This window comes from Notolabrus celidotus, chromosome 20 (assembly GCF_009762535.1).
Source record: "Notolabrus celidotus isolate fNotCel1 chromosome 20, fNotCel1.pri, whole genome shotgun sequence".
Classification (NCBI taxonomy): domain Eukaryota; kingdom Metazoa; phylum Chordata; class Actinopteri; order Labriformes; family Labridae; genus Notolabrus; species Notolabrus celidotus.
In genome coordinates this window covers 2,828,884-2,965,621 of record NC_048291.1, presented here as the reverse complement: position 1 = coordinate 2,965,621, position 136,738 = coordinate 2,828,884, and the positions used below count along the sequence as shown (strand labels likewise).

Below are 136,738 nucleotides of genomic sequence, written 5' to 3'. Positions count from 1 at the left end.
TTCGCCCTCGCTGCCTTAACCAAATTTGTTTGGCGATAACCTTTGTCTTCAAGTGTTCAATCAGGAGATTAGCATTTGGCCTACAGTCTATAAACTAGGATCTGAATGAGAGGCGTGTTTCCTGGACGGAGAGATGCCCTGCTGCCTGGTTGGTTCACTGCTAAGTGAATCAATGGATGAATAGACGAGGGGCGGACGGAGAGAGGAGGGGACTCAATCAAAGAGCTCCTTTGTCGGGATGAAAAACCTTTGATTCAGTGACATCCTCCAGAATATTCAAACATCATTACTGAAATTTTCATGCAGACCTTCACAGAAAATCATTAATGAACCAGGTAGAGTCAAAATTAATTCTTCAGTGGAGTGACATAACGTGGCTGAGCCGGGCTGGAAACAAAGAGCAGCATGTGAAGAGTCAGTCTGTGAAATAACGGAGCCCAGAAACTGAACGTCACCTTTTCTGTAAGACGTGGACATACAGGAGGTTTCATGTGTTCACTGGAGGAACTCTCAAACTGGAAGCTAATTCAATTTAAAACATAAAAATATGAATATAAATATAGATTAAACAAAATGTGACATCATCAATTCAAAGTTTGATTGATTTTGCATCCGTAACCTGCTGCCAGTAAAAAAATAAAATAGGTGAGAGACAATAATAATAATAATAATAATAATAATAATAATAATAATAATAATAATAATAATAATAATAATAATAGTAATTTTAAAATAAAAAAAAGAATCCCAAAAGTTTCATCCACCCTTCCATTCAGACATATCCATGGAGTCTATCCCAGCCAATCACAGAACAAACACAGAGAGACAGACAACCACTCACACACACACACACCACTCACACACACACACACACACACACACACACACACACACACACACACACACACACACACACCTACGGGCAATTAAGAGTGATCAGTTAACCTGGTATCTTTCTTTCTTTCTTTCTTTCTTACTTTCTTTCTTTCTTTCTTTCTTTGTGTCTCTTTCTTTCCTTCCTTCCTTCCTTCCTTCCTTCCTTCCTTCCTTCCTTCCTTCCTTCCTTCTTTTCTTCCTTTTTTTCTTTCTTTCTTTCTTTCTTTCTTTCTTTCTTTCTTTCTTTCTTTCTTTCTTTCCTTCCTTCATTCCTTCCTTCCTTCCTTCCTTCCTTCCTTCCTTTCATTCCTTCCTTCCTTCCTTCCTTCCTTCCTTCCTTCCTTCCTTCCTTTCATTCCTTCCTTCCTTCCTTCCTTCCTTCCTTGCTTGCTTCCTTCCTTCTTTTCTTCCTTTTTTTCTTTCTTTCTTTCTTTCTTTCTTTCTTTCTTTCTTTCCTTCTTTCTTTGTGTCTCTTTCTTTCTTCCTTGCTTTCTTCCTTCCTTCCTTCCTTTCTTTCTTTGTCTGTCTTTCTTTCCTTCCTTTTTTCTTTGTGTCTCTTTCTTTCCTTCCTTCTTTCTTTGTGTCTCTTTCTTTCCTTCCTTCCTTCCTTCCTTCCTTGCTTCCTTCCTTCCTTTCTTTCTTTCTTTCTTTCTTTCTTTCTTTCTTTCTTTCTTTCTTTCTTTCTTTCCTTCTTTCTTTCTTTGTGTCTCTTTCTTCCTTCCTTCCTTCCTTCCTTGCTTGCTTCCTTCCTTCTCTTTCTTCCTTTCTTTCTTTCTTTCTTTCTTTCTTTGTGTCTCTTTCTTTCTTCCTTGCTTTCTTCCTTCCTTCCTTCCTTTCTTTCTTTCTTTGTCTGTCTTTCTTTCCTTCCTTCTTTCTTTGTGTCTCTTTCTTTCCTTCCTTCCATCCTTCCTTCCTTCCTTCCTTCCTTCCTTCCTTCCTTCCTTCCTTCCTTCCTTCCTTCCTTCCTTCCTTCCTTCCTTCCTTCCTTCCTTCCTTTCTTTCTTTCTTTCTTTCTTTCTTTCTTTCTTTCTTTCTTTGTGTCTCTTTCTTTCTTCCTTTCTTCCATTCTTTCTTCCTTTCTTCCTTTCTTTCTTTCTTTCTTTCTTTCTTTCCTTCTTTCTTTCATTTATCAGTGGAGCTGTTTTCTGATGGATAGATTCTCCAATAAAAGTCATTTCCTTAAATCAAGATTATCCGTCTTCTACAAATAAGATCTCAGCTTTAAAAATGTCTGAAATGTTAAATAAATCTTGTTTCTTTTAAATGAAAACTCAAAACAAGATCATTTCAAGATAGTTTGACTGAACAAGATATTTAAGATGTCTTAGAACAAGTCCCTCTATCTCTATCAAATGTTACTTGTTCAGTAAATGTATCTTAAATCAAGAGGGAGAAGACATTCAGACTAAACATGAGATCATTTCACTTGGTAAGATTTAAAACACATCAAATATTTGTAAGCTCATAGATTACAAACAGGAGGTCAGTGATGGTCACATTAAAACATGTTAGCTTTATTTCTTTACATTTGATTCTGCCGCTGAGTGAAGGAGCGTTTCAGTCCGGTCACTGCCACACACTGGACTGTTTAATCCCTCCTCCCTCCCTCCTCTTTGAGTCTCCTTGTCCCTTCCCTTAAAGCTTCAAACGCTAACACAAGAGACGGACATGCTAGTGTAAGTGAATTAAGTCTGCTGTGACACCCTCGCTAATGCTTCAGCGTTAGCCTGACAAATGAAGATAGCGCACAGAAAGAGGAGCGAAGAGGAAACACTGAGGGAGAGACATGAAGAGAGGCCGCTGCTGAGCAATACACAACGGCGTGAGAATCATGAGTTTGACAACAGCGTCCCTGACCTTGGCCGACGTGGACAGGTTCCAAATGAGCCCCGAGTTGGAAAGGTGTCAAGTGCTTTTAAGCTCTGTGGACGTTTCTGAACTTCAGTGGCCTCAATGAGCCTTTCAATAGAGTGTGAGGCTGTGTGTGTGTGTTTGAACGTGTGTGTGTGTTTGTTTGTTTGTGTGTTTGTGTTTGTTTGTGTGTGCGTTTTGACCCCATGGAGCTGAGGGAGGAGTGTGTGCCCGCTCAATGGACATCATGTCCACTCGTGTGTGTGATTCTGGCTCTTTCCCTGAGTCTATAACGGCCGGTGGAGTGTGTGTTTGTGGGGCAGGCTAAATACGAAAGGTGCCGGTTTTTGATTGGTCTTGATTGGATCTGGGTCAGGATGCTCCCGCTGTCTCTCTCTCTCTCTCTCTCTCTCTCTCTCTCTCTCTCTCTCTCTCTCTCTCTCTCTCTCTCTCTATCTCTGTCCTTCTGTCTCCTCCTGAATCTTTCAGCTGTCTGTAAATCTCTTCTTCACCACCTGAGGTTTTTATGTAGTGTTTAATAATCTTTGCCTCTGAATTTACTACACTCCTTTCATTCCACCTCCTCCTCTGTCTTTTACTGCTTCCTTGTTGCTCTTAATATTTTATAAAATATGATTTTATAGCTTTTGATTTTCCTTGAAGGTGAGTCCGCTCTTTTTTTGGCTTTTAAAATGTTAAAAAGTAGAAAATGGAGTCTGTCCACGGGGTGATATTTTTAATTCATCTTATTATGGATGTGGTTTGTTGAGGACAGAGATAACTCTCTGGATTGCCTGAAAACTTTGAAACATATTCGCCTTCATAAATTGTTTGAAAGTGCAGAATTTTAAATCTAAAGATGAATTACACAGGTGAGGATTTTGCACAAGCACTGAGCTACATGCACCCTTTTGGACATGCTCATTTAGGGCATCAGGATGCAGACACTCACTAACACTTTCACCCAGAGAGCCATGTTTAGCTCGTCACCGTCCCTGAAAAAAAGGGGCGTCATCATCATCGTTGATGAAAACAACACTGAGGGAGAGAAGCCTTCTAGGTTTGGAGTAAGCTCCTAATGTTTCCCACGTCTGTCCACCGTTACAAAAGTCAGCTCCCTAGTTTGGTCTGGCTCCGCCCCTGTGGGCAACGTGCTTTTCCTCCCATAGTCACAAATAAAGAAGAAGACACAGATGAGACACACCATGCATGTATAGTTAAAATGTTAGAGGAAGAACAAAACCTGCAGAGTTAAAGTTTAGGAAAATTTAGGAATTCATTGCTTTTGGGCCATATTGCTCCATAGCGCCCCCTAATGACTTAAAAGGCCAGCCCCTCAAAGCTACTTTCACCTACATGCCTGATTTTTTTTTTTTTTGCATACCTGCCATCCCAAGAGCTACAAAAAAGTCCTGGGTGTCATTGTGAAATCGCAACAGGAAGTGCAGAAATCTGAGTTGGATGTCTGATTTTGGTGATTTGCAGGGTATGCATTAAAGAGACCTAGCCCTAGGGTTTTTCTCCAATCCAATCCCAACAAGGCACAATCCAAAGTAGACATATTGACGAGTAAAAGTTATCAGAAAACGTTTGCCAAATATTAAAACTGGGGGCGTGGCAGGTACATCAAACTCTCATGTCTCACCATAAGCAGGAAATGGATTTTTGGGGGCTTTAAAATGCTCACAAATGCACCACAATCATGGGCCACGCATCCCTTTTGAACATTATGGGGCTGCTCCACAGCGCCCCCCTAAAGGATTAACAAGAACAGGTAAAATACCCCTTCCCATAGAGGTTTCTTTGAGCTACGTGCACCCTTTTGGACATGCTCATTTAGGGCATCAGGATGCAGACACTCACTAACACTTTCATCCAGAGAGCCATGTTTAGCTCGTCACCATCCCTGAAAAAAAGGGGCGTCATCATCATCGTTGATGAAAACAACACTGAGGGAGAGAAGCCTTCTAGGTTTGGAGTAAACTCCTAATGTTTCCCACGTCTGTCCACCGTTAGCTCCCTAGTTTGGTCTGGCTCCGCCCCTGTGGGCAACGTGCCTTTCCTCCCATAGTCACAAATAAAGAAGAAGACACAGATGAGACACACCATGCATGTATTGTTAAAATGTTAGAGGAAGAACAAAACCTGCAGAGTTAAAGGTGTATCATCTCCTCTCATCACAGGCCTCAGATTTGTTCAAACATTTCAGTCAAACTTTCATTTTTGTTGTTTCTTCATTTTCTCATTGTTGTAAATCAAAGCAACTCACACACACACACACACACACACACATTAACACACACATTAACACACACGCACACACAAAGTCCATGGCCTGACACAGATACGTTTTAGCGCATGTTCGGCTGTGAATAATGGAGGAGTCGTGTGAAATATTGATGAGTCAGTTTTAATAAATTAACCCTGACATGAATTAGTCATGAGTAACACTCCTTAGCAATTACTGTGGTGCAATGTACTTATTGGATTTGTAGCGGAGGAATCTATATGGAAAATGATAACACGGCCCATATGGCGGCGTGGCGGGGCTAAAATACTGAAGCTCTGCGGCGAGCACGCTCAGGGGGGTTTACGGTGTGAACGTGGGGGGGAGGTGAGAATTTGTTGTGTGGCATGTGTTTGCATCCGATGGTGTTCGTGTGTGTGTGTGTGTGTGTGTGTGTGTTCAGACATGGGAAATGAATGTGTTAGCAGTTTAATAAATTGTGCTAATGGAAGGAGAGATGACAGAGAAGAGGAGAAGAGGAGCAGACAGGAGGAGAGGCTGAAAATATCCAAACAGCTAATCCGTGTTCAAATACGTCTGTTTGACTTTATTCTGAAGGCAGCTCTTAAAGGTGCACTCTGCAACTTTTCTGTATTGAAATCAGCTCTCCTCCTTCTCTTCTCTGACGTTGACTTTAAACATAAATGAGTCAAACGTCTCCTCTTTGAACGTTTTGTCTGTTATCTCTCCCTCTCCTGGTTTCAGGGACTTTGTACAGTCATGGCCAAAAGTTTTGAGAATGACACAAATATTACATTTTCACAAAGTCTGCTGCTTCAGGGTTTTTAGGTGTTTTTGTCAGATGTTTCTATGGTATAATGAAATACAATTAGAAGCATTTCATAAGTATCAAAAGCTTTTATTGAGAATTACACAGAATTCATGCAATAAGTCAATATTTGCAGTGTTGACCCTTCTTTTTCAAGACCTCTGCAATTCTCCCTGGCATGCTGTCAATCAACTTCTGGACCAAATCCTGACTGATGGCAGTCCATTCTTGCATAATCAATGCTTGGAGTTTGTCAGAATTTGTGGGTTTTTGATTGTCCACCCGCCTCTTGAGGATTGACCTCAAGTTCTCAATGGGATTAAGATCTGGGGAGTTTCCTGGCCAAGGGCCCAAAATCTTAATGTTTTGTTCCCCGAGCCATTTTGTTCTGACTTTTGCTTTATGGCAAGGTGCTCCATCATGCTGGAAAAGGCATTCTTCATCACCAAACTGCCCTTGGATGGTTGGGAGAAGTTGCTCTCGGAGGACGTTCTGGTACCATTCTTTATTCATGGCTGTGTTTTTAGGCAAGATTGTGAGAGAGCCCACTCCCTTGACCGAAAAGCAACCCCACACATGAATGGTCTCAGGATGCTTCACTGTTGGCAAGAGACAGGACTGATGGTAGCGCTCACCTCGTCTTCTCCGAACAAGCCTTCCTCCAGATGCCCCAAACAATCGGAAAGGGGATTCATCAGAGAAAATGACTTAACCCCAGTCCTCAGCAGTCCAGTCCCTGTACCTTCTGCAGAATATCAGTCTGTCCCAGATGTTTTTACTGGAGAGAAGTGGCTTCTTTGCTGCCCTCCTTGACACCAGGCCTTCCTCCAAAAGTCTTGGCCTCACTGTGTGTGCAGATGCACTCACACCTGCCTGCTGCCATTCCTGAGCAAGCTCTGCACTGGTGGTGGCCCGATCCTGCACCTGTAACACCTTCAGGAGACGGTCCTGGCGCTTGCTGGACTTTCTTGGGCGCCCTGGAGCCTGTTTGGCAACAATTGAACCTCTCTCCTTGAAGTTCTTGTTAATTGGATAGACGGTTGACTGAGGTGCAATCTTACTCGCTGCTATAAACTTCCCTGTTAGGCCCTTTTTGTGCAATGCAATGATGGCTGCACGTGTTTCCTTGCAGGTAACCATGGCTAACAGATGAGGAACAATGGTGTCATGCACCATCTTCCTTTTAAAGTGTCCAGTCACTCAATCATGACAGATTGATCGCCAGTCTTGTCCTCATCAACACCCACACCTGTGTTAATGTGTGTGACACCTGTGTGTCATTGAAATGATGTTAGCTGGTCCTTTTGTGGCAGGGCTGAAATGCAGTGGAAATGTGTTTTTGGTGATAAAGTTCATTTTCAAGGCAAAGAGGGACTTTGCAATTAATTGCAGTTGAGCTGATCACTCCTCATAACATTCTGGAGTATATGCAAATTGCCATCATAAAAACTGAAACAGCAGACTTTGTGAAAATGAATAGTTGTGTCATTCTCAAAACTTTTGGCCATGACTGTAGAGATCAGCAGCTTAGTGATGCTCTCTCCAGATCTGGATCACAGGACAGGATGTTGCTCCTCTTCTCCCTCTCAGAGATGGTTGGGCCCTGTGCCCTCTGACTGTCATTATTTCCTCACTCTCAAGTCCAGCCTGAGACCACACTGACGTTTTTACCACAGTGTCAACAAGCAGAGGGGGGATGAGACGTCACCCATCTGTTTCTGAAGAGCTGTTTTGAGGCCAATCGGCATCGGGAGCCATATTGCTGCTGCTGAGCGATTGTGATGTAAAGAGGCGGGCTTTGAGCCTCCTAGCCAACAGCTATGTGTTCCCTCCAGGGGTGCATCTCGCTCGGCTGGAAGTGAAGCTTTCAGCAAAGCGTCTGCCCCCTGGTGGCTGGCTGCAGTATAGGTAAAAAAAATCTGTCTCCCCCATTCATTTGAATGGGGCTGCAGTCAAACTGTAACCTAACTTAATCTCCTTAAATCATATCTACATTAAATCCATCCATTAAGGTAGCTATTATCAGAGGTGTTACAGGTCTGAATGTATCGTCCCTGAATCGTAATCTTTGAACCAACACTTGGATTGGATTGTCTTCTTGTTTCAGTACATGAAACATCTAACTATTAGGACTACTAGGAAAATATGAATACAGTCAAATTTAGGAATTCATTGCTTTTGGGCCATATTGCTCCATAGCGCCCCCTAATGACTTAAAAGGCCAGCCCCTCAAAGCTACTTTCACCTACATACCTGATTTTCTTTTTTGCATACCTACCATCCCAAGAGCTACAAAAAATTCCTGGGTGTCATTGTGAAGTCGCAACAGGAAGTGCAGAAATCTGAGTTGGATGTCTGATTTTGGTGATTTGCAGGGTATGCATCACCATAAGCAGGAAATTGATTTTTGGGGGCTTTAAAATGCTCATAAATGCGCCACAATCATGGGGAAAGCATCCTTTTTAAACATTATGGGGCTGCTCCACAGCGCCCCCCTAAAGGATTAAAAAAACAGGTAAAATACCCCTTCCCATAGAGGTTTCTTTTAGCTACGTGCAACATTTTGGACATGCTCATTTAGGGCATCAGGATGCAGACACTCACTAACACTTTCATCCAGAGAGCCATGTTTAGCTCGTCACCGTCCCTGAAAAAAAGGGGCGTCATCATCATCGTTGATGAAAACAACACTGGCGGAGAGAAGCCTTCTAGGTTTGGAGTAAGCTCCTAATGTTTCCAACATCTGTCCACCGTTACAAAAGTCAGCTCCCTAGTTTGGTCTGGCTCCGCCCCTGTGGGCAACGTGCCTTTCCTCCCATAGTCACAAGTAAAGAAGAAGACACAGATGAGACACACCATGCATGTATAGTTAAAATGTTAGAGGAAGAACAAAACCTGCAGAGTTAGAGTTTAGGAAAAGTTAGGAATTCATTGCTTTTGGGCCATATTGCTCCATAGCGCCCCCTAATGACTTAAAAGGCCAGCCCCTCAAAGCTACTTTCACCTACATGCCTGATTTTCTTTTTGGCATACCTACCATCCCAAGAGCTATAAAAAAGTCCTGGGTGTCATTGTGAAGTCGCAACAGGAAGTGCAGAAATCTGAGTTGGATGTCTGATTTTGGTGATTTGCAGGGTATGCATTAAAGAGACCTAACTCTAGGGTTTTTCTCCAATCCAATCCCAACAAGGCACAATCCAAAGTAGACATATTGACGAGTAAAAGTTATCAGAAAACGTTTGCCAAATATAAAAAACTGGGGGCGTGGCAGGTACATCAAACTCTCATGTCTCACCATAAGCAGGAAATGGATTTTTAGGGGCTTTAAAATGCTCACAAATGCGCCACAATCATGGGCCACGCATCCCTTTTAAACATTTTGGGGCTGCTCCACAGCGCCCCCCTAAAGGGTTAAAAAAACAGGTAAAAAAACCCTTCCCATAGAGGTTTCTTTGAGCTATGTGCACCTTTTGGACATGCTCATTTAGGGCATCAAGACGCACAATAAAGCCTCTTGCACCCATATCCCAAACTCAACAGGAAGAGCGCCACCTAGCTTTGAATCTCTGGCCCTAGGCCTTTTCTCTGATCAAGTCCAAACCATGCACACTATAGCAGACACATTGAAGGTTCAAAGTTGTAATTTTTTTATTTCCTTGTTATTATTTAAGAATTTTATTGTCTTATGTTTATTGTTATTAGACACTGTCAATTACAAATGTTCAACTTTTGTTTAGTTCATTTAAGAAAAAGAAATAAATTACAGTTAAATGTAGATCAACTCTGCTCACATGTTGCTCACCGTGTGTGTGCGTGCATGTCGGCTACATGTTCATGTGACTTCATGTGAATGAAACAGGAAGTTCAGGGGAGGTGATGGAGCCGGTTTTGGTCACATGATCCGGACTCAGAGTGGAGGTCTCCCCCTGTAAACACAGCCGTGACAGCCGTGAGGGGAGACGAGCGGAAGAGAGCATCACGCTGTCGTAGTGATATATCCTGTACCCTCCACCATCCCTCTCTCTCTCCTCCCCTCCCCTCCCTCTGCGAGATTACCGTTCCCATAGTAACACAGCACATTGGCTTGGAAGTCGCAGTGGTTGTGGGCGCCATGGCAACACACATATGCTTATAACGTGTGTAGGATGCACACGGGCACACGTAGACGCTCGCAACAAAAGCAAAAGCGCGGTGGAGAATAAAGGGGGCACGCGGCGCCAAGTCATTTTGTAAATGGCTTATGATTTATGCAGCAGATTCTGTTGTGCACATTGTGTCAGAGCCCTGGATGGAGGGATGGAGGGGGCGAGCTGGACACATGGGGCTGCATGAGATGATGCTGGAGGATCTGATCATCACAGCCCGCTGGACATATCAATATTTAATACAGGAAATAGAATAAGGAAGCTGGCATTAGAGTAATTGCTTGATTATTACGTAAGACCCTCTGCTGTGTGTGAAGGATCTACAGGATAGATAGATAGATAGATAGATAGATAGATAGATAGATAGATAGATAGATAGATAGATAGATAGATAGATAGATAGATAGATATGTAAGGTCTTCCTGAATACGTCATGGTCTGGATGGCAGCATGTGTTGCTCCTAAACCTGTATATGTTGTTCAGCATTAATGGAGTCTTCACAGATATGGAAGCTACCCATGCCCTGGACTCTTATGATCCCCATACCATCAGGGACGCTGGCTTTGGACTGTGAGCTGATAACAGGCCGGGTGGTCCCTCTCCTCTTTAGAGCGGAGGACACAGCGTCCATGATTTCCAAAAAGAATGTCAGATTTTGATTCATCAGACCACAGGACAGTTTTCCACTTCCCCTCAGTCCATCTTAAACGGACTCAGGTCCAGAGAAGTCTCTGTGGTTCTGGATCAGGTTTATATATGGTTTCCTCTTTGCATGGCTCAGTTTGAACCTGCATTTGTGGATGAAGTGATGAACCGTGTATTTGGAAGTGGTTTTAGCCCATGTGGTGATTTCTACTACAGAGTCATGTCTGATTTTAATGAAGTGCTGTCTGAGGGCCTGAAGATCAGGTCCATCCAGTCTTGGTTTTGGTCCTTTGCCCCCCCCCCATTCTATGAATTAAGCTAAGATACAATAGTGTAACGTTGCGTGTAGCTGCAGCACTCCTGCTGTGTGTGTAAAATTGTCGTGCAGCTGCAAAAGTAAGGTGGTGTGTGTAACTTTGACGTGCAGCTGCAGTGAGATAGTGTGTGTAACGTTGACGTGCATTGAGGTGGTGTGTGTAAGGTTGATGTGCAGCTGCAGTGAGGTGGTGTGTGTAACATTGACTTGCAGTGAGGTGGTGTGCAGTGAGGTGGTGTGTGTAACGTTGACTTGGAGTGTGGTGATGTGTGTAAGGTTGACGTGCAGCTGCAGTGAGGTGGTGTGTGTAAGGTTGATGTGCAGCTGCAGTGAGGTGGTGTGTGTAACATTGACGTGCAGCTGCAGTGAGGTGGTGTGTGTAACGTTAATGTGCAGCTGCAGTGAGATGGTGTGTGTAACATTGACGTGCAGCTGCAGCAGTAAGGTGGTGTCTCTAACGTTGACGTGCAACTGCAGTGAGGTGGTGTGTGTAACGCTGACGTGCAGCTGCAGTGAGGTGGTGTGTGTAACGTTGACATGCAGTTGCAGTGAGGTGGTGTGTGTAACGTTGACATGCAGCTGCAGTGAGGTGGTGTGTGTAACGTTGAGGTGCAGCTGCAGTGAGATGGTGTGTGTAACGTTGATGTGCAGCTGCAGCGAGGTGGTGTGTGTAACGTTGAGGTGCAGCTGCAGTGAGATGGTGTGTGTAACGTTAATGTGCAGCTGCAGTGAGGTGGTGTGTGTAACGTTGACATGCAGTTGCAGTGAGGTGGTGTGTGTAACGTTGAGGTGCAGCTGCAGTGAGGTGGTGTGTGTAACGTTAATGTGCAGCTGCAGTGAGATGGTGTGTGTAACGTTAATGTGCAGCTGCAGTGAGGTGGTGTGTGTAACGTTTAAATGCAGCTGCAGTGAGGTGGTGTATGTAACATTGACGTGCAGCTGCAGCGAGGTGGTGTGTGTAACATTGACATGCAGCTGCAGCGAGGTGGTGTGTGTAACATTGACATGCAGCTGCAGTGAGGGGGTGTGTGTGCACCGGTCCTCGTAATGTACATGCGGCCCGGTCATATATTTACATCAGCACCCTGGCACTGAGCCAAGTCTGTCTACACACACACACACACACACACACACACACACACACTCCTGTATTTATATATTCATCTACATATATATGGTGTGCACAGTTTTGCGGCAGTGTTTCCATGGAAACAGCAAGGGAAGGAGAGAGAGAGTAAAGGCAGAGGGAGTGAAAGAGTTAAGACATGCTGTGTGTGTGTTAGTGTGTGTTTGTGTGTGTGTGTGTGTGTGTGTGTGTGTGTGTGTGTGTGTGTGTGTGTGTGTGTGTGTGGGATGACAGTGAAGTGATTTGAGTTCACCTGACATAAACATTCCTGCTCTCATATACACACACACTTACACACTCCCACGCACTTTCACCATAATCACTGCGAGAGAATACAGTGTGGAGTGTCTGCCTGTGTCCGTGTGTGTGTGTGTGTGTGTGTGTGTGTGTGTGTGTGTGTGTGTGTGTGTACGTGTGTGTGTGTGTGTTTATGTGTGTGTGTCTAGGTGTGTGTGTTGTGGTGTTGTTCAGTTGAAGGGAGGTGAAATGATTTCACCTGACAGAAACAATGCTGCCTCCTCTCTCTTCCTCACACACACACACACACACACACACATCAGCACACACACTTACACCCACACACACACTCAGTGATCTGAGGAGCTGCTCGTAGTGTGTTATATATTTCTTGTTGTTACGTTTAGACTCATGTTCAGGCCTCTTGTTCTGGTCTCTCTCTGTAGCTCCACTTCAGTTTCTCACTGAGACAGAAACGGCTCCATAGAAACGTTCGTCTCCACGTTTCTTTGTTGATGTAACAATTTAAATATTTTTAAATCAGCTGGATTATTTCTTCTGGAGCTTCATGCTCCCAGAGTGAAATTTACAGTATGTAGTCAGATTATTTTAATCTTAGTCTGACAGAAACACACACAGATCTTTAATCTGCTCAGTTTTTTAAACGTAGCTTTAGTCTGGAGATTATTTTTGCTCTTTAAATAGATTTTTACAATTTTTTTAAAACATGTTTATTATGCACTAAACTTCCAAACTAGTTATTTCTATAGAACCTTTTAAGACAAATGTTTCCACAGTGTTTTGACAGACAAAGAATAGGCAGAATAAACCTTTTACAGATGGAGAGGTGTAGAAAATTCCAAAAATGCCTAAAAAGAAATAAAGTGATGAAACAGTAGAAGAATAAATAATCATTATAGATGTTTTTTTTTAAAGAGTTAAAGAACAATAAAAAGGTTTTAGGAAGAAGATGACATGGCATCAGATAAAACAGAAAAAGGTAGATTAGAAACATTTTAATTTTAATTTTAAATAAAAAAGGAAATAAAACAATAAGTACTGGAATCAATCAAATAGAAAATTATAGATACAAATAAAAAGCAGTTAAAATAGTGAAGTCACAGGTTACATCCTAGAACATTAGACCTGACTGTGAAAATATTTTATTAAAGCTAGGGTTGGTAGTCTTGGAAAACCAGCATGAATTTGAATGTAGCATTTCCTCAGGACTCCGTCTAACCCCTCCCCTCCTCCCTCGGAGCTCCTCCAAAACACCGCCCCCCCCCCCCCCAGCTCACACGGACGAGCGCCGCTGACTCAAAACCGGTCCTCACCAAAACATTCTCATGGTGAAAGTTAAAAACACAAACAAACATGGCTGCTGTTAGCACTCACAACTATCATGCTAGCATTATCCAGTTGTCCTGGTGACACGATATCAGGAGGAAAGTTATAACACATATATAACACTGTAACAGCTCTACTGTTTGTTACACCTGTTCAGTGTAGATGCTCTTAATTCCTACAGTGTTGACAGTCAGTGAAGGCATCAGGAGAGGTGTAGAGAGGAGAGACAAGAGGAGAAGTTCTTCATTCATTCAAACATTGATTGTTGTTTTGTTGGTTGGCGTGGTAACGGCCGACAGTGACCGGTTATTAAAGATCAACGTGTTCACCAATCGGCTCGTCATCCCTACAGCGTCCGGACGGACGCTACAGTACATCTACATTTCTGTAGGACTTACTGAATGTCATTAATTATTCTGCTTGTTGGTGAGAGCTTCTTAGACTCTGATCCGGACTACAGTCCTGAGCAAAGACCCTCATGGGGTCAGAGGGGACAGGCCCGAGGTGGAGCGAGAGGGGCAGTCAGTAGAGTCAGGGGAAGCAGAGGCAGGAGACGGGGAGTGAACGCCGGGGAAATGTACGCTCTGCAGGAGGAGGGCAGAACGGCAGGACGGGATTTGATTGGTTTAAAATTTTGGACCCTAATGACGGTGATTGGTTGGTGTTTTCCCAGGTTTGCTCCGGCTGTAGATAGCAGCTTTTTTTTACCTCTTCTTTAAGAACACATTATGTATTGATTACCATCAGGACATAAAGATAATTTTAACCACTAGAACAAAAAGTGGATCTAAATCTGAACACCAACCCCAGCTTTAAGGGGTCAGGGGTTTTATCAGACACTTCTCTGTCTTCACTCCATCTTAACTCAACTTTATTTATAAAACACCTTTCATATATTCAAGCATGCAGCCCAAAGTGCTTCACTGAAGAACAGAGACAGAAAAAAACAGCAGCCTTCTACAAGGCAACAACAAGAGAAAGGAAATAAATGAAATATTTAAAACTAAATGATAATGCATTAATTAAAAACAGATAAATATCAGACAAATTGAATAAAACTTATTACAATAAAATCAATAAAACAAGATAAGATAAATATCAGAAATATAGAATAAATCAAATTAAAACAACATAAAATAAGATAAATAAAAATGCCAAAAAGGTTATAATGCAGAGCAGGGCTAAAAAGAAATTACACTAAGTTAAAAGCTAGATTAAAAAAGTAAGTCTGGAGTTTACTTTTAAAAAATATGAATAAAATAAAAATATATTCTATAATCTCGTTCTCTACAGATCAGAAGCTTCAGACATTTCCTTCAAAATCCAAAGAAAAGTGTGTTGTTTGTTTGACATGATGACAGATCAGTTGATTATAATGTATTGTATTATTCTCTTTCTTTTTTATTCTTATTTATTTATTTATTTATTTGCACTTTTGGACACACCTCGCATGTCTCAAACGACTGACCCCTAATATTGCACCAGAAATGAAATGCACTGTTGCACATTTCTCTGAAAGTAGTTCTTGTTGAGTGGCAGAGCATTGTTATTGTTGCTGCATTATTAAGTTGTGGAGGAAATGCAGGTATGACCCTGAATGACCCCACAGACCTGCACAAAGTGAGGACTTGAAAGGAGACAGTCTCTCCCGGCTGATGGAAGACTTCCTTTGTTTGAGGAGTTGAAGTTGCCTCCTCTTTGCTGCAGGAAGGAGACTGATGCACTCTTTGGTCTCCTCTTCTATCGGATCTTTAAATGATTAATTGAGTGTTTTGTTCTTTTTTATCTCTGACATTTATTATTTATTGGGCTTTTGTTTATGTTGCACTGATGGCCGTCACAGGGATAATAAGACTACGTTGACCCTGACCCCGGATAATGAACATAATATAGCCCAGTACTGAAGGTGGCACTGCACATCAGACATACAGTCATGGCCAAAAGTTTTGAGAATGACACAACTATTAATTTTCACAAAGTCTGCTGTTTCAGTTTTTATAATGGCAATTTGCATATACTCCAGAATGTTATGAGGAGTGATCAGCTCAACTGCAATTAATTGCAAAGTCCCTCTTTGCCTTGAAAATGAACTTTATCACCAAAAACACATTTCCACTGCATTTCAGCCCTGCCACAAAAGGACCAGCTAACATCATTTCAATGACACACAGGTGTCACACACATTAACACAGGTGTGGGTGTTGATGAGGACAAGGCTGGCGATCAATCTGTCATGATTGAGTGACTGGACACTTTAAAAGGAAGATGGTGCATGACACCATTGTTCCTCATCTGTTAGCCATGGTTACCTGCAAGGAAACACGTGCAGCCATCATTGCATTGCACAAAAAGGGCCTAACAGGGAAGTTTATAGCAGCGAGTAAGATTGCACCTCAGTCAACCGTCTATCGAATTATCAAGAACTTCAAGGAGAGAGGTTCAATTGTTGCCAAACAGGCTCCAGGGCGCCCAAGAAAGTCCAGCAAGCGCCAGGACCGTCTCCTGAAGGTGTTACAGCTGCGGGATCGGGCCACCACCAGTGCAGAGCTTGCTCAGGAATGGCAGCAGGCAGGTGTGAGTGCATCTGCACGCACAGTGAGGCGAAGACTTTTGGAGGAAGGCCTGGTGTCAAGGAGGGCAGCAAAGAAGCCACTTCTCTCCAGTAAAACATCAGGGACAGACTGATATTCTGCAGAAGGTACAGGGACTGGACTGCTGAGGACTGGGGTAAAGTCATTTCTCTGATGAATCCCCTTTCCGATTGTTTGGGGCATCTGGAGGAAGGCTTGTTCGGAGAAGACGAGGTGAGCGCTACCATCAGTCCTGTCTCTTGCCAACAGTGAAGCATCCTGAGACCATTCATGTGTGGGGTTGCTTATCGGTCAAGGGAGTGGGCTCTCTCACAATCTTGCCTAAAAACACAGCCATGAATAAAGAATGGTACCAGAACGTCCTCCGAGAGCAACTTCTCCCAACCATCCAAGGGCAGTTTGGTGATGAAGAATGCCTTTTCCAGCATGATGGAGCACCTTGCCATAAAGCAAAAGTCATAACAAAATGGCTCGGGGAACAAAACATTAAGATTTTGGGCCCTTGGCCAGGAAACTCCCCAGATCTTAATCCCATTGAGAACTTGTGGTCAATCCTCAAGAGGCGGGTGGACAATCAAAAACCCACAAATTCTAACAAACTCCAAGCATTGATTATGCAAGAATGGACTGCCATCAGTCAGATTTGGTCCAGAAGTTGATTGACAGCATGCCAGGGAGAATTGCAGAGGTCTTGAAAAAGAAGGGTCAACACTGCAAATATTGACTTATTGCATGAATTCTGTGTAATTCTCAATAAAAGCTTTTGATACTTATGAAATGCTTCTAATTGTATTCATTATACCATAGAAACATCTGACAAAAACACCTAAAAACCCTGAAGCAGCAGACTTTGGGAAAATGTAATATTTGTGTCATTCTCAAAACTTTTGGCCATGACTGTACATGATCTGAAGGTCATGCTCAGTTTTTCCTGCTGCAGAAAGTAAAGGAGTGATACAGGTTAATGTCCACAGGTGGAAAACACCTCCTGTGGCGTTCTGTGGAGCCCCTCTGAGGTCTCAGTCTGCAGCTGAGGGGCTCTAGTGGACTCCAGAGAGGTGTGCAGGAGGAGCAAGGTGTTGTCCACAAACCCCCTCTCAGACTCCTCCACTAGAGACTCAGAATAAACTCCCAGGACAGAGTCAGCTGATGAAACACCTGCAGAAACGGCCACCTCGCTCCTGTGCTGTGTAAAAACTCAGAAATGGCACCCAGAGGCGACATCACCATCAGGAGCCGGCCGACGGGTCAAAGCAGAGATGATATAAGTGTGACAGTGATATCTCCAGCAGGTGATGGATGCTTCACTGAGCCTCTCCCTCTGTCCCCCTCCTGAATGTGCTCCTCTGCAGGTACCTGATGAATGTGACGTTTGAGGGGCGGAATCTGTCGTTCAGCGAGGACGGATACCAGATGCATCCGAAGCTGGTCATCATTCTGCTCAACAAGGACAGACAATGGGACCGGGTGAGTGACAGTGTGTGTGTGTGTGTTCCTGTAGCGTGTGTGTGTGTGTGTTCATGAAACTCTCATGATGATGAGTTAATGAAGTTTAAGGAAACGATGGGGTGACGGTGAGTTACCTCTGATGGTGATGTGTGTGTGAGTCTCTGTCTGTCTCTGGATCTCTCGCTCTGCTCATCAGATTCTCACTTTTTAAGCAGTTTAAGCTCCGAGCGCTTCAGATCGCTGTGATTAGATCAGATCTGAGCGCTGAAGGTGACTTTAACCAAACTCTGCAGCAGCAGCTTCAACATGCTCGTTTTCTACCGCTGGATTCAAAAGTTAGACAGACACAGAGATTTATTTATTCCTGAAACACGTGTAGTATTTCTACAGTTTAAATGTTAAGTTTATACATGTTTTTGTTTGTGTTTTGATTAGATTAAAAAATCATAGAACTAATTTTCTCATGCAAAAATAAAATGCTAATTTAATCAACTTGGAGAAAAAAAAAATCTTTCAGCACTTATTTCTGTTAAAGAATAAAAAACAAAATGAAAATACAAAGTATAAAAAAGAAAGAAGATGTTTTTTAAAAAAAGGGAGCTGTTAAAGGAGAAAAGAAAATGTGAAGAATTAAAAAAGAAGAAAAAAGGACAAATAAGAAAGAAAGAAAGAAAAACCAAAGGAGAGACAGAAATAATTTTAGAAAAGAACAAATGAAATAAAAAGAGGGAAAATAAAAAGCTAGAATGAATGAATGTCAAATAAAGAAGAAAAATGAAGAAAAAAATAAAAGACAAAAATAAAAAAGAGGGAGAAAGAAAAATGAGATGAAAAAAGATATATAAAAAGAAGGAAAGGGAAAAACAAAGGAAGGAAGAGAGAAAGAAGGAAAAGATTACAAAGAAAGAAAGAAAGAAAGAAAAGATTACAAAGAAAGAAAGAAAGAAAGAAAGGAAGAAAAGATTACAAAGAGAGAAAGAAAGAAAAGATTACAAAGAAAGAAAGAAAGAAAGAAAGAAAGAAAGAAAGAAAAGATTACAAAGAAAGAAAGAAAGAAAGAAAGAAAGAAAGAAAGAAAGAAAGAAAAGATTACAAAGAAAGAAAGAAAGAAAGAAAGAAAGAAAGAAAGAAAGAAAGAAAAGATTACAAAGAAAGAAAGAAAGAAAGAAAGAAAGAAAGAAAGAAAGAAAGAAAGAAAGAAAGAAAAACTACAGGAGAGACAGAAAGACATTTTTAAAAGAACAAATGAAAGAAAATAAGTAAAATAAAAAGAGAGAATGAATGGCAAATAAAGAAGAGAGAAAAACTAATAAAAGAAAGAAAAAGGAAAAAAGGAGAAAATAATAAAAGAGAAAAAAATAAAAAAGAGAGAGAAAAAAAAAGAAAGAAAGAAAGAAAGAGAAAGAAAAAGGAGATATGGAAAAGATATATAAAATGAAGGAAAGAAAAAATAAAGTAATAAAGAAAAGATTAAAAATAATGGCGAAAGAAAGAAAGAAAGAAAGAAAGAACAGAAATATAAAGGAGACAGAATGAAAATTAAAATAGAACAAATGAAAGAAAGAATAAACGAATGACAAATAAAGAAGAGAGAAAAACTAATAAAATAAATAAAAAAAGAGAGAGAGAGAAAGAAAAAGGAGATATGAAAAAGATGTATAAAATGAAGGAAAAGAAAAAATAAAGGAAGGAAATAGGGATACAATTTAGAAAGTAAGAGAGAAAGAAAGAAAGAAAGAAAGAAAGAAAGAAAGAAAGAAAGAAAGAAAGAAAGAAAGAAAGAAAGAAAGAAAGGAAAGAAGGAAAGGGAAAAACAAAGGAATGAATAGAGAAAGAAAGAAAAGATTACAAAGAAAGAAAGAAAGGAAGAAAAACTAAAGGAGAGACAGAAAGACATTTTTAAAAGAACAAATGAAAGAAAATAAGTAAAATAAAAAGAGAGAATGAATGGCAAATAAAGAAGAGAGAAAAACTAATAAAAGAAAGAAAAAGGAAAAAATGGAGAAAATAAAAGAGAAAAAAAGAAAAAAGAGGGAGAAAAAAAAGGAGAGTTATGAAAAAGATGTATAAAAAGAAGGAAAAAATAAAGGAATAAAGAAAAGATTAAAAATAATGGCGAAAGAAAGAAAGAAAGAAAGAAAGAAAGAAAGAACAGAAATATAAAGGAGACAGAATGAAAATTAAAATAGACAAATAAAGAAAGAATAAACAAATGACAAATAAGAAGAAGAGAAAAACTAATAAAATAAATTTAAAAAAAGAGAGAGAGAAAGAAAGGAGATATGAAAAAAGATGTATAAAATGAGGAAAGAAAAATAAAGGAAGGAATATGGGATACATTTAAAGTAAGAGAGAAAGAAGAAGAAAAGAAAGAAAGAAAGAAAAAGATTACAAAGAAAGAAAGAAGAAAAGAAAAGATTACAAATAAAGGAAAGAAAGAAGAAAGAAAGAAAAGAAAGAAAGAAAGAAAAGAAAGAAAAGATTACAAGAAAGGAAGAAAGAAAGAAAGAAGAAAGAAAGAAGAAAGAAAGAAAGAAAGAAAGAAAGAATAAGAAAGTAAGAAAGTAGAGAGAAAGAAAGAAAGAAAGAGAATAGGAGGAACAAAAGAAAGAAACTGACAGAGAGGGACGAAAATGTAACAATAAAGTTATAGATAATAAATAAATAAATAAATAGATAAATAAATAAATAGATAAATAGATAAATGAATAAATAGATAGATAGATAGATAGATAGATAGATAGATAGATAGATAGATAGATAGATAGATAGATAGATAGATAGATAGATAGATAGATAGATAGATAGATAGATAGATAGATAGATAGATAAATAAAGTGGATGGAATGTTTTGCCGTGAGGATGAGAGCACACAGCACGGCTCTGTGCAGCTCATCTTAATCCCACTCTGGTGCAGAACTGGAGAGAACCGCTCAGAGCTGCAGAACGTCTTGGTGCTTGAAAATCATCAGAGCAGTTTGCTCTGAGTGAGACGTTGAGACCGAGCAGACGGCGAGGGGAAACGATGCAGGACTCATGGTGCTGTTTGCAGCTGCAATCCATTCTCAGTGAATATCATGCTCATACTTTTTCTATCACACATATAATCGGCCTGTGTTGAAGTCCGGGTGCTGGAGTCAGTCTCAGATGCTGTCTGAACATGAGTAGCTCTAACAGGAAGAAGAGGTGGATGTAAGAGGTGGATGTAAGAGGTGGATGTAAACGAACATATTTATGTTCAAAGTATGAAAATATGAAAACATGATTTAAAGGACGTGAGTCAAACGTCCTCTGAACTCTTCCATGTTCTCAGTGAGCTTCAGAGAAAGTTAAAGACTCTTCAGTTTCAGAGGAATGAATCAAACCTCTGTAAGATTGAGTTTGGGAGAAGGAAGGTGTGAGTTCACGCGGGGCAGAAACAATCCTGCGCCAGAGTGACCTCTGACCTCTGCAGAGTTCCCATCATGCACCTGTGTTCCCCTCCATTGTCTCTGCGTCCTGTCGTCTCAGTGTTTCTCTCCTTCTTCTGCCTCTCTAATCTATATTCTGTCCTCTGATCAGAGAACAAGGTGAATCTCTCTCTCCTCTCTCCCTCCCTCCCTCCCTCCCTCCCTCCCTCTCTCTCTCCTCCCTCCCTCTCTCATGTTTAATTCTCGGCTTGACTCCCAGCTGAACCACTTCTCCTGGATCCTAATGACTCCAAGCTTCTACAACCATGCTTCTTTTTGCAGCTTTGAAGTTGGTGTAAAGACTCTGTAGTGTCCAGTCCGGTTTACTCCCCCCCGGCTGACGTTAACCCCCTTTCTCACCCCTTCCCTCCCCCCTTTTGTCTGTCTTTCTTTCATCCTGTCCCGTTTCTGTCTCCTTCTCCTGCTCACTATTTTGTTTTTGACGCCTGCAGAGATACACAGCCTCAGCTTGTCCACTCCAGGCATTCTTGGCAAGTTTGTGTTCCCTGGAGTGCTTTCAGTGTGTGTGTGTGTAACAGAAAGTGTGTGTGTACATTTGCATATTTTACAAGTGTGCAAACCTCCCTTCACACACTCGTGCCTCAGCTCCCTGCCCTGCCCTCTCCTCTGTAACCGCGTGTCCAATTATCTGATGATCCGTATCCGTCTCCCGCTCCCTGACAGCGGCGCTCACTCGCTCCGAGGAGGAAGAGGAGGAGGTAAAAAGAGCGCTCAGGCAGAGCCTTCAGGTCCGCTCTCATAGGTGGAGAGGAAACGGACTAATTGACGCCGCTTGTTGGGTTGGAGGGCCCTCCAGACGTTGAGCCGGATTCTCGTCTGCAGGAGAGCCGGCGTTTAGCATCTGAATGAGCTCCATCTCCATCTCTGCCCTCGTCACAGAGTCCTGCTTGACTCTTTGCTCCTTTCTTTCTTTCTTTTATCTCTGCTCAGTCCATCCCTTTGTTTCTCCACCTCTCCATGCACACCACACCTTCTTTATTTCCCCTGCTTCCTTCTCCTCTGTCTCATCCCTCCTTCCCCAGCTCTCCTCTTGATCTGAATTCTGCTACTTCCCTCGCTCCACGCTCGTCCTTCTTGTTGACCTTGCTCTCATTCTTTACTCTTGGTCCAAGTCCTCTCTTTCCTCGCCTCTTTTCCTAACTTCCTCCATTTTTGTATTTTTCCCTCCTCACTCCATAAATAAAGGAATCAGCTTTCCTACTGAGAGTGAACTTAAAGGGATAGTTCAAACACTTTGTGCGCTCTATTTGGAAAATGTTCAGAGCTTAACTTGGCCATCATAGAGCCTCTTTCTGCAGACGTGACACATGCATGTTCCTCTTCCTGCAGCGCTCTGATCAGGGGTTCAGGTCCGTGATGATACATGGTGAGTTTTGATATTTGTGCGTCTCAGTCTGAGAGCATCTGAAGATCCTCAGTCCTCCATTCAGCTTCTTTTCTGATTTAACTTCTGAAAAGTGAAGAAAGCTGTGAAGAAACTGCCGGTCTCCTCATATTCAGAAAGATCCTGAAGTCCTGTTGTTGCCCAGGAGGTCTCTGGGTTCATGGACTCACAGGTTACACACCTGCTCCACCAGGTAACTCTGGATCTCTGCTGCCCTCCAGGTAGAGAGGAAGTTTCTCCTGTTGAGTCTCTTCTTCTTCTTCTGTGAACTCCGGATCATAATGGTGTCACGTCATCATCTCTGTCGGAGTCTCACACGGGACTTCCTCCAGATCCGTGTCTAGGCCCATCTCCGATCCGCTGCAGTCCGGCTCTGATTGGTCCGTGATAACTGGAACAAGGGGAATAATAACATACTGATGTACTGAAGGGTATTATGACCTTTTCTCCAAACACAGCAGAAAAAAGTAAAGTTTTTTACACCATCCCTACAAACAGCAGCTTTAACTGTAATTCTAGCTAGCTTAAAGGTGACATATCACGCTTTTTTCATCAACATATATTGGTCTAAGAGGTCCCCAAAACATGTCTTTAAAGTTTATGCTCAAAAAAACACTTTGAAATCAGATTTTGGCATTCCTGAAAAACACTCAACCCTCTGAATCTGATCCAGAATCTGATCCTGACGGAGAGGCGCCTGCAGCAGGACCTTTCTGAACCATTGGTCACAGATTTAGTGTTTCTTGTTGTTTTATTTGTCAGCATGTCGACGTGTGTCTTGGTACACAGCTACCAACATGTAGCTATGTGGCTATGCTAACTAGCACTAGCACTTTTCCATGCAAACTAAAAATCATCCACTAGATCTTCAAATCTGCAGACGTGGGGAGTCAAACCGACCTTTGTGTTTATTAAGACAGCCTACAACTAGCATGCCTCCCTCCTAAGCTCCTTGTTAGCACACACGTGTGCAGGGAATGAAAAACGGAGGAGGTCACACCCCTCTAGTGGGCAGAAAGCACGTAGCACTGAAAGCATTGAGTGACAGTGTCAGTCTGAATGTTGCAAAAAACACAAAAAGACAAAATGTTGTTTTTGAATTTTAAAGTCAGAGTTTTCGGTGTATTTATTGTAGCTAACTTCCCCGTGGTAATCCCTGAATCAAGGATTCTCCTCCTCCTCCTCTCCTCATCCATGTTGTCTTTCTGGTCCTCTGAAAACCTCTGACCTGTTGAAGTGAAGTGTAAAAAACTGCAGTTCCTCGAGTGTCCACTTAAGGGTGTCTCTGAAAGCAAGAGAATCCCCATCAACACCAATGTTAAAATGCCCAACTTAACAGCAGAATTTAAAATGTTTACAGCCCGGAACAGAAACAGTAGACGTCTGAATGGTTCTTTTCTTTATTCAAATAAATTGTGAGTGTAATTATTGGGTTGGGTCAGCATTCAAATATGGCGACCACTTTTGTCAGGCTTCAAAAAGCCTCTTCTTCTGTAGTCATGTGACCGAGGTTTCCCCTTCTGTAATCACTGAATCAAGGATCCTCCTCCTCCTCCTCTCCTCATCCATGTTGTCTTTCTGGTCCTCTTAAAACCTCTGACCTGTTGACTCCAGGTCTGGCTCCGCTCATCATGACTTTGGTTTGTTGTTGTAGTTAAGTGAAATACGATCTGGTGATAACACAGAGTGTTTTATTCTGAAAATTAACCCATTTTGTTTTGGTGAAACCTGACTTCCTGTCCCGCTCCATCTGCTCTGTTGAGATTGATGCGTCGTGCTCCGGCATCCTCTTCCTCAAGTCTTGTGTATCCGATCCGGAGGACTCCGACCTGCCGGATCAGAGACGCAGCCGGAACGCAACGGAGCGGATCCAGTGGAAGTTAACACATTGACTAGAATAGAAACCGATCAGATCTGATGCTGTGACGGATCAGAGACGGATCTGGTGGAATTTGGCCGTCAGTCTTTAGTTTGGTTGTGTTTTGGTCTCTTTAAAGCTGCAGACCTGAACGCAGAGGAACATGCATGCGTCTGCAAAACCAAGAGGCTCTCTGACATCAAAGTAAAGCACTAAAACATATCTACAAAGAGTGCACACTTAAACCAACGTTAAAAGATCTAAACGAGGGGGCGCTGGTGGCCTAGCGGTCTAAGCGCCCCACGTACAGATGCTATAGTCCTCGTTGCAGGGGTCGCCGGTTTCGATTCCCAGCTGGTCGACCATTTCCTGCATGTCTTCCCTCTCTCTCTACTCCTCATATTTCCTGTCTGTCTTCAGCCGTCCTATCAATAAAGACAAAAAGGCCAAAAATATAACTTTAAAAAGTTCTCTTCCTGGTGTCTCCACAAAGGGGCGGAGCTAACTGAGATCTCTGTGGTTGATACACTTGCTGTGGATGAGTACCTCAAACTCTCTGTATGTGAGTTGTGTGTGTGTGAACTGCTGTTGTGGATTTCATCAGATGTTTAAGCATGTTCCCTCTCAGTGCTTCATGGCGTCTGAATTGACCTCCTTGTCGTGTCTGCGTCTGTGTCTGCGTCTCTGCAGGTGGGTAAATGGGAGAACGGCTCCCTGTCCATGAAGTACCACGTGTGGCCTCGCTACGAACTGTACGGAGGGGCGGCGACCAGAGAGGACGACCACCTGTCCATCGTGACGCTGGAGGAGGCTCCGTTCGTCATCGTGGAAGACGTGGACCCTCTGAGCGGGACCTGCATGAGGAACACGGTGCCCTGCCGGAAACAGATCAAAACTCTGTGAGACTCAAAGCTCAGATTCAACCAATCAGTGTCAGAGCCTGAGGTGAAATGTGTGAGAATCCAGGATGAGAATGCATGTCCGTTTTCAGAGGGTTGTTGGATGAACTTAGAAACAGGAAAGGGTCTTTTTTTTCTTTCTTTCTTCAGCCAGAGTGACCAGAGCAGAGACGAAGAGGGAAACCTGGCGACTGCTGAAAGTGTGATTTTTTCTTTTTGTGAATGATGTTAATTTCCTGCGGCAGCTGTGCAGAGCCGGAGGTCGAATCCCTCCACACTTCGTCTGTGCGAGAGTGACAGTGCCAGATAGCAAATCAGCGTTACAGTGAACTTTTCCTGCCACACGTCTCTCCGGCTCACACGTCTGATGGAGTAATGATCTGTTTATCTTTCCAACGCAGGAACCAAACCAAGGACTCCGGGATCTACATCAAGCGCTGCTGCAAAGGTTTCTGCATCGACATCCTGAAGAAGATCGCCAAGCAGGTCAAGTTCACCTACGACCTTTACCTGGTCACCAACGGCAAGCACGGCAAGAAGATCAACGGGACCTGGAACGGCATGGTGGGAGAGGTGAGGAGAGGCTTCTGGTTAATAATAATAATAATACCTAAGTTTTATATAGCGCTTTTAAATAACTCAGAGACGCTTTACAAATAAATAAATAAATACAAATAAAGACATACAAGACAAGCAGACGACAAGGGAAGAGGTGGAATAATGAATGTGAGGGGAATGCCTGTTTGAAAAGGTAAGTTTTTAACTGTTTCTTAAATGAATGAAGTGAGTCAGAAGGCAAGGCAAGGCAAGGCAAGGCAAGGCAAGGCAAGGCAAGGCAAGGCAAGGCAAGGCAAGGCAAGGCAAGGCAAGGCAAGGCAAGGCAAGGCAAGGCAAGGCAAGGCAAGGCAAGGCAAGGCAAGGCAAGGCAAGGCAAGGCAAGGCAAGGCAAGGCAAGGCAAGGCAGCTTTATTTGTATAGAGCATTTCATACACGAGGGCAACTCAATGTGCTTTACATTAAAACATTAAAATCATTGGAGACATTCAGACAAGCATAAAAGAACATAATTAAAATGACAAATATGATAAAACAGAAAAGAAAAGGAAAATTAGAAATATATTAAAAATTACATTAAAATTTTAATTTAAAGTGGGTTAAAATAATCTAAGATAGGAAGGCAGAGGTAAATAAAAAAGTCTTAATCTTTGATTTAAAAGAGGTGAGAGTTGGAGCAGACCTGCAGCTTTCAGGGAGTGTGTTCCAGATATGTGGTGCATAATGACTAAACGCTGCTTCACCATGTTTCCTTCTGACTCTAGGGACTGAAAGCAGACCAGTACCTGATGACCTCAGAGGTCGATGTGGTTCATAAAGTAGCAGCAGATCAGCAATGTATTTTGGGCCTAAACCATTCAGGTCTTTATAAACCATCAGCAGGATTTTAAAGTCTATTCTCTGACAGACAGGAAGCCAGTGTAGAGATCTAAGAACTGGAGTGATGTGGTCTACTTTGTTGGTCCTTGTTAGGACTCGAGCAGCAGCATTCTGTATGAGCTGCAGCCGTCTGATGGACTTTTTAGGGAGTCCTGTAAAGACCCCGTTACAGTAGTCTAGTCTGCTAAAGATAGATGCATGGAGGAGTTTTTCTGCATCCTGCTGAGACATGAGTCCTTTAATCCTTGATATATTCTTAAGGTGATAGTAGGCTGACTTTGTAATTCTCTTAATGTGGCTGCTGAAATTAAGGTCTGAGTCTATGACTACACCAAGGTTTCTGGCTTGGTTTGAACATTTCATCATTGCAGATTGGAGCTGAGCAGTAGGGGGGAGAGAGTTCCAGAGGGTGGGGGGCGGCTATGGCAAAGGCCCGGTCCCCCAAGGTACAGTGCTTGGATTTAGTGATGGGAGTGAGGAGGTTGGAGTCAGAGGATCGGAGACGGCGGGAGGGGTGGTAGTACTGGAGAAGGTCAGTGAGGTATGGGGGGGCCAGGTTATTGAGGGATTTGTACGTGGTGAGCAGGATCTTGAAATGGATGCGCTGTTTTACGGGGAGCCAGTGGAGCTGTTGAAGGACAGGGGTGGTAGTACTGGAGAAGGTCAGTGAGGTATGGGGGGGCCAGGTTATTGAGGGATTTGTACGTGGTGAGCAGGATCTTGAAATGGATGCGCTGTATTACGGGGAGCCAGTGGAGCTGTTGAAGGACAGGGGTGATGTGGTCTCTGGAGCGGGAGTGGGTGAGTAGCCGGGCAGCAGAGTTCTGTACGTATTGTAGTTTTTGTAGATGGGAGGAGGGAAGACCATACAGGAGGCTGTTACAGTAGTCGAGTCGTGAGGATATAAAAGCATGAATTAGGGTTTCAGCAGCGGATTTGGAGAGAGTGGGACGGAGGCGGGCGATGTTGCGGAGGTGAAAGAAGGCAGTTTTGGTGATGTGACGGATGTGGGGTTGGAAGGAGAGAGTCTGATCGAAGATGACGCCAAGGTTCTTGATCTGAGGGGAGGGGGTGACTGAGTGACCATCTATGGAGAGCTTGAAGTCCTGGGCGGAGGGGAGGAGGGATTTGGGGCCGATGATGATGATGATCTCAGATTTGTTACTATTGAGTTTTAGAAAATTGGTGGTCATCCATGATTTTATTGCAGATAGGCAGGTGGTGAGGGTGGAAACAGTGGCAGCGCTGATTGTTTTGGTGGAAAGGTAGAGTTGGGTGTCGTCGGCGTAACAGTGAAATTGGAGTCCATGATAGTCTTTTGCAAAAGAAGGTGACACCCTAGATTACAGTTTGCATCATCATCCTCCAGTTATATAAATGTCCACCCTGTAAAAGCTGCTGTGGAGACACAGCGGCTGGTAGATTTGCAGATTATATTGTAGGTTAATGTTTGTAACTCTTGTGACAGTGCAGCTGCCCTGAAGGTCAATATCAATATTTTACCTGGAGGTCTCAGACTACCTCCATCTGTAACAGCAACACAAAAATATTTCCTGAAATTCAAAAAATGTTTAGAAAATCAAAAGTGTTTCACAAAAAAAAAGTATTTCTCAAAATGCAAGATTTCACTGAAGAAAATTATAAAAAAGGATGAAAACAGCTAAAAGTTTGTGTTCCAGGAAATATTAAACACAATCCAGAAAAACATTTAAAAAACACACAAAAATATTTTAGAAAACAACATATTTCACAAGAAAGAAAAACTAAATCAATATTTCTTGAAATTCTCAAAACCAAAAATTATAAAAAGGAGGAAAACGTTTTTTATTTTCAGAAAGAATTTAACCTCTTTTCTAAAAGTGTTTTTTTCATGGAATATTACAGGAAATGCAAAAAAAAATTTTTTTTTTGACACAATGCAAAATACTACTACCAATAAAGATATTTAAAAAAAAATTTAAAATGTTAAAAATGTTCAAAAAAGATTTCTTAAAATGCTGATTTTTTTTTAACAAAACTCCAAACATTCCACAAAACAAGAAAATTATAATAAAGACAAAAAACAATCATAAAATATTAAACCTATGTTCTAAAAGTGTTTATATGTTTCATGGAATATTACAGGAAATGCAAAAAAAACATTTCACCTAATGCTAAAAATATTTGACACGATGCAAAATATTTCTTTACATACAAAAATAATCTAGATTTAAAATTGTTCAAAAATGTTCAAAAAAGTTGTTGTTGGAATTCAGATTTTTTTTTAACAAAATTCAAAATATTTCACTAAAAACAAAATAACTAAATGGAACAAAATATTTTGGGTTTTCTGAAAATATTAAACCTCTTTGCTAAAAGTTTTGATGTTTCATGAAACATTACATGTAATGTAAAAAATATTTAACTGAACGTTAAAATGTTGAACATGGTGCAAAATATTTAGCAGACTTTTTTTTAATGAAATGCAAAAATATTTTACACAATTCAACAAAAAATCACAAAACAGAAAACTAAAAGAAATTCTCAAAATCCCAAAAAAATGCTGAAATTTTTTTTAGAAAAAAGACGATTTTTTTTTTTGTTCAGATAATATTAAATCTCTTTTCTAAAAGTGTTTTTTTATGGAATATTACAGGAAATGCAAAAAAAAAAAAGGAAAAACAATTTTAAAATGTTCAAAAAATATTTCCTAAAATGTATAACTATTTTTTTTAACAAAACTGAAAACATTCCACAAAACAAAAAAAATATATGAAAAGGAGGAAAAAAACAATTTTTCTTTTCAGATAATATTAAACCTTTTTTCTAAAAGTGTTTGTTTCATGGAATATTACAGGAAATACAAAAAAACATTTCACCTAATGCTAAAAATATTTCACACCATGCAAAATATTTCATTACATACAAAAATAATTTAAATTTAAATTTGTTCAAAAATGTTCAAAAAGATTGTTCTATGAATTCAGATTTTTTTTAACAAAATTCAAAATATTTCACTAAAAACAAAAAAACTAAATGGAACAAAATATTTTGGATTTTCAGAAAATATTTGTTCTTTTTGCTAAAAGTTCTTTTGTTTCATGAAAATATTTAGCAAAAAATTTAAAGAAATGCAAAAATATTTCACACAAAACAAAAAATCATAAAACAGAAAACTAAAAGAAATTCTCAAAATGCAAAAAAAGTTGCTGAAATTTTTTTAGAATGAAGACGATTTTTTTTCTGTTCAGATAATATTAAACCTCTTTTCTAAAAGTGTTTTTTGATGGAATATTACAAGAAATGCAAGAAATATTTCACTTCACGCCAAGAAATGTTGACACAATGCAAAATACAAATCATAATAAAGATGTTAAAAAAAAACAATTTCAAAATGTTGAAGAAATATTTCTTAAAATGCAGAATTATTTTTTTAACCAAAATTCTGAAAATATTTAACCTCTTTGCTAAAAGTTTCTGTTTCATGAAACATTACATATAATGCAAAAAAAATGTAACTTAGCATTAAAATGTTGAACATTGTGCAAAATATTAAATGGAAAAATTTAATAAAATGCAAAAATATTTTGCACTAAACAACCAAAAATCACAAAACAGAAAAGAAAAAAAAATCTCTGAAATCAATGAACAAAACCATTTTTTAAAGAAATGTTTTTTCAGACTGATTATTTTTATAAATGTAAGAAAAAGTTTCTGATTTTCAGAAAATATTTAACCTCTTTGCTCAGGCGTCTGGGTTTCTTAAAAACATTACAGGAAATTCAAAAAAATGTAACCTAACACAAAAATATTTCACATTATGCAAAAAAACATTTGCAGAGAAAATTCTTGAAATGCTAAAAAGATTTCACTTTATAAAAATGTGACCGCAGTTTCAACTTCACTTACTGATACAACTTTTACACAACAATGATGTTTTTAATCCTAGAAAGTTTCAGATATTTCTATTTGTTCAACTCTTCATTTTGAGTTCTAACCTCTGCAAGGATGAAAGTATTGTGCTTATAAATAATCAGCCTTGCAGCCTGACTGTAGGTTAGGAGTGTCTGCACAAATACAAACTGCACAGCACTCAGCAGCAGAAGATATTTCACACATTTAACATGAACTCAGTGATTCTGGTTATAGTCATGTTTTGATAAACCTGCAAAGACTAAGGATGCAGGTTCAGCTCAGTGGTTGAATTGCAGTTCAATCCATCAAGCTTTATTTATACAGCACCTTTCATACAAATCAAATGCAATTCAAAGAGCTTTACAGCGACTGAAAACAAGAAGCAGAAATAAAATAATAAGACATATTATAAAACAAAAATGGATTTTAAAATAGAGACTAATGCACACCAACAACAATCAAATATGTGTAATTAAAATAAGTTAAAGCATCAAATTAATATTAAGAATATAAATAGTTAAGATAAGTACATTTAAAATAGGTAAGGATAACAATTGAGAATAAAATTAAGGTTAGAAATACATTAAAAAAAGTTGATAAATTATAATAAATAAATAAGAATAAAATAAGATAAACAGTAAAAAATGATAAAATAATAAAGTAACATTTAAATCAATATAGTAGTAAAAGTAATTAAAGGTGACACATTTTCATCAACATATATTGGTCTAAGAGGTCCCCAAAACATGTCTTTAAAGTTTATGCTCAAAAAAACACTTTGAAATCAGATTTTGGTCTGCCTGAAAAACCCTCTTCTTCAGCCCTGCTCAGAACAGGCTGTTTTCTCTCTGACCACGCCCCCTCAGGAAGTGGGTGTGGCCTCGGCTCTCCAGCACGTTGATCTAATGTTTACATGTTGGCTGAATATACACGGCTGCTCACAGACCCGCGTTACTTCAACCCTCTGAATCTGATCCAGAATCTGATCCTGACGGAGAGGCGCCTGCAGCAGGACCTTTCTGAAGGATTGGTCATAGATTTAGTGTTTCTTGTTGTTTTATTTGTCAGTATGTCGACGTGTGTCTTGGTACACAGCTACCAACATGTAGCTATGTGGCTATGCTAACTAGCGCTAGCACTTATCCATGATAAATAAAAATCACCCACTAGATCTTCAAATCTGCAGACGTGGGGAGTCAAACCGACCTCTGCCAGAAAGGCAGCGGGACCTTTTATGAAGGATTGGTCACAGATTTAGTGTTTCTTGTTGTTTTATTTGTCAGTATGTCGACGTGTGTCTTGGTACGCAGCTACAGCTACAGCTATGAACATGTAGATATGTGGCTATGCCAATTAGCGCTAGCACTTATCCATGACAAATAAAAATCATCCACTAGATCTTCAAATCTGCAGACGTGGGGAGTCAAAGCGACCTTTGTGTTTATTAAGACAGCCTACAACCAGCATGCCTCCCTCCTAAGCTCCTTGTTAGCACACATGTGTGCAGGGAATGAAAAACGGAGGAGGGGTTGAGTTGTATTTTATACAGTCTATGGGCTGAACAAGCTCCGAGCTCTGACTTCCTGTTACAGACCGGATGGCGTTGTGACGTATGAAAACACTGAAAACTGAAACGGCTGGTTTCAGCACACATTTACAGAAAGGTGGAGAAATCAGAACAGGGGCAGAATGGAGTCTTTGACTTTTCAGGGGGTTTGTAGACAGGGACACAGATTTCAGGTAAAGAACCATTAAAAAGTCAATTTTGCATGATATGTCACCTTTAAGTAAAATTATAAAACTCTACATAAAGCCAGACTGAATAAATACGTTTTATTTTACGTTTAAAAGTCTCACTATCTTCAGATCCTCCATCGTCTCAGAGCGTCGTGTATGAAAGCAGCATCACCAAGTGTTTCTGTTCTCCTCTGAGGAACGGCTAAAAGAGAGGAGCTGGAGGATCTGAGAGGCCTTCCTGGTTCATACACTAAAAGCATCTCAGCATGTAGTCTGGTGCGAACTAACTAGTAAAAGAGTGAGAAGCCCAGGTCCAAATCCAACCTGGGTCCCTTTGCTGTGTGTCATCCCTCGCTCTCTCCTCCACGTTTCCTTCTCTTCTGAACAATAAATGCATAAAAAAGATCAAATCAGAATCTTTAAAAGGATGCACCTGCAGAATCTGCAGCATTAAGAGAGCTGCAGTGACTTGGAGGAGCAGACACACGTGTGTCTCCAGTCCGTGTTCACACCTGTGTTCTATCTTCTATAGGAGCCGCCTGAAGCGTCCATCTCTCCTCTGAAGGGTTTTTTCATACCTTGAGTTATGAGCGTTCCTTTCTGGGTCAGCCCCGCGCCCCCTAAAGGCCCCTCAGGCTCCTCAGGCCTCACTCTTATGTCAGATGGGTTAAGCACTTCACCCATCGGTGCACAGATTCAGTTAGCGGCATCGATTCTCTTCGGGTTGTAAACCTTCCCTGATGGACGTTGTTCCCCAGGTGAGGTCGATGTCACTCCTCATACCTCAGCCCAGGAGAGCGAGTGGTGCTTTCTGACTTTGGAGGTTTGTTAATGAAGGAAATCGATGGCGGTCCCAAAGGTCACAGGTCGAACGCACGCTCCGTCCCTCGCTGAAGTTTTGAAGGACCTTCACGAGTCCCCGGCGAGATGACGCGTCTCCTTCCTCCTGCTGTAAAACTTCTGCCATCTCATTTCCATGAAAACTGACCCGTTTAATCTCTTACATAAAGCCATTTAAGTCCTCCCGCCAGTCTGCCAGTCAGGGTCTTTAGTGGGCACTGAGCTGAGAGGCTCACCTGTAATAAACTATAGCGCCCTGACTCAAAGTGCCATAATGTGCAGCCTCCTCCTCACCCCCACAGATGGACGGTCATTAGGGGAGAGTGAGAGAGAGGGGGAGTTCATCACTGCTCCTCTCCCTCACACAGCGACAGACGCACATGCAGACGAGGGACAGATCTGCATGAGAGATCCCAGAGAGGAAGAGACGTGTGGATTTAAACACAAGGACACAAACGGACCTCCATACAGACTCTGTGTCCCAAAATGCTATCATAACGTCAGGCTAACGTGTTCCAGGCTTTACACTCAGGACTGCAAACTCACATATTGATATCATGTCTTACGGTTATGTTCTAGTCATCTGACAAACTGTGGTCATTCCACTTCTCCACAGAGACAGATGGTCGAAATCTGGAAAGAGATGGAGCCTTATTTAAAATTAAAAACATATCTGACAGCCGATTAGCTAACATCAGATAAAGTTAGCATTTAGCCCCTCCCTAGCTCCCTACAGTATTAGCTGAGAACTTATGTTGCTAATGTTACTTTATTATGTTGAACAAATGTTATCGTCACGTCACGTCACACCTCCTCTAGGGCTCAAGGGGCCACGTCCGGACCCACATGGCTGAAAATGAGGCACCAAAAGCGGGTAAAATACTCTGCAATGACCCCTTGAGGAAAAGCGTTTTTCCTCTCCAAATTCAAAGTCTTGTCCTCCAGGCTCCAGGGGCCACCTCCGGACCCACATGGCTGAAAATGAGGCACCAAAAGTGGGTAAAATACCTCTGTGATGACCCCCGGAGAAAAAGCTGTTTTCCTCTCCAAATTCAAAGTCTTGTCCTCCAGGCTCCAGGAGCCATGTCCAGACCCACACGGCTGAAAATGAGGCACCAAAAGTGGGTAAAATACCTCTGTGATGACCCCCGGAGGAAAAGCTGTTTTCCTCTCCAAATTCAAAGTCTTGTCCTCCAGGCTCCAGGGGCCATGTCCAGACCCACACGGCTGAAAATGAGGCACCAAAAGCGGGTAAAATACTCTGCGATGACCCCCGGAGGAAAAGCGGTTTTCCTCTCCAAATTCAAAGTTGGTGCAGAAGACTGTGGAGAACTACTTTTTTCCCCCTCAAAAAAATACTCAGGAATTGTTTGTAGAATTGATAAGGAATTGGATTGGTTGCTAAATGCTGACAATAAATCTCTTGGTAGCTCATGGATTAGCAAATATGTTGTTCTGACTTAAAAAATGACCCGATGTCCCTAACATGTTTTACTTTTTCTGAGCTAATGCTAGCTAAGGAGGGACCATAGACTATAATATGGATGTAGTCGCCATGACGTCACCCATTTGTTTCTGAAGCTGAGTTTTGTAGTCCATCGTCGGTTGTGAGCATATTGGAAATGCTGACTAAACCTAGCTTTGGTCAATGTAGCATGAGGCAAAGAGGTGGAGTTGTGGCAGGTCTGCTAACAGCGACAGTGTGCCCGCGTGTCAAAATCTTAAAGGTGACATATCACGCTTTTTTCATCAACATATATTGGTCTAAGAGGTCCCCAAAACATGTCTTTAAAGTTTATGCTCAAAAAAACACTTTGAAATCAGATTCTGGTCTGCCTGAAAAACCCTTTTCTTCAGCCCTGCTCAGAACAGGCTGTTTTCTCTCTGACCACGCCCCCTTAGGAAGTGGGTGTGGCCTCGGCTGTCCAGCACGTTGATCTAATGTTTACATGTTGGCTGAATATACACAACTGCTCAGAGATCACGTTACTTCAACCCTCTGAATCTGATCCAGAATCTGATCCTGATGGTGAGGCGCCTGCAGCAGGACCTTTCTGAACCATTGGTCACAGATTTAGTGTTTCTTGTTGTTTTATTTGTCAGCATGTCGACGTGTGTCTTGGTACACAGCTACCAACATGTAGCTATGTGGCTATGCTAACTAGCGCTAGCACTTTTCCATGCAAACTAAAAATCATCCACTAGATCTTCAAATCTGCAGACGTGGGGAGTCAAAGCGACCTTTGTGTTTATTAAGACAGCCTCCAACTAGCATGCCTCCCTCCTAAGCTCCTTGTTAGCACACATGTGTGCAGGGAATGAAAAACGGAGGAGGGGTTGAGTTGTATTTTATACAGTCTATGGGCTGAACAAGCTCCGAGCTCTGACTTCCTGTTACAGACCGGATGGCGTTGTGACGTATGAAAAACACTGAAAACTGAAACGGCTGGTTTCACACACATTTACAGAAAGGTGGAGAAATCAGAACAGGGGCAGAATGGATTCTTTTACTTTTCAGGGGGTTTGTAGACAGGGACACAGATTTCAGGTAGAGAACCATTAAAAAGTCCATGTTGCATGATATGTCACCTTTAATATCTTCAAAACTACACAGTCATAAATATATTCACCCCTCATACTGTCTGTGTTGATGGAGACCTGAACTGTATTTTGAACCAGGCTGTAAACATGTTTATTTCTGCTGTAAAGATCAACACTTGTGTAGAATGGGTGTGTATGTGGTTTCTGGTGCTTTCTGCAGCCAGCCTCTAGTGGACGCTAATGGAACTTCAGTTTCTAACACTTCTGCATCAGCTTCACTTCTCATGTCTGGAGGTTGCCTCTAGTGAAGCGCTTTAATACCTGTCGCTTGCTTCAGTAGCGCAGGCTTTAACTCTGAGCTGATTTGCTCTGATTGCTAATCCAACATGTCGTTTCTATCTTGAATCATTATCCCCCTTAAAGGTTTTTATCACCTATTGTCTCTCCGCCGCTGATCGATCTGAAGCGGTGCGATGATAATGATTTGTTTTATTAGAGAACATCTGGAAGAGATCCAGACTTTCCTCCATGTGTTAACACCGAGGACACTCTCTCCTCCCGTAAATCTGCCGTATCTGCTGTATGTGACAAAAAGCAAAGCCTGTCCTCCCCCCTCACGCCCTCCCCCCTCTGCTGGAGCGAGGCCAAATCTACTTTATATCTCACACTGTTAATGGACAGGAATCTGGACTGTGGCTCTCGGACGTGCCTGGAAACGCTCCTGAACACTCATCGACATCACTCAGGGCCGTTACACAATTTGCCACGGCTCGGAGAGACAATAGATCGAAAAGGGAGGAGGGAAGGAACGCTCCGGAGGCGGCCTACTGTCCGTCCTAACTGGATTCTGTCCTTCAGTGTCACATTTCATGGGCTGCATTGACTCGCACCGCCTCTAATCGCCCTAATCTGAGATATTAGAGGCAATCCACTTGATTACATGAGTTTGGCCCTCACTCGCAGTCACATAAAGACACACATACAGGCTGAGACGCACACACACACACACAAGCCCAGATCCTTGCTCACTCATTCTCAATAACACCCACATGGGTCACTTTCATAACACGGAGAGAACAAGTCGTAGGAGGGAGATGGAGAGAGCGAACGAGGAGAGAGGAAGTGAGTACACTGCTGGATGGACTCGCTCTTTCTCTCTCTCCTCCCCGGGAGACATTTCTCACATTTAGGACTCCTGCACACACACACACACACACACACAGAAACACACAGAAGTGAACATGCACTTACATACTGACAGAACAAACAAGGCTGAAAAGTTAGGGATGCACACGCAGACACACACCAGGAACACTTTGGAAACTGCAGATAGTGTGCAGAGTAGATGTTTCATACTCTCCCTGCCTGTAAAGGTCCACTTCACAGGTGGAGAACAAAGGTCTCTAGTTTTCTGTCTTTCTCCCTTTATGACTCATGCACATACACACACATGCACACACACACACACACGCTAACACTGAAGCACGTACCAGAGCTTTGACTCACACAGTCATCACACATCCCTTATTAACTTAGTGAGACAGTCTCGTCCCACTTTATCCCGCTGCTGTAGGGCTCTGAACATTTGGGGCTAAATATATTACCTGTGCAGAGGTAGAGGAGGGGGGGGAGGGAGGGGAGGAGGGGGGGGGCAGGTAGAGGAAGGAGAGGCATTGGGGCGGCTATTTCAAGCAGCCATGACCCACTGTGGTAACCCACTTTCTCTCTCCCTCTTTCTGTCTCTGTCCCCTGACGAGGATCACATGCATCCACTCTGAGCGCCGTGTCGCCCCCCTTTCTCTATCTTTGCCTCCACTTCATAACATTCACACAGCGGCCATTTTGCTTTGACTTTAAAGGTTTTTTAACCGGTGGACCCAGGGTCTAAAGTACTTTTCAAAAAGCCCCGGGACTTTCAGGGGGCGGGGCCTGCAATGCTGAACGTGTCTGATTGGTAGATTAACCTCAGTGTTTTTATTCCTCCCTCCGTCCACAATAACATCACACACATCTGTGATTCTCTTGATTTCTCTTTCTTTCATTAGTTTTTATTTGTTCTATCTTTTTTGTATGTGTGTGTACTTTTCAAAAGAAGAAGCTGTGATTCTCCAGGTCAACTTTTTTGCCAAATTTTTTTTTTTTTCATTTTGTTTTTGCCAAATTTTTTCTAATTTTTTTTTCAACATTCTTTCTTCAAAATTTAAATTTTTCAAAAAAAAAAAAAATTCAATTTTTTTTTCAAAAAAAACTTTTTCAAAAAATTTTTTTTCAATTTTTTTTTCAAATTTTCTTTTGTCAAAATTTTTTTGGGGGAAATTTTTTTGTCAATTTTTTTTGTCAATTTTTTCCAAAAACCATTCCCTTTCATTGTTTTTTTCATCTGTGATTCTCTTGATTTCTCTTTCTTTCATTAGTTTTTATTTGTTCTATCTTTTTTGTATGTGTGTGTACTTTTCAAAAGAAGAAGCTGTGATTCTCTTGATTTAGCAGCTTGTAACAGTAGTCTTCTCTCAGCCCACCGTGAATGCGTCTCTCCTCCCGGTGTTCCGGTTTTAAAAGCGACCCTGTAAACTGGAGACCTTCAGCTGAACGTGTCAGTGTTTGTGGAGTTTACACAGCTGTTGAAACACAGAGGGAGTTCCTGGGAATGCAAACTAGTTTAGTTTTTATTAAGATTTCAAAATATCCTCATCAGATATTTAATGATGGTCTAAAGACGTTTATGAGGGATGCATCCGGCTGAGAGTCTCCAGTTAACAGGGTCGCTGTTTAAACCAAAACACCGGCCGATCTCTGCCACAGCTTTTTGAGTTCAAAAGGATTTTAAAGCCGTGTTGAAACGTCTTTGCTACTCGCGCTTATCTCCTCTCACGTGTTGATTCAGTGAATCCATCTGTGATGAAATATAGCACCATCTAAAACAGCACCAGCTGAGTCTCTTCATGCTAACAGGCTAACTGTTGTGTTGCTCATAATGATACCTGCCTGTCCGTCTGCTTCTATGGTGTCATCTGTGATGAATGGCATTCCTCTTTGTGTTACTGCCCTCTACTGGTCTGGTGGTGTAGTGCATTTACTTTCTTTCCTTCATACGTCACTGGACTGATTTACACAATCTACCCGGGACTTCAACACAGACAACAATGGGGGCACAGGAACCTTTTAGTTCAGGGTGAAGGTAGTTCTTGGGGCTAAAAGACCCCGGGACTCTTGGTTGAAATGCACCTTATGTTCACGATGGAAAGCGAAAGTCTGGAAGTTGTCAGACACTCCACTTATACTTGTACGAGTCTTGGATGTTGATGTAAAGGATGTTCTTTGTCTTCCTTATCTCCACCAGGTGGTGACCAAAAACGCCCACATGGCTGTCGGCTCGCTGACCATCAACGAGGAGAGGTCAGAGGTCATAGATTTCTCCGTCCCCTTCATAGAGACGGGCATCAGCGTCATGGTTTCTCGCAGCAACGGCACCGTCTCACCCTCGGCCTTCTTAGGTGAGAATCTGAACCTGAATGTTTGTTATGTAACTTGTTAATCTTTGAGATATTAAGGTCCAAATGAAGGTGTTTCATACATTTTTGGATCACTGTTTTGTCCCTTTTGGCGCCCCGTAGTTAAGCTGCCGCAGAGTCTTCCTGCTTCCCTCTGCAGCCGTGATATAAAATAGCAGCAGGGTGCTTTTGAACGGCACATTTAACTTTAAGACACTCAGGTTCAGAGTGATCTGGACTTTCTGTCAAACTTACTTACCAAAGTACTTTGAGTTTGAGCTAACAGCTACGAGCTAAGCTACAGGTGCAGCTAATCAGACTGCTGTCAGCGGGCGGCCACATCCCAGAAGCCTGCAGAGCACTGAAGAGCTACTTCACCGTTGATCCTGTAACAGAGTTATCCTTTAAAATAATAAACTAGGATCTGACAGAGTGAACTCTCTGAAGCTGTCGCCTCCTGTAAGTCAAGTTTCAGAACTCACCGCTTTTGTTTGATGAAAAATCTAAAAGTCAGGATCATAAACATTATTTTGATTCACAAATTGAATACAAGAAGTTCTAAGAATTGATTTACATCGTTTGTTTGTTTTTATAATTAGTAATCTTATTAGGGCCCGAGCACCGCTGGTGGCGAAGGCCCTATTGTAACCCTAAGGGTTATTATTATAGGAGATTGCAGTTTTCGACCCCTGAACGTGAATGAAAGAGCGGATATTTTTGCACACTCATCGGGTCTGGTGAAAATTGCAAGTTATTATAGGTCTCGCAAAAAAAAATTCTGTAGCGCCCCCTAGAGGTAAAAATAACACCCTACGCATCGAGTTTTTTGAGCTACATGCATGAAAAATCTTACACATATTTATGGCATCAGGACGCACAAAAAAGTCAGCGGCACCCATATTCAAAACTCAACAGGAAGAGCGCCACCTAGCTTTGAACATGAAAAATGGGCCAAAATGGGTCCGTGCAAGGGTGCATACTTTTGCAAATTTCTCCTAGAGCTTTTCTCTGATCCAGTCCAAACTCGGCACATTCTATAGAAACCCATTGACGATTAATACAAAGTAAAGGCATTCCGTTCAGACGAAAGATGTGGGCGTGTCAGATTTTGGGGCGGGGCATAAAAAAAAAACGTCGGAAAATGGAATTTTGTGACTTTAAAATGCACGTAATCTCACCTCATCCAACACACTCATCAGTCCTGGGAAAAATTGCGACATTTTATGGGTTTCGCAAAAAAAGTCGAACAAATGTGCTCACTAGCGCCCCCTACAGTTTTCAAAAAACCCTCCCCATAGGGGTTATTTGGAGCTACATGCTTGAAAAAATTTACACATATTCATGGCACCAGGACGCACAAAAAAGCCTCTTGCACCCATATCCCAAACTCAACAGGAAGAGCGCCACCTAGCTTTGAACATGAAAAATGGCGTCCAAATAAGGGGGCATACTTTCATTATCTTCTCCGAAGGCACTTCTCCGATTCAATCCAAACCAAGGGCAACCTATAGAAGACACCTTGACGATTCAAAACTGTTCGAAGAATTCCGTTCAGACTAAAATTGTGGGCGTGGCATGCGTTGAGGTGGGGCATCAAACGCACATACAGCTTTGAATGTGAAGAATGACGCCCAAATAAGGGTGCATACTTTTGAGAGCTACTCCTAGAGTTTTTCTCTGATTCAGTCCAAACAAGGCACATTCCATAGCAGACATATTGACGATTACACTATTGTTAAAATAATTATGTTCAGACAAAAATTGTGGGCGTGGCTTACTGTCAAGTTTGGAGGTTTTCTTGGCAATCTGCCCAAAACTTGGAACATTTGCGCCACTTTAGCCAGTATATAATCTCAGATCTTGCTTTCGCATCATGCAGTGGCAAATATCAGGCGGCGGTTTATATGTGGTGGCGGCTCGCGTAGGTGGCGGCTGCAGGTGTGCGAGGGCCCGTTCATCGCTGCTTGCGGCTTTAATTGAGTTTTGTTTTTTTTAACAAGAATAATGAACAACAAAGACAAAACAAATGAAATGGACTATGACAAAATCAGATACAATAAATAAATATGTAAATAAATACAATAAAACAAACAAAAAATAATACTAACATAAATTTAAAAAATCAAAATAAACAAAAATAAATAAATAAATATACATGAATAAATCAAAATAAATATATAAAATTAATTAATTAATTAATTAATAAATATATAAATAAATGCACATACAGATACAAGTATAAAAGCCCCCAAAATATATATTTATATAGATATATAGAAACAAAAATTGTGATTAATCATGGTTAAAGAATGTGTTTGACAGCTTAATTTTATCTATGAACCTGAAAAAAGAGTTTAAATCATCTACAGCAGGGGTGTCAAACCTACGGCCCGCGGGCCAAAACCGGCCCTCCAGAGTATCCAATCCGGCCCCTGGGATGTCTTTGCAGAGTGAAAATTTTGCAATTTTCAATAAGAGTAACTGCTATTTCAGATTTGTCCTCTGGGGTCGCATACTATCCAGTCCCTCCAGGAAGTTGCGATTTCGCGATCGCAACTATCAACGCAAATTCAACCTATGATTTTATTGGTCCGGCCCACTTGAGATCAACTCCGGCTGTACATGGCCCCTGAACTGAAATGAGTTTGACACCCCTGATCTACATGTTCTTGAATGTTTACCTCCTCGACAGAAAAGTTGGACATTTAATTTTACCCACAGAAATTTAAGGAGATGAGGAGGTGTAGCATCTTAAACTTTAGCTGGGTCCTGCAGGTGGAGCTTAAAGTTTGAGTGCAGCTCGAGTTACCTGTCTGAACTTACTCACATGCATCGCTCCTTTTATTATCACATCAGGAAAAAAGGAAACACCTTCATCTGTCTGAGGTGCAGAGATGAAATTTGCAAGACCTTATAAAGATCTGATCGATTAAACGTATCTGTGTCCAGTGTACCTGCATGCATTAAACCCCTCAGGTGGAATAGGCCACACCCCTTTCCAGCTTGAGCTTTAATGAGGCAAGTGCTTTATCTCCTCCTGTTGCATTGAGGTGCATCTTATGGAATAGGCCACGCCCATTTCTACTTGAAATCTGCTGTTTGCAAATTATAATTCACAAATTGCAGATTCCTTGTGAGCGTGTGCAGCAGCGTCCTGACAGGTGAGGAGGTCTCTTCATGCTGAAGTTGAACTCGGCGATGTCGTGGACGCACGGCGTGGTCAGAGCTCAGCTTCCTGTGTTCGTACTCAGCTTCAGACGGAGCTGCATGATAATACGGCTAACTGTTTATTTATTCTCTCCCTGCCTCTTTGCCCTCTTACATTTCCCACTCCTACTCAATCCCTCTGACTCTTCCTTCCTCTCCTCAATCTGCCGCTCCACATTTGCATATCTCTCTCTCTCCTGCCCTCTCCCCCTCTCCCTTCATTCCCTCTCTCATGCTCATTTTTCCTCCCTCTCTCTCTCTCTCTCTTTCTGTCCCTTGTCTCTTCCACAACTTTGCCCCTCTCTTTTCTTCTCCCTAATCTGTCCTCCCTCCCTCTCTCCCTCCCCTTCATCTCTCTCTCTCTCTCTCTCCCTCTCTCTCCTCTACCTCTCTCGCCCTCAGAGCCCTTCAGCGCCGATGTGTGGGTGATGATGTTCGTGATGCTGCTGCTGGTGTCAGCGATGGCGGTGTTTATATTCGAGTACCTCAGCCCTGTGGGCTACAACCGCTGTCTGGCTGACGGCAGAGGTGAGCGGCCCGGATCAGCACACATGAACACACACACACACACACAGGCATGGGACCTGCTGGGGTTCACAGGGGGACACACTTGAGGACGTTTTATGCAAATGAAGGCAGGTGCTCTCTCTTCCTGTTCCATGCCGCCTGCCTCTCTCTCTCTCTCTCTCTCTCTCTCTCTCTCTCTCTCTCTCTCTCTCTCTCTCTCTCTCTCTCTCTCTCTCTCTCTCTCTCTCTCTCTCTCTCTCTCTCTCTCTCTCTCTCTCTCTCTCTCTCCCCGCTCAGACAACTCTGGTTGAATCTACCAGAGGAGATCTTCTTTTGCAACATGTTATAAAACATGAATTAAAGTCGGACTTCTCTGCACCGCACACACACGTTGGAAACAAAACACTACGCAGGAAACTTCAAACCTCAGGACGACAGAAAGTTGCAAAATTTTGACCAACAACTCAAAATGTAGAAGTTGAAAAGAGGAAACTGAAAAGTGATTCAGGGTCTGAGGTGTCTTCAAAATATTAGCCAGCGTATGCCAGGGTATATCAAAATGGGGAGTACCCTGACATACGTTGCATGAGTCAAAGGCAAGTTTTGTATAAGGTGAGAGCACGCTGGTAGACGTAGTAGTACGGCGAGTACGTCCGGCATACGCCTGCTATAAGTTGTAGGTGCGTTCCATGATGGTTCACACACGTAGATCTGTGTGTGTCTGCGTGTGTGTGTGTGTGTGTGAGAGAAGCCTTGGAGTCCTCACTCAGTGTCAAACAGCAGAGCCTCTGAAAGAGAAGCTGAAGCCAGCATGTCTGCTTTAAGGAAAATGCATTATTAGAATAGAGGATATTAATCAAGATTCCACACCTAAAAGATAAGAAAACTTAAGTGAGTGTCAGAATCTTCTTAAAAACTTCGTTCCAGGTGAATGAGACCCGGTGACGCCTGCTCCGCCCACCGAGCTGAACCGCCTCCCACAAAGACTCTCAACAGTTTCTAGAGTTTCTGCAGAGAAGAGCTGGAGGTGGAATCGTGCATCCAAATAAACTCGGTGCAACACGTCCATCAATTTTCAAAAATCCAAAGAGGATGAAAACATCAGATACTTTGATCTCTGCCGGTGGAGTCTGTGGATTCAGAGCGTGCACGCCGGTGGGCGAGGAGAAAGTGTTTGATGAGTAACGCTCCAACTAGTAATTTACTCCAAACAAGCAGCGCAGGTAGAGCCGAGCAGGTTAATGTTCCTCTCTCAGAGACGATTATCTCGGACAAATTCTCTCCCTCACACACACACACTCAAGGACACACACACACACACACTGCAGGTGTTACGGGTGTGAGGGTGAACCCAAAAGCAGCACACTGGAGCCCGGAGGAAACAGCAGGTAACAGTCTTGAAGCTGGTTTCGCTGTGTGGAGGATCAGGCTGGAAACAGAAGAGGAGCAGGCAAGTCTCTTGGTCGGGGACAGAAGGCTGAGGTAGGAAGGTCGGGGACAGGCAGGGTCGAAACCGGGAGATCAGTCTGAGGAAAAGTGCTGGAGAGTCTTGCATTTGCAGAGAGAACAATCTGGCACTGAGTGAGCTGAAACTGGGACTTAAATACTGTCAGCAGGTAATGAGAAACAGGTGATTTGTGTTGGCTTAATAAGGAGAGTGTGGTTCAGGTAAATGAAGGGGAGTGGAAATGTAGTGGGCTGAGCAGGTGTGGCAGGTGATAACTGCGGCAGAAGGCTGCCTCCACGCTGCACTCTCTTCATCACATACAGGTGTGTCTCCTGCATCCTCTTCCTCCACGTCGGTCCAGACGTTTGCATCCTCTCCTCTCACTCACGTCACCGCTCTGACAGGAAGAGGCCAGATATCAGACTCAGATCTCCTCAGCCAGAGAACCAAAAACTCTTCCCACTCCTCGGTCTGTGATGAGCGTGTACATAAGCTCTCTCTCTCTCTCTCTCTTCTCCTCTCTTCTCCTCTCCATCCTTCATGTTCTGGAGAAGATGTCCTCCTCCCTAAAGCGCTGTTCTCTCTCTCTCCTCATTTCATCCGCTCTCGGCGCTGTGGGAGTTTGGGTATCATGAATGCAGAGTGCAGATCGAAAGTTTGGACTCAAAGGATTCAAAAACGATGCATCAATGGACGAGCAGATTTGTAAACTCTGCCCGATCCGTTTAAAGCAACTTTCTCCCAAAACTTCACAAAGGGAAATACTTGGCACCATAAACTCTGCGTGTCCGCGAACTAAAGCTCCATACAACATTACACACCCACGCTCTCACACACACACACATACATGCACACACACTCTCACACAGTCACACATACCCACACAAAGATTGTGAACCAACTGCTAATCGCTGAATAATGCCTGGAATGAACTGGTCTGCCTCCAGGAATTAAACAGCTCCGAAATTTAATAAGAAAATCTGTTACTTGGTTACGAGCTGACCAATCAGAGCGAGTTAGAGACTCCACACGCAGCATCCTTTAAAATATGTCTTTTAAAGCTCCTGTGAGGAGTTTTTTAATATGTTATAAATCAGACTGAAATGAACTCTGATGCTTCCAGAAGACCTGAAATAGAAAATGTGATCATCAGCATAAAAACTGACTTCTTCTATGAAGTTATTTTTGATGTTTGAGAACGCTTTGAGGGCGGTGGGTGTCAGCCGAAAGGTGTTCAATCAATCAATCAATCTTTATTTGTATAGCACCAAATCACAACAAACGTTATCCCAAGACTCTTTTACAAACAGAGCAGGTCTAGACCACTCTATGTCAAATTATGAACAGAGACCCAACACCAAGACAGGATCAGACCCCACCTTAATCCATCATGAGCATTGCACATTGCAGTATTTAGCAAGTTACAGTGGTGAGGACAAACTTCCTTTAACAGGCAGAAACCTCCAGCAGGACCAGACTCATGTTAGACACACATCTGCTGAGACCGTGTTGGGTCTGGAAAGACAGATAGAGGGGAGTAAGAGAGAGAAGTGATAGTGATGAGACGAGTAGTAGAAGCTGTTGCCGCTGGAGTCCAGAACGTCCGCAGCAGGAGGACGTCTACGGCAGCTCAGAGGAACCCACGAGACAAGGGAGCTCAGGGACTCCAGGAAGGTCTATGGTTAGTAACTTTAATGGGACAGGAAGAGTTAAAGTGAGAGACAGGCAGAGAGAGGAGAGAGAGGGAAAGACAGGATCCCAGTGTGTCAGTCTAAGCCTATAGCAGCATCACTAAGACCTGGTCCAAGCCTGATCCAGCTCTAACTATAAGCTTTAAAAAAGGAAAGTTTGAAGCCTATTCTTAAAAGTAGAGAGGGTGTCTGCCTCCCGGACCCTGACTGGTAGATGATTCCAAAGGAGAGGGGCCTGATAGCTGAAGGCTCTACCTCCCATACTACTTTTAGAGATTTTAGGTATAACTAGCAAGCCTGCATGTTGGGAGCGTAGAGTTCTAGAGGGGTAACAGGGCACTATGAGGTCTTTAAGATAAGAGGGTGTCTGATTTTAAAGGCTTTGTAGGTTAAAAGAAGGATTTTAAATCCTAGTCTAGATTTTATTAGGAGCCAGTGAAGAGAAGCTAACACTGGAGAGACGTGCTCTCTCTTTCTAGTTCTAGTCAATACTCGAGCTGCGGTACAACAGCAGGAACTTTAACCAGGAACTAGGAACCTTTTGAGAAACTGACAGCAGGAACCAGGGTCTCAGTTACCTCTCCAACCAACGTGAACCGGGTTGTATTTCCGGGCTGGTGCTCACGCTGGTTCGGAGCTTGTTAAACCGACACGGCGAACGGTTGTTTGTCCGCCCGCTCGAGCCCGTGGAAGAATCACGCCATGACGCCAGATTTATGTGACCGCCTTCCCCAGCAGCGCTAGTGTGAACTTTCCCCTCACAACAACAACAACAATGGTGGACAAAGGCAGCTTGTCTCCTGGGCCAACTGCTGCTTGTCTTGGAATCCATTAGTGTCTTTGATTTTTTTAGACATGTTTGGTTTGTGTTTTTGATCATGGCAACCCCGCCCCCCATCCCTCGCCCCTGACGTTAGCGGTTCGTGGTTCTAGACCAGCGAAGAGTTGGAGCCGCTCTAGAAACGGTTTTCACTTGCAGTCGAAGCACGAAAAACTGGTTCCGAACCGTCCCTGAAACTTCCTCGGTCAAAAAGGGGTACATTTAGTTCAAGGGTAGTTGAAAGTTCCAGGTGGAACTACTTCCCAAAGGTCCAGGGACTTTGGGGGCGGGGCCTGAAGATGATCTAACTTGCATTAAAAAAAAAAGGTCTTAATTTACAGAACTAATACTAGTATCTGGAAGGAGGAGGAGGAGGACAGATCATACTGGAATCTATCCTGTGTTTCATTGGATCAATAAAACGATGTGCCAACATGAATCATGTCTCCCTTTCATGGACATTGTTTCCACATCTTGGGATGTTTTCAGGTGTTGATGATCTTTTTTACATTGAAATGGATTCACCGGACTCGGCAAGCGGTCCACCTTCCATTTGTGGACGCCCCACAGATGCTCAATAGGGTTTAGGTCTGGAGACATGCTTGGCCACTCCATCACCTTCACCCCCAGCTTCTTTAGCAAGGCAGGGGCCGTCTTGGAGGAGTGTTTGGGGTCGTTATCATGTTGGAGTACTGTTCCCGAAGAGGGAACTGATAAGTTTATCTTGGTCTCATCAGACCACAAGACATGTGCTTAGTCTGCTGTCTTTAGCAAACTGGGCTTTCTTGTGCTTCATCTTTAGAAGACATGTGAGGGGTGGACTCACTGTTGTGAGATACTGTACACCAGCTGAGCAGAGAGAGGGGCAGACAGATAGAGGCATGGAAGAGGAAATCTTATTTATTGTAACCTGATGTTATTTATTAAGAAACACAGCTTACCTGCTGCCAACTTTATACTTAAGTCCAGAGACTTGAATAAAGAGATGTGCAGGAGACTTCATTTACCAAACAATGGTCCTGGACTAGGTCTCCATACATCATTGGCCTGGTTTGGATAATCTTCACAGGACTTCAGGCTGCGGTGAAGAGACAGTGTTTAGTTCCTTAAAGAGAAGTTCCCTTAATTAAAAGTTCCTGGCACTTTCCACAGGAATAACTCAAACATTTAACTTTCCAAAGAAGCAGAATGAGATTCTTTATTTTTAAGAGCAGTTTCACATGTTCAGGACTAAATCAGCAAAGAGATGAGAGGAGCTGCTTTCTCTTTAAGGGACGCCAGAATACACAAAACCAACACAGGAGCTTTAAGGTTCCTCACGGCATCATGTCTTTAACAATGTGTGTGTGTGTGTGTGTTTGTTTGTGTGTTTCCCTCAGAGCCTCACGGTCCGTCCTTCACCATCGGTAAAGCCATCTGGCTGCTGTGGGGTCTGGTCTTCAACAACTCCGTGCCCGTCCAGAACCCCAAAGGAACCACCAGCAAGATCATGGTCTCCGTGTGGGCCTTCTTCGCTGTCATCTTCCTGGCCTCCTACACTGCCAACCTGGCCGCCTTCATGATCCAGGAGGAGTACGTGGATCAGGTGACCGGTCTGTCAGACAAAAAGGTAAGAGGGGAGGGTTTCAGTACGCTGCTCTGTCGTCTTTTCATTGTGTTCATTCATGAAGCAGACGTTCACTCTCTCTCTCTCTCTCTCTCTCTCTCTCTCTCTCTCTCTCCCTCTCTCTCTCTCCTTCTTTGTTTTTAGTTCCAGAGTCCCAACGACTTCTCTCCTCCGTTTCGTTTCGGCACCGTCCCGAACGGGAGCACAGAGAGAAACATCCGGAACAACTATCCAGAGATGCACGGCTACATGACCAAGTTCCATCAGAGGAACGTCAACGAGGCTCTGGGGAGTCTCAAAGCGGGGTGAGGAACTGATAGACTCGGTCTTGGTCTCGAGACCTGTCCCTAGACCACTACTTTAAGTCTGTGCTCTCAGGTTTTCTGAGGTGGCAGCTTCTTTCCTCTGAACTGAACCGAAGGAGTCCAGTATTTTCTGTCTTCAATGTCAGCTGTTCTAGTCACTGTAGTGTCATCTCATCACTGACTGGTCGATACCAAAAGAGGGGGCGGGACTTCCTGTATCATCTTTGTCAGTATCAATAGCAGAGGAGTAAATGTAGACTCATGTTTTCAAGCGTTAAAGTTTGCAGATGTAGAGCTGCTGCTAACACCATTTCCATTATTCTACTTGTTTTGTAAAATGTCCTCAATAGAAGCAATGTTAAAAATTCAGATCAATTAAAATCCAACTTTTAGAACCTCCCAGCAGTAATAACTCATGAGAAGCTGAATAGTGAAACATTATTCAGTGGAAAACTGGGATTTTGTTCATCATCTCTGATTGAAAATATCCAGAATTATCACTATTTTTTCAAATTTTCAAATGGCTGATATTTTAATTTTTTTTTAATTTAATCAGATCAAGCTGTGATTGGCTGGATTACATTATAAGGTTGTAGACTATTTGTAAAATAAGAAAGAAGAAGTGAATTGAAAATATTGCTATTTTTTAAAGTTTCGTTTGGCTTTTATTTTGAAAGGACACAACAGAATGACCTGTGATTGGCTGAACACATGTGTGCTAACAAGGAGCTTAGGAGGGAGGCATGCTAGTTGTAGGCTGTCTTAATAAACACAAAGGTCGGTTTTACTCCCCACGTCTGCAGATTTGAAGATCTAGTGGATGATTTGTATTTGTCATGGAAAAGTGCTAGCGCTAGTTAGCATAGCCACATAGCTACATAGCTACATGTCATAGCTGTAGCTGTGTACCAAGACACACGTTGACATACTGATAAATAAAAACAACAAGAAACACTAAATCTGTGACCAATGGTTCAGAAAGGTCCTGCTGCCTTTCTGGCAGAGGTCGGTTTGACTCCCCACGTCTGCAGATTTGAAGATCTAGTGGATGATTTTTAGTTTTCATGGAAAAGTGCTAGCGCTAGTTAGCATAGCCACATAGCTACATGTTGGTAGCTGTGTACCAAGACACACGTCGACATGCTGACAAATAAAACAACAAGAAACACTAAATCTGTGACCAGTGGTTCAGAAAGGTCCTGCTGCAGGCGCCTCTCCGTCAGGATCAGATTCTGGATCAGATTCAGAGGGTTGAAGTAACGCGGGTCTGTGAGCAGCCGTGTATATTCAGCCAACATGGAAACATTAACATCAACGTGCTGGACAGCTGAGGCCACACCCACTTCCTGAGGGGGCGTGGTCAGAGAGAAAACAGACAGTTCTGAGGAGGACTGAAGAAGAGGGTTTTTCAGGCAGACCAGAATCTGATTTCAAAGTGTTTTTTTGAGCATAAACTTTAAAGACATGTTTTGGGGACCTCTTAGACCAATATATGTTGATGAAAAAAGCGTGATATGTCACCTTTAATATATTTATATATACTTTTTAAACGGTTAAAATCAAGATGATTAAATTAAAGTTTGTTCCAGAATGTTGGACTCCTACGCGTGGGCTCATATGTTATTAGCATGTCCGCTATGTAGCTGGAGAAAGTACATGAAGAGGTTATTAAGTAATCAGTAAAATATTAAATTCTGAAACATGTAGAGAGCTGAGTAAAGATGCTAAAACAGGAGAGATATGGTTGTGTTTTTTGATTCTGGTTAAAACCCTGGCAGCTAAAATCTGGAGACGATCCAGTGATCATTTTATGCAGGCAGGTAAAAAGACTGTTGCAATAGTCCAGGTGTGATGACATAAGAGAGTGTTAAATCTTCTCTGTGCCTTTAAAAGTTAAAATAAGACTCCTTCTGTAACAATAAATAAAATACTGGAATAAAACGAGCAAACTGAAGAAGCTAAAGTTGAACAGTTTCCTCTTCCTGCTCTTCTTCCTGTAAACATATTGAATGAGAACAACTCTAATAATACTTTCACTCCTCCTCCTCTTCAGCTTCCATCTCTCTCTGTGCCTCCTCGCCGCTCCGCGTGCCAGCTCTCCAGCCTTTGGCAAACCAAGTGGAAGTCTATTCCACTTATCAGCTGCAGCTTAGTGCTATTTAGCAGGTTAATTGGAATGTTGTAGCTGTGATGTCTGACTCTCCTCCGCTAATTAAGTATAACCTCTCTCTCTCTCTCTCTCTCTCTCTCTCTCTGTCTCTCTCTCTCTCTCTCTCTCTCTCTCATTAGCAAACTGGACGCCTTCATTTACGACGCGGCCGTCCTGAACTACATGGCGGGCAGGGACGAAGGTTGCAAGCTGGTGACCATCGGAAGCGGTTACATCTTCGCCACCACCGGGTACGGCATCGCCATCCAGAAGGAGTCCCTGTGGAAGCGGCACGTGGACCTCGCCATCCTTCAGCTGTTCGGAGACGGTGAGGAAGACTCTGGTTAATTCATGCTGAGGCTGAGTTTGATGCAGACTCATTCTCTGATGTGATGACTTGATTATTTAATATCTCAAAGTTCAGCTGATTACAGCCGGGATCTGATTTTAATGACTTTGGTCTTTATTCATGATAAGATCAACATCTGGAGCTGATTGAAACACAGCGTGCTGATGTTCAGTATAACAGCACTCTCTGCTGTGTGTAGTGCTGTTATACAATGATGCTGCAGGATAACGCCACTTCCTGCTAGAGTCTGTCTCCTGCAGTTCCTACAGTGTCCACTAGAGTGTGTCCTGCAGTTCCTCCAGTGTCCACTAGACTCTGTCTCCTGCAGTTCCTCCAATGTCCACTAGAGTGTGTCTCCTGCAGTTCCTCCAGTGTCCACTAGAGTGTGTTCCTGCAGTTCCTCCAGGGTCCACTTGAGTTTGTCTCCTGCAGCTCCTCCAGGGTCCACTAGAGTGTGTCCTGCAGTTCGTCCAGTGTCCACTAGAGTCTGTCTCCTGCAGTTCCTCCAGGGTCCACTTGAGTTTGTCTCCTGCAGCTCCTCCAGGGTCCACTAGAGTGTGTCTCCTGCAGTTCCTCCAGTGTCCACTAGAATCTGTCTCCTGCAGTTCCTCCAGGGTCCACTAGAGTGTCTCCTGCAGTTCCTCCAGTGTCCACTAGAGTTTGTCTGCTGCAGTTCCTCCAGTGTCCACTAGAGTGTGTCCTGTAGTTCCTCCAGTGTCCACTAGAGTCTATCTCCTGCAGTTCCTCCAGTGTCCACTAGAGTCTGTCTCCTGATGTTCCTCCAGTGTCCACTAGAGTGTGTCCTGCAGTTCCTCCAGTGTCCACTAGAGTCTATCTCCTGCAGTTCCTCAAATGTGCACAAGAGTCTGTCTCCTACAGTTCCTCCAGTGTCCACTAGAGTGTGTCCTGCAGTTCCTCCAGTGTCCACTAGAGTGTATCCTGCAGTTCCTCCAGTGTCCACTAGAGTGTATCCTGCAGCTCCTCCAGTGTCCACTAGAGTATGTTCCTGCAGTTACTCCAGTGTCCACTAGAGTGTGTCCTGCAGTTCCTCCAGTGTCCACTAGAGTATGTTCCTGCAGTTCCTCCAGTGTCCACTAGAGTATGTTCCTGCAGTTCCTCCAGTGTCCACTAGAGTTTGTCTCCTGCAGTTCCTCCAGGGTCCACTAGAGTGTGTTCCTGCAGTTCCTCCAGGGTCCACTTGAGTTTGTCTCCTGCAGCTCCTCCAGGGTCCACTAGAGTGTGTCCTGCAGTTCGTCCAGTGTCCACTAGAGTCTGTCTCCTGCAGTTCCTCCAGTGTCCACTTGAGTCTGTCTCCTGCAGTTCCTCCAGGGTCCACTAGTGTATGTTCCTGCAGTTCCTCCAGTGTCCACTAGAGTATGTTCCTGCAGTTCCTCCAGTGTCCACTAGAGTATGTTCCTGCAGTTCCTCCAGTGTCCACTAGAGTTTGTCTCCTGCAGTTCCTCCAGTGTCCACTAGAGTGTGTCCTGCAGTTCCTCCAGTGTCCACTAGAGTATGTTCCTGCAGTTCCTCCAGTGTCCACTAGAGTCTGTCTCCTGCAGTTCCTCCAGGGTCCACTAGAGTCTGTCTCCTGCAGTTACTCCAGGGTCCACTAGAGTGTGTCTCCTGCAGTTCCTCCAGGGTCCACTTGAGTTTGTCTCCTGCAGCTCCTCCAGGGTCCACTAGAGTGTGTCCTGTAGTTCCTCCAGGGTCCACTAGAGTGTGTCTCCTGCAGTTCCTCCAATGTCCACTAGAGTGTGTCCTGCAGCTCCTCCAGGGTCCACTAGAGTGTCTCCTGCAGTTCCTCCAGTGTCCACTAGAGTGTGTTCCTGCAGTTCATCCAGTGTCCCCCAGAGGGTTTTTTTCACCAGGCTGTAAACTTGAAATTCTCCTTTAAAAATTTGACATTTAATGTAAATGTTAACAGTCTTCCTTTGACTTTGGAGGCAGCCTCAAGTGGCCACTGTAGGAACTGCAGTTTTAGCGCTTGGTGAAAACAAACTATATAGCAGCTTTAATGCAGATCGGTGGTTAAAATATTCTTTGGACAGTTTTTAGAAATAAAGGAATCTGATTTTGACAGACTTTAAACTCATGAGACTCTCTGTGAAAACATTTCAATGTAAACGTTAGGTTTCCTTTGATTTGGAGACCGCCTCAAGTGGACACTCTTGGAACTGCAGTTTTTAAACCCTCTTCCTTTTCTTTTACCTCACAGTTTGCTGTTTTGTGTTCTCACGTTACAACAAACCTGCTTCTTTAAATAACTACAAGTGTAAGGATGATAGAAAAGGGATTGCACCTGGAGTATAATTAACAATCTCTCCACACTGTGCAGAGTTTGAGTCTAAGAAGTGTTATATATCTGCATGACAGACTGCTTTAGGCAGCCTGACTCATGATGGAGCTAATTTCAGAGTCTCAGCAGCTAATTTAAGGAGCATAAAGTTATTAAAATAAAAGTGAATTTAATGTCCAAACATGAGAATAAGATCCAGATTATAATCAGCCTGAAACACCCGCATGGAGCTGATTCCAGGTGCTCGTTTCACCCACCAATATGCTCTGAACAAACCTCGCCTCGGGCTGCGCTGCAGGGAGAACGCAGCAGCGCCTCTTTTTTTTATGTCTCATGCATGTTGTAGTGAAACACAGTGATGTCAAAGGAAAAGCTCCTCGCAGCACAGATGTGATTATCCTTCATATCTGTGAGTCAGGGAGTCTGCTTCATAAACGTTCCTGATAAAGTGGCTCCACAGAGCGAGCGTACGGTAATTCCTCTCTCATATAAATAAAGATCAGACCGAGGAGGTGAGGCGGCGCGGCGAGGAGATTGAGCTCCGCCGTGGGGCCCCCTCGGCTTTATGATCACGCTCGCCTTTTATGGAGGACTGTCCGAGCTCTCCGGGGTTCTGAGGCTCTGAGACTCCTCGCTCCCGTCAGCCTGGGCCTCCGCCGCCGCCGCCTTAATGAGCCTGAGAACGAGCGCTGAATGAAATGTGCTCCAAACGTCCGTATCTAACCGCTGCTGCTGCGTGTGTTTTATGGTTATCAAGCCCAAAAAAACTCCTCGCCATAAACAAGTCAGAGTGTCACAGGCGGCGGCTGCTCGCTCACTTTATCGACTTTAACTCTCATTTCACCATGTCCTGTTCTGATGTACGGCTTATTTCACGCTCTGAAGTTTGCTGTGTGTTACTGTGTGTGTGAGTGTGTGTGTGTGTGTGTGTGTGCTGGGCTTGTTCCAGCGTTTTGTGAGGGTCCTGAACCAAGGGCCCTCCGGGGGCCCGCTGTAGTGCGTCCCAGTTAGGGGTGCCAGCATCGCTCCTGGTGTATTTCAACTTTGTGTGTGTTCGAGTGCCAAAGTTTGTGTGTGTGTGTGAATATGGGTCAGGCCTATGTGTGTAAGCTTGTGTGTGTGTGTGTGTGTGTGTGTGTGTGATAAAGAGAAGTGTAGAGAATCTGAGTATTTATGACACAGGTTTATTTTTATCAGCCTACATACGAGTCAGTGAGCGTTCGTGTTTCTTTTTCTGCTTTTCGATCAGATTTGATTCGTCTTCATGTTTACGTATGAGGCAGAAGTTCGTGTGTGTGTGTGTTTGTTTGTGTGTGTGTGTGTGAATGTGGGTCGCTCACACACGAACCAGTTGGCCCTGTCTCACCCCTCTCAGGAGTCCAATGTCACCTCGCCCCGCCTCGCCGTCCTGTCCCCTCCTGGTGGCCTAGAAAGCTCTCACGTGGATGGTCTCGGTGGCCACGGTGTGAAGGCTGGGGGGAAGTCTGAAAAACATCACAGCAGATTTTAAAAAAAGGAGAAACAGCTCTGATTTATGATTCTCTGATTGTCTGCTGGATCAAAAGTTTGGAAAGTCATGCTCAGGGCATGTTCAGACTGACAGCCTTTCACACATGATGCTAATGAAACATCCTTTAATGCATCTTTAAAGGAGCGAGAGCACGACATTAAAATGTTAAGAGATGTTGCAAATTAAAACAACACTTCACTCCAGAGGCTTTACTCCCAAACTGAAAATATGCACAAAAACAATGAGAGCTCTGCAGAGAGTGGAGATGCCGACAGCTCAGACGCAAAACAAGAGCAAACTGCAAAGAGCTGCAGAACTTTATTGACATGTTTGCGCTAGGATATAGTTTGCAGAACAGTTTGAGAGTCTGACTTTGAGATGGAGAGGATAGCACGGCAAATCATGCACAGTTCTTTGTGCTATTATTGTCTGGCATCTTCTCTGCCCTGGATTTAAATCCACCATGAAACATTTTTGCATCTCCTCAATGTGTCGACTCCTATTTTCAGGTGGTAGCCGTTTAATGAAGATTTAAAATGCTTAAAAAAAGGAGAAGTAGTTCTGGGTTGTCATTTTGTGATTGTCTGCTTGATGAAAGTTTGGATGTCATGTGCAGGGCATGTTCAGACTGACAGCCTTTCACACATGACGCTAATGAAACATCCTTTAATGCAACTTTGAAGGAGCGAGAGCGCGATATTAAAGAGTAAAGAGATGTTATTAATTAAAACAACACTTCACTCCTGAGGCTTTACTCCCAAACTGAAAATATGCACAAAAACAATGAGAGCGCTGCAGAGAGTGGAGATGCCGACAGCTCAGATGCAAAACAAGAGCAAGCTGCACAGAGGTGTTCATGCACGACAATTAAAGATCCTTTAATGCATCTTAAAGAGGAGTAAGAGCACAACATGAAAGTGTAAAGAGACGTTTCACAGCTTTACTTTCAAACTTTCAAAATGCACCAAAACATGCAACAAGTGGAGATGCCGACAGCTCAGACGCAAAACAAGAGCAAGCTGCACAGAGGTGTTCATGCATGACAATTAAAGATCCTTTAATGCATTTTAAAGAGGAGTAAGATCACGACATGAAAGTGTAAAGAGACGTTTCACAGCTTTACTTTCAAACTTTAAAAATGCACAAAAACAAGCAACAAGTGGAGATGCCGACAGCTCAGACGCAAAACAAGAGCAAGCTGCACAGAGGTGTTCATGCACGACAATTAAAGATCCTTTAATGCATCTTAAAGAGGAGTAAGAGCACAACATGAAAGTGTAAAGAGACGTTTCACAGCTTTACTTTCAAACTTTAAAAATGCAACAAAACAAGCAACAAGTGGAGATGCCGACAGCTCAGACGCAAAACAAGAGCAAGCTGCACAGAGGTGTTCATGCACGACAATTAAAGATCCTTTAAGAGCATGACATAAAAGCATGAAGAGACGTTTCACAGCTTTACTTTCAAACTTTAAAAATGCACCAAAACGAGCAACAAGTGGAGATGCCGACAGCTCAGACGCAAAACAAGAGCAAACTGCACAGAGCTGCTAATCTTTATTGACATGTTTGCGCTAGGATATCGTTTGCAGAACAGTTTGAGAGTCAGACTTTGAGATGGAGAGGATAGCACGGCAAATCATGCACAGTTCTTTGTGCTATTATTGTCCGCCATCTTTTCTGACCTGGATTTAAATCCACCATGAAACATTTTTGCGTCTCCTCGACGTGTCAGCTCCTATTTTTTAAGGTGGTAGCCGTTTAATGAAGATTTAAAATACACAACATACAGTATGCAACAGATTCAGTGTTTGAAAACGTCCAAGATGTCACAGGAAACAAACCCTCAGGAAACAGGAAGTTGATGTTTTATAAGCTATCTGCAAAACAGAAGCTCCTCAGGATGTTTCAGCTCCTGTATGATTTCATCTGAAGATCTGCCTGTGTGCATATATGTGTTCGAGTGTGTTAGTGTGTGTGTGTGTGGGCGCTGCCTCTCTGAGTTTGTATGCTGCTGAGCTTCTCATTGATGCTCAGAGGCCGGCCATCGCTCCAGCGCAACAAGAGTGGCGCTGACATGCGGGGACAGTGGCTGAATGTATGATTAATTAAGCAGCGCCGCTCGGCTCTGATAGAGAGCAGCTCGTGATGAAACAGAAGGTGACCCACAAAGAGACCAGAAGCTCAGGGACCAGCGTCTCTCTCTCTCTCACACACACACACACACACATATGCACATGCATACTTATGCAAACACAGAATTTGCATACATCCTCTCCCATGTTAGCTCTGAAGCCGTGAACTGTCCGGGTGTGAAGCCTCAGACGTTCATTGAAAGGACGAAGTCTGAATGTGACGAACATGTGACCGATGATATCTCTCTCTTCTTCTCTGCAGAGAAGCATTTTGCAAAATTCATGTCTCTATTTCACTTCTAACTCCCCTGACCCCCCCCCTGTTCTCCCCCGCCCGCCTGCCCGCCTGCCCGCCTGCCCGCCATCCTCCCTCCCCTCTTCCATTGTTGCATCATCTCCCCATCCCTCGTGTCCTCCAATACCCGTCCTGTTATTACATCACATCCTTCTCTCGCCTTTATGTTTCACTTTCCTTCCCACTTTTTCACACCCTGTTTTTATTTCAATTCCCCTGCAAATTATAAAAAAACACTTCTCCTCATGTCGTCATCGTGCCCCATGCTCCATCTCCTCTTCTCTTTCTTCTGTCCATCTGTTTATCTCCCCCTTTCTTCGCCTCCGTCCGTCCTGCCTCCTTCTCGTGTGTTGCTCCATTAACTCTTCCCCATCCCTGCTTCCTTACCTCCTCATGCAATCTGCTTCTCCCTGCATGCTTCCTCCTCCTCTCCCTCCTCCTCCTTCCTTGTTTTGTCACATTTCTCCTTCCAGGTGAGATGGAGGAGCTGGAGTCTCTGTGGCTGACGGGAATCTGCCACCACGAGAAGAACGAGGTGATGTCCAGCCAGCTGGACGTGGACAACATGGCGGGCGTCTTCTACATGCTCGGCGCCGCCATGGCTCTGTCGCTCATCACCTTCATCTGCGAGCACTGGTTCTACTGGCAGCTGCGGTTCTGCTTCATGGGCGTCTGCTCCGGCCAGCCCGGCTTCGTCTTCTCCATCAGCAGGGTGAGACCAGAACCAGAGATAACAGAGCCACTGGTTAGCTTAGCTGGGAGAGATAGAGCTCATCCTCAGCCCTCAGACTGTACTCTGATGATTGTAGCTCTTCTTTCCACGCTGTGTGCTTTTTAAAAGATTTAACTGGGCGCCAATACGTTTTGCACAAATCAGATCCAGAACGTTGGAGCTGACAGATCCAACATCACTTTGGCGCTTCCAATGATTGAACCATGCATGAGCCCACTTCAGTCAAAGAGAGATATTATTTTCATTCAATTAGCGGTGTGGCTCTGTTCGGAGAGCTCCCTGCATTTGCATGTACGTACGTGACATGCCAAAGCCTGAGGCGGGGAGAGCACACCTCCCCCTCTTTTCAAGTAAAACCTGGTTTTCCTGCATTTGTGGAACTTCTGGAATCGTCACGTTTCATCTCCTCCTCTCTCTTCTTCATGTAATCATGTCTGTATGATAAACAGCAACATGTATCAGCTGTAGATTAACAGAACACGCTCTGAATCTCTGAGGAAAAGGAAACAGAGATCGTAGCGGGTCCGGAAGCAGGAGACCGGCTATCAGAGAGACTTCACAAGTACCTAATGCTCACGTCCGCGTCGACAACTGCTGTGTGAGGTTAGAAGTTTAAAGGCTGGTTTATACTTCTGCGTCGTCCCTGCTACGTCGAGTAGACGCAGAAGTAGAAATCAGCCTTCAACCAGGCTGAAGGCAGGGAGAGCATCAGCAAAGACCCCTGTGCTGCAGAACAAAGCGAGCATCAGTGACGGTTCATGTGACACTGGTGAAATCAGACACAGCAGGAAGGAGGAGCTGGGATGGAGGAGGGTGTAAAGAGGTTTATGGAGGAAGCAGGAAGAGTAGGAAGGATGAAGAACGCACATTTTGCTCTTTGCTAATTGGATGCATGGAAGGAAATCAGCTGATAGAGGCTGCCGTTACTCAACTCAACTTTATTTACATTGCTTCTTTCATACATAAAAACATGCAGCCCAAAGTGCTTCTCAGAATAACAGAGAGACAGAAAAAAACAAGATATTAACATATATTTTATTTGTCCTCCATTGGGGGAATTCTATTGTTACAGCAGCTTACAACACGGGACAGGGGAATACAACAATGTACTAACATAGTTAAAAATATAATAACAATAATAATCGCAATGACAAGGGTAAAATAAAAAAATAAAAATAATAATAATAATAATAAAATTGGATAAGATAAAATAAAATTGGATAAAATAAAATAAAGTAAGATAAAATAAAATAATATAAAATAAAGTAAAATAAAATAAAATAATATAAAATAAAGTTAAATAAAACAAAACAAAATAAAATTGGATAAAAGAAAAGAAAAGAAAATAAAATAAAGTAAAATAAAATAAAATAAAATAATATAAAATAAAATAATATAAAATAAAGTTAAATAAAACAAAATAAAATAAAATAAAGTTAAAATAAAATAAAATATGGCAACTATTACAGATATATACACACTATGTACACTTCTATCTGATAAATAGATAATTACAACACGGGACAGGGGAATACAACAATGTACTAACATAGTTAAAAAATATAATAACAATAATAATCGCAATGACAAGGGTAAAATAAAAAAATAAAAATAAAAATAATAATAATAATAATAAAATTGGATAAGATAAAAGAAAAGAAAAGAAAAGAAAAGAAAGTAAAATAAAATTGGATAAAATAAAATAAAGTTAAATAAAATAAAATTGGATAAAATAAAATAAAATAAAATAAAATAAAACAAAATAAAATAAAATAAAGTTAAAATAAAATAAAATATGGCAACTATTACAGATATATACACACTATGTACACTTCTATCTGATAAATAGATAATTACAACACGGGACAGGGGAATACAACAATGTACTAACATAGTTAAAAAATATAATAACAATAATAAATGACATCCCTGCTTTAGGCCTTGTCACAGAGCTCTCTGGACTGTTTGCTGCATGTCTTCCCCTGCTCTCTGTTGCTGACGTTTTCTGCTGCTCTTCAGCTCTCCTATCAAAGCCTGAAAATATTTAAAACATGAAGATTTAGAAGGTTTAAAATAGGAAATCCAAAATGACCCGATGAAAGAATCAGACTGTTAAGGATTTCAATCTTCTGATGATGTGGTTACAGAGAGGAAAAACAGAACCCTGTCCTGATGTGAACTCAGAAGTCACTTTCAGGAGGATCCAGAATAAGAGCAGACAGACTTCAGACCTCTTCGTTTGACTCTTTGTGACTTTAGATTAGATTTTCCAGTTTGGACCGTTCCTCCGTGTCCCTCTCATGACCGAGCCTCGCTCTCAGAGCGCGCACACACACAGGAGCGTTTCAGTTTCAGTGCTCAGTGCTCAGTCCGTCCTGACGTCCAGGGGGTAAATATTTACAAAATGTTGAGCCAAAATCAATATTCCACTCAACAAAAATCAGCCACAGACCCACCGGTGAGGATAGATTACTGGATCCCGGGGGAACCAAAGTCACCCCGGGGGTGTTTGATTTGCATTCCAATTGTTTTGACATGGCTGGGGTGTAATTCAGTGCGCTGCGTCTCTGAAGGTGAACCGCTGCAGGCGAACAAAACCACGTGGCTAATTTACAGCAGGGCGCCACACACTGCTCTCTCTCTCTCTCTCTCTCTCTCTCTCTCTCTCTCGCCTGGAACACGACGCCACTCTCTCCCCTCTGAGCTCTCATATCACGCTCCGCCGCCCAACTTTGATTATTCGTGTTAATTCAACGCGCTCTCTTGTTTGCTGTGCGTGTCTGCGTTCGTATGTGTCAGTTGACTTCTCGCCCTCTCCTCGTTATTACATCGTTACAGTTGGTGCAGCGGCGAGGTTCTGAGAGCGAGTGTGCTCATTTGCAGAGAATCACCTCCGTCTCTGCTTCAGCGTGACATCACGAGCGGTCGTGTAAATATTCAGGAGGGGAGGATTCATCGCCGTGTTTATTTGCATCTGAAGCTGAAGAAGCTGTTTCTGGAAACGACAGTTTATTATCTCTCCTCAGATCCTCGCCCGCAGCCTCACCCCCCTCTCTCTCTCTCTCTCTCAATTTTTCAATTCAATTCAAATTTGCTTTATTGGCATGAACAACGAGATATTATTGCCAAAGCACATAAATGCTCACAACTGTCATGCTAGCATTATCCAGTTGTCCTGGTGACACGATATCAGGAGAAAAGTTATAACACATATATAACACTGTAACAGCTCTACTGTTTGTTAAACCTGTTCAGTGTAGATGTTCTTAATTCCTACAGTGTTGACAGTCAGTGAAGGCATCAGGAGAGGTGTAGAGTGTGTGAGCGGGAGAGAGGAGAGACAAGAGGAGAAGTTCTTCATTCATTCAAACATTGATTGTTGCTTTGTTGGTTGGCGTGGTAACGACCGACAGTGACCGGTTATTAAAGATCAACGTGTTCACCAATCGGCTCGTCATCCCTACAGCGTCCGGACGGACGCTACAATAAATATATATTTTCTGTAGGACTTACTGAACGTCATTAATTCTTCTGCTTTTTGGTGAGAGCTTTTTAGACTCTGATCCGGACTACAGTCCTGAGCAAAGCACCTCATCAGGTCAGAGGGGACAGGCCCGAGGACGAGCGAGAGGGGCAGTCAGTAGAGTCAGGGGAAGTAGAGGCAGGTCTGAAGAAGAGGGTTTTTCAGGCAGACCAAAATCTGATTTCAAAGTGTTTTTTTGAGCATAAACTTTAAAGACATGTTTTGGGGACCTCTTAGACCAATATATGTTGATGAAAAAAGCGTGATATGTCACCTTTAAAGATTAGCTCTCTGCAGGTTTGGCCATTTTATGTCGTTTGGTCCCCTCATCAGAAGTTGAGTCAGTTCTTTTGGTAAATAACTGAACACAGGAGACCACATGTCAGTGAAGTCCCTCTCATTACCCCTCAGAACCGCACTGATCCTTTCATGAGGGAGGACCCTGAATAACTCCTGATACCACAGAGTAACAGTTGGCGGTTTATCTTTAATCCAATTTATCAAAACACATTTTCTAGCTAATAACAGCAGTTTGTCACACAGTTTGAAATGTGGTTGTGTTAATGCAACTGATTTTGAGGGGAGGCTGTGAATGAAAAGGCCTGAGTCCCTCTTGATGCAGGTCCGGAAAATGCCACTCAGTTCTTTTGAGATTGCACCCCAGAATCTTTTGATCAGTTTGCACTGCCAAAAATAGTGATAGTAGGTTCCAATCTCCCTTCCACATTTATTGCACAGGGGCGAGGTCTGACGATCCATTTGATTTAGTATGTAAGGGGTATTACATATTTTATATGCATTTCAGTCAGACAACTCACGTTTAAATTCTTTATTGTAGCAGCAAATACATATTCATGTTTGGCGCCCATCACTCCCTGCAGATAAGTTTACATGCAGACTTTGAGGAGTGATGAGCAAAACATACTAAACACCCCCGGAGCCTGCAGGTGGATGCTGGGGAGGCGGCGGGGAAGAAGAAAATATCAGCAATGGCATGCAGCAGCAGAGGCGTTAACAGGCAGAGGGAGAGATGGGAGATTTTTTCCCAGTTTAAATAGACCGCCAGCTTGAGAGGCAGAGGGCGGGATTGGATGATGGATAAGAGAGTGGGACATGTGACGTGTACGGCATTGCAGCTCGAGTTGTCTGCCTGAGCTAGCTCGCAGGCGTCGCTCCATTAATGAATGATGGTGTCACCTATACAGCATATCTCAATGTCCTCACCCGATGCGGGGCGCTCACAAAACCTCCACCCAAAATCCAACCCCATGGGATGGTGCGTCCCTCAGGCTGTGACAGGCAGACACATATTTAGCAGCCAAAGGAGCTGCTGACCCTTCCCTCCAGGAGAACTGACAGTTTCTCTTCTGGGGTTAATGTTGGGAAGTTTGGTATCATGTTAGTAATGTCCCTGTAGTGGGAATCTCTTAGAGAAGAGAACTTGCTGCAGTGGAGGAGGAAGTGCATCTGTGTCTCTATGTCCCCTGTAGAGACACATAGACGCTCCTCTCTCTCTCTCTCTCTCTCTCTCTCTCTCTCTCTCTCTCTCTCTCTCTCTCTCTCTCTCTCTCTCTCTCTCCACGCTCGGCCATGTCTTCCTCCCTCCTCCTCCTCCTCCTCCTCCTCCTCCTCGCTCCAACACTCAGATTGATTCCGCTTTTTTAATTTCACAGCATAATCCAATAAACTTTATTGTTATTGCTGCAATTAACATTTAAGCTCGGCGGTGTTTAAAAAAAAAAAAAAAAGAAGAGACATCTGTCACGCTTCGGAGGAGGAGTCACATGGCGTCCGTCACGGCTTCACGCTCAGTTTGGCGTCCCCCCCCCCCTAACTTCCTGTGTGGCGGCACTCCCCTGGCTACCTGCCCCCTCTGAGTCCCACCTGCAACACCGAAACAAATTAATTATATCGATTTTAAAAAGCCTCTAATGACTTCAGAACAGTAAATGTATTAGAGGTTTAATCACTCCTCTCCTCGCCGCCGCCGCCGCCGCGCTCACATCCCATCATGTCATTTGCATTTAGCACCTCAGAGCTAAACCTCACACGCAGAATTAAATCATAAGCTGCTGTATGTACAGTACGCAGACAGCCCTGCATGCTCCTCCATCAGCAGCAGCTGGCTCTCTGTTGATTCCCTGCCTCTGTGTCCCGGTGTAATCACTTATAGATTTTGCTGTGAGCCTCCGGTGGATTGAAATTCCTAACAAACCCGCAGGCTGCAGTTATTGCTATTCACACATGCTGCCCAAATAATCAGCTCCTGTAGAACGGGGGCCAGCAGCAATCTGCCAACTGTTACATTATGTGGGCATGTGGAGTCCACAAAATGTGCTGCTGAATATGAAGCAGCAATCGCTTTGTTCAACGTCCAGGATTTGATGCACTACGGTATTAACTCCACGCTCGGCCGTGACAAACAGCAACATGGATCAGCTGTAGATTAACGCCACAAAGCAGGGAACGGAGCGGGGCCGGAAACAGGCGACCTGACTGGCCTCCACCTCAAGCGTTGTGGGGCTCACGTCCACGTCGACCACTGCTGTGTAGGGTTACTGGGACATGTGTAGGGATGCACCGATCTGATCCTGGCATCGGATATCAGCTAGATCGGACTCAAAAAGCTAGATGGGATATCTGTGACAAAGGGCCAATATATAGTGCCGATCCACACAGCAGATCTAGTCATCTCAGTTCTATGCTTTCCTGTGTTTACAACAGCCATGTCCTGCTCCTACGTCATCAGCGTCTTTATAAAATGTGCTGCTGATTAATATTGTCACAATATCAGACACAGAGAAGGGAAACAGTAAGGGCAAAGCTGGGCAGAGTAATAATGCATTCATTGATTTTATCAATCAATCAATCTTTATTTGTATAGCGCCCAATCACAACAAACGCTTTTACAAACAGAGCAGGTCTAGACCACTCTATGTCAAATTATGAACAGAGACCCAACACCAAGACAGGATCAGACTCAGTCTGACCCCACCTTAATCCACCATGAGGATTGCACCTCACAGCATTTAGCTAGTTACAGCGTAGAGGACAAACTTCCTTTAACAGGCAGAAACCTCCAGCAGGACCAGACTCATGTTAGACACACATCTGCTGAGACCGTGTTGGGTCTTGAAAGAGGGATAGAGGGGATTAAGAGAGAGGTGATAGCCCTCCTCCCAGCCACAGGTACACTGTACTTCTGTGGGAAACACTCTATAGAAAAACTACTTTAAAGGGGACATATCACGCTTTTTTCATCAATATATATTGGTCTAAGAGGTCCACAAAACATGTCTTTAAAGTTTATGCTCAAAAAAACACTTTGAAATCAGATTTTGGTCTGCCTGAAAAACCCTCTTCTTCATTCCTCATCAGAACAGTCTGTTTTCTCTCTGACCACACCCCCTCAGGAAGTGGATGTGCCTCGGCTCTCCAGCACGTTGATCTAATGTTTACATGTTGGCTGAATATACACGGCTGCTCACAGACCCGCGTTACTTCAACCCTCTGAATCTGATCCAGAATCTGATCCTGACGGAGAGGCGCCTGCAGCAGGACCTTTCTGAAGGATTGGTCACAGATTTAGTGTTTCTTGTTGTTTTATTTATCAGTATGTAGACGTGTGTCTTGGGACACAGCTACGAACATGTAGCTATGTGGCTATGCTAACTAGCGCTAGCACTTATCCATGATAACTAAAAATCATCCACTAGATCTTCAAATCTGCAGACGTGGGGAGTCAAACCGACCTCTGCCAGAAAGGCAGCAAGACCTTTCTGAAGGATTGGTCACAGATTTAGTGTTTCTTGTTGTTTATTTGTCAGTATGTCGACGTGTGTCTTGGTACACAGCTACAGCTACAGCTATGAACATATAGCTATGTGGCTATGCTAATTAGCGCTAGCACTTATCCATGACAAGTAAAAATCATCCACTAGATCTTCAAATCTGCAGACGTGGGGAGTAAAACCGACCTTTGTGTTTATTAAGACAGCCTACAACTAGCATGCCTCCCTCCTAAGCTCCTTGTTAGCACACATTTGTGCAGGGAATGAAAAACAGAGGAGGGATTCAGTATTATTTTATACAGTCTATGGGCTGAACAAGCTCCGAGCTCTGACTCCGTGACAGACCGGATATTGTTGTTATGTAACAAAAACATGGAAGTCTGAAACGGCTGGTTTCACACACATTTACAGAAAGGTGTAGAAATCAAAACAGGGGCAGAATGGATTCTTTTCATTCTCGGGGGGTTTGTAGACAGGGACACATATTTCAGGTAAAGAACCATTAAAAAGTCAATTTTGCATGATATGTCACCTTTAACATATTTATTATTTTCTCATTTGAAGCAGTTCCTGAGAAGAATTCCTCTTATCCTCCTCTGAGGTTTACAGTTGCATTGTAATATCTGTTGGTTATGAAGATTGACTCATCAAACTGCTGGTATATATTTATAATCTCTTGAATAATGATACCGTCAGTTTAAAAATGTTCATTTTATTTTGGTTTACAAAGTCAGAAAAGCCTGAAGTTGCCAAAACATGATTCTATCCTCACATTAAGGAATAGAGATTGTTAAATCAATACCAGGATCAGATCGGTATCAGCAGATACCAGGGCCCAGGTATAGATATCGGTGTCTGGACCTAAAAAGCAGGATCAGTGCATCCCTAGACTTCGTGTCGCGCAGCAATACTCCGCCGATACACTAGAGGGTAGTGCAGTCTCTCTTACCTCTTTTCGACCAACATGAACCGGGTTGTATTTCTGGAGCTGGTTGAACTCTTGAACCAACACGGCACCCGTTCGTTTCTCCGCCCGCTCGACCCCGTGGAAGAGGCACGTCATGACGTCAGATTTACGTGACCGCCTTCCCTAGCAGAGCTAGAGCGAACTTTCCCTCACAACAACAACAACAACGATGGCGGACAACAGCAGCTTGTCTCCTCGGCAGACCGCTGAGTTGCCTTGGAATCCATTAGTCTCTTTGATTTTCCCCCTGCAGGACAATAGAGGAAACACGTTTGGTTTATGTATTTGACCACTGCAACCCCGCCCCTCGCCCCTCGCCCCTCGCCCCTCGCCCCTCGCCCCTCGCCCCTCGCCCCTCGCCCCTCGCCCCTGACGTAAGCGGTTAGTGTTTCTAGACCAGTGAAGAGTTTGAGCCGCTCTGGAACCGGTTTTCCCAACCGGGAGCCGGTTCACTCACAGTCGAAACGTGGGAAACAGGTTCTCAATTGAGCGACAGCTCCGAAACCGGCCCTGAAACTGCCGCGGTGGAAAAGGGGGTATCTAATATTACAATTCAGATTATGCAAATTAGGTGATGATGTCATTTAGCGTCTTTTAGGACAGCCACTAGCTACTCACCTCACTGGGGAGTTGGCAACACTGACGGGAGCTACGCGGACCTCCGACGTAGGCTCCTCCGTCAATTCAACGCAGAAGTATAAATCAGCCTTCAACCAGGCTTAAGGCAGGGAGAGCATCAGCAAAGACCCACTGCTACAGAACAGAGCGAGCATCAGTGACGGTTCATATGACACAGGTGCATTTCAGAGTGCCGTGAACTGACTGTCTGTCCAGTGCGCCTGTCACTGCTGGTGCATTCAAGGACCGTCGTAAATGTGCAATACAGTCCTTCATGGCATTTTGTTGTGTAGAGGTCACATGAAGAATGTTTTCTTTTGTCATTTTAGCAGGGCCAGGCTGAATTATTGAACTTCAGATATTACACAAGCAAAAGTCTTAAAGGAGTGTTGATGATTTGAACACTTGGTATAACCCTGATACTGATATCTGATCCACTACATGAATTATTTAAAGAGTGAAGATTTTTCTGCAAAAATCAAAGACTAAAATGTGACTAAAACTAACAGGCATGTTAATCTAAAGACTAAGACTAAATCTAAAATAGCCACCAAAATGAACACTGGTATAAATCAGCCTTCAACCAGGCTTAAGGCAGGGAGAGCATCAGCAAAGACCCACTGCTACAGAACAGAGCGAGCATCAGTGACGGTTCATGTGACACAGGTGCATTTCAGAGTGCCGTGAACTGACTGTCTGTCCAGTGCACCTGTCTCTGCAGGTGCATTCAAGGACCGTCGTAAATGAGCAATACAGTCCTTCATGGCATTTTGTTGTGTAGTGGTCACATGAAGAATGTCTTCTTTTGACATTTTAGCAGGGCCAGGCTGAATTATTGAACTTCAGATATTACACAAGCAAAAGTGTTAAAGGAGTGTTGATGATTTGAACACTTGGTATAACCCTGATACTGATATCTGATCCACTACATGAATTATTTAAAGAGTGAAGATGTTTCTGCAAAAATCAAAGACTAAAATGTGACTAAAACTAACAGGCAGTTAATCTAAAGACTAAGACTAAATCTAAAATAGCCACCAAAATTAACACTGGTATAAATCAGCCTTCAACCAGGCTTAAGGCAGGGAGAGCATCAGCAAAGACACGCAGGATACAGAACAGAGCGAGCATCAGTGACGGTTCATGTGACACAGGTGACATCAGACACAGCAGGAAGGAGGGGCTGGGATGGAGGAAGGTGTAAAGAGGTCTACACAGGATGCAGGAAGAGAACACACATGTTGCTCTTTGCTGATGCGGGCATGTGGAGTCCACAAACTGTGCTGCTGAATCTAAAGCAGCAATCACTTTGTTTCAGAGTCCAGAGTTTGATGCACTACAGTATTAACTGGATGCTCTGTGGGAGTGAGCGGCCGCGAGAAGAGCTTAAAAACACACAAACACTCATCCTGACGTCGCACTCAAACGCCCCCGTCGCCCAACCTCGCCGTCTACACGGGTGAAAAAAAAACCTAACGCCGCTCGGTCATCCTGAGATTAAAGTGGATGCAGACAGGGTGATGTAACGGGCGTCACGGGAGGGAAGATGTGACAGATTTGGCAGCAGGTGGGGTGTAATCAGGACAATAAAGGGAGAATTATTGTTGTAGGAACGAAGATGGAGTGATGACAAATTATATAAACAGACAGATGGAGAAGAGAAACACAGATGAGACAGAGGAGAGGAAGATAAACAGTGAAAGATGGAAGCGAGGGAAGGTGGGCGTGCACATCCAGCATCGCTCAAACGCCGTTGAGTCACTTTGTATTTATGCTAACCGCGGTTACTCTTAACCGCCGTGAGGCCCGGCACGCTCGGCTGTTAACAGACTGTGAAATTGAAAGAAGTGACATTATCTATAAACCCAGAACGAGGGATGAGGACCTTTTTCTGCTGCAATGCAGGCAATTAACCGGGAGAGACGTGTGGCCGGGGCGCGGCGGCGTGAGGGTCAACGAGTGGCATTAGTGGATAAAAGGAGGCAGGGGAGAGTCACAGCTTGACAACACCCAGGCGACCCTTGACCTCTTCAAACCACAGGCCTGACCTCTGCAGAGACGAGCTGATCGCCGCTCCTTTCATTCCCAGAGTCATCAACAAACGTCCAGAAAAACAGAGTAAAATCATTGTTGGCGATTGATCCGGTCCTCTCCGTCCCCATCCGTCACGCCCGCTTTGCTCGCCGCGCTGCATCCATTTTTATCTGCGTATTGTATCGTACATCACAGAATGCAAATGGAGCCGTTTATCTTTCTGTCAGCGTGGCGCTCGGCCGCCGTCTCCTTGGCGTGGCCTTTATCTGGGGTTGGGGGATTGTAAGGTGGCCGGCGGCGTGGCAGAGGTGGTGGAGCTGAGGTGTTTAATAACTGCCGGAGGATATTGTTCAGCTGAATTCTAATCACATTGATTAAAGGTATTGACCAGCAGGACCCGAGGGGTTTTATTAGCCCCTCTGCCTTTATCAATCATCCACTGTCCTGCTACACTATCCTCTGGATCTTCAGACCGTCCCCCTTTTTCTCACAGCAGCTAATCTACGACGTGTTCCTGTCTATAAATAGCAGAACACCCTTTAAACTTTATGTAATCTATAGTCACCTTTATATCCACCTTTAGGACAGGGTGTGGACTGAAGAGGTCTCAACTAGGGGAGGGCATTCCAAGACAAAATACGAATCCATAATCATCGGCATCTATTCGACAATTATTCAAATCAAATCAGTGTTTCTCAGACGCGGCGCGGCGTGTGTGTTTACATTTCACAGCCATGCTCAGTCTCTGAAATAGGTGTATAGTAGGGCGAATGTTTTCTTCTTCTTTTGCTGTTTAATGCAGTTAGCATTCTTCTTCTTCTGTTACATATTATAGTTAGCAGCTTTATGACGCTCTGTAGCCACCGTGTGGCAGAACACCGTATTACAACCAGGCACTGGTAAAAAACATGAGAAATGTTGCTTTTAAAATGAGAAAATATTCAAAGTAACTCTTTGATTTTTATAAAGAGAACAAATATTCGAATATTCCAAAATCATCGCCCATCCCTCGTCTCAACAGGTCCAAGATGGACTGACCCATTAAGCCTGATCCAACGCACGCCTCAGACCCGTGAACACATGAAGTGTGGCGTCCAGTCCATGAAATAAACCTTCAATACCAGCGCCAAATCCCAACAAACGTTCTCCTCAGACTCTTTCCAAACAGAGCAGGTCTAGACTAAAGACCCAACATCAAGACCGGATCAGATCCAGTCCTATCTCCAGACAGGACTCAGTCTGATCTCATCTTAATCCACCATGAGCAGAGCACTTTGCAGCATTTAGCAAGTTACAGTGGCAAGGACAAACTTCCTTTAACAGGCAGAAACCTCCAGCAGGACCAGACTCATGTTAGACACACATCTGCTGAGACCGTGTTGGAGAGAGGGATAGAGGGAGGTGAAGAGAGAGAGAGAGAGATGATAGTGGGGAGACGGATAGTAGTAGTTGTAGCAGCTGGAGTCTGGCACGTCCACAGCTGCAGAGATCCAGAGGAACCTGAGAGACAAGGGAGCTCAGGGACTCCAGAAAGGTCTAAGAAAAGAGAGAAGAGAGGGAGACCAGAAGAAAGAAAAAGAGGAGGAGAAATGGGGAAAGGAAAAGAGAGAAAGAAAGAGTTTAAAAGAGAAAGAAGGACAGAAAGTAATAAGGATCAAATGAAAGGAAAAAGGAAAGAATGAAGGAATAAAAAAGAAAAAGAGAAAGAAGTAAAGAATGCAAGAAGAAAGAAAGGCAGAAAGTAAGTATAGAATGAAAGAAACAAAGGAAAGACAAAATAAGAAAGAAAGAAGCAATAAAAGAAAGGAGAAAAAGAAACAAAGTAAGAAGGAAGAAAAAAAGAAAAAAGAGGTAAAGAAAGCAAGAAAGAAAAGTAAGGACAGAAAGTAAGAATAGAATGAAAGGAAAGAAACAAGAAAAGAAGAAAAAAAGAATGGACAGAAAGAAAGGAGAAAAAGAAAGTAAGAAATTAAAAAGAAAAAAGAGGAAAAAAGAAAGGAGAGAAGGAATAAAATAAAGGAGAAGAAGGAAAGAAAGAAAAAGTAAGAAAGAAAGAAGGATAGAATGAAGGGAAAAGGAAAAAGAAAGAAAGAAGACACATCTGCTGAGTCTATGTTGGAGAGAGGGATAGAGGGAGATGAAGGGAGAGAGAGAGATGGGGACCAGAAGAAAGAAAAAGAGAATAAATGGTGAAAGGAAAAGGCGGGGTAAGAAAAGGAGAGAACAAAGAGAGAAAGAAAGAGTTAAAAAGAGAAAGAAGGACAGAAAGTAACAAAGATCAAATGAAAGGAAAAGGGAAAGAATGAAGGAATAAAAAAGAAAAAGAGAAAGAAGTAAAGAATGCAAGAAGAAAGAAGGGCAGAAAGTAAGTATAGAATGAAAGAAACAAAGGAAAGAGAAAAGAAGAAAGAAAGAAGCAATAAAAGAAAGGAGAAAAAGAAACAAAGTAAGAAGGAAGAAAAAAACAGAGGTAAAGAAAGCAAGAAAGAAAAGTAAGGACAGAAAGTAAGAAGGATTGAATGAAAGGAAAAAGGAAAGAAAGAAGGAACAAAAAAGGAGAAAAAAAAGAAAGAATGAAAGAGAGAAACAAAGAAGGAAAGAAAAAAAGAAAGAAAGAAAGTAAGAAGGAAGGAAGGAATTAAAAAGAAAAAAGAGAAAGAAGTAAAGAAAGCAAGAAAGAAAAGAATGAAGGACAGAAAGAAAGAATAGAATGAAAGGAAAAAGGAAAGAAACAAGAAAAGAAGAAAAAAAGAGTGGACAGAAAGAAAGGAGAAAAAGAGAGTAAGAAATTAAAAAGAAAAAAGGGAAAAAAGAAAGAAGGAGAGAAGGAATAAAATAAAGGAGAAGAAGGAAAGAAAGAAAGAAAGAAAGAAAGAAGGATAGAATGAAGGGAAAAGGAAAAAGAAAGAAAGAAGACACATCTGCTGAGTCCGTGTTGGAGAGAGGGATAGAGGGAGATGAAGAGAGAGAGAGAGGGATGATAGTGGAGAGAAGTATAGTAGTAGAGGAACCTACGGGACAAGGGAGCTCAGGGAGGCTAGCTTTAATCCAGTGGTTATGAAATCGCCCTCCTTTCCTGCGCTGCGTTCACACCTGAAACAGAAACGCTGACCTGTCTGTCTCCATAACGTCCTCGTGATAACGCCTCTTCATCGGTCTGTACGATCAATAACTCGATCCTGGATTCATTGTTAGCATCCCGTCTCAGAGAACAATAGCAGCTCGCAGTAATGAGTAAATCAATCCTGTGCCCGGTCCTTAAAGCTCCTCTCTTTGTGTTCCTCCTCACAGGGAATCTACAGCTGTATCCACGGCGTGCAGATCGAGGAGAAGAGCAGCTCGGCCCTGAACTCCCCATCAGCCACCATGAACAACACCCACTCCAACATCATGCGCCTCCTCCGCACCGCCAAGAACATGGCGTCCCTGTCCGGGGTGAACGGGTCCCCGCACAGCGCTCTGGACTTCATCCGCCGAGAGTCTTCTGTTTACGACATCTCGGAGCACCGGCGCAGCTTGGCGGGCCACTCGGACTGCAAGCCGCCGTACATGCCCGAGGACAACATGTTCAGCGACTACATCAGCGAGGTGGAGAGGACGTTTGGTAACCTCCACCTGAAGGACAGTAACCTCTACCAGGACCACTACCTCCACCACCACGGGTCCAATCTAGGGCTCAGCGGACCCCCTGCCAACCGGCCCCATAGTTTGGGCAGCGCTAGCTCCCTGGAGGGCGGCATGTTTGACTGTGAGAGCCTGGGTGGAGGAGTGGCGCCTATCTTCTCCACCCAGCCCTGTGCCGCTCTCACCCACAGGAACATGAGCAAGTTTGACCTCCTGTCCGGACAGACTCCTCCCTCAGGACAGAGCTTCAAGGGCGGTCTGCCGGACCTGTACGGGAAGTTCTCCTTCAAGGGAGGAGCGTCAAGTTCCTCGTTCATCCCGGGGCACAACTACATCGGAGGCCGAGTGGACGACGATGGGAATATACGCTCAGACGTGTCCGACATTTCCACGCACACGGTGACGTACGGGAACCTGGAGGGGAACGCCAAGAAGCGCAAACAGTACCGGGATAGCCTGAAGAAGAGGCCGGCCTCTGCCAAGTCCAGACGGGAGCTGGACGAAATCGAGCTGGGCTACAGGAGGAAACCGTACCACATCAGCCACCACCACTACCATGGACACCGCTCGTCCCCGCCGCTTCTACCTCCTGAACGGAAGAGAGGAGGAGGCAGCGGTGGAGGAGGAGTAGGAGTGGGGAACAACGAAGGGAACGCCTATCACTTCAGAGAAAAGGAGAGCGTTAGGGATTTTTATTTGGACCAGTTTCGGCCCAAGGAGGGCGTCCCTCAGTGGGAGCACGTGGACCTCACAGAAGGGCCTGTGAGCAGGGAGGGAGGAGTCGGGGCCTGCACCACCCTGGTTCCTGTGGATGATTTTCTTAAGAGCAAACCCAAAAAGTCAGATTCCAAGGGCGGCGGAGGATCGGGGCTGGCGGGCGGAGACTGGGAGTGCAGGAACTGTCGGGCCAGCGGGGTCGGGGGCAAGCAGATGTCCATTCACGGGAGCGGGTACGGTAGCGGGATGAGCTGCGGGACCTCGGGAGGCGGGGGAGGCAGCCGTCCCAGCTCTGCCACCTGCATGCGCTGCGAGGGCTGTAAAAAGACGGGGAACCTCTACGACATCAGCGAGGACAACAACCACCTCTTGGAACAGATGGGGGGAGGAGGTGGAGGAGGTGGGGGAGGCATGGGCGCAGGCCCTCAGTCTCAACCTCAGGGCCAGCAGAGGAGGAAGAGCGGAGGATTTGGCAAACCCCTTAGGCGGCAGCACTCGTATGACGCGTTTGTGGACCTTCAGAAAGAGGAGTCAGGCGGCATGGGGAGTCTGATTGGACTAGGAGGAGGTGGAGGGATGGGGGGTCCTGGAATGGGAGGGATGTTGCCTCCGCCGAGGAGTGTTAGCTTAAAGGAGAAGGAGCGCTACATGGAGGGCACCAGCCCCTTCGCACACATATTCGAGCGCCACGGCGGCTCGGAGCGAGAACGGGAGAGAGACAGGGACCCTTTGTTTTACGGAGGCGACAGCCGGAAAGGACCCGGCTCACCGTTCGGCCTGTTCAGAGGCGGAGACGGACTCCACCGCCGCTCCATCGGAGAGAGAGACATGAGGGACAGGGACAGGTCTCTTATGGAAGGAGGCGGAGGCGGTTTCTCTTTATCTAAATCTCTTTACCCCGACAGGGTGAACCAAAACCCCTTTATACCCACCTTCGGCGACGACCAGTGTCTGATGCACGGAGCCAAACAATACTACATGAAAAAGCAACAGCAGCAGCAACAAGTTGCCAAAAACAGCCGAAGTGACTTCAGGAGCCAGATGAGCACGGCGTCTTATCTTCCAGCGTCCGCCACGGCTGGGGTGATGTCTAACGTGGCGCCGCGGTTCCCGAAAGAGCTCAGCCTGGGTGGGATGAACCACCACGGCTCCATGCTCGGCGTCGGCCCCCCTCGTCCCTTCAACGGAAGCAATGGCCATGTGTACGAGAAACTCTCCAGCATCGAGTCGGACGTGTGAGAGACGGAAGAGAGGGAGGGTGGGAGGAGGAACGGACGGACGGACGGATGGACGGTGGCGAAGGGGGGGGTGGAAGGAGATCAGGGATGATTTTACAGACTCTGTCCACACACTGCAATCCTAGCCCATATTGGGACGGCAGGATGAGGTGAAAAGGGGAGGAGTCTCAAGGAAGAAAGACTGAACGGAGCGAGGAGGAGGAGGAGGAGGAAAAAGGATGTAATCTTGATTTTTGCAAGAACTGTGTGAAACTTCAGGGCAGGAGGAGCGGGGTACAAACCGTCTCTCAGAATTTGGCCAAAGCAACTTTTATGTCCAAGCAGTCAATTATCCTCGCCGACTCCCTGTCCCCTCCCCTTTTATTCCAGCCAGCAGAGCGGCGGCGGACAGCGAGGGAGAGACATCTCATCTTAGTTTGACAGTGGACATGTGAGCCTGGTGTGATTTTGACGGCCGTCTGAGATCTCCCGCCGAGCGCTTACGAGGAAAAGACTGCGAGAGCGGAGAGAGAGGAGCGAACTGCCCATCTGCCCCGGTGTCACCTCGGGGAAGGAGACGTTGTCACTTGCGACACGGGACATGACGAGCGCCTCCCTCTCTCTCTCTCTCTCTCTCTCTCTCTCTCCGCCCGGCCTGTCCATCTCTTTAAATCTTCTGTTCCCCCCGCTCTTCCTCCTCCTCCTCCTCCTCCTCCTCCTCCTCATCCCCAACGCCAAAAGAGCTGATCTTGTTTGCTGTGAGAAATCTAATCATGAATGATAATAAGATATTCTTATAGAAAAAACAGGGTATAAGAACAACATATTATTGATAACATTGTGAATAACAAAGATGTTAGTTCTGATAACACTGCTAAGTTTCTCTTGTTTTATGTTTTGGGTTGGTAGAAGAGACTGAGTCCTTCACTCTCTGGTTTTTTGGGGTTTCTGTAGAATATTTGACTCCATTCATTCGTTTGTTTGCTCCTTGTGGAAAAACCAGGATCTGGAGGACACGTTTAGAGCTGACAGATCCTCATTTGTTGTTTCAAGACATTGCAAATCAAGTGCACACACACACACACACACTTAAAACACAGCTTTCTGTTGGCCTGAACTTGTGTTACTGTGAACAACACGTTAAGACGCTAAGAGGAAGGACGTGCCTTAATGGTCTCCGGTGGATGTGTCCTCCTAATCCCAATGCGGTCCCACAACGTGGCGGCAACCAGGACGGACCAGCATGCTTTGAGGCTGCTCTCTTCAACCAAATCTGCGGTACGAGTTGACGGCAGGCTTCGGAGATGTTTTATAGAACTCCGCAGAGTAATTTCATATGTTCCGTTCAAGGGGGAGGGGAGGGGGGGTCGTATTCAGGATGTCCCACCGTCACGGATTGACTGACCCCTGCGCGTCTCATTTTCACAACACGGCAGCCTTTACACACTTCTTTTATTCAGGTTACGCCAGAACAGTCACCGGGGCAACCGCTTCTTTCAGCCGCGTCGGCAGAAGGCGCTTCAGGAAGCCTCGTTTTTTCGGACGTGTGACGTGTGACGTGTGACTCGGCGTTGCGTGTGTCACAGATGCCGATTTCAAAAAAACACAAAGGTCATTTGAGAAAGTCCTCCGTGGCGTCAGGAAGTCGGCCATCTTGTGAAAACTCTCCGGCTCTCTCTTTTGGTTTTGTTTTTCACGCTTTGACGGATGTAGATAGTCGCTCGGCTGGAGACGCCGATTTTATTGCACAGGACATTTTACTCAGTGTAGGTTCAGGCACTCAGTAGACATGCCTTATCGTCCCATCACACACACACACACACACACCCCCGCCTGCCGCCGCCGCCGCCGCCGAGCTGTCTGATGGTGACTCATCGTTTTACTGTACAGAATAAAGAAGCTTCGTTCTTTTAAAGGTTTGATCGTCGATTAGCTGCCGGAGTCAGAAGTTCAAGGGCTGCAGGTGATTGTGCAGGAGTGCTGGCGGAGACTGGAGCTTGCAGGAGTGTGTGGAGAGCGATTCCCCCCCTCCATCCGAATGCATGGATGTTATAGGCGTGCGTGCGTGCGTGCGTGCGTGCGTGCGTGCGTGCGTGCGTGCGTGCGTGCGTGCGTGCGTGCGTGCGTGCGTGCGTGCGTGCGTGCGTGCGTGCGTGCGTGCGTGCGTGCGTGCGTGCGTGCGTGCGTGCGTGCGTGCGTGCGTGCGTGCGTGCGTGCGTGCGTGCGTGCGTGCGTGCGTGTGTTACACCATCCAGACTACCACGACGTTTATGGTGTAGAAGTGATTCATTTATTTTTCAACAGCATGGTCGGCAGAGAGAATACAACAAGTGCGGCAACACCGAGCACACCCTTCAACAACCACACAGACCACAGCCTGGCACTTCTTCTGTGTTTTCCCTTATTGTGTTATCAAACGGTATCTGCTGCCACCTACTGGACAGTGCAGTGCAACTTAACTGGTCACTAAACCTAAAACACAGAACATTGATTTTCATTACAGTACATAAAGATTACTGAATATTAATATAAAATTAATATACAAAAACATATTTTTACAGGTGCTACATTCCTCCCCTGCAAAATTAAATGTTGTCCTCAACATTAGCATTAAAATTGCAGCATTACTCTTGCAAAGGAATGTTATAGCCGTACTCAAACCATACGGTTAACTTTAACATTAGATACTTTTGTAACTTACATATCTCACAAATTGGCAATTGATTTCTCTTGAACGTTCGAAATAAGTCAACAGCCCTAAGTGCATTTTAACAGGTTTACCATTTGCGTTCATTACTATTGCATACCATGTGATTCCAACACACTATTACACAGTAACACTGAGCAGTTTTAACAATAGAGCGGTACTACACTAATGCTCTGATACAAACACTTTTCTTCTATTACACTGGATGCTCCGGAGACCTTAAAAACATGCCATCCACATCATTTTAGTGCCATCTTTCCCGGTACGAAACTCAAGTGCATAGCATCTTACAATACAACTTACATATGAACCCTTGTGACAAAACTCCTTTCTTTGGTCCTTTCAGTCCTTGTCACCTGATACTCTGTAATGGACAGTAAACCACTCAGTTCACAAACAGTCCATGTTATAGTGTCCATATTTCACAGAATTATCTGCAACAGTCCATACAGTTTATCAGTGGTATCCTACAGGAATCAGAGAAGGATAAACAAAGTGTGTTCCAAACATCTGTGGAAGCAGCCAGGGCAAACCACATTGTCCATATCCTGGTACAACTGTATTTGCATACACTGGGTTTGTGTGAAGCCCTATCACACGATGACAAGGTTGACCTAAAGACTCGTAGGTTAATGTCTCTTTAGGACGCCTGTCTCTCTGCGACCTACGTGGCTGTGTGACAGAATATTCTGGTTCCTGATCACAAGGTGGATCTGCTAGTTGAGCAGTTTCTGTCACCTCCTGTGAGTCATAGCCATCAGTGACATATCCGGTAATGTTGTCGTCCACAAACGTTTGTACTGGAGTCTCAATCCTCGACTCCACTGCCTCAGCAGCAAACTCATGCTGAGGTACGATTTCAGGAGTCATTGGAAGTGCAACATTTTGCTCTCCATGCTGGTGTTGACGATGTCTCAGTCTATGAACCCAGTGATATTCCTCCTCATCTAAGCTCTCTGAGTCCTCTGATGTTGCCTGTGTCGTACAGTCATTTTGTCTCCTTTTTTGTTGAGTGTGAGGTCTTTGTGTTCTCACCAGATTTTGGGGTTCCTGAAGTGGCAAGGCATTACATGGCATCAGCATGTTGCGATGGAGGATTCTGCCTCTCCCTGTGCCGCGCTCAGGCTTTACCTCATAAACTGGGCTGTCTTTTCCTTTTTCAGAGATCACAACATGTATCTGATCTTCCCAATATGAGCGCAACTTCCCCGGCCCTCCTCGCTCTGACATGTTTCTCACAAGAACACGGTCACCTGTAGAGAGCACTGAACTTTGCCTCTTTTGATCATAATATGTTTTACCCCTAGTTGTAGTCTTTTTAATGGTTCTGGATGCAATGTCATATGCTTCTTTCATTTGTTGTTGCCATTTTTGAGCATACTCTTGGTGTGAGTTGCATCCTTCCTCATCATTTATCCCAAAGATCAAATCAATTGGCAAGCGGGGGTTTCTACCAAAGAGCAGATAGAAAGGGGAGTATCCTGTTGCCTCGCTGGTTGTGCAGTTGTAAGCATGTACAACTTTGCTCACATATTCACTCCAGTTGCCCTTTTTGTCTTCATCTAAGGTCCTCAGCATTGATAACAGGGTGCGATTGAATCGTTCAGCTGGGTTTCCTTGTGGGTGATAGGGAGTTGTTTTTGAGTTGGCCATGTCAGTGTATTTTTGTAATCGCTTAAACAACTGGTTCTCAAATTCTTTACCCTGATCGTGATGTATCTTAGCAGGGAAGCCAAACTTAAGGGAAAAATCATTGAAGATTTTATCTGCTGCTGTTTTCCCTGATTTGTTACGAGTTGGGTAGGCTTGGGCAAACTTAGTGAAGTTATCAATGATCACTAATATATACTCATACCCTCCCCTGCTTCTTTCAAGGTGAAGATAGTCTATAGAAACCATTTCAAATGGAGCTGTCGCAGGTACATGGCACATTGGAGCTCTGCTTTGCACTGCAGGTTTTTTCTGGAAGTTACATTTACAAACTCGTGTTATAAAAAACTCAACGTCTTTTTGCATTCCTGGCCAATAAAATCTCTGTCTGGCAAGGTGTAAAACCCGCTCCACCCCCAAGTGACCCATTTCGCAGTGGAGGTACTTGTACACCAGTTCTTTGTACTTTGCTGGGAGCACAATCTGAGTACTGGTTTGAGTTTTCCTATACAACTGGCCCTCTTGTGAGACACAAAGTCTGTTCCATTCATGCAGCAGCTGCTTAAGTAATGGTGTGTCTGCACTCACAACCCTCCCGTCTGGTCTCTTACCAGACTTCTTCCACTGGAGGACTTGGGATATGACAGGGTCCTGCAACTGTGCCTGTAGTAACTCTAGTTGTGTTACTTTGATGTCTGGTATGTTATCTGCACCTATCTGTTGAACCTGCGGGCTGCAGGTAATAGCTGACACCCAGTCTACATCGTGAAGCTGTTGTGTCTCAACTGCACTGAAGATGGCACCTAAGACTTCAGGTGAGTATTGTTCTGTGCATTCAGTCATGTAAGAGTCCATACTCACAGGTGTGCGAGATAAGAAATCTGCGTCTGTATTCGCCTTTCCTGGTCGGTATTTCAGTGTTATGTTGAAGTCGGCCAGTTCAGAGACCCAGCGGTGTCCAGTCGCGTTCAGTTTAGCTGTGCTTAAAACATAAGTCACGGGGTTGTTATCACTGTACACTGTCACAGAAGGAGCATAAAACAAATAGTCTCTAAACCTCTCCGTTACTGCCCACTTAAGTACTAAAAACTCAAGCTTCCCTGAATGTAATCTGTAGTTTTTTTCTGCTGGACTTAATGTTCGTGAACCGTACCCAATGACTCTGAGCCTACCTTCCTGTCTCTGATATAAGACTGCTCCAAGTCCCTGTTCTGAAGCATCTATATGCAAAATAAATGGATCCTCAAACCTAGGATAAGCCATTACAGGTGGGTTGGTCAAAACATCAACAAGATAGTCCAAAGCTTCCTGGTGAGTGTCAGTCCACACTATTTTCTGGTGTGGGGGGAGCTGTCCTGCTTTGGCTGGCCGAAAGTTGGACTTTGACTTAGGACTCTGGGTGGCATCTGTTGAAAGCAAATCATACAGACATTTTGCATGGCGAGAGAAATCTTGCACATAACCCCTGTAGTAACCCAGGAAACCCAAAAGTTTCCGCAGCTCTTTTATATTTGTAGGAGGGGTTGTCTTTAATGCCTGTACTGCAGCAACTTCTTTATCATCCATCTTGTAACCATCAGCTGAGACCACTTTCCCAACATAGCGGACCTCATTTCTGAACAGTTCACATTTGTCTGGTCTCAGTTTTATTCCCCAGGCTTGCTGACGTTGTAGGACAGATCTCAGATCCTCAACATGTTGAGTGAATGTTTTGCTGTAAACTAAAACATCATCCAAATAGGGAATACATACTTTATCCCTGAGACCTTCTAGGCTCTCTTCCATACTGCGCTGAAAGGCTGAGGGCGCATTAGTGAGACCAAAAGGGATCCTATTCCATTCATACAGCCCCCATGGTGTTGTGAAAGCTGTGGCTTTTTTTGAGTCCTCACTGATGCTACCTTGATGGTAGGCTTTGCCTTGGTCCAGTACAGTGAACCAAGTGTTTCCACCAAGACCATCAAGTATCTCCTGGATGCGTGGAATGGGATGCCTGTCTTGAAGTGTCTTTTTATTAAGTCCCCTGTAGTCAATACACAGTCTTAGGCTCCCATCCCTCTTTCTCACACAAACCACTGCAGCTGCATATGGCGAGGTGGATTTGCGGATGAACCCTTTATCTAACAAGTCCTGGATGTGGCTCTTTACCTCATCATACAATGGTCTCGGTATGGCATTGTATGTTTTGGCTACAGGTACATCATCAGTCAACTTAATGTCCATTTTCAGATTTTTGATGTATCCTACTTCATCTTTGTGTCTGGCAAATGCATTTGATTCCTCCCGAAGCATTTGCTTAACAGCAAGTTGTTGTTCGCTTGTCAGATGATCCAAGCTGACGGGCGGATCCCACAGTTTTTCTTGTGGATCATCATGTGACGTCTCTGTCTTAGAGTGAGGTGGGTTTTTAGACTCTTCTACCACTACCGAGTTAACCTGATGTTCGTCTGGGTACAGTGGATAACAGTCTGCTATCTTCTGTATGCTCCCTATCATGGTTTTGCCTGGCATTGTAATGTCATGCTGAGTCGCATTTTTGACATAAATATCTACCTTACGTGAGGAGCAAGAGATATTCAATAACTGACAGGTGATCTCGAGTCCCTCATCCAGTGAAAGGTTTTCTTCGGGTTCAAAGAGCATTTCAGTTTTTACTTTGAGATCTGTTCTAACAGGGCAGCTAATGCAAATCACTTGCCCACCTGGAACTACAACAGATGTACGTCCTGTTTTGACAAGGTAAGTAACATTTTCCTCTGTAGCTCCCTGAATGAGGTTAAGCAGTGCTTCTGCTTTTCTTGATCCGATCCTCAATGAATTTCTGAGCAAAGCTAGCCTTTCACCTACCTGGACCTGATTCTCTTTCTCTTTCATTATCTCTTCGATAGCATTAAACCCTATTATAGGTCTCTGTATTATGTCTCTGCTCACTAGAACAGGAACTAGTATCTCATCTGAACTTGCTATCTTAGTTTTCGGGTCACATAGACTCAGACTGATCTCGATCCAGCCCTGAAAGGGGATTTCTGAGCCGTTGGCAGCTCTTAAATCTAGCAATTCGTCATCGCTTATCAAGTCACTTATAGGATGGATTTTTGCATCTGGCAAGTTTTGGGACTTCCACGTCTCACTCATGATGGACACCTGAGCTCCTGTGTCCCACAGAGCTTGTGTCTTGACACCGTTCATGTTAAACCAAACAAGGCATTTCTTCCCTACAAGCTGTGCCACCTGTTTGTGTTTTGGAACTGGGTTGTGTGAGCTGAAAGACTGATCTTTATTGTTGACATTTGGCTTTAATGGTGCTGGAGGGCGGTGCTTGAAGAGCTTTTCTCTTTTCCCCTGCACTCCGCATGAGTTCAGAAGATCAGACTGGGGATTCAATCCTGTGTTTGAGTCATTTTGGGACTTGTGCTCCGAGGTCATGACTTGTCCCTCCATCACAACCTCCTCCCGTTTCCCGGCGGTTTCTGTCTGTCCACTACTCTGCACCCTTTTGCCCAATGTGTATCACTGCCACACTTGAAACAATGGTTGCACTCTTTCTGGTCCTGCTGACATGCTACACATCGTCTCTTTGGCCTCTTAAAAGTACTAGGGGGAGACTTAGTTTGGTTTTCATAGACAGATTTCCTCTCGCGCTGAACTGTTTGAACCAGTGATGCTACCTGGCCTGTGAGTTCCCTAATTGCAGTGCTGTTTTCATCCATTTTTGCAAAAAGGGGATTTTCTTTGGTGGGTTTGTTAGGCTTAAGTGAGGCTGGTGATGTTACAGAGTCATCTTCATCTCCACTTTTCTCTACGATGTTGAGACTCGCTCTGTGTGTGGCTTTAGTTGTAACTTTTATCTTCTGGGCCCTCTCATTTTCATTATACTGAGCAATTTGCATCTTTTGGAGGAGCAGCTCGTCACTACTTTTCTCATCCTGCAAATACATCCTCATCTCCGCTCTGATGTTATCATTAGCTAAACCTGTCGTGATAGACTGAGAACACTGGCTATTAACTAGCTCTTTGTTGTACTTCAGGCCAGACTGGGCACGCTCAGATGCAAACAGGACTTTTTGACGCAGGTCAAGTACTCGGACGAGGAAATCAAGTGCTGTTTCACCAAGTCCTTGTGCAGCTTTTGTTAGTTGTTGGTACAGGACAGTTGCATCCTTTTCTGCATAATGTGCTCGTAATATTTGTCTGAGAGTGGCTAAGGTGAGATCTGTTTTTCCCTCTAAATAACTCCTCAGTTTCAACCCAGGGTTAACAGCACGAATCACTGCTTCCGTAATTTCCACTTCTGGATAGCCCTTTCTTAGACCACTTTCGATCTGGTGTTCAAGGCTACTGAAGCTTAGTGTGTCTTTTGATGTTGACTCACCAACATATCCATTTATCCTGAAATCCTTTCTGAATCCGCTGGAGGAAGCGCAGCAGCTGTTGCTAGTGGAGTCTCTACCTCTGCGTCGAGTGCCCTCGTCCCGCGCTGTCTCTGGGACGACCCGCGCTGTCTCTGGGACGACCCGCTGCTCCAGCGTCGACAGTAGCGGTGCGTTGTCCCCTTGTTGTGGGTCCAGCGTCGGCTGGGTCGGGCGGACTGCCTCATCTAGCCCCTCCGCGGCTGTAGGTGCAGAAGAGACAGGCGCTGCTCCCACGTCGTCGGTCTCCGACTGGTCCTCTCGCAGAACCCCAAATGCGTCATTCAGCTCCAACAGCACAGCCATGCCCTCGTCTTCTCTCTCCAAAAACTCTTCACGTTCACAAAACTTTATAACGTGTTTCACTAGTGCCCGACGGCTTTTATCTTTAATGTCCTCAGAGTCTTTGCCTGCTATTTTACAGTATTCACAAACTTTGTGTAGTTCTTTCACTGTCATTTCAAACAGTTTTTTTTCCATGTCCAAAAGGAATTCTTCCCGGAGCTCTGACATCTTGTTGTTATCGTTTCTCACTTACTGACACTCGGAAAAAAACAAAACGAGACTCTGTCGTGCTAGCTAAACTTCAACAGCTATCTGTTGCTAACCATTAGCTTTGTTAGCCTGCTGTCGTTAGCTTTCCCACACAGATGCGACGTTTACCGTGTTTCTCCCGGAGTTCAGAGTCCTTTGCTGTGAATAATAATCCCGGACGAGCCCCCAAAATGTTACACCATCCAGACTACCACGACGTTTATGGTGTAGAAGTGATTCATTTATTTTTCAACAGCATGGTCGGCAGAGAGAATACAACAAGTGCGGCAACACCGAGCACACCCTTCAACAACCACACAGACCACAGCCTGGCACTTCTTCTGTGTTTTCCCTTATTGTGTTATCAAACGGTATCTGCTGCCACCTACTGGACAGTGCAGTGCAACTTAACTGGTCACTAAACCTAAAACACAGAACATTGATTTTCATTACAGTACATAAAGATTACTGAATATTAATATAAAATTAATATACAAAAACATATTTTTACAGGTGCTACACGTGCGTGCGTGCGTGCGTGCGTGCGTGCGTGCGTGCGTGTTTGAAAGGGAACAACTCGCCCCATTCATAAATTCAAAGCCTCCCCTCCTCTCTGCGATAGCACCGTTAAAGCAAGACCGATCAAGTTAGCCTTAAAATCAAACAGATCCATCCTCCCATCCCCCCCCCCCCCCCCCTGCCCGAGTGACTCTTCTAATAAATCGATTGGGATCTCTGGAATTTTTATATACGCACACATTTTTGAAAGTTCAGGTCAACCTTTATCAGCAGGACGGGGGGGGGGGGGAGGACGGGGGAGGGGGGAGGGGGTTCAGACGACAACGGGGGAGAAACGAGGAGGAAATAAGACGGAGCCGCAAAGAAGACCGACTTTGGAGCGAGCATCAATCAGTGTCAGCATTTGTATGTTCCAATCTTTTCCTTGTAAATAATATATTTAAAACTCTTTTCACTTTTACAGTAAACAGACAGACAGGATGTAACTTTCAATATGTTTTACAGCGATTTAAGAAATAAACAAAACACAATAAAAAGTCATAAAAAGAAGAAAAAACACATCCAGAAAAATATGCAAAATATAGTTAAGACACAGATATTACTAATCATAAGTGATATAATTGAACCTCTTTTCTTTGGATCTCATGTTTACTTGATTATGATAGTTTACCAATCAGTATACTGATTTATTAAGACTTATGCTTTTTCATATTTTCACTAAAGTGTTGGAAATCGAGGATCTTTTACCGTAGGTGTAGACGTTTGGTGATTAAAAATGGGGAAAGTTTAGTTTTAGGAGTCTTTGCTAAGTTTCCCTTGAATTGTGTTAGACTTTTATCTTTTTAAGGTAAGCTATTCTTCATGCTTTTTGAGATGAATTCAATTATCTACACATTTATGTAATACAATAATACATGTATTCATAGATGATATTGCATATAGAGGCAGTATATTGTGATCCTTCATTTTTAAGCAGCAGTCCTTGCTCAGAAACTTACGAGTCGTTTGTGTTTTTTCGTTGCCCGCTTTTTTCAAACCCGGGCTCTGATTGTGATTGCACACAGAATTTAGAGCCATCATCGACCTGGCCTATCCTGTTCCCTCTCTATGTTTGGAATAGATATCACTGTGGTAAAGGAAGACACACACACACACTTATACACACACACATATATAGAGACACACTGGATGTTTCCCAGTGTTGACGTTTTGACGTTTAGGGTGTAAGTTTCATCTCACTGAGGATCAATCTGAAGCTGAAATGCATTTGTGCAACCCCTTATTATTAAAAGGTGCAACATGTGTTCTGTCATGCCTCATTTTGTGTGGAGTCATGCTTCGGGGCAATCAACTCTCTCTGCTTCTCTTTACCTCGGATGTTTCTGAGACGACGCGTCCCTGATTCGCTCTGTGCGCCTTTGTGCACGCCCGTCTTCACGAGGAATTTGTTTTTGTACATATGCAATTTGAAATTATATTTGCGGGGCTCTTCTGTGTGGTGAACCTGCTAAGTCTTTATAATCCATTCTGCGGCCCTCGGAGGAGAAATGCATCCCTCTTCTGTGTCTCTCCTCAGCTGCTTTCACGTCTGGAGGGTTGATTGAAAAGTGCAAAACCTTTCTTTGTGCACAAATACTTCATTTCTTTTCCTCCTTATTTGCAATAAAGAGCACGACCAGACTTAAACCGCTCTTACTGTACGCTCTACACGCATCTGAATGTGCAAAAACACATCACTTCCTGTTGTTGTTGTTTTTTTTTGTTTGTTTTTTTTAAATTCAATTTATTTGTAAAGGGACCATGTACAATATTTAACATAAATGTCACCATCTGATGCATTGTACCAGAGTTAGCTTAAAGCTAATTTACATCTGCAGTCCCTTGGCAGGTCACAATTAAAACATCACATTGTAAAAACACTTGCTTGCACACACACACACACACACACACATGCACACACACACACACACACACACACACACACACACAAACAAACAATCCGCGCTAGCCGGGGCGAGCTGCTGGTTGGAGATCTGAGGTTGCACCCGTCACTGTGCTAAACATGCTACCATCAGGGCCTTTAGCACCTCCAGCTGGAGCCGGCCTGTGCAGGTTCGGAGGCTCGTCACAAAGTCTTTACTTCTCCCCCGGCCTCCGCACACGAGCATGCCACAACACATTTGTTCAAGCGATGCACGTAGAGCAAAACACTGTGTCACATTAACAACAGGAGAAGGCGGCCGTGGCGAGTCAGCGGGCCGGAAACACCCGAAGGTGGAGGATGTAAATATCACCTCAGCTGACGTGTTTCTGTCTGCAGGGATCGATGCGCCGCTTCACGCCGACCTGTGAACGCTTGTTTTTAAGGGAGAGGTTTTTTTAAAAATGTTTCTTTCACATCTGCTCTTTATCAAGAAGTCACTTTGAATGCAGAGAGGATCAAACTGTGATTTTAAACCACTGATTTGTTGTGACGGTCCGTTTCATTTAGCCGCTTCTATTTTTCCAGTTTCCCCTGATCCACTGCAGAACTTGTTTACTGATATTTTAAAGATCTATTTGTGCGTGTGTGATTAATACGTGTATTGATATTGCTTTATATTGATGCATACAGGATTTTCTATTAAATAGTGTACAGTTTTGTTTGTTTGTTACTCTTTTCCATCTTCTTTGTTCCCCTCAGTTCACTTGAGGTTGGATTGTTCTCCCTGAAAGAAACCACGATAAGGGGTTGCAACTAAATGTATTTCTTTCCTGAAACTCCACCACGACTAAATTAACTGTGGGTTGACTAAAAACGCATCATGTGAATAGCATCAATTGTATACATAATGATATACATAATACTATTCTTGGCCATTCTTTTCTCTTTTTGTGGCCCTTTTCTTTGAAACAATCCCACACTTTTTACACCATACAGACAAAAACCACACAAAAACTAATAACTGTACAGGTTGTGTAAATACTGAATATCGGGGAAAACTTTTACCTGCTTTTTTTTGTATGGAAACAATCAAGGTAATCTCAATAGCTGAATTAACCACGTCATGACAAAAATTGCAAAAAAACATCATTAAGGTACTTCTAATAAGGATAATACTGATATCTACAATTATAAGAGCTCAATAAGACTATTCTTTCTCTTTGTACATGATGAACAAATGAAGTGTTGAGTATTAATAATAAAAAATTATAAGTTTCACGCACATGGTGACGAGTCTTCAAGCTTTTTTTTTTTTGTCTTTACTCTGAGTTCAAACACACAAACATGTCTTCATCTCTCAGGGTTCCCATGCGTCCTGGAAAACATGGAAAACATGGAAAACATGGAAAACATGGAAAACCTGGAAAAGTGTTGACCAGTTTTCCAGAGCTGGAAAATGGGAGAAAAAGTCAAATGTCCTGGAACATTATTCCAACATGACTGCATGCAATCTAACAAGGTTAAAAAACACACATCCCCATTCAACATTTGTGGCCATTTTTGTCATTCAGATCTATTTAGGTCAATTACTGCACTGATCCTCTGATTATTATAATGTATTTATTTCAGTAAGGCAGCTTCCTGATTCCTTTGCAGGCTCTTTTGTTTTTTACTTAGCTCATTTTGTAATTTTTGAGAAAAGTATTTTTTTGTTTTATGTTTTTTTGTTTTATATTTAGGGCCCAAGCATCGATGGTGGTGAAGGCCCTATTGTAACCCTAAGGATTGTTCTTTCTTTCGCCACTTAAAACGCAGTTTTGGACCCCTGAACGTGAATGAAAGTGCAGATATTTTTGCACACTCATCGGGTCTGGTGAATATTGCAAGTTATTATAGGTCTCACAAAAAAAAAATTCAGTAGCGCCCCCTAGAGGTAAAAATAACACGCTACGCATAGAGTTTTTTTGAGCTACATGCATGAAAAGTCCTACACATATTCATGGCATCAGGACCATAGACTGTAGATAAAAATGGACAGCGTTGCTCCGCCTCTTCCCGTTGTACAGTTCTGAAGCCAAAAAATCCCCCTCCTGGGAGCCGCCATTGTGCAGCCAGAGCCTGTGAAGCCACTGTAATAAGCTCCGCCCTACAGCGTGATGTCACAGGACGCCGTGTGTCCTTTGAAGTTTCCCTCCACGGCGGCTGTGAATCAAAAGAAACAGGAAGTTAAACCCCGTTTTTTAAACTCTAATAACTAACGAAGAAGAAACTTTTCAGGAAAAAGAGGCCTTGAACACAAAACAGTCAAATACTAACTACATATCACCACAGCATACGGATGTGAGAAACATTCGTACGACGTGTATTTATTTTTTAAAGTTTGACTGCTCCCCCATTCAAATGAATGGGGGAGACAGATTTTTTTTACCTATACTGCAGCCAGCCACCAGGGGGCAGACACACTGCTGAAAGCCTCACCACCGGCCACCGGAACCTCTCCCTTGATCAGGACGCACAAAAATGCCTCTTGCACCCATATTTACACTTAACAGGAAGAGCGCCACCTAGCTTTGAACATGAAAAATGGGGCCAAAATGGGTCCGTGCAAGGGTGCATACTTTTGCTAATTTCTCCTAGAGCTTTTCTCCAATTCAGTCCAAACTAGGCACATTCTATAGTAAACCCATTGACGATTAATTCAAAGTAAAGGTATTCCGTTCAGACGAAAGATGTGGGCGTGGCAGACTTTGGGGCGGGGGCATAAAAAAACAAAAAACGTCAGAAAATTGATTTTTGTGACTTTAGAATGCACGTAATCTCACCTCATCCAACACACTCATCAGTCCTGGGGAAAATTGCGACATTTTATGGGTTTCGCAAAAAAAGTTGAAAAATGTGCTCACTAGCGCCCCCTACAGTTTTCAAAAAACCCTCCCCATAGGGGTTATTTTGAGCTACATGCTTGAAAAATGTTACCCATATTCATGGCATCAGGACGCACAAAAAAGCCTCTTGCACCCATATCCCAAACTCAACAGGAAGAGCGCCACCTAGCTTTGAGCATAAAAAATGGGGCCAAAATGGGTCCGTGCAAGGGTGCATACTTTTGCTAATTTCTTCTAGAGCTTTTCTCCAATTCAGTCCAAACTCGGCTCATTCTATAGTAAACCCATTGACGATTAATACAAAGTAAAGGCATTCCGTTCAGACGAAAGATGTGGGCGTGTCAGACTTTGGGGCGGGGCATAAAAAAACAAAAAACGTCGGAAAATTGATTTTTGTGACTTTAAAATGCACGTAATCTCACCTCATCCAGCACGCTCGTCAGTCCTGGGGAAAATTGCGACATTTTATGGGTTTCGCAAAAAAAGTCGAAAAAATGTGCTCACTAGCGCCCCCTACAGTTTTCAAAAAAACCCTCCCCATAGGGGTTATTTTGAGCTACATGCTTGAAAAATTTTACCCATATTCATGGCATCAGGACGCACAAATAAGCCTCTTGCACCCATATCCCAAACTCAACAGGAAGAGCGCCACCTAGCTTTGAACATGAAAAACGGGGCCAAAATAAGGTTCCTTCCAACGCTATTATCTTCTAGAGCTTTTCTCCAATTCAGTCCAAACCAAGGTCAACCTGTAGTAGACACCATTATTAGAACAAATTTTGATCAGACAAAAAATGTGGGCGTGGCATGCGTTGAGGCGGGGCATCAAACGCACATATAGCTTTGAATGTGAAGAATGACGCCCAAATAAGGGTGCATACTTTTGAGAGTTCTTCCTAGAGTTTTTCTCTGATTCAGTCCAAATAAGGCACATTCTATAGCAGACATATTGACGATTGAATTATTGTTAAAGGAATTCTGTTCAGACTAAAATTGTGGGCGTGGCACACTGTCAAGTTTGGAGGTTTTCTTGGCAATCTGCCAAAAACTTGGAACATTTCACTAATGTTGGATCTGTGTTGCAGTACGCTGAGCCAGACGTCTCTAGATTTCCAGTTTCAGAAAGCTGAAGTAAACAACAGTGAAGCCGATGGAGAAACTGCTTCTTTAACATCCATTTATGATTTAAAAAGTTAAGAAGTGGTTTATATGTAATTCAATAACTTTCACAGCACCCAGAAACGTCAAATAAGAAGGAAAAAGAAAAAGCAGAATGAGCGCTGTGCATTGTGGGAAACAGTACGCAGGGCAGACTGCTCCTATCCAGACTGAGACATTCAGTTTAACCTCCTGCAGGCTCTGTTTGCACAGATTTAGTGGCTCAAAAGTCATCCCACCCTTTAATGAATCAGGCAGTAACAGGTTGTTTTAGCCTTTGCATGCAACAGTTTCATCATTAGTGATTCTAATTTAACCCGAAACGTACGCGTCTTCACCGACAGTCTTAACCTTCGTACACACAGTTTATGATCTGAGTCTGTCTGCAGACAAATAGACGTGCCGTCTCTCTGAACACACACATAAAAATCTGCGTCCCCTCCAAGAGTCCTTCCCCTCTTTGTCCCTGTTGCTACGTGTTCTCTCTCTCTCCGTCGTACACTAGCTGAGGAATGAGAGAAATTCCTGAGAGAAGAGGGGCGGGGGGGAGTGAGAGGCCTGCCTGAGAACGGAGGGCCATATGGTGACTGTATGGTGGATTGGTTGGGTCTGGGTCTGTCCCCTCGACAACCCACACTGCTGCTGGCGCTTCACACAGCCTCATCTGATGGCGTCCAGCACCCTCAGGGTTCTCCCAGGCTGCTCTCTCTGGCTGCTTCCTCCTCTCTTCCCCCCAAACGGCATCGCTGTGCAGACAGTAGACCGGCCCAGAACCCCGCCAGAATAAAACTTCTGAAGTCCTGCATCTTTAGTGTTTGACACTATAATAGTTATTTTTCATGCAGGAGGAACATTTAGATTAAAGACGTCTTCCATAATGCATAACAGTGATGTGAGGTCAGGGAGGCAGCACGGATTGGAAAAACTGGATGATTAAAGTGAATGAAGAAAATTCATCCCATCAAAGTGACATTGAGAAGGGCATTTATCTTCCACCTCCAGCTCCTCTGTTGAGTTGAAGTATTGTGATATAAAGCTTGTCCTGGGCAGGTTCATATTTAAATATATGAATAAGAAGCAGGGCCTCTCGTAGAGAAGGTTACAGGACAAACATTCAGAGGAAATCAAAGCTGAAGCTGAGAGCTATTAGCTCAATTACATGTGCATGCATTTAAATCACTACACGTCAACTTTATTACCCATATATCTAGATGGACATCACGCCTCCTCCTTCTAGTTTGATGGGCGCTGACATATTGCACTGGTGGAGTTGATGCATGTGCAGAAGAAAAACTGACGTCACGACCTTCTTCTAATCAAGACATGTATTTAAGTCAACGATATAACGTCAGAGATCCCTCAAGTGGGTCCAGTCCTCAGCGTCTCAGATTCTTGTGTGGGTTTGAAGCAGACACTTACAGTTATGGTGCGTTCAATGACTCTTGTGTTAGTGTTTGTAACGTTTCCTCTCACCATTCCTCCTCTACTCTGGTAATCTGGAGCAGGAGCCTCATTGGTCGACCCAGCTGTCAATCATGGCCTTAATATAGACAAGGGGTTTGGGCCATTGATTATTTCTAAGTCCTGATCTTTTCTCAGAATTCTATCTTTAAGATCAAAGACAACATTCTAGAATTCTGTCTTTAAGATCAAAGACAACATTCTAGAATTCTAAGATCAAAGACAACATTCTAGAATTCTGTCATTAAGATCAAAGACAACATTCTAGAATTCTGTCTTTAAGATCAAAGACAACATTCTAGAATTCTGTCTTTAAGATCAAAGACAACATTCTAGAATTCTAAGATCAAAGACAACATTCTAGAATTCTGTCTTTAAGATCAAAGACAACATTCTAGAATTCTAAGATCAAAGACAACATTCTAGAATTCTGTCATTAAGATCAAAGACAACATTCTAGAATTCTAAGATCAAAGACAACATTCTAGAATTCTGTCATTAAGATCAAAGACAACATCCTAGAATTCTGTCTTTAAGATCAAAGACAACATTCTAGAATTCTAAGATCAAAGACAACATTCTAGAATTCTAAGATCAAAGACAACATTCTAGAATTCTGTCTTTAAGATCAAAGACAACGTTCTAGAATTCTGTCTTTAAGATCAAAGACAACATTCTAGAATTCTGTCTGTAAGATCAAAGACAACATCCTAGAATTCTGTCTTTAAGATCAAAGACAACATTCTAGAATTCTAAGATCAAAGACAACATTCTAGAATTCTAAGATCAAAGACAACATTCTAGAATTCTGTCTTTAAGATCAAAGACAACATTCTAGAATTCTGTCTGTAAGATCAAAGACAACATTCTAGAATTCTGTCATTAAGATCAAAGACAACATTCTAGAATTCTAAGATCAAAGACAACATTCTAGAATTCTAAGATCAAAGACAACATTCTAGAATTCTGTCTTTAAGATCAAAGACAACATTCTAGAATTCTGTCTTTAAGATCAAAGACAACATTCTAGAATTCTGTCTGTAAGATCAAAGACAACATCCTAGAATTCTGTCTTTAAGATCAAAGACAATATTCTAGAATTCTGTCTTTAAGATCAAAGACAACATTCTAGAATTCTGTCTTTAAGATCAAAGACAACATTCTAGAATTCTGTCCTTTAAGATCAAAGACAACATTCTAGAATTCTTAACTGATTCTACTATCTCTGGCTTTTACAGTTTGACCCATGTCCCATCTGTTAACATGAAGGAGGCGGGGCTTATGACCTATACTAAAGACAGTCAGCAGGATATGTCATGTCTTCCATCTTTTATATAGCCTATGTAAAAAAAAAGAAGAGACCTGCCCCAAGTTTGTTGAGCTCCCCCTGCTGACTCGCTGCAGTACATGTCCTAAGCCCCGCCTCCTCCATGTGGACAGATGGGACATGGGTCAAATTGTAAAAATCAAAAAACAGGTCAAATAAATGTTTGTCAAACATGGTTTCTGTCATTATAGTTAGTTCTTATCGTGCTTGTTTATGTCTCAGTGTTCATGTTTCTGACTCGTTTACTTTGAATTAGTTATTGATGCTATAAAAAGAGGGGTTGTGACATCATGATTGACGGCTGTGTTGACCAATGAGGATCCTGCAGCGCTGTTTGCACAGGATTAGAGGAGGAACGATGAGAGGAAATGTAACAAACTCTAGCACAAGAGTCATTGAACGCACCATAACCGTGAGTGGGAGTCTGTTCTGCTGAGGACTTGACCCGACTGAGGGAGCTCTGACATGTTGTCGTCAGGTTAAATGTGTGTTTTTGGTGGCTCAAGCAGCTGATTTCTATTGCACAGACTCCTAAAGAAGTCAACGGCACAATGTTGAGGGTATTTTGGCTTCTCTTTTGTGCAGCTTGTGGAGTTGGAGATGTGTCGTCCATCTTTAAATACAGTCAATGTTTTAAATGCAATCTTTAATGAAGATGGAGGCGAGCTGGGCTGTGAAGACTGTAAATTTGACATTTTGACAAGCGAATCTTTTCCACAGTGACTTAAAGATGCATTAAGATTTTTACTGCCCGGTGCAAAATGACCACAATATATCTAGCGGGGTCTGATGGGGCCGTTGATCAATACCAATGACCCTTTCCCCGGGATGGATGCCGTGCTTGAGTAAACTGGCTCTTTAAACGGGTTCCGTGCATAAGCCAGAGAAGCAAAGCAGACTTATTTCGCTCCATGACACAGCATCTCCTCCCTAAATGTGCTTGTTACGTGTCTGCTCTTGTAAGACAGCTCTCTGTTTCTCAAGTGAAAAAGATGAGATAAGTGCAGAAGAGTGAAATGTAAAAACGAGTGCAGTCAGCGTCAAAAGCTCTGCAGCAGACTTTTCAATATTCATGCAATCCCCTGGTTGCCAGTTAAGACTTTTTGAGTCCAAACTTTCCCTTGAAGAAGTGTTAGCTGCCCCAAAACACTTTGAATGATGTAGCTGCTGATGAGAAAATATAACAGGACAAATATAAAGTCTATACTGACCCACATCAAGATATTAACTCGGGCTTATATCCTCACAGTGACGATGGAATCTGACACACATCATACCCAGAACTAAAGACGCCCCCTGAAGCCTCAGCTGAGCTCTGTGTTTGGAGACAAACAGCAAAGTTAGCAACATTTAGAAAGTTATTTCACTACAGTCACTATCTAACTTCAGTATTTGACAACTGAAACATCAATTAGATGAAACATCTGGGATACAGGAAGTCATTACAAGTCATTCAGGATGGGGCATTAATGCGTCAACTAGTTTTTATGGTAATAATTCAACATTTGTCAGCTGATCTACTTCAAATCAAAAATATAGACGTCCTTGTGGCACCATTAAAGATATTAGGGTATATCCTCTGGAAACCATGACAGTCTGTTCAACATTTTGAGACACTATAATGTGCAGATGTTGACTTTTTGAAACGATGGGTCATAATTAAAGGTGACATATCATGCAACATGTTCTTTTTAATGGTTCTCTACCTGAAATCTGTGTCCCTGTCTACAAACCCCCTGAAAAGTCAAAGAATCCATTCTGCCCCTGTTCTGATTTCTCCACCTTTCTGTAAATGTGTGCTGAAACCAGCCGTTTCAGTTTTCAGTGTTTTTCATACGTCACAACGCCATCCGGTCTGTAACAGGAAGTCAGAGCTCGGAGCTTGTTCAGCCCATAGACTGTATAAAATACAACTCAACCCCTCCTCTGTTTTTCATTCCCTGCACACATGTGTGCTAACAAGGAGCTTAGGAGGGAGGCATGCTAGTTGTAGGCTGTCTTAATAAACACTGAGGTCGGTTTGACTCCCCACGTCGGCAGATTTGAAGATCTAGTGGATGATTTTTATTTATCATGGAAAAGTGCTAGTGCTAGTTAGCATAGCCACATAGCTACATGGCTGTAGCTGTAGCTGTAGCTGTAGCTGTAGCTGTAGCTGTAGCTGTAGCTGTAGCTGTAGCTGTAGCTGTGTACAAAGACACACGTCGACATACTGACAAATAAAACAACATGAAACACTAAATCTGTGACCAATGGTTCAGAAAGGTCCCGTTGCCTTTCTGGTAGAGGTCGGTTTGACTCCCCACGTCTGCAGATTTGAAGATCTAGTGGATGATTTTTAGTTTTCATGGAAAAGTGCTAGCGCTAGTTAGCATAGCCACATAGCTACATGTTCGTAGCTGTGTACCCAGACACACGTCGACATACTGACAAATAAAACAACAAGAAACACTAAATCTGTGACCAATGGTTCAGAAAGGTCCTGCTGCAGGCGCCTCTCCGTCAGGATCAGATTCTGGATCAGATTCAGAGGGTTGAAGTAACGCGGGTCTGTGAGCAGCCGTGTATATTCAGCCAACATGTAAACATTACATCAACGTGCTGGAGAGCCGAGGAGGCCACACCCACTTCCTGAGGGGGCGTGGTCAGAGAGCTCACTCTCATTTAAAGGCACAGACACAGAAAACAGCCTGTTCTGAGCAGGGCTGAAAAAGAGGGGTTTACAGGCAGACCAGAATCTGATTTCAAAGTGTTTTTATGAGCAATAAACTTTAAAGACATGTTTTGGGGACCTTTAGGGAGAGCATAATATGTCACCTTTAATTCTTCCAAGAGCGCTAAAAGAAAGCTTAAAGGACCATCGAGGTGATCAGGGTTCATCCTCTGGGGACCTCAAGTATCTTAGTTGTTGAGAGGTTTGACTAAGAAGTACAAATATCAAGCTGCAGATGGCACAAGAGGAATGCACAGTAGAAGAAGGATGTTAACAAAATCACAAGGGTTCATCCTCTGGGGATGGAGGGGATCTGTTTCCTGCCTCCCGCAAGATTTATGATGAAATGAAGTTGCTGAGCTGTCCGAGATATAGTCTGTCAGAGAACCCAGAAGTTCAGAGGTCACGATATCCCGGTCTTAATATTTAACTAAGCTGCAGCCGATGCAGAAGGGAAAAGGGTGCAGTTCCTCCAGTGTCCACTAGAGGCTGGCTGCAAAAGTTAAGGGATATACATTCAATCCCATGTTAACAAGGCCAGCTTTATAGCAGAAACAAACATGTTTACAGCATTGTTCAGAAAATGTTTCTGGGCTTATAGCTCATTTATCTATTTGCACATACAGAAGGGGAAGCCTTTTTTTAATAATGCATTATTTAAGATAATTAAAGGCTGAGATTTATACCTACATTTGCATAATTAGGAGTGTGGTTGAGTTAACTGGCAGCAAACAGTTCCTATCTAGCGCCGATAGCAGGGCATCAAGGACACTCCAATGCACAAGAACATCGTGAAGTTACGACCTAGCTTAAGTCAGATGTTAAAAATGTTAAAACCAGGCAAAAGCCCAGCTGGTGCATTGGGCCCCATGTTTTCCTCCTCTGTCCATCCTTTCTTTGCTGGTGACCGAGGATCCATCAACCACAAATCTAAAGTTTTGTGCTCTCCAAATGAATTTAAAGTCATTTTAAAAAGTCCTTTAAGTTGTTTACTGATTTAGCATGCTAAAGTTGAAACTAACATTTTACCACAGTGTCAACAGGCTGTAGTAAAAACGTGCTAGGACTCATTTACGTAGAGTGATTTGATGTGACATGTGGAGTCAGACTCAGTAGTGATGTGGTTTCTGACCAATCAGAATCAAGTATGTAACCCAGCCGGGTGAGCCGACTCCAGCTCTGCTCTGAATGCCGATCAGACCGACTCTCTCCCCCCCCAAGAGTTTGCTCCACACCTGCAAACAACAGACCACTTGTCCTCTAACCCGGCTCTGCTGACACCCACCTCCTCATCCATCATCCCCGGAGCGGCCCTCCCTCTCCCTCCCTCCCCATCACTCCCAGATCACATTCATTTTCCAGTCACACCAGCGAGCAAACCGCATTCAATTATAGATGGTGAGAGTGAGGTTTGAGGAGAAAGGATGAGATATGTTAGTGAGGGAGAGATTTACTTTGGAGTTGAACAACATTTGTGGGTTGTTCTAAGGTTCGGTGTTTCTGCTGCGGAGGAATTGTTGAATGAAATGAGGCCGGACAGTCCGAGGAGAAACACGACATGCGTGCACGTCAAGGCCCGGTCTGGGGAGGAAACCTTGCTCTGTCCTCTTCTCCTCCTGACTCCCTCTCACACTTAAGGTGCATTTCAACCAAGAGTCCCGGGTCTTTTAGCCCCCTGAACTACTTCACCCTGAACTAAAAGGTTCCTAGTCCCCCATTGTAGTCTGAGTTTGGACCGCGGGCTGAAGTCCCGGGTAGATTGTGTAAATCAGGCCAGTGACGTATGGAGGAAAAAAGTAAACGCACTACACCACCAGACCAGTAGAGGGCAGTAACACAAAGAGGAATGCCATTCATCACAGATGACACCATAGAAGCAGACGGACAGGCAGGTATCGTTATGAGCAACACAACAGTTAGCCTGTTAGCATGAAGAGACTCAGCTGGTCTGTTTTAGATGGTGCTATATTTCATCACAGATGGATTCACTGAATCAACACGTGAGAGGAGATAAGCGCGAGTAGCAAAGACGTTTCAACACGGCTTTAAAATCCTTTTGAACTCAAAAAGCCGTGATCGCAGAGATCGGCCGGTGTTTTGGTTTAAACAGCGACCCTGTTAACTGGAGACTCTCAGCCGGATGCATCCCTCATAAACGTCTTTAGACCATCATTAAATATCTGATGAGGATATTTTGAAATGTTAATAAAAACTAAACTAGTTTGCATTCCCAGGAACTCCCTCTGTGTTTCAACAGCTGTGTAAACTCCACAAACACTGACACGTTCAGCTGAAGGTCTCCAGTTTACAGGGTCACTTTTAAAAGCGGAACACCGGGAGGAGAGACGCATTCACGGTGGGCTGAGAGAAGACTACTGTTACAAGCTGCTAAATCAAGAGAATCACAGCTTCTTCTTTTGAAAAGTACACACACATACAAAAAAGAACGAACAAATAAAAACTAATGACAGAAAGAGAAAAAAATGACTGTGGATGGTTTTTGGAAAAATTTGACAAAAAAAATTGACCCAAAAAAAATTGAAAAAAAAAAATTTGACGAAAGAAAATCTGAAAATCAATAGACCTAAAAACTTTGAAAATTTTTTTTATTTTTTTTTAAATTTGAATTTTTTGGGAGGGGAAAAATTCAAATTTTGAAGAAAAAAAAATGATTTTTTTTTCATTTTTTTTTTTGGCAAAAACGAAATGAAAAAAAAAAATTGGCAAAAAAGTTGACCCAGAGAATCACAGCTTCCTCTTTTGAAAAGTACACACACATATCAAAAATATAGAACAAATAAAAACTAATGAAAGAAAGAGAAAAAAAAATGAATGTGGATGGTTTTTGGAAAAAATTTGACAAAAAAATTGAAAAAAAAAATTTTGACGAAAGAAAATCTGAAAAAGAAAATTGACCAAAAAACTTAGAAAAAAATTCGGAAAAAAAAAATTTGACAAATGTTTTTATTGAAAAGAAAATTTGAATTTTTTTTTTTTTGGAAAAACTAAAATTTTGAAGAAAAAAAATTGTTTTTTTTTTTCAATTTTTTTTTTGGGCAAAAACAAAATGAAAAAAAAAAATGGCAAAAAAGTTGACCCAGAGAATCACAGCTTCCTCTTTTGAAAAGTACACACACATACAAAAAGATAGAACAAATAAAAACTAATGAAAGAAAGAGAAATCAAGAGAATCACAGATGTGTGTGATGTTATTGTGGACGGTTAATCTACCAATCAGACACGTTCAGCATTGCACGCCCTGCCCCCCTAAAGTCCCAGGACCTTTGAAAAGTACTACCCCCCTAACAGGGTGATAATCTACCCCTGAACTAAATTTAGACCCTGGGTCCACCGGTCCAAACAGTCCAAATGCACGTAGTTCCAGGGGTAAAGTTCCTCCAGTCGCCTTTTCTTTGTTTTTCCTTCCTCCTTTCCTTTCCTTTCACTTCTTTCCTCCCCCCCTCTCTCCCATTCACCAGCTTGAATTATTAGGATGAAGAGAGAGGTGATGGAGGTGGAGGTGGAGGTGGAGGTGGGGGCATGGCGGTAATAAAAAGGAAGAGGGGCTGCCTGTGAGTTATGGATGAGAGTTCAGTGGATTATAGAGGAGGAGAGAGAGGGAGCAGGATGGAGGGGTAAAAAGGACAGATGACAGTAGTGGAGGTACTAAAGTACTTCCATAAGTCCAATAAAGCAAGCCTCCATTTCAGCAACACTTTTCACTCCATCCTTGAAAACTCGTGACTTTAGAGGACTCGCTTGTTAGCAGAATATCTCTCGTTTTATTCCCTTTCTCTTCCTCGTATTTATAAAGTACCTACGCTCTAACAATTAGTAGTTACCTAGCAACAGGAAGCATCATTTGTTAAAGCAGAGAGGAGACGGGTGTGTGACAGGAGGGAAATGTAAACGCATTTCAAGCTCGTCTTCCAGTAAATGTCAGACAAAAGCTGAAACAGGAGCAGCCGTGTTGAAGCGTGCTCTCTGATTTGTGATGATAAAGAAAGATGTGACACGTGCCGATGATGATTACACTCCAGAAAACGTTCCTCCAGATTTTTGATTCCCCCGGACAGACTCCTCGTCGTGTTTGAGGATGAGCGGCTGGACGGGACACCAACACGCGTGATGATGTACGGCGAGGAGAAGACGAGAGGTGATCAATACACACACAAGATGTTATAAATACAGCGTATTGATCAAACTCACGAGGCCGTCGTTTCACTTTGCTGTCACGCTCAGAGAGAGACGCTCGAGGGGTGTGAAAGCATGTAGTATCTCACATTTTAAAAAATCTATTCAGAGTCAAAATCTAAGACGACCTCATATCCTTCTTCAGGCTGAGACAACATAGCTGAAACCTTGTTAGCTACTAAAATGAAACGGTCACATTTAAATAGAGTTAAATATGATCCAGTGTGTCATGAAGAGCTTAACCCAGGGGTGTCAAACTCATTTCAGTTCAGGGGCCACATTCAGCCCAATTTGATCTGAAGTGGGCCGGACCAGTAAAATCACAACATAATAATGTATAAATAACAAAAACTCTAAATGTTTCCCTTTGTTGAGTCTCATATAGGGCCATATATTATATTCTTTAAGCCCTGAAACCTGCTGGAAACACACCAAACACACAGGTTACCCATTCACCTGACACAGAGTGTAATGTTTACTGCAAAAGAACAGATAGATTATACTAGACCTTTATGGACCCCCCAGTCGGTCCAAAAAGTCTATGATTTTCCACCGGATTATGCAAACTGAAAATATTCTTTTTCCTCACTTTGAGAAAAAAAAGTCCCCGAGTGCCATTCAGGTTCCCCCTGTAGGACAAATTTGAAATACAAGTTACATTTATTGAAAAATTGCAGTCAATGTCTTCTCTGTAATTTCAAAAGTCATCCTGTGGGCCGGATTGTTTGACACCCCTGGATTAACCCATAGGAAAAACATTTAGAGAGGAGATCTCAAAAGTGTTTCATTTCTGTCTCCTAGACAACAATGAGATCTGTTTGAAAGCAAAATGAGACTATAGCTTATGTCTCCTGTTTCTCATTCTTGCCTCCAGAAAATACGTTCCAAGAAGTCTCAGCTTAGTCTCCCTTTCAGTTCCAAAGGAGATCTGGTCTCAATCTGAAATGGTTCTCAGGTATTTCTCAGGTGTTGTGACTCCTTTTGAGCTCAGGTGGAGAAATCAGGGAGCTCTCTCAACTGTCTCAATCTAACCTCATCCATTTAAGACCCACTAAGACCCACGGTGAGGCAGCTTTTTATCATCACGGCCCACAGGCCTGTGGAACACCCTGCCTGAGGATCTGAGGGCTGCACAGAGCATCAATATTTTTAAAGGCAAACTCAAGACCGACTAAGTTTTAACTAAGTTTTATTTTTATTCTTAACAGTTTTATTTATTTATTTATTTATTATCTATTTCAAATTGAGTCACTTTTATTCTACTTTATTTATTTATTTACTTATTTATTTACTTTAAAGGTGACATATCATGCAGAATGGACTTTTTAATGGTTCTCTACCTGAAATCTGTGTCCCTGTCTACAAACCCCCTGAAAAGTCAAAGACTCCATTCTGCCCCTGTTCTGATTTCTCCACCTTTCTGTAAATGTGTGCTGAAACCAGCCGTTTCAGTTTGCAGTGTTTTTCATACGTCACAACGCCATCCGGTCTGTAACAGGAAGTCAGAGCTCGGAGCTTGTTCAGCCCATAGACTGTATAAAATACAACTCAACCCCTCCTCCGTTTTTCATTCCCTGCACACATGTGTGCTAACAAGGAGCTTAGGAGGGAGGCATGCTAGTTGTAGGCTGTCTTAATAAACACAAAGGTCGCTTTGACTCCCCACGTCTGCAGATTTGAAGATCTAGTGGAGGAATTTTATTTGTCATGGATAAGTGCTAGCGCTAGTTAGCATAGCCACATAGCTACATGTTCATAGCTGTGTACCAAGACACACGTCGACATACTGATAAACAAAACAACAAGAAACACTAAATCTGTGACCAATGGTTCAGAAAGGTCCTGCTGCAGGCGCCTCTCCATCAGGATCAGATTCTGGATCAGATTCAGAGGGTTGAAGTAACGCGGGTCTCTGAGCAGCCGTGTATATTCAGCCAACATGTAAACATTAGATCAATGTGCTGGACAGCCGAGGCCACACCCACTTCCCGAGGGGGCGTGGTCAGAGAGAAAACAGCCTGTTCTGAGGAGGACTGAAGAAGAGGGTTTTTCAGGCAGACCAAAATCTGATTTCAAAGTTTTTTTTTGAGCATAAACTTTAAAGACATGTTTTGGGGACCTCTTAGACCAATATATGTTGATGAAAAAGAGCATGATATGTCACCTTTAAGTCTCACATCTTATTTTCTTTTAACGGTTTAATATTTTAGTCTTTTATTATCTTAGAAATGTATTTTACTTTGGTGATTTTAATTTCCTGTGTTGAGTTTTATTTTACCTCCAGTGTTTCCTCATTAAGATAACATGAGAGCATTTCCTCAGTTCGTTCAGCAAATTATTTAGATTTTTTATTTTATTTATTTTATTTATTTTATTTATTTTATCGTTTTTATTGTTTTTATTTATTTTATTTATTTTATTTATTTAATTTTTTTAATTTTTTAAATTTTTTTTATTGTTTTTATTTATTTCATTTATTTTATTTATTTTATTGTTTTTATTTATTTCATTTATTTTATTTATTTTATTTATTTTATTTATTTTATCGTTTTTATTGTTTTTATTTATTTTATTTATTTTATTTATTTTATTTATTTTATTTATTTTATCGTTTTTATTGTTTTTATTTATTTTATTGTTTTTATTTATTTTATTTATTTTATCGTTTTTATTGTTTTTATTTATTTTATTGTTTTTGTTTATTTTATTTATTTTATCGTTTTTATTGTTTTTATTTATTTTATTGTTTTTATTATTATTGTTGCATATTGTGCTGTTAACCTTAGGATTGTGGGGTGGGGTTTGGGGCTGGGATCTTTTTCTTAGCTTATTCTATTTGAAGTTGTTTTTCTTGTGCAGCACTTTGTGTTAAAATGTCATTGTATGAAAAGCACTTTATAAACAAAGTCTGATTGATTGATTTGTTTTCTTCAGACTCAGTTTTTGTGTCTCAAGCTGAACTCAGATGGAGCAAAGAAAGAGCCTGAGCTCATCTTTCCATGAACATTTATAGTGCCCTGCAAAATTAAGATTTTAATGTACTTGTCCACAAAGTTACAATTCTCATTAAAACATTTGAACCACTTCAAGATCAGATATTTAGATGTGAAATGATCTCTTCTTTGACTTCACAGTCTGGTCCTTCCTTTACAAGTCTGTTTGGAACAAAACAACTTCACAAAGATTTAGTGGATTTGAGAGAAACTGCAAAAGATAGAGATTTCATACAACAGGTATGACAGACCATTTATTTAAGATATGGGTCTCTAAAGGGCTGACCAGATTTAGACAGATTATTACAATTAAAGGTGTGGATTCTTTTGGGCGCTGGTGGCCTAGCGGTCTAAGCGCCCCACATACAGAGGCTACAATCCTTGTGACAGGGGTTGCTGGTTCGATTCCCAGCTGGTCGACCACTTCCTGCATGTCTTCCCCTGCTCTCTGCTCCCCACATTTCCTGTCTCTCTTCAGCTGTCCTGTCAAATAAAGGCAAAAAGGCCAAAAATATAACTTAAAAAAAGAGAAGAAAGTCAGCCATTAATGAGATCTCTCATTTAAGACTCATGTCATGCTCTCAACTGTTTCTCCTAGTCAATTTTAGGAGAAACAAATGAGAACACTTTCAAACTTGAAAGAGGCTGAAGTGAGAATCTCAATTTTGTCTCCAGAGACTTAGAAGAGAAAGCCTTGAGCAGTTAAGGTATCAGTCTCTATTGCCAAAAGTATTCACTCACCCATTCAGATAATTGAAATCAGGTGTTCCAATCACTTCCATGGCCACAGGTGGGTAAAATGAAGCACAAAGGCATGCAGACTGTTTCTACAAACATCAGTGAAAGCATGGGTCGCCCTCAGGAGCTCAGTGGATTCCAGCGTGGGACTGTGATAGGCAGAGGTGTCCAAAGGATTCCCATTCATTACTCAGGTAGAAGTATAGATACTAGGGTTTAAAAAGACTTCTGTAGAAGTTGAAGTATCAACTCAAGTTTTTTAACTCAAGTCAAAGTGTAAAAGTTCTGGTTTCAAAACTACTTCATGTATAGAAGTCAAAGTAATGTAAGAGGGGAAAATGGCATTAAGGACAAAAGCTTAGGCTGCACCACAGGGGCCTATAGTGCATGACCCCCACCTCCCTGAAATTCATGCTCCTTTACATCCAGGTAGTAGAGCTGCAGAGCATCATGGCATTCACCAGTAACTGGACCTACAGCCATGGCTAGAGGTGAGTGTTTGCATGACAGTATAGACACAACATGAGCAACATTTCAGGCCTACAGCTAAATGTGCACAAGGAAAGAAAATGCTAGCCATCATAGTTAAATGCTAGCTGTGTATCTGTGATTCTAAGTCATCTCCATGCTGTGTTGATAGAAATATGTCTCCCGTGTCCTCAGAGGTTTTCACTCTCCTCTGTATTTTCCGCCGCTGATAAATCCTGCAGTGATGGAACGACAATGATTAGTCAGGGTTCCTCACTCTCTATGACTTACAACCTGCAGCACTGCATTATAACAGCATTTGCAGCTTTCCACTCAAGGTTGATGTCAGAGAAAAAATGGCAGCCTGTGAATACGGCGCACCGGAGGCATTTTCAAAAATACAGTTGAGATCCGGGACGGAGAGACCGAGGAGGTGAATCTGGGTTTTGGCAAGAGCTGAGTAAGAGTGCTGGCACGGTTTCTCTCCTGACCTCTAAATGTTCCGTTGTGATCTGGCGTTAGACCAACGTATCAAATTATTACACGGGGCGAACTTTAATTTATCTGTGAATTTTAGTTTGATTTGATTTTGGATGAAGGTCGTAAAAATCAGGACGAGGGTTGGGCTGCGATTAGTGGAATGCATACATTAAAGGAGGAGTGTGAGGAATACACGACACCACACACACTGTTTAAAACATGGACTCAGTCTCTGGGAGGTCTGCCTCTGGTTTCTGGAGGGAGAAGATAAGATATTCCTTTATTAGTCCCACAACAAGGAAATGTAAAGTATTACAGCAGCAAAGTAGACAGTGCAAAACAGTATAGAGTAAACAAGAGCGTGTGAAAGAGTAATTCTAAAAAATATAAGCAATTAGAAATGTAAATTAGCATATCTTAAGAACTAAATAAGTAAATTAACAATATATTTACAAAACCAGAGAAACATTAAAGCTCCTGTGAGGAACTTCTACCTTGTCTTGATTCTGGCGCCCCCTGTGGACAAAGTGGTATCTCTTATTTCTTCACTCATTTTTTCTGAACCTGTGGAAATCATGTTTTGCAGCAGAATATTTCATCCTGCTTTATTTTAACTCTCAAATATATGGCTCCTTGAAAGTCTTTACTATGGACTGACACCTACCCCCCCAGACCTTTCAGACATTAAAAATAAATGAAAGGAAGCAGTGAGTCTTTGTGTGAATGGCCTGGATAGATAGATAGATAGATAGATAGATAGATAGATAGATAGATAGATAGATAGATCTTTATTTGTCCTTTAATAAGGAGATTTGTTGCCACCGTCTGTACAGGAATACATGTATAGACACAATAAATAATAAACATCCACCCAGCCTGACAACAATGATGCACCTCATCCTACATATATACACACCGAACAAACACACAGGACACATATAAACAAACAGGACACATATAAACACACCGAACAAACACACAGGACACATATAAACACACTGGACACATATAAACACACTGGACACATATAAACACACATATAAACACACTGGACACATATAAACACACTGGACACATATAAACACACATATAAACACACTGGACACATATAAACACACATATAAACACACAGGACACATATAAACACACATATAAACACACTGGACACATATAAACACACTGGACACATATAAACACACATATAAACACACTGGACACATATAAACACACTGGACACATGTAAACACACTGGACACATATAAACACACATATAAACACACTGGACACATATAAACACACTGGACACATATAAACACACTGGACACATATAAACACACTGGACACATATAAACACATATAAACACACTGGACACATATAAACACACTGGACACATATAAACACACTGGACACATATGAACACACAGGACACATATATGCACATCGGACACATATAAACACACAGGACACATATAAACACACCAGACACATATTAACACACCAGACACAAATATGCACATCGGACACATATAAACACCCAGGACACGTATATACACACCGGACACATATGAATACACAGGACACATATGAATACACAGGACACATATGAATACACAGGACACATATAAACACACAGGACACATATAAACACACAGGACACATATGAATACACAGGACACATATAAACACACAGGACACATATAAACACACAGGGCACATATAAACACACAGGACACATATAAACACACAGGACACATATAAACACACCAGACACATATTAACACACCAGACACATATATGCACATCGGACACATATAAACACACAGGGCACATATAAACACACAGGACACATATATGCACATCGGACACATATAAACACACTGAACACATATAAACACACTGAACACATATAAACACACTGAACACATATAAACACACTGAACACATATAAACACACTGGACACATATAAACACACAGGACACATATAAACACACAGGACACATATACGCACATCTGACACATATAAACACACAGGACACATATAAACACACAGGACACATATGAACACACAGGACACATATGAACACACAGGACACATATACGCACATCGGACACATATAAACACACAGGACACATATATGCACATCGGACACTGCCCTCTACTGGTCTGGTGGTGTAGTGCATTTACTTTTTTTCCCCTCCATACATCACTGGTCTGATTTGAACAATCTACCCAGGACTTCAGCCCGCGGTCGAAACTCAGACAACAATGGGGGCACAGGAACCTTTTAGTTCTGGGCTAAATGCACCTTATGCGCCCCATGTACAGAGGCCATTGTCATTAAGGCAGGCGGCCTGGGTTCAGCTCCATCCTGCAGCCCTTCTCCACCCTCTCTCTGCTTTCCTACTCTATCCATCCTGTCATCCATATAAAGGCCTAAAAAAGCCCAATATGTACCCGTAATATGAGGCTATATGGGAATGAACACCTTTCTTGACCTGGCCTCCAGTGGCCACTTGAGGAACTGCAGTTTTGGGGCGTTTTTTTGCCGAACATTTCAAGCCCTCACCGTCCCGCCCGCCAGCCTCCACGTTGCTGCAGAATGTGACAGGTTTTAAAGGCATCACTAACACCTGCAGTATCACAATGACTTCCTCATACTCAGCACAGTTCAGCACACACTGTGAGCGCTCCGTAGCAGAGAGTGACTCAGAGTTAACAAAGCGCCCGTGCACAGATAGAACGACAGGTGTTCTGACATGAGGATGAATAATCAGGATGAAGGTGAGACTGGATGCATCACGAATCAAGATTTGGTACAGTGAGAGAGAGAGAGAGAGAGAGAGAGAGAGAGAGAGAGAGAGAGAGAGAGAGCTGGTCGTAGAGGGATGAGAGGAGAGGAGACAGATGGAGCGAGAGGACATCAAAAAGTGAGAGATGGCCGCGATGTAAAAGAGAGACAGAAGGTGAAAAGGAAGTGCTGAGCAGAAAGGGTTAAAGAGGAGAGGGGAGAGAGAGAGATGGTTGCCTCGGAAACAGCAGCCGGCGTTTTTCTCTTTTTGCGCATACACACGCAGACATACACATGTTCTTCCCTCCCTCTCCTCCTCTTCCTCCTCCTCCTCTCCCTCCTTCATCTCTGGTGTGGCTCAGAGTTAAAGTTTTGCAGCCGTGCTTGAATGCATCTCTTCTCCTGGAGTTCATCTCTTCAAAGGAGGATGTGTTTGTGTGATGCTGAAGCACAGGCTGTACTCTGACGTAGACGTTGCTGTAGGATGACTTTAACCGCTCTGTTTAATTTTATCATATTACATAAGAGTCCAACTTTCATTTTGTAACCTATCAAAATGTACAGTTTGTGCGCCGTACTGTAACAAAAGTCAGCTTCAGTTCTTGCAGCAGCTTGTGTTCTGCATCTGGACTCTGACCTCGTCACTCCTTTGCAGTTTTATTTTTACATGCACTGAGAAAGAAGGGATGAGGTGACACCTTAAATCCCTCAGAGCTGCACACATGCAGAGCCAGACGCTGCACTCTGAACCCCAACAAGTTGAAATGACTCAAAATGTTTGTGGTAACTGATTACATAAGAGTTATTAAATAGCAGAAACAACATTTTTGAGCATAACTGAAATTATAAAATACAATTTCAGTTTATGCAATTGTTTTCTTTTAATTTGTTTTAGTTTATTAGTTACATTTTTTAATATATCTATATATTAAACTTTTATTTTTTATAAATATTCAAAAAACATTTATTTTTAATATAGATAGTTAATAAAGTTACATTTTTAAGATACCTCTGATTATTAATAATGTCATTTTGACTAAGACAAAACCACCCATCTTCAGTTGATTGATAATACCTAATGCTACTAATAGAAAAAATATGTTTTTTGAAACATTTAAAAAAATAATAATTAAAAAGTGAGTTATCTGTTTTTGCAAATTAACTCTTCAAATACACAAACACAGTTTCACCTTAAGGGTCGCTAAGCAGACTCACACAGGGTGGAACATGCACACATCAGCTATGTGATGTCACTCACAATCATCCTCATTTACATATACAGGTACACACAGGTAGACCTACCATTCACATGACACAAACACAGACATACACATACCTGGTTTAACATGCACACATAAAGATTGACCTTAATAAACCCATCTAGAAAGATTTATAGACATGAACATCTTTTTTTAATATTTTGAATTCATAGATTTGGTTGCTTTAGTTTGTTCCTTATGTTTCATGCCTTGGTTCCTCCCTGTGTTTGTTCTGTATTAGTTATCCTTTGTGTCCCTTGAGTGTTTAGTCATCCATGTCTCTTGTTGTGTTGTCTTAGGCTGTTTTCTAAACCTCTTAATAAACTAGCAGTACGTACTGATTTGGCCAAAATCCAGTATGTAGTATGTGAAAAAGGACAAAATCTGCACAGAAGCAATATGGCTGCCGCCGACCATTGGCCTCAAACAGCACTTCAGAAACAGATGAGTGACCTCACAGATACCACGTCCATATTTTATACAGTCTATGGTTCTCACCTGTGTTGATGACTCTGTGTATTTAGTCCCTCTGGTTCCCCTGTCCCTTGTTGGATCATTGCTGGTCGTCCCTGTACCGGTACTGCGGTTTGGCGCTGTCTTTCCTCATTACTTGCCGCTTCGTGAAGCACAGCCATTGTGGTTTTTCAAGTGTGTGAAGACTTACATGGTGGTGTTGATGAAGTTGTTATTTGGACATGGATATTAACTCAATAAAATGGATACACTTATAATTAATTGTTGGTTCAACTAAGTTGCTGGTTTTGAGTTCTTGACCCTTAATGGATATGAGTACATGCATAGTAGTATGAGTGAGGACTGTTCTAAGTTTGGGAATGATTGTTGAACATCATCATAGATCTTTGCCAAATCCCAGAAACGTATACTTTAACACAGGGGTGTCAAACATGCGGCCCGCGGGCCAAAACCGGCCCGCCAGAGGTTCCAATCCGGCCCGCGGAACGACTTTGCAATGGGAAGACATTAACTGCAATTTTTCAATAAAAGTAACTACTATTTCAAATTTGTCCTCTGGGGGTCGCATAAAATCCTAGCGCTGAGGGAGCGCACCTGAACAGCACTGTTTTTACCTGGACTTTTTTTCTCAAAGTGAGAAAATAGATTACTTTCTGTTTTCATAATTCAACAGCTGTTTTTGTAGAAAGATGGTTCATTAAATGTGAACATTTTCAGAATGTACTTGTACCTTTTTGCACTAAAACAAAGGGAACATTTTGAGTTGTTGTTATTTATAGGTTATTATGTTGTGATTTTACTGGTCCGGCCCACTTCAGATCAACTTGGGCTGTATGTGGCCCCTGAACTCCGGAGAGATGTGGTTGAATTTTCTGGTTCTGGTTAAATTAGAGAGCGGGGGAAGACATGCAGGAAATGGTCGCCAGGTCGGGAGTCGAACCGGCAACCTCTGCGACCTCTGCGACGAGGACTATAGCCTCTGTATGTGGGGCTTAGACTGCTAGGCCACCAGTGCTGCTAACAGGGTGCATTTATGTGCGTTGTTATTGTGTGTATAAGTAAGTCATTGGCACTTTGGTTATATAGAGTGCATCTATATAAGATCTAATCCGGGTCGATGTCTCTGTAAAGGGTTGATTAAAGTTTTTCTTCCATTAATATTTTATGGAGGGGTCAGGGGCTTAGGGTTGGCTCAGCCTTCTATCAAAGAGGCCCCGGGACCCTGCTCTTCACCGCTGTGTGTGTGCAGCCGTTCATGCACGTCCCATGTGTGTGACAGAAACATAGATCACCGGAGAGGTGACCCCCCCTCCTGAGGAAGAGAGGAGTAATAAAGCACAGAGGTTCGCCACGAGTCACAAGGACAGAAGGAGGATGATGATGGCACTATCAAATTTAATGGTCTCCAGGAGAAGGTGGGTGAGAGTGGAAAGAGAGGAAGAGGAGAGGGCACGGATAGTTGCTGAGTGGGGAGGAAGGATCGTGAACTGTGAGAGGCGACTTACTTCTCTTTATGTAATCTCTGAGACTCGATATGATTCAGCAGGGAAATGTGAAACCTGTTAGCAGAGGTCTGGGTTTAAGTAAGGGAAGTTTTCAGGATTTCATTTTTGTATGTGTGTGTAGTCTGAGTAGTTTTGACCAATCAGGTGTCAGCAGGCTGTACGGAGAGCAAAAGCAGGAGGAACACAATCCAGGGTAATGACACCCCGGCTCCCATGGTTGTTAATCTGAGGAGGATTTCTGTCTCTAGAGCAGCTAACAATCTGTTCTACATCAAATATTTACCCCCTTTCAACCGAGGCAGCTTCAGGGCCGGTTTGGAGCCGGTGCTCAATTGAGAACCGGTTTTTCATGTTTCAACTGTGAGTGAACCGGCTCCCTTCTAGGAAAACCGGTTCCAGAGCTGCTCCAACTCTTTGCTGGTCTGGAACATACACTGAATAAATAATGGGCGTAGTATCCGTGATGTCACCCGTCTGTTCCTGAGAGCTGTTTTGAAGCCAATCGGCGGTGGCAGCCATATTGGAAATGCTGAATTCAACCAGGCAGAGTGTGACGTAAAGGGGCGGAGTTTGAGCCTCCTAGCCAACAGATATGTGTTCCTGACCGGGAGTCAAGTCAGTCATGTCATGGCAAAAACTTGTAATCTTAATATCTTCTGAACCATCGCATTAGAAAAAAGTCCCCCCCCCCCCCCCTTCAGTGAGTTCAACCAGCTCCAAACCAGCCCGGAAAATACAACCCGGTTCACGTTGGTGGAAAAGAGGAGTTGTGTCACTAAAGACAATCAGCGTTTAGATTTCCTGACTTCCCTGAACGCAGCATCAGAAACGATGGATCCCACCTCCATTCAACAAACAAACATTGTCGACGTAGTTTTCTTCTCCTCTTGAGGACAGACCTGACAAAGCTTTTTACTTTCAGCTACAACTAACCTGTAATTACAGATTCTGATTCAGAGACATGTTGAATCTGGATCTCAGGGTCTGGGTGTTAGTCTGAGAAAGGGTTCTGGTCTCTGTCTGTAGTCTGAGTAGTATCCACCAATCAGGTGTCAGCAGGAAGAACAGTCTGTATGGAGAGCAACAGCAGGTGTTCTAGAATTCTGACATCAAAGACAGAATCCAGAATTCTGTCTTTGATGATGTCAGAATTCTGTCTTTGATGATGTCACAATTCTGAGAACAATTGGAACATTCCATGAAGAAGGCCAGAGCTGAAAAAACATCAGTATCTCTTATCCTCTCTCATAGACCTCCATTCAACAAACAAACATTGTAGAAGTAGTTTTCTTCTCCTCCTCTCATTCCTTTAAATCTTCATTTCTTCACACACGTTCAGTTTAACTGTTGGAGATGCCGATACTCAGCCATCCTCTTCTCCTCCCCCTCCTCCTCCTCTTCCTCTCCTTCCCCCTCCCTCCCTCCATCCCTCCCGGTATCCGTAGTGATTGGAGGCAGGGTACCGCGGTTGCTTAGAGACGGGGAGAGTGTGGCAGCCGGCCTCAGTGTGAGAGAAAGAGGGAGAGGGAGGGAGGGAGGGAGGAAGGGAGGGATGTGAGAGAAGCGAGGGACGTGAGGAGAGGTCGCCCCCTGCTGGACACACCTTGTAACTGCTGTGGATCTAAACTGTCGTGTTTTAGAGGCAGGGTCTTGGCCTGTTGTTTGTACGAATGCAAGACATTTTTATGGAGGCCTGAAACGAAACAGGCACCAGAGATACAGAGCACATGGAGGTTAATATGACTCGATTAAGGGTGCCGGTTTGGCCTCCTGGTTCCATCTTGCACAACTCCATCCTGCAGCCTCTGACCACATGTCATACCCCACTCTGTTTCCTGGTTTCCTACTCTATCCACTGACATGTCTTCTTAATAACGGCATAAAAACACCCAAAAATGCACTTACAGGATGATTTCTGAATTAGAATAAATAAGATTTAACCATTAACCATGACAAAGACTACAAGGCACATAAAAGACACAATAAATTATGCTCTTTACTCTCCTGTCTCTCCTCCACTTTCCTATCTATCCATCCATCCTACGGCTTATCCCATTAAGGGTCACAGGGGGCTGCAGCCTGACCCTGCTGTCATTGGGCGAGAGGCAGAGTGGACCCTGGACAGGTCGGCTGTTTATCACAGAGCTGATTTACAGAGACAAACAATGACTTATGGGGGACCAGTTAGCCTAACGAGCATGTCTTTGGACTGTCGGAGCACGCTGGAGAACCTGGGAACCCACGTATGCACGGGGAGGCAAACTGCACACAAAGAGGGGATGCATGAAACAGATTGTATGAGCTATCTGCAATAATTGCATCATTGTCCAAAGAATCAATAAAGAATTGTATGGAGATGAAGCGTGTGATTTGCACCCCCAGTGCTTGTATCAGGTCTATGTGCTGCACAGATGAGGTGCAATAGTCAGAGAATCTCTCTCACCATCAGACTTAGTTTGAGGTCACATGTTTAAAGTCGGTAGGGGTTGCGAGTGTGTTTCAGCCGGGCTGCATCATGCTCTTTGATCTGGGAGTTTCTCTGAGAAAGAGACGCCACACCTCGTACAATCAGAGTTCAACATCTCATCCCTCCGTGTCCTCAGTATTGTGTTTGTATTATTATCAAAGCTGCGTCTTTTCTGCTCCAATAATGCTTCAACGGCCGCCAGACACTAATTGTGATATTGTCGGATCCTGCAGATGACAAAAGGATCAAAGGGAGGGAAATTGTACCAAAGCAGAACTTTAGGAGCGAGCACTTCAAAGAGGCTGATGGACCCGGGTATCAGACACTGTGATACTATGAGCCCTCAGGGGCGTGTCTGGACTTTTCTGACTGGGGTGGCCCCAACCATAGACTGTATAGATAATGGACGTTGTCTCGGTGACATCACCCATCTGTTTCTGAAGCGCTGTTTTGAGGCCAATCGTCGGCAGCAGCCATATTGGAAATGTTGAACTCTATATAACTGCTGTCGAGTGAGTGTGACGTAAAGGAGGCGGGCTTTCTTTCTTTCTTTCTTTATTTAACCAGGTAGGAGACTCATTGAGATTTAAAACCTCTTTTTCAAGAGTGACCTGGCCAAGACGGCAGCACAACAACACACAAGCACACAAAACAACACAAATAGAATACGGTCACAGTTGCACATGGTTACATGATTACACAGTGCAATCACAGGATCCAATGGAGCTTGTTTCTCTGTCTTTTATGAGTGACTTGAATTCCCCCAGAGTTACAAGATGTGTCAGTTTCAAGTCCTTCTGCACATCATTCCAGGTAAACAGGGCTGAAAATTGAAAAGCCTTTTTGCCCAGTTCAGTTCTGACTCTCGGGACCTGCAACTGTATGATGTCCTGAGAGCGCAGGCCATATCGGCTGCAGTTTCTACACACGTGTACACACAAGTAGGGAGAAGTCCAAGAATACATTTATAAATAAAGATCAGCCAGTGAGAGAGTCTACGACGGGACAAAGACAGACAGTGTCCGGGAGCGTATAAGGAACAGTGATGTACATGATAGCTGCAACCAGTAATGAAACGCAACACACAGTGCTACACAGGATCTAATATCTTTAAAAACTGAGCAGGAGCATTCATAAAAAGCAGGTCTCCATAACCCAACAAGGGTAAAAAAAAGTTGTGGTGATTAGATGTTTTCTGACTTTCAGTGAAAAACATGATTTATTTCTAAGCCCAATTTCAGCTTCAACTTTGTAACAAGTTTATCAATGTGTAGTTTAAAAGACAGATTCTCATTAAGAAGAATTCCTAAGTATTTATAAGATGCGACCATTTCAATTTCAATACCATGAGACGTGTTTGAGCCTCCTCGCCAACACCTACAGTGTTCCCGCCTGTCAATCAAGTCAGCTGTGCCTCCCATTGGAAGACTCGTAATCTCAATATCTTTGAAATTGCAAGAAATGAGCTATCCAGACTGCACTCGTCTTTTGAACCAGGCTGTAAACGTGTTTATTTCTGCTGTAAAGATCGTTGAATTGGTGTGTATGTAGTTTCTGGTACTTCCAGAGCCAGCCTCAAGTGGACACTCGATGAACTGCAGTTTTCAACACTTCCACATTGACTTCAATTCTTGTCGTCGGAGGTTGCCCCTTGGGCCTAACTGAGGCTCTGACCATAGACTGTATAAATATGGACGTAGTATCCGTGATGTCACCCATCTGTTCCTGAGTGCTGTTTTGAAGCCAATCGACAGCAGCAGCCATATTGGAAATGCTGAACTCAACCAGGTGGAGTGTGACGTAAAGGGGCGGAGTTTGAGCCTCCTAGCCAACAGCTATGTGTTCCCGTCTAGGAGTCAAGTCGGTCATCTTCTCAGACAGCCTCTAGTGGACACTTGAGGAACTGCGTTTTTTTGCACTTGGCTTTTCCAACATTGGATTTTGTCACTTGGTTTTGACCATAGACTGTATAAATATGGACGTAGTATCCGTGACGTCACCCATCTGTTCCTGAGCGCTGTTTTGAAGCCAATCGACAGCGGCAGCCATATTGGAAATGCTGAACTCAACCAGGTGGAGTGTGACGTAAAGGGGCGGAGTTTGAGCCTCCTAGCTAACAGCTATGTGTTCCCGCCCGGGAGTCAAGTCAGTCATGTCCTTATTTGGGCAAAAACTCGTAATCTTAATATCTTCTGAACCATCACGTTAGAAATAAGTTCAACCCCCCGTACAGTGTGTGCCGATAGAGAGATTAGCTACGTAGAGCCAAGCTTTTTTTGAACCAGGCTGTAAACATGTTTATTAATGCTGCAAAGATCTTTGAATTGGTGTGTATGTAGTTTCTGGTACTTCCAGAGCCAGCCTCTAGTGGATCCTTGATGAACTGCAGTTTTCAACACTTCCACATTGGCTTCAATTCTTGTGGTCGGAGGTTGCCCCTTGGGCCAAACTGAGGCTCTGACCATAGACAACAGTGTTCCCATTTAGGAGTCAAGTCGGTCATCTTCTCAGACAGCCTCTAGTGGACACTTGAGGAACTGCGTTTTTTTGCACTTGGCTTTTCCAACATTTGATTTTGTCGCTTGGTTTTGACCATAGACTGTATAAATATGGATGTAGTATCCGTGATGTCACCCATCTGTTCCTGAGCGCTGTTTTGAAGCCAATCGACGGCGGCAGCCATATTGGAAATGCTGAACTCAACCAGGCAGAGTGTGACATAAAGGGGCGGAGTTTGAGCCTCTTAGCCAACAGCTATGTGTTCCCGCCCGGGAGTCAAGTCAGTCATGTCCTTATTTGGGCAAAAACTCGTGATCTTAATATCTTCTGAACCGTCACGTTAGAAATAAGTTCAACCCCTGTACAGTGTGTGCCGATAGAGAGATTAGCTACTTAGAGCCAAGCTGTTTTTTGAACCAGGCTGTAAACATGTTTATTAATGCTGCAAAGATCGTCTTGTTCCCATTCCTGTGTATGTGGTTTCCTGTGTTTCTGCAGCTAGCCTCAAGCGGATTCTCCATGAACTGCAGTTTATAACACTTCCACATGGGCTTCATCGTTTGAGACCGGAGGTTGCCGCTTGGCTCTGACCCATGCTGGGGTGTTTGCACGGACATATCATCTACACCAGGGGTTCCCAAACTTTTCAGCCCGCAACCCCCAAAATATAGATGCCAAAGACTTGCCACCTCCACTGTCCCTCTAAGTGATTTAATGTGTCTTCATTTAGCTGGTCTGCAGAAAATGACCCTACCTATATGAGCATGTGTCTGTGTTTCCTGTGTGTTATGAATGAACCTGCTGCTACTGATGCTTTAGATCATTAACTGTTCACTAACCCTAAACTTAGGAGTCATCTGGAAACAAAGAAAGGCAGAAAACTCATTACACTTTATATTTTCAAGGTTTTATTTCAAGTTAAGCTTCTGTTTTTGTCCATATTATTTACTGTAATTAAGAGAACTATTTTTAGATTATTGAGAAAAAAAACAACACCCTGGAAGACATCTCACGACCCCCCATTTGTGTCTTGCGACCCCCCCAGGGGTCCCGACCAAGCAGCAACCTCCGGTCTAAAAATGCTAAAGTGGTCTCAAAACAGCTCTTCAGGAACAGATGGGTGACGTCACGGATACTACGTCCATATTTCATACAGTCTATGGTCCCAACCCACACTTTGGGAACCCCTGATCTATACATATAATGTTAAACATTAAAAGAAACACAGAAGAGTCAAAGTTTAATGGATTAATGATTCCAGGAACCGCCTCAGGGCCCTACAGACAGGAGGTCAGAGAGAAACAGAGAGGGAGGGGTTTCAATTTATAAGAATTAAGTAAGAGGCGCCGTTGATGTGTGTCCCCTGCTCCTCACTTACTGTCAACGTTTCTGTACCCAAAATAAATGTGTTTTTAAAAGTTAGACAGCTGAAGTTTTCTCCCTCTTTTTGATCCTTTCCCTCACACCTCACTTCTGAAATAGATGCACAAAGTATTTCCTACAATTTGCAGCACAAACAAAGAAAAATGTGCAGCTTTGAAATGCAAAGAAAACTGCTTACATCCTTTTGCAGCACATCCCAAACACTTAACTTTAACACAAACCCCGCCTCTGACACGGCTAATATCCAATCACAGTTTAGGATTCTGGGGTTACCGATCAGATTTCAGTGCAGGGTCCATGCCACCCTGGGCCACCCCTCTGGACTATCTTTCCCTGCTGCAGTACCCGGCCTGTGAGCATGAGAGCACAGCTGCATGTTTGTTGTATGACTCTGACTCCGTGTGGTCAGCCAGGAAACTGCAAATCAATGCTGCTGTATCAGTGATCGTTGCTCTGTGAACACGATGCTGCAGGATGTAAATGTTGCACAGGATAGCATTTTAGTGTTTGCAAAAAAAAATGTTTCATTCCTACCAATTAAACCCAACAACAGCTGACAGCAATGGCTGCTTTTTTCTGCATGCAGTTTTTCAATTAATGATAAACAACATGCAACATATAAAGTGAAATATTTGCTGTGTTCTTACTGGAATAACATCAGTTCGATATAGATTGTTCTTTAGGTGGTCTTGGTTAAACTGACGTTTAAATCCATCATCAGAAGCAGAAATAGCGTCCTAACTGGCCTCTCAGGGTCATATAGAAATCTAAAGAGTGGACTGTTACAGTGTGCAGTGAGCAAGCTGTGCAGGTACTTAGGCACTGTTCCTCTCTGCATGCACTCAGGTTACAGAAGGAAGTTCCTGCTGAGTTTTGCCTGCACATTTACCTGCTGGAGAGAGGAAATGACAGACTGGAATGAGACCACTCTGCAGATTTAATTTATTCTATCTGATTCAAAATGTCCCTCTGACTTTTGGTTTTTGAAGGGGTGATGCATTTCAGTTTGTGCAGGAGTCTGAGCTGCTGAAGATTTGTGTTTTTAGATTTTTAAAAAAGGAGTTTTTACACTCTGTATAATGACACTGACACTGTTCAGCCCTCATTATCGTTCATCTCCTCAAAGCAGAAATTGCTGCTAGAGATCAGTGATGAGCAGCACAATGCATCACAACCTTCAGACGTTTCCTGCAGTGAAACACGGTCGAATCAAATCATAGTTCTTCTATATTGGAGGTAAATGAAAAGCGCAGTGGAAGGATGTATGATACCAAAAACAACATGGGCACCATTTATTTAATTTATTTAATTTATTATATTTTGCTTTATTTGATCTTTATTTAATTTTACTTGATCTTTATTTTATTTGATCTTTATTTTATTTTATTTGATCTTTATTTATTTTATTTGATCTTTATTTATTTTACTTGATATTTATTTTATTTGATATTTATTTATTTTATTTGATATTTATTTATTTGACTTGATATTTATTTATTTTATTTGATCTTTATTTATTTTATTTGATCTTTATTTATTTTACTTGATATTTATTTTATTTGATCTTTATTTATTTTCTTTGATCTTTATTTATTTTATTTGATCTTTATTTATTTTACTTTATTTTATTTGATCTTTATTTTATTTTATTTGATCTTTATTTTATTTTATTTGATCTTTATTTTATTTTATTCCTTCTTGTATTATCTAACTTTATTAAATACTGTTTATAAGATCTCTGTAATGCCCAAATTTCCCTCCTTTGGATAAATAAAGTATTTCTGATTCTGATAAAAAAAATGATGCAAAAAACTAGCACACATATTTAAACTGTTATCCTTAAAGGACCTGCAGCAGCAGCAGCAGCAGCAGACTGAGCACGCTTGAATTTGCAGATGATGCTCATCTTTAAAAAGCATCCCTGTTTGAAAAGCAGAGGACAGTTCTGCAGGTGTGTGCGTGTGCGTGTGTGCACGTGTGCATGTGTGCAGAGAAAGATTTAGAAAGCATTAAAGCTGCTCGTCTTTCTTTATAACTGTGTGCTTTGAGCCTCCTCGCTGGAAGATTTTGTGACCTTGCCTGTGATGGAGAGAGTGTGTATGCATCCCAGCAGGCGCTCCTGTTGATTGGACGGGCCTGGCTGGCTCGGAGTATCGCTGCCCTTTATCTCGCCTCTCAGCTTTTTCACTTGGCCTTCCAGTCGCAACACAAACACAAACACAAACACAAACACAAACACAAACACAAACACACGACCGCTTTGCAAAAAAATGATTCATGGTCGAAGATTAGTATCGGGGAAATAAGAAGACAGTCTGCATTAAATCGCACATGTAGAAGAAAGGGGAGAGTAGATCCGTTGCCTGAAAATTATCCACAGTTAAGGCTCTGTGATGCAGTTGCTATGGCAACTATGATAGAAATAGACGTGTATCTGCAAGGGAATGAAATGTATTGAACTGTTGTTTAGAAACTGAGGGAGATTTTACACTTGTGATTGACAGCCGCACTGACTGCACAGAGATTTATGTGAGATTCACACATTTGTACATCTTTGTGTGTGTGTGTGTCTTTGTGTGTGTGTGTGTGTGTGTGTGCGTGGTTCCTCCTGCAGTGCATTAAAAGTGCAGCACCATGGTCGGGGTTATAGGGCATGTCATTATTATGGTAGGAGAGCGTTAGTGGGTCTGTGCTGCACTCTGTGGCCCCTGTGTGAGAGCAGATAAGCCCCAGCAGAGACAACACAATGCATTTAATGGGAATGGGATTCTGATTGTAGCACCTCTATTGTTGTGCTAGCCGTGATGATGCTGTGAGTGTGTCGTGTCAAACATTACCCAATGACCAGATATTACAGTAATGATTCAAACGCCTGATAGAGGATGTGTGTTCATGCATTCATCTTAAAAAGCTTCACGCCTCGCTCTGCAGTCTCTCAATCTGTGTTTTTATCTGTTATTGACTGATTCCCTTCACACTGCTCTGCTCCATGTTGCCTTTTGTACCCTGCTGCCCTCATCAGACTTCATCCTCAGTTGAAGTCAGAACAAAGGAGAGTGTTTTAGTGACAAAAAAACTGCATTTGCATCGTTAACACAATCAAGAATGAAGAATCAAGAAATCTTTATTGTCAAGTGAGCTTGCACACACAAGGAATTTGACGTGGGGAATGGAACACTGGTGCTTAACAAGACAGTAAGGACAATAAAAATATAAACCTTAAAAATTCTAAATAAAAATAAAAATACTATCTGTACAAAGAAAGGTGTGGAAGTACTTTTAAAGAGATAAATAAATAAATTAACCTAAGCCAGAGTGCAAATTTTAGTGGATGAATATAATATTAAAATATGTCATTACCCGCCTTTCTTACTGATTTTCCTGTTGTGTAAGAAGCTTGATTCTGATTGGTTCAAACCCTTTGACAGCGGTTATTAACTTTCACTAACATGAGCAACACCAGAGGCAAATTGACCACACGCATTCACATCAAAACAATCCACTGGAAAGAGTTCAGACACATTTAACAGGCAGATAAGAATCCATCACCATGGAAACACTCACTGATGAGGAATCCCTGGGAATATTTCTTTAACAATCTAAACATAAATAAATTTAAATCAATAAAATAATATTTTAATCAATGTTTGTGTTTTAGGGATGCACGATATTATCAGCACATTATCGGTATCAGCCGATATTGGCCAATACTGTCAATGTAAAATAACTTCTGCACTTTATTTGATCAAATTGCTTTTATTTTATATTTTAATGTTTGTTGTTATTTGTCTGTTTTGTTTACTATGATGTGTGTTGCTGCCTCTCTTGGCCAGGTCATCCTTGTGAAAGAGGTCTCGATCTCAATGGGTCTTTTATCTGGTTAAATAAATAAATACATGAATAAAATTGGCTTTAAAGGTGACATATCATGCATAATGGACTTTTTAATGGTTCTCTACCTGAAATCTGTGTCCCTGTCTACAAAGACACACAAAAGTAAAAGAATCCATTCTGCCCCTGTTCTGATTTCTCCACCTTTCTGTAAATGTGTGCTGAAACCAGCCGTTTCAGTTTTCAGTGTTTTTCATACGTCACAACGCCATCCGGTCTGTAACAGGAAGTCAGAGCTCGGAGCTTGTTCAGCCCATAGACTGTATAAAATACAACTCAACCCCTCCTCCGTTTTTCATTCCCTGCACACATGTGTGCTAACAAGGAGCTTAGGAGGGAGGCATGCTAGTTGTAGGCTGTCTTAATAAACACAAAGGTCGCTTTGACTCCCCACGTCTGCAGATTTGAAGATCTAGTGGATGATTTTTAGTTTCCATGGAAAAGTGCTAGCGCTAGTTAGCACAGCCACATAGCTACATGTCATAGCTGTAGTGTAGCTGTAGCTGTGTACCAAGACACACATCTACATACTGACAAATAAAACAACAAGAAACACTAAATCTGTGACCAATCCTTCAGAAAGGTCCTGCTGCCTTTCTGGCAGAGGTCGGTTTGACTCCCCACGTCTGCAGATTTGAAGATCTAGTGGAGGATTTTTTTTATTTATATAAGTGCTAGCGCTAGTTAGCATAGCCACATAGCTACATGTTTGTAGCTGTGTACCAAGACACACGTCGACATACTAATAATAATAATAATAATAATACATTTTATTTATAAAAGCGCTTTAAAAGGTTCTCCAAGCGCTTTACATGAAAATACAATTATACAATAGGAAGCAAAAGGAGAACAGTGAAGAAAGCAAATAAAAGCAAGGCAGCAAAATAAAACAAAACAAGAAAAAAAATCAATCAATTATAGTTTAAAAGCCTTTGTAAATAGGTGTGTTTTGAGTCCGGATTTGAATTTGGTGAGTGAGGGAGAGAATCTGAGGTGTTGGGGGAGAGAGTTCCAGAGGGTGGGGGCAGCGACAGAGAAGGCCCTGTCCCCCCAGGTTCGGTGCTTGGGTTTGGTGAGAGGGGTGAGGAGGTTGGCGTTGGTGGAGCGGAGGTTGCGGGAGGGATTATATGGCTGCAGAAGGTCGGTGAGGTAGGAGGGAGCTAGGTTATGGAGGGCTTTATAGGTGATGAGTAGGATCTTGTACTGTATTCTGAAGGGGATGGGAAGCCAATGGAGGTTCTGGAGGACTGGGGTGATGTGGTCTCTGGAGCGGGTATGAGTGAGGAGGCGTGCAGCTGAGTTTTGTATGTATTGTAATTTGTTGAGGAGGGTGTTGGGTGTACCGTAGAGGATGCTATTGCAGTAATCGAGTCTTGAGGTGATGAAGGCGTGGATGAGAGTTTCAGCAGCTGTGAAGGAGAGGGAGGGGCGGAGACGGGCGATGTTTTTGAGGTGGAAGAAAGCAGTACTGACAAATAAAACAACAAGAAACACTAAATCTGTGACCAATCCTTCAGAAAGGTCCTGCTGCCTTTCTGGCAGAGGTCGGTTTGACTCCCCACGTCTGCAGATTTGAAGATCTAGTGGAGGATTTTTTTTATTTATATAAGTGCTAGCGCTAGTTAGCATAGCCACATAGCTACATGTTTGTAGCTGTGTACCAAGACACACGTCGACATACTAATAATAATAATAATAATAATACATTTTATTTATAAAAGCGCTTTAAAAGGTTCTCCAAGCGCTTTACATGAAAATACAATTATACAATAGGAAGCAAAAGGAGAACAGTGAAGAAAGCAAATAAAAGCAAGGCAGCAAAATAAAACAAAACAAGAAAAAAAAATCAATCAATTATAGTTTAAAAGCCTTTGTAAATAGGTGTGTTTTGAGTCCGGATTTGAATTTGGTGAGTGAGGGAGAGAATCTGAGGTGTTGGGGGAGAGAGTTCCAGAGGGTGGGGGCAGCGACAGAGAAGGCCCTGTCCCCCCAGGTTCGGTGCTTGGGTTTGGTGAGAGGGGTGAGGAGGTTGGCGTTGGTGGAGCGGAGGTTGCGGGAGGGATTATATGGCTGCAGAAGGTCGGTGAGGTAGGAGGGAGCTAGGTTATGGAGGGCTTTATAGGTGATGAGTAGGATCTTGTACTGTATTCTGAAGGGGATGGGAAGCCAATGGAGGTTCTGGAGGACTGGGGTGATGTGGTCTCTGGAGCGGGTATGAGTGAGGAGGCGTGCAGCTGAGTTTTGTATGTATTGTAATTTGTTGAGGAGGGTGTTGGGTGTACCGTAGAGGATGCTATTGCAGTAATCGAGTCTTGAGGTGATGAAGGCGTGGATGAGAGTTTCAGCAGCTGTGAAGGAGAGGGAGGGGCGGAGACGGGCGATGTTTTTGAGGTGGAAGAAAGCAGTACTGACAAATAAAACAACAAGAAACACTAAATCTGTGACCAATGGTTCAGAAAGGTCCTGCTGCAGGCGCCTCTCCGTCAGGATCAGATTCTGGATCAGATTCAGAGGGTTGAAGTAACGCGGGTCTGTGAGCAGCCGTGTATATTCAGCCAACATGTAAACATTAGATCAACGTGCTGGAGAGCCGAGGCCACACCCACTTCCTGAGGGGGCGTGGTCAGAGGGAAAACAGAGTGTTCTGAACAGGGCTGAAGAAGAGGGTTCTTCAGGCAGACCAAAATCTGATTTCAAAGTGTTTTTATGAGCATAAACTCAAGTTTCAAGCCAAGTCAAGTCAAGTCAACTTTATTTATACAGCACATTTAAAAACAACCAGTGTTGGCCAAAGTGCTTTACAAGATAAAAAGTAGAAAGTACATGAAGACAACAATAAACAACAACATATCAGGATATTACTGTCCTCTTCACGAGGAGAAGGCCAAAGAGAAGAGATGGGTCTTCAACAAAGATATAAAACATTCAACAGTGGGGGGCCGATCTTAATTGGAGTGGCAAGCCGATCCAGATCTTGGGGGCCGCTGCTGCAAAGACTCGGTCCCCCCTGGGTTTTAAGGCGACTTTTAGGCACATCCAGGAGCAGCTGGTTTGCCTTTAAGATAAATTTGAATATAAGCAGCTGTCTGTAAGGGACATGTAGCTGACTAATTTAGGCACATTTACTGTCAAAGAGGAAACCATTTGATTTAATTTGGCTTTAATTGCTGTAGAGTTGCACTTTTCACATGTTCCCTGTGAACAGAGGTTAGGTTTACTTACTGAATATGCCCTGGTTGTGTGTATTGTTATGATTGTCTCAGGGAGAGCATCATCCAAGTTTGAAGTAGGATGTTTCTTTTTGTATGAATTTAGTTTGAAAGGAATTTTCATAAGTAAATATGCAGTTTTAAGAATGAAGTATTATTCTTATTTTGCACAAGAAATTAACATCACATCATAAATGTGATAAGAGTATCACAGTAATACTGTGTGCTAACTCCAATACAGAAGAGAATTGATGATCTCTTTAATTAGGCGTGCAGAAAAATATATCGGTATCAGTAATCGGCTAAATGAGTTGTTAAATATCGGCATATCAGATATCGGCAACAAATCCAATATCATGCATCCCTAACTTGTTTGCATTTTAAGTTAGTGGCGGGGTATTAAGCGGGATAGTGTATGGTGAGCAGGCTGTTATGGGAAGAAGAATCCAGACAGGGTGAGACAAGACAACCTGCTAACCATACATTATCTCGTAAGGCATTTTTCGACCTCAGGAACTTTACCCCGGAACAGGTAGCATGACCTCTGACCCCTCACACCCTGGACACAAATTCTTCAAACTCCTCCCCTCCTGCAGGCGCTACAGATCACTGTGCGCCAAAACAACCCGCCATAAGAACAGCTTCTTCCCCCAGGCTGTCACTCTGATGAACACTAAACCATAACAGTGTCATACCTGTTGGATCAATACTCTCTGTAAATATACAATGCAACAATTCTCTAAGCAGAATTCACATATTTCTATTTATTTTATTATTTAACTACTATTTTTATAATGTGATAACTACCTCTGCAACTCACCACTGCACTTTATCATATTATTTTAGCCTGTACATATTAGTCATGCCTACTTGTTGTTATTTTGTATTTATAGCTGATGTTATTGTTATTATTCTTATTTTTATTTGTGTGTCTTATTCTTATTCCTTGTACAAGGAGAGCACAGTTTACTAAAGTCAAATTCCTTGTGTGTTCAAGCATACCTGGCCAATAAAGCTGATTCTGATTCTGATTCTGAACTAGATAATCTCCCCCCTGAAAAGCCCCTGCTAGGGGGGGTAGGTCCTGGGACTTTCAGACGACTGCAGCTCATACAGAATGCTGCTGCTCGAGTCCTAACAAGGACCAAAAAAGTAGACCACATTACTCCAGTTCTTAGATCTCTACACTGGCTTCCTGTCTGTCAGAGAATAGACTTTAAAATCCTGCTGATGGTTTATAAAGCACTGAATGGTTTAGGCCCAAAATACATTGCTGATCTGCTACTACTTTATGAACCACCTCGACCTCTGAGGTCATCAGGTACTGGTCTGCTTTCAGTTCCTAGAGTCAGAATGAAACATGGTGAAGCAGCGTTTAGTCATTATGCACCACATATCTGGAACACACTCCCTGAAAGCTGCAGGTCTGCTCCAACTCTCACCTCTTTTAAATCAAAGACTAAGACTTTCTTATTTGCCACTGCCTTCCTATCTTAGATTATTTTAACCCACTTTAAATTAAAATTTTAATGTAATTTTTAATATATTTCTAATTTTCCTTTTCTTTTCTGTTTTATGTGTTATTTTATGCCTGTCTGAATGTCTCCAATGCTTTTAATGTTTTAATGTAAAGCACATTGAGTTGCCCTCGTGTATGAAATGCGCTATACAAATAAAGCTGCCTTGCCTTGCCTTGCCTTGAACGTGTCAGTGTTCATGGAGTTTGCACTGCTGTTGAAACACAGAGGGAGTTCCTGGGAATGCAAACTAGTTTAGTTTTTTTTATTAAGATTTCAAAATATTCTTGAATATACATTTTTTTCTCCATATGTCACTGGCCTGATTTGCACAATCTACCCTGGACTTCAGCCCGCGGTTGAAACGCAGACAACAATGGGAGCACAGGAACCTTTTAGTTCAGGGGAAAGTAGTTATTGGGAGCTAAAAGACCCCAGAACTCTTGGTCCAAATTGCACCTCTACTTGACTGATTGACTGATTCCCTTCACACTGCTTTGCTCCGTGTTGCCTTTGTACCCTTGCTGCCCTCATCACACTTCATCCTCCCCACTTGAAGTCAGAACAAAGGAGCTGTGCATGCATGCATGCAAAAAAAACAAAACAACTGCATTTGCATTGTTAACACAATCTGATGTTTTAAGGTAGGAATGGATGAAATTCAGTGAAATGGCAAAAGCTTGAGAGAGAGAGAGAGAGAGGGTGGGGAGTTGGAGGGATGTGATGGAGAGAGATGAGGGAGGGAGGGGGGGGGGGTGCAGGAAAATGAGTGTGTATGCATTTTCAAGGCGGTCTTTCTGTTGCAAGAAAAAAAAAACACACAGTAGTCTAAGAGGAAAAACGAGCAGAGCTGCTGATGGAGGCATGCAAATGGGATTTAGTGGTGCTGGAGATCTTCATGTGACGGAGGAGGATTCAGAGATGTGTTTCATTTCATCTGGAGAAAGGTGGAGGAATCACCTCAGCGGTGTGTGAAAGAGGGAGAGAGAGAGGGAGAGAGAGAGGAAGAGAGAGAGGAAGAGAGAGAGAGAGAGGGAACAAGAGGGGAGGGGGCGGGGGTGTATGGACCTCACTGCTTACGGGACCTACAGGCACCCTGATTGTTCTGCTCTCATCATTTTTGGAGGTGAGGACAAAAGAAGAAAAAGGGGGGATCTGAAGAAAGGCCCGGGATCTGAGTGTCGTGACGGGCCCCCCGACTCCGCCGCTCCTGGTCGGGGTTCTCTGGACTGAACAGGGGTGAAGGGAAAGCGGCGGAGAGGTCCACTCGAGACCGGGGTTTCCTGCCTCAGCAGCGGGACTGTCACAGACCAGCCTCCCGGTCCTCCGAGGGGCCTGGCGTCGCTTCGTTTTCCAGGTAATGAGACTGTGTAAGCTAGCTGGCTCTCCCCCTGTTAGCGTTAGCTCTGTTTATTCAGAGGGGAATGTCAGCTATCATGCTAGCTAACCTCCTCAGAGAGTCTGTGAGGGGGGAACATCTGCACCTAATCACCTCTCTGCTGGAGCTGCTCGAAAATTAGCTGTCCTGCTAGCTTAATAGCTCAGTTAGCTCCCTCATATGCTGCTAGCTGGCTAATATAACATGCAGAATTTAAGCTAACGCTAACCTTACAGAGCTAAAACAGACTGCAACACAAAGCTACATGCGTATAACGTTACCCTGCTAGCTAATGCAGCTAACTGAGGCTAAGCTAGCTGTGTTGATGAGACAGAACATGAGGAAACAACAGAGCTGATCATTATCTGCAATAACACACTGCGTATGCTGGGATCAATTAGCCAACTCTCATTAATCAAAGTGCTGACACACTCAGACAGGTTCCATTAAAGCTCCTCTGCATGTTGTGACCCTTAATGTGACACCTGAGCTCAGGTGACAAGGTGTGACATGTTTGTTTTTTGGATTCTATGGAGGCCGTAAGTGGACAAACATCATTATGTGTGCTCTGTTGTCTGTTCTCCAGTGATAACAGTTTAATATGAGTCCTTATCTCAACATCATGATGTAATGTTAGCTGATAAGAGCCAGGGTGACTTATCTCCAAATTATTTAAATGGGAATATAACTCGCCTCATGCCTGAAAACACACACGGGGTCACATATAGTCTGCAGGTAAACTATGCTTAATTGATTAGCAGAATGTGTCTACCACATAGACTGCAATGGACGTAGTATACCTGATGTCACCCGTCTGTTCCTGAGCGTTTTTTTGAAGCCAATCGACGGCGGCAGCCATATTGGAAATGCTGAACTCAACCAGGCAGAGTGTGACGTAAAGGGGCGGAGTTTGAGCCTCCTAGCTAACAGCTATGTGTTCCAGTCCGGGAGTCACGTCAGTCATGTCCTTATTTTGGCAAAAACTCGTAATCTTAATATCTTCTGAACCGTGGCATCAGAAATAAATTCACCCCCCGTCCAGTGTGTGCCGATAGAGAGATTAGCGACGTAGGGCCAAGCCGTTTTTTGAACCAGGCTGTAAACATGTTTATTAATGCTGCAAAGATCGTCTTTATTGAATGGGTGTGTAAGTGGTTTCCGGTGTTTCTGCAACCAGCCTCAAGCGGATTCTCAATGAGTTGCAGAATTTGAGACCAGAGGTTGCCGCTTGGTCTACCACTAGCAGAGCTAGCACCAGAGACTGGTACCTCAAGTCTCTGGTGGAGTTTTTATATGTCAGTTTAAACCAAGCGGCAACCTCCGGTCTCAAACGATGAAGCCCATGTGGAAGTGTTATAAACTGCAATACATCGAGAATCCTCTTGAGCCTGGCTGCAGAAACACCGGAAACCACATAGACATGAATGGGAAAAAGCCGATCTTTACAGCATTAATAAACATGTTTACAGCCTGGTTCAAAAAACAGCTTTGCTCTATGAAGCTAATCTCTGTATCGGCACACTGTACCAGGGGTGAATTTATTTCTAGCGTGACGGTTCAGAAGATATTAAGATTACCAGTTTTTGCCCAAATAAGGACATGACTGACGTGACTCCCGGTCGGGAACACATAGCTGTTGGCTAAGAGGCTCAAACTCCGCCCCTTTACGGCACACTCTGCCTGGTTGAGTTCTGCATTTCCAATATGGCTGCCGCCGTCGATTGGCTTCCAAACAGCGCTCAGGAACAGATGGGTGACGTCACGGATACTACGTCCATATTTTATACAGTCTATGGTTTAAACCAAGCAGCAACATCCGGTCTAAAAATATGAGTCCAATGCTAAAGTGTTAAAAACTGCAGTTCATCGAGGATCCGGTTGAGACTGGCTCCGGAAGTACAGGAAACCACATACACACCAATTCAAAAAGGATGATCTTTACAGCAGAAGTAAACATGTTTACAGCCTGGTACAAAAGACGAGTGTAGTCTGGATAGCTCATTTCTCAATCGGCACACACTGTGAGGGGGGTGACTTTTTTTCTAACGCTGCAATTTCAAAGATATTAAGATTACAAGTCTTCCAGTGAGAGGCACAGATGACTTGGGGTTAGTGGGCTGAAAAGTTTGGGAACCCCTGCTTTAGAGCAATATAACAGAAGCACATTAACTGGAACTACTACCTTGGCTAAAGCAAGGTGGATTCATTCAGCTGAGATACAACATATGACCGGCATTTCAGACCTATAGTAACAAAAATATTACATTCCAATTCAACATGTTTAATTGACTTGTAATTCTGGTGCTAGCTTGTGAGGATGACAGCGTTTAATCCTTAAGTTGACCAAATGTGCACAACCCAAATCAAGGACGAGTACAAGTATTGAGGACAAGTATTCCTTGAGTTGATAGAGCAACAAACAAACAGAGATCTTACATCATTAGATCATTAATGGGGGTATTGGTTGCATGGTCTGCCGAGGTCTCACTTATCACCATCATTATCTCAAGATAACGACATAGATCAGTCGAGGTCTTGAATTGAACATCTTGACATTTCTTGCAATCCCAGGCAGATACTAATGGAGGAAATAACTGCACTGCATAGCTTACATAGCAGCCCTGCTAAATCCTGCTCTCCCAGTTTCAACGTGACGATCCGTTTGGTGTAGACAGGTTGGTTCACACCGATGATGAGATTGGCAGACACCCCTGTGGTTAGAAGTGCGGCACAGTTAATCTAATTGCAAACTGGGCTTTGGAACATGACCGCACAAAAGGCTGTGATTTGTAAGATAAATGCCTGTGTCTGTAAATGTTACAACCTCGTATCTGATTGTTTGGAGTCGGGTTACACCAATCAGCTGCTCTGACAGTGTGTGTGTTTGTGTGTGTGTGTGTAGCATGTTTGTATGGTCACATGACCGTCCAGTGCATGATGCTGAACTTGAGAGGGAAGAAACAAAGTGTCAGCTATATGGGAGTAATTTAGATTCATGTACGGTGACGTCAAACAGAAAGAAGTGCTGTGTTAAGCTTGTAGAATTAAAGCTGCATGGCAACACGACCAATTTGTATTTGAGACAGCTCAGAGAAAAGTATCAATCAATCAATCAATCTTTATTTGTATTGCGCCAAATCACAACAAACGTTATCTCAAGACGCTTTTACAAACATAGGAGGTCTAGACCACACTATGTCAAATTATGAACAGAGACCCAACACCAAGACAGGGTAAGACTCAGTCCAACCCCACCTTAATCCATCATGAGCATTGCACATCGCAGTATTTAGCTAGTTACAGTGGTGAGGAAAAACTTCCTTTTAACAGGCAGAAACCTCAGGCAGAATCAGACTCATGTTAGACAGCCGTAAGTATGATGCATGCAAGCAAAGACAAAGAGCTACATAACACCACAGCAGAGCACAATTACGGGCTCTCGCGGCCAAATTCAATCAGATCCGTGTCCGGTGCGTCTCTGATCCGTCACCGGATCTGATGGGGTTTCTATTCTAGTCAATGTGTTAACTTCCACTGGATCCGCTCCGTTGCGTTCCGGCTGCGTCTCTGATCCGGCAGGTCGGAGTCCTCCGGATCAGATACACAAGACTTGAGGAAGAGGATGCCGGAGCACGACGCATCAATCTCAACAGAGCAGAGCGGGACAGGAAGTCAGGTTTCACCAAAACAAAATGAAAACATCCGGTTAATTTTCAGAATAAAACACTCTGTGTTATCGGTTCAAGGTTTCTTTATTATCCCCTGGGTGCAATTTGTCTTTCAGTCAGTGGTGACACAAACAAAACAGTACAACAAGTCACACCAACATCAAAACATTCAAAACGGTAACAACAGTTATGCGGCATCGTTAAGCAGGCTAGCTGCTATCGGTACAAAATAGTTTCTCTTCCTATTATCCTATATCGGTAGATCGTTTTTAACTTAATGAAAACAAAATGTCATTTTGAGCCGAGGTAGGCCTGGAGTCAACAGGTCAGAGGTTTTTAGAGGACCAGAAAGACAACATGGATGAGGAGAGGAGGAGGAGGAGAATCCTTGATTCAGTGATCACCTCTGGGAAAACCTCGGTCACATGACTCCAGCTGTCCGGCGGTCCTGCTCTGTGCTGCGATCCGCAACCAGTGGGTGTTGACGGATGAGAGAGCACAGAGACGGACCGGACACGGATCTGGTGGAAGTCCTGTGCCAGGGGTCATTTACACCTATCCTATAATATGTTATATATATATACCAATTTAGTTGTAGAAGTATAAAACTAAAGTCACAATGGACGATTTCACCAGATGGTTTGATGGGATAGCGCTGTTGCCTCACAGCTAGAAGGTTCCTGGTTCGAATCCCCGGCCGGGCGGGTGCCTTTCTGTGTGGAGTTTGCATGTCCTCCCCGTGCATGAGTGGGTTCTCTCCGGGTTCTCCGGCTTCCTCCCACAATCCAAAAACTTGCTCAGGTTGATTGATCACTCTAAATTGCCCCGTAGGTGTGAGTGTGTGCATGAACGGTTGTCTGTCTCTCTGTGTTCGCCCTGTGATAGGTTGGCGACCTGTCCAGGGTGTACCCTGCCTTCCGCCCGAAGCCCACTGGGATAGGCTCCAGCACCCCGTGACCCCTAACGGGATAAGCGGTCAAGATAATGGATGGATGGATGGATGGTTTGATGGGATATGATATATGAGATGCCTGAAACAGGATCCACGATACAGTGATTCTACAATACTTGATTGATTGCAAGAAACCACATAATGATGCGTACACAATATCAGATCAACCGAAGACTACAAAATGCCCCTAAAGAGATGGTAGCGCCACCGTTAGGATTCATGAAGTAGTGACGTGGCGAGGAAAATTCAACGGGGAAATTAAAATGTATTAAAAGATATTTAGTGCACGACTCACAGGATGATGAAAAGACGCCGTGCCGACTTCTCTCCTCAGTAATAATCGTAAACAGTGACTGCTTGTTATTGTGCGGCTCAGGCTCTGCACTGATACAAGTCACCAGAAGTGTGTCAGGGCCATTAACCGTTTTACTGCGTGCCCCAGGCAGACAATAGAGCCTCGTGTCACACAGGGCAATTATGGCTACTGACCTCATAAAGGTGGCGTCATCCCCCTTTAATTATCCCCCATAATAATTAAACCCCATAAAGACAAGTAAAGTAGAGTCAAGTTAACGGTCTTTAGTCTCGTTGTAAAGCAGTGGGACACGGACCGCTTCTGACGACGTTGTTTGTTTACATGTGTTGTAATGTTTGTGACCTTGTCCATGCTGTTTTGTTGCCTAAACTGCATGCTACTGCTGCACACACGCTCTTCTGTCCACTGTGACGGCTTAGTCGTTTATTGTTCAAGCTTCAGCCACAGAAAAAGACGTGCTCTTAGTGCAGATTTAAATAGGGGCGTTGATGAGAGCCCAGCAAACCTTTTTTAAGGAACGTAGAATGAGAGAGGTGTGCATCAAGGACAAAATGTTAATTGATAATGTGTTGAAAATGTTGGTGATGGAGTTGTGGGATTATTAAGGAGGATTTTTTTCAGCCCAGGACCCCCAAAATAACGGGGCCAGAGACTTGGGACCCATGATGTTACTTAAAGGTGACATATCATGCAAAATAGACTTTTTAATGGTTCTCTACCTGAAACCTGTGTCCCTGTCTACAAACCCCCTGAAAAGTAAAAGAATCCATTCTGCCCCTGTTCTGATTTCTCCACCTTTCTGTAAATGTGTGCTGAAACCAGCCGTTTCAGTTTTCAGTGTTTTTCATACGTCACAACGCCATCCGGTCTGTAACAGGAAGTCAGAGCTCGGAGCTTGTTCAGCCCATAGACTGTATAAAATACAACTCAACCCCTCCTCCGTTTTTCATTCCCTGCACACATGTGTGCTAACAAGGAGCTTAGGAGGTTGGCATGCTAGTTGTAGGCTGTCTTAATAAACACAAAGGTCGGTTTTACTCCCCACGTCTGCAGATTTGAAGATATAGTGGATGATTTTTATTTTTCATGGATAAGTGCTAGCGCTAGTTAGCATAGCCACATAGCTACATGTTAGTAGCTGTGTACCAAGACACACGTCTACATACTGATAAATAAAACAACAAGAAACACTAAATCTGTGACCAATCCTTCAGAAAGGTCCTGCTGCAGGCGCCTCTCCATCAGGATCAGATTCTGGATCAGATTCAGAGGGTTGAAGTAACGCGGTCTGTGAGCAGCCGTGTATATTCAGCCAACATGTAAACATTAGATCAACGTGCTGGAGAGCCGAGGCCACACCCACCTCCTGAGGGGGCGTGGTCAGAGGGAAAACAGAGTGTTCTGATGAGGAATGAAGAAGAGGACTTTTCAGGCAGACCAAAATCTGATTTCAAAGTGTTTTTTTTTAGCATAAACTTTAAAGACATGTTTTGGGGACCTCTTAGACCAATATATGTTGATGAAAAAAGCGTGATATGTCCCCTTTAAGGTACTACTATTTGAGGTTTGACGTTGTTGCCGCCATTACCGTAAAAAGCTCTACGTCTACAGCTTGATTTATTCTAGTTTGGTGAAACATCAGACACATTTAGTTAGTTTTGATCAACTCCTTGTAGTCATAGATGCAGATTAATTTCAGAGTGCCGTGAACTGACTGTCAAGTACCCGTCACTGCGAGGTGCATTCAGGGACCGTCGTAAATGTGCAATACAGCCCTTTCATGGCATTTTTACTGTGAATCAAGAGAATCAAAATACAGTCACAGTGGCCACATCAAGAATGTTTTCTAAAAACAACTATAATTTAGCGTATTTACTTGCCCCTGAGATGTTATTGGGGGAAAAAAGCAATTTTTTCAAAAAGCTGTCGCAAAATCAGGCATTTGGGGACGCAACAATCACAAAAAAATCCCGCGAAATCCTGGAGGGACTGAATAATGGATAAAACATACAATTTTAGATATTCAGAAGGAAAAGGAAAAAGCTTTTAAAAGAACCCCCCCCCCCCCCAATCAGTGCCTGGCGACCCCCATTTTGGCAAGCAGTGATCTAAAGGGGGAATGTTGTTGTGATCTGTGATATGTGACCCTGGATCAGTTTCTCTTTCCGATGAACACAGCCTCAAGTATTCAGACATAAGACCAGCATTTGGAATAAGATGAGTTACACAAAGTCAAAACAGAGGTTTTAAATTGAATATTGACTTGTTCTGTTTTTGTTATAAATGTTGTAATTTACATCCTTATTGTTTGAATGTATTCAAGAGTAGGTCAGATTAGCCTGCCAACACATGGTCATGGTGCATTCCTCTTGGTTTTTGTTGAATTAAATCAGCAGATGCAGTTGCATACTAACTTTTTGATCCGTCTTTTGTTTTTTTTTTGCAGAATTGTGAAGAAGGCGCCCGGTCAGCAGCTCCAGGAAAAAGAACTTATCTGCATGGAAATACTGAAGAGAAACAGAAAACAGGAGCTTGAATTGACTGAACTTGAAGTGGAATAAATGGATTACCCTCCTTTTGGAAAGTTGTTGCCATGGAAGTAGGTAGAATCAAATGATGGTTGAGAGAAAAAAACAGAGGTAAGACGGCAACACGGTGAAGATACGGAGGAGCTCCAGGAAGAAGAAGAAAGAAGAATCACTAAGCAGGGACCAAAGACTTCTTACAGTCCTAATGAATGCAAGCAGGAGCAGGAAACTACATTTGAAGGGGAATGACCGAGAAGAAGAACGTCTCGAAAAGTATTACACTTCAAGAGCTGATGAGAATATCAATGGAGTGTTCGCCTCTGGGAGTGTTCAGTGAGGGTCCGTATTCAGACCTCTTGATTCCAGTTCCTGCAGTTTTTGCCTCACACAGGTGTGAGTCGGGTCCCGGTAAACAAGCGGATGAACTGAAGGATTGTTGTGACCAAACACAGCCTCAATGCTTTTATTGAGATCTCTTCTTTTTTTGCACAAGATGCTCTCGGATCAGTACGTACTCTAATCCTGACATGGCTCTGTTTGCTTGAGCTGTTCAGTGTACATGTAAAGACAGTTGAGGCTGAACATTTCACACGGGGATGTTACAGTCGTCTGTGATATCATCGCCTGCTCAGTGCCAAAACTGCTCCAGCTTCGTTGAAAGGACTCTTTTTTCTGCAGTAGAAACCTGCTGCTTCTTCTTCTTCTTCGTCACACATCTTTTTGTTTTTTGAAAATCCCATTTTGTAAGTGAACCTTTTTTTAAGAAGTGATAACCACGCTGACATCACATTGAAGATTTTTACCATTTGGCTTTTTCATATATTGATAAGATCATCCGCTGCTAAACCTCCCTGCTCACTTTCTGCTCTCATCTGTGATATACAATCTCCAGCTTGAAGTCTTTCTTGGATTTTGAAAGCATTTCCCTGCTTCACTGCCAGGCCATAGACTCTCTTTTTGACGTATATAGTTACTGCCATAAGCCTTCCAGTTTTGGATCAGAAGCATTCCCACGTATAGACGCTGACAGGTATTTTCAGTTTGAACCGAAACTTGGACAAACAATGCAGAATTTTTCAAACAGTCCGGCTCCACCCTCTCTCCCCCCGGGGTTCAGTGGGAGGGGTGGAGGGGGACCTCTGTATCCCCCTCAGCCAGCAGAACCTCAGATCTCTCCAAGGATGACCGATGATTACGCAGGACTGCAACAGCAGAGCCTGCACAGAGGCCATCACCTCCCCGGTCAAGCCAGCCACATGCTCGCCTACAGTGCTAGAAACAGAGGAGCTGTGGAGCCGGCGCCAACACAGGGGAACATTCACAGCGGCAACACGAGCAACCCTTACAGGAAGGACGTCATGGATTACTATTTTTCAATGGGGGCAAAGGACCGGCACAGAAGAGGGGGCATGGGCTATGCTGCAGGATTTGGGTACCCTACAATGGATGGACATATACCTCACCAGTACCGACATGCCGGATCTGCCTCTGCACCATCATCCGGCATGATGTCATATCCAGTAGACTATGGCACCAGTGCTGGTTCAGGTGGAGGTGCTGGTGCCGGAGCGTTTTCTCCCTCTCATCAGTACAACATGAGTCAGAACCCTGCGTTGCAGTCCGTGCAGGGTGCTCAGTTGCAGCACCGCCAGCATGGCCAAACCTTCCCGGCTGTCCTCCATGGGCAGCAGCAGAGAAGCTATCCACACACTGGGCACAGAATGACCCCCCAGTACCCACACTACTCTCCACAGGGTGGTGCAGCCACAGGGTCATCAGGAATGTACAGCCCCCCTCCACAAAGATATCTTGACGGGGCTGCCGGCGCTGGGTTCGATCCCAAAGTCAGCAGTTCTCCCAGTGTCAACTCCAGTTCAAACTCAGCCTCCAGTTCAGTTGCTGCTAACAATGTGGGGCAAATGGAGAATGTTCAACAGGGTTACCACGCTTCGAATTATCCCGGATATCCCCCACAGACGCACTCGCTTCACAAGCAAGCCACACTACAGCATC

General features: G+C 43.1%; 2 protein-coding genes across 2 annotated transcripts in view; both read left to right on the top strand.

The window, feature by feature from the left end:
* The first annotated feature begins 17,557 nt into the window (after nt 1-17,557).
* LOC117832831 (glutamate receptor ionotropic, NMDA 2B) lies at nt 17,558-76,789 on the top strand. The gene is made up of 10 exons (XM_034712126.1): nt 17,558-17,658; nt 25,043-25,251; nt 25,653-25,824; nt 39,038-39,191; nt 42,798-42,923; nt 48,240-48,469; nt 48,611-48,771; nt 51,061-51,248; nt 57,978-58,216; nt 72,462-76,789. The coding sequence occupies exons 1-10, from the start codon at nt 17,605-17,607 to the stop codon at nt 74,748-74,750; spliced, it is 3,822 nt and encodes a 1,273-aa protein (XP_034568017.1). The 5' UTR covers nt 17,558-17,604; the 3' UTR covers nt 74,751-76,789.
* Nucleotides 76,790-103,988: 27,199 nt separating this feature from the next.
* The window catches only part of tcf20 (transcription factor 20), a 41,305-nt gene continuing 8,555 nt past the window's right edge, over nt 103,989-136,738 (top strand). The window contains 3 exon segments of the mRNA XM_034711422.1: nt 103,989-104,134; nt 104,370-104,431; nt 134,644-136,738. The exon segment at nt 134,644-136,738 is cut by the window's right edge and continues 1,218 nt beyond it. Coding sequence (XP_034567313.1) covers nt 135,790-136,738 — 949 coding nt within the window. The 5' untranslated portion in view covers nt 103,989-104,134; nt 104,370-104,431; nt 134,644-135,789.

Bases quoted from the DNA above. Each gene is read 5' to 3' on its own strand.
- LOC117832831 (XM_034712126.1), top strand. From the start codon at position 17,605: ATGCATCCGAAGCTGGTCATCATTCTGCTCAACAAGGACAGACAATGG. The intron at 17,659-25,042 runs GTGAGTGACAGT...GCGTCTCTGCAG, and splicing joins AGGACAGACAATGGGACCGG to GTGGGTAAATGGGAGAACGG. The intron at 58,217-72,461 runs GTGAGACCAGAA...TCCTCCTCACAG, and splicing joins TCGTCTTCTCCATCAGCAGG to GGAATCTACAGCTGTATCCA.